General features: G+C 35.7%; 1 long non-coding RNA gene across 1 annotated transcript; it reads right to left on the bottom strand.

The window, feature by feature from the left end:
• Positions 1-110,655: 110,655 nt before the first annotated feature.
• Positions 110,656-113,125, bottom strand: LOC131179052 (uncharacterized). The gene is made up of 3 exons (XR_009148056.1): positions 112,936-113,125; positions 111,420-111,483; positions 110,656-110,797 (listed from the first exon to the last, which is right to left on the bottom strand). It is a non-coding gene; the product is annotated as an uncharacterized LOC131179052 (long non-coding RNA).
• Between the last annotated feature and the right edge of the window lie 31,054 nt (positions 113,126-144,179).

Genomic DNA, 144,179 nt, shown 5'->3' on the forward strand with positions numbered 1-144,179 from the left:
ACATTGATAGTGCAAGGCCATCCGGTCTCGAATATGGGATTTACAATTATTTTGGTATTGTTATGGATTTTTCACCTAAAGTCTAGCAAAAAACAGTATTATAATAATATAACAGCAAAGCACAAAGAAAAATTTTATTCCCCTGAATGAGACCGGATGTGATGGATGATAATCAAAACTTGTAAAATGATGTTCTAATTAAGACAAGGATAAGATAAGAATAATTGGCCAGGTATTTCTTAGAAAGAGCACAATTCTATTGTGCAGACCATAATGAATAGATTATGATTGGTACAGGACAAGAGAAAAAGGATAGTTCTGTATACTCCTTTCTTAGGGTATTAAAGGATAGGTTATAATTCAGTACAAGAGGAAGTAATGATTGTAAATCAGTGAAAAATAAGCTATAGAATATCAATAGATAAAAGAAAGGTGTAAATGAAAATTGGAATAATTGGCTCAAATGTAACAAAGAAATGTTACGAATATTAGTAAAAGTATTGACTAGAATGGTCAGAGGACCAAATCAAAGTAATTTTGAAGTACAACGAATTTATTAGGAATGATAAAAGGTACTAAATTTCGACTCGACAGTTGAGTCTAGGAAGAAAATAAGACTGAGGGATGAAATAATCAAAGTTAATTTGTGGAATGGAAAAAGAAGTAAATAGAAAAGTAAGGATGATGTTGGTAAAGGAATGATATTAGGAAAAATATTTATTATGGCATAAACAAATAGAAGCACAAGCTTTAAAGTAAGTTAACTTATGACAGTGTTAAGAGCCCAACCATAGAGCTCAAAATTGTGGGATAAGGATCAACCTTTGTTGTCCGTAATTCAAGTTAGAGTAAGTAGTATGGAGAACTCATAAGGATGTTAGTACATGGGACGAGATCGGTAAGAAATAAACAAATACCATTGAGTAAAGTATTATGGACCATCATTCAGACTATGAAGCCACATAGAAATGTGAGAAAGACGTGAGAAAACAACACATACGGATGATTAAGGACTGACAGTGGGCAAAATTTTGAGGTCAAAATTTCTTTTAAGGGGGGGGAGAGTTGTAACACCCTTATGTGCATAGCCCTATGCAAATCACTATTTCAGTGACCGGTGTCAGTCCGGGCAATTAAGAGGATTAAAATCATGTCACACCCTACCCTCTGTAAGGCATAACATGATCCTATAGTATACCTAATGAATTACCAACTCCGTCTACTGATAACCCATTAAATACACTACAAGGGATTTTAAAAACTTTTCTTACTTCTTTTACAGTGGTGAGCACTATTTACAGGTGTTAAAAACCTTTGTGAACTGAAGTGAAACAGCTAACTCATTTGGACTATTAGTAATTTCTGTAAAAATTTTGGCAGAGTGCCATCTGTATTTTGGATAAAACAGTTCTTGTAAAACTCAGAAAAAGCACTTCAAATATATTTCCCAATCTCAACTCCAACAGTTAAATTACACAATATTTTTCTCAACTCAAATCCACAACAATTTTTCAGTATTTTCAAAGGATGAGATAAAAGAAATATAATACAAATTTTACAAGTCAAAATAACTCATAATTTACTTTACAACTTCAATGTACAATTTTAATTTACAACTGCTCAAAACTAAAAACAATATGCACATACAGTGGTCATACATTACAGTACAAAATGCAAAATGTGGTATACTCATTATACCCGATAATCTCTCGCTGGATGTACTAGCAGCCTAATCTGCTGCCCTGTCCGTCTGTCTACCTGTGACAGCAATGAAAAGCTATCGCTGAGACAATGTGTCAATGGTGCACAACATTAACCAAATACAACTTTAAATCATAATTCATAAATCATATAAATGATGGATACGTAAAATCATAGTTAAATTCAAGACAATTAATGTCATAAGGAATTTAACACAATATCACAATAATTCTCAGAGATCAAAACATAGTTAACTTCAAAAGACAATGAATGTCAATAAGAGTTTAAATTCATTTCACAATCTCACAATACATATCAATAAATCACACACAGCTTAATCATGTTCCAAAGTTCAATTCGTCCCAAAAGCCGATGGCTAATGAGGTATTCAATTCGTCCCAAAAGTCGATGACTAATGAGGAATAACATAGCTAGCTAGCAAAAAATATGAGTACTCATTCTATTCGTCCTTAACAGGCACACACCTCAACACTTCAGCTAGAGAGGGAATTCAATTCGTCCCACTAGACAAGCTAGCGAGGAATACAATCAATATACATGATAGCTGTGGTTTCAAATCATTTCCAATGCTTTTCAATCAATAAGTATCCATCAATATCATTCAAACAATTTTTTTATAGTTTCAAACCATTTACAATGTTTTTCAAGCAATAAGTATCCATTCAAACACATTTCCACAATTTAAAACAATAATGTACAAATAGTCATAATTCATTTCAATTGAAAAATTCAAAAGAAATAGTTGTTGTGCACAAACCTCCGATAACTGTCTCCTGGTCTTGACTCAGTGTTTCCTTCCCTTTTCCTGAGTCTTTGCTAACTGAGAAACACAATTTGAAGTGTTTCAGTACTCATTTAAACTGTCTCTAACGATAATGCTTGATAAGTAATTCACTGAATTCTATTATTTGCTTAGTCAACCTAATATGTCGACCCTCGGTGCATTCTAGGTAATTTAGGTTTTAGTGTTACTAATATGTCACATTCGATAGTCTTTTAGGGTTGGTACATGTTACCAATTTCAGTTCTGTGTATACTGCATTTTCTTGCAATTTGCTGGATTCCGGGATACTAGTTTGACCTAGCCGGACGACCTAGTTCCCTCGGTTTTCAGGTTTCGGTCTAAACTACAAACTTGTAGATCTATGTCTTATGGAATGCGGGGCAAAATTTCAGGCCATTCTGAGTTATGTAGACCAAGTTATGGTCATTTTACTATTGCTGGTCAAAATGCTTCAAAATTGGTCACTTTAGGTCATTTTAGGTCATTTTGGGTTCGGCCAGTTTTTGGACCCGAACTTGTGCAAGCTTTTTGACTTGCATATGGTCATTTCTGGGCTTTGGTGTCTTCATAGGACTTGTAGATATAGGTCTTAACTATTCATGGTCAAAATTTCAGGTCAATTGGACCTGTTTTGAGTGAGTTATGGCCTAAACACTAACTGCTGCCCAAATAGTCAATTTTCAGGCCTTAATTGCACTTAATACGGATTTGGTCATTTTTCAAGCTACCTTGCAAGCAGAATTTTGGCAAGCTTCCTTCATGAAAGTTGGCACATTTTGTGCCTAGTTTCACCTCCAATTGGTCTCATACCAATTGGAGCCACACACTTAAAGTTCTAGGCCTAAAACTCAAACTGCCTTATTGCATTTCTTTCATACACATCAAGGATCACTTTTAACACTTACCAAATTCAACATTCAAGCCAATTCTGATTGTACCATAACCTAAACATAATTCACAACATATTATAGGTCATTTTGGCAGCTTACAATTACATTCAATGTGCATCATTTAGTACAGAATTTTTTTTCAAACGAAATTTACAACAATTCAATCACCCAACCATAACACTTTTACATGTCCAACTTAACACCATCACACACATACCCAAACTGCCGTAATGACCAACACAATTTAACATCATTATTCCATAAACCAAACATGAATTCCAGCATTCTTCAAGAGTTAACAAACTGCCACAATGGTACACCTCCATAATTGTCTTCAAACTCAAATTTTTCACTTGGTCACCATTCCACATACATGAAGTTAACTTACCAAACTTTGAATCACATTAGCCAAAGTTAATGAAAAATTCACTAACTTTAACATACATCAATAACTAACTTACTAAACTTTGATTTACTTTAATCAACACTAATACCCATCAAATGCATGTGAAAATAATTCAAATTCTTAAGTTGCCATGGCTGCCTAACTAGTGCATAACAACAATTCACCAAAATTTCAAAATCTCTCTATAATCAAATGCCCATAACATCCTTACAAACTTTAACAAAGCAAAAATCAAAAACTCAAACTTACCTATGGATGAGGCTTCTTAAATCTTCACTAAACTCCCTTGATTTTGGTATCTACTTCTTCCTTGTGAGGTGGGGATCAAAATTACTTAAGACAAGTAAGGAAAATTCAACTTGAAAATGGGTGGAGTGTGGCATGCAAATGGGGCGGCCATGGGAGGATTTTGTTGGAGTTCATTTGAGCAATGGTGATTTTTAAGGTTTAAGATGAAGTGTGAGTGGAGGTAATCTGCCCACTTAATGCATATTTTAAATCCTTAGTGGTCCACTCACCTAAGAAAATAATTAAATATGATTTAAGTGCTAATTATCCAACTTATACTCCACTTTTGGCTATTTACATTAGGTACCCCTAATTTAATTTTTCATGACATTTTTCAAGTGTAATATTATTTATTTTTAATGAACATTTAGGTCAAAAGACAACTCGGGGTATCAAATGACCACAATGCCCCTGTTCGGGTTGCATTCCCGATTTTTCGGTAACACCGGGTTTTGTCCGTTTTTCGGTTTCTCACTTTTCTTTATACTAATTATTTAATTTTCATTTAATATTTCTAATGGTATTTGTATTTCAATAGGTGTCTATTTAAGTCCTAAAATTATTTTCCAGGGTTCCCTGCGGTCCAGGGCTAGTCAACGGTCCACGCCGTGACTTCCCGGTGCGGTCACCCATCGCTAGGTTTCTTAGCTCGCTTAACTTGGTTGCATTTCTTTACTATTATTTTTCCTTTGTTTTTCTTGTATTTTCTTTTCTTATATTTCATTATTTTATGTCTCCTCACTCATATTGAAGTGTAGTTCTAGGCATCCTAGCTGTCCAGATAACACTGGTCACTGGAACAGTAGAACGCACTACCAAACATAGGGGTGTTACAAATCACGTTTAAGACACCTAGAAAAACCCTGAACAAAAATTAGTAATGGTTACCAGAAGGTTAAATACAGATCAGAAAAATAGAACACAAAAGGTTAAGTGAGCCGGGGGTCATAGCAATAGGTGATCGCACCGGGAGGTGACTGCAAGATCAGTCAAAACCCTAATTTCGTATGGGGCATTGCGACACCACAGGCCTAAGAAAAATTGCGAAGCTAGGGGAAATATGAAAATCACAAAAAAAGGTGCAGAACCAGATCAAATAATTAGGTCAGGATTCCGGAAGAAACACTGAATTATTGGCAAACCGAATCAGACCGGCGAGGGGAAAATTGGTCAATTCACCCTTGGAGATGACTCACGACCTAACTGTCCAATAAAATTGGAGAAATGAAAATTTTGAAATGTAGAATTAATATTAAAGAACCATGGAAAAGGAAGGGAAAAAGAAAAAGAAATAATTGAATTATGACATCACTCAAATGAGATATGCATGATGTAGTAAAAGAATTTTTATTTAATTAATTTTGACTAAGTCAAAAATGAAGATAAAAACAAAAATTGAAAAAAAAAACAAACAAATTCATCTTCTCCTTCCTTCATGGCCGGCTCATTCCCCTCTCCTCCCTCTCTCTCTAAAAAGCTCCATTGAAGCATGAAAATTAAGCTTCATAAACCCCAAATTTTCCCATAAATTCTCTAATTTTATTGATTAAACCTTCCTCTTACATTGGAAAAGAAGATTGAAGAAGAAAAGGAAGGAATAAAGTGAAGGATTTGGCGAATTGGAATTCAAAGAAGAGGTTAGTATTTAAACTTGTAATTTTCTAGTTAAATTCATGTGTATGTAGTTGAAATAACTTAGAAATTATGAAAAATTCAAACAAATCAAGCATCTTGGACAATATGGGAATTTTGGCCAATATTAGTAGGAATAGGGTTTGAGTGATTTTGATGAATTAAAAAGGGTAATTGAGTTGAATTAAGTGTGTAGAAGAAGATTATGCACTTTGATTTAACTAATTGAATAATTGGCATAATTAGGGTTCTTGAGCTAATAAGTATTGGGGCAAAAAATTGGAGAAATTGGTCAATTGATGCAATTGACCCTAATTGAGGTTAGAAAAGGTCAATTGGGACCAATTGAGATGTGTTGGAGTGACTAGAATTGCCATGCAATTCGGATTGGATAAGGTTCACCTTTGGGCAGTATGACCTAGATCCCTTTCAGGGACCAAAACTATAATTCTGCCATGCTAATTGGTGTGAGGCCAATTGGATATGTAAGTAGACACATAATGCCACAATTTTTGTGCAGAAATCATGCCCAGAAAATGACGTTAAGATAGTGAACAATTAGGTCAAATCTGGGTAGTATGCACTGCCATTGTACCAGACTGACCAAATGAACAATATTTGTTCATTTGGCCATAACTTGGTGCAGGAAGGTCCAAATGACCTGAATTTTATATTGATGGAAAGCTTATACATAGCACTACAACTTTTATGAAGAACACAAACTCAAATTCTGACCATAACCCATCCAAAGAGTGAGCTGCAGTCAGCACACCAAAACTACCAGAACCAAGAAAGTGCCCAGAATTCTGGGTTTGAACTAATCTAGCCAGCCTTAGAAAAATAGGCATATCTTGGGCTACAAAACTCTAAATGGAGTGATTAAAAAAGGGAATTGAAGCTAAGATAACAAGGAACAACTTTGATGTAGGACACTTGGCCAAATTCTCACAGTAACCAGACCAATGGAACAATAGAAAATAGGAGACCAAAACTGAAAAATTACAATTTCTCTTAGGAGACTTGGAAATTGAATTGGCAATCAATGCCAACAAAATTGACACCTAAAATATGATATATGAGTGCAATTAGAATTAATAAACCTATTTAGTAGGAAAAAGTCAACATTTTAACTTGAATAATATAATGAATAGTGGCCCAAAATGCAAAATTCAAAGGATGCCATTTTAAGCAAATTTAAGGCTACAATTAAGTAGGCATAAAATGAATTAATGGATTAATTATAAAATATGGTACTGAAACACTGTAACTTGTGTGTTTCAGTTAAAAAAGAGACTGAAAAGGGATATTTGAGGAAAAACCGAAAATTAGAGTAAACTAGTTGACAAAGAGGTTTGTGCACAACTAGTTTTTAATTTATTTTGTTCTAAATATTCATATGATTAAATGACGTTATTTTCCTTATATATTATGTTTATCAAGTATTGGATTTATTTCACTGATTATTCAAATTGTTATAGTGTGCATGAATTTAGCTTTGTGAAATGGTCTTTCAACAATTATTGAGCATTGTTGTGGATTGAATAAATTAGTTTTGAAAAAATTGTGATAATATATGTCTTGAATTGTGATGAGCATAAAAATTATTAGATATTGGAATTGATACTGAATTAAATTGTGTTGTGATTTATGCTCACAAAAAGGACAAAGAGATTCATGATATTGTTTTATATCTCACTATAGATGCTTGAATAGGTTATCGCCTATCTCTCTCATCTGTTGAGGAGACAATGGAGTTAGCTTTGTTTTGATTACCATGGTACGTGCACATGCTTAGATTCTCCTCTTATTAGAGGTTAGATCTAAGTTTTTCATTAGCCCTTTCGAAAGTTACATTATTGTGGTGTGTAATGTGCATGATGGTTCGACCTCCCCGACCATAGGGAGTTAGAATCACGATTCAACCTCCCTGACCACAGGGAGTTAGAATTGAAGGAGCGGGAAGCGTGAAAAACACAAGTTTATACCACTGAATTCAAAAATTTTCACCTAGGGTCACATGCATCATGCAAGATTTATTTTTATCTATTTGATTTCAATGATAAACAACATATTAAAACTCTTTTAATATGTTTATGGATCTGTATTTCCCTTTAAGATTTTAAAATTAATTAGATTAATTTTAGAACCCTAGATTAAATAAAGAATAAACACACTAACCTCTTGATGCACTGCAGTGTATTTGCGCCTTTAAGATTCATCTTCAGGACACTAAATGTTGTCCCTCTAGCTTGTCCACACCAAGAACACCTATGGCAGCCCTTGAATAGCTTCTAAAGCTTTTTCTATTATTTAGAAAATCAAGTTCTACCTTTTAAGAGATTAAAGATGTAAATAGGACACTAGAAACAATTTCTAGTATTTTTAATTCAAGAGATTGTTTGCTAATCTCTTGGAATGAATGAGAGATGAAGAAGAAAAGAAGGGAGAGGTAGCCAACGGGTGGCGGCACCTTTGGGAGCAACACCTTGTATGTTTTATTTTTCATAACAACACTTATATAGCTAGGTTACCACTTAAACCCTTGCCACATGTCACCCTTTGATTGGTTCTAGGTTTAATTGACCCAATCACGTTGTGTCAAGTGTCAAACCTATATTTAATCTTAATATTAATCATCTTACATGATTAAAAGCATATGGCAAGCTTATGTGTAATCCCATATGTCACCATCTCATGGTGCCACGTGTCACACTGTGAAATGACCAAAATGCCCCTGTATCTTAATTTTGAGTTCTTAACTCAAAATAATTATTTCTCTTCTTCTAATCAATTTATATCAAATATAAATTAATTAATTAATCTCTATTAATTAATTTCTCATTAATTAAATTCATATTTAAATACTTTAAATATAAATTTAACTTATACTTTACATCTAATAATCTAGATTTGGTTTCAAGTCATGGTAGGGACTTTGCAATCTAATTGCAAACCAAACCTATTTAATTAATCAATTAAACTCTTTAATTAATTAATTAAATCATATTTAATTAGGTGATAACTTGTGTATGTGTGTGACTTACTAGGCTCATCACTAATTGGCAATGAGATATGATATTAACTCTTAATATCATCAGAACTCTTTCTTACCATAAATGATTTCTCTAAATTATTTTATGCACCTCATAGACTATGGTTAACACCTAGCATAGCATGTCATGGCCACCCAATTAGTAATAAGGTTTACCTTAAATAAACCTATAATCATATGTTACCATGCACTAGAATCTCTCTGTTACAAAATCCCAACTCAAGCTGGAGTCATGGTTTATGTCAAACTCCATTTGCTATGAATATTATGTTCTCTTTTAATTCCAGTGCTTGATTAAAAAGATTTTCTCATCATAAACTCTTTTGTGATTAAACCTATTTGTCCTGGCCAGGAACTTGAAAATCAAGAATAATTAAATGAACATAGAATTTTATCCCTATTTACTTAGTGGAATAGATTCCATCTTGATCAACACCTACCTCCATATATAACTAGTAGGAGCCAACACATGCCCATATACCCATACACAGTACAAGTATGAAAGCAGTATCAAACTCAAACTGCCTATATACAAGATAACTGTGCTATCTCAGGTCTAAAGATTATATGCACTGATATGATTTATGACAAAACATTGATAAGAGTAAACTCCATGTGCTTGTCACAAGTGTCACTGGTTCGGCCTACTTATCATTTATAAGTGCCTATCATGTTTGCCATATGGCATGAGACTCACCATTCCATCTTATTTATATCTCATATAAATAACTTGGGAACAAACATGAATACAATCTTTCTGGATAAGTCATGTCCTTATTATGAAGTATCCTCGATTGTGAACCTATTTATGATACTTTGTACTAGAAATACTGTCACTCGTATTCTTAACAACTTAAGAATAGAATTTATAATAAAATATCAATGGACCTTTTCTATTACACATAAATATCTTATGTAAATGGAAAAGTGGAAATGCCTTTTATTAATAAAAAAATTTACAAGATATATACTAAATGATATGCTCTAGGGCATACTACTAACAATCTCCCACTAGCACTAGAGCCATTCATTACAATATCTTAGACCCATCTTCTCAAGATGTTGGTCTAGCTGAGTCTGTGACATAGGCTTAGTGAATGGATCAACTGGATTTTCAGCTGATGCTATTTTCTGCACGGTTACATCGCCTCATCCAACTATTTCTCTGATAATGTGGTAGCGCCTTTCTATGTGTTTGGATTTCTGGTGAGACCTGGGTTCCTTAGCCTATATGACTGCTCCATTGTTGTCATAATGTAGTGGAACTGCTGACTCAATGGAAGGAACTACTGTAAGTTTTGTCATGAACTTCTTTATCCAAACAGCTTCCTTTGCAGCATCTGATGTAACAATATACTCAGCCTCGGTGGTGAAATCTGTAGTCGTGCTCTGTTTGGAACTCTTCCAACTGACTACGCCTCCACTACAAATGAGCACAAATCCAGAGGTAGACTTTCTATCATTGATATCTGATTGGAATTCAGAATCAGTATAACCATGCAATTGCAAGTCTCCACCTCCATAGATCAAGAATAAATCCTTAGTTTTTCTCAAGTACTTAAGGATATTCTTGACAGTTATCCAGTGTTCCAAACCTGGATTGGATTAATACCTGCTAGTCAAACTAACAACATATGCGATATCCGGTCTAGTACACAACATTGCATACATTAAACTTTCAATAGCCGAAGCATATGGAATCCTAGCCATCTTATCCCTTTCTTCAAGTGTCTTTGGAGACATCTCTTTAGAAAGGTGGATACCATGTCTCACTGGTAACAATCCTCTCTTGAAATCAAGTATGTTAAACCTCTTTAACACCTTTTCCAAGTATAGACTTTGGGATAAACCAATCATTCTTTTCGCTTTATCTCTATAGATGTGAATCCCAAGAATATAGGTTGCCTCCCCTAAGTCTTTCATGGAGAATGTATTTGACAACCATACCTTTACAGTTGTCAACATACCTGTGTCATTACCCATCAATAGTATACCATCCACATGTAAGACAATGATTTAATGGCTTCATCAAAATGGATGTTCCAACTCCTTGAAGCTTGCTTCAACCCATAAATGGATCGCTTTAGCTTGCATACCTTGGAACCATCTTGTGATTCAAAACCCCTAGGTTGTTCCACGAAAATGTTCTCTTCCATGTATCCATTGAGAAAAGCAATTTTGACATCTATCTGCCAAATCTCATAATCATAGTATGCAGCTATTGCTAATAGAATCCTAATTGATTTAAGCATGGCAACAGGTGAGAAAGTCTCCTCATAGTCGATTTCTTGCCTTTGGTGAAACCCTTTCGCTACTAGCCTTGTTTTATAGGTCTCTACCTTTCCATCAGAACCAATTTTCTTCTTGAAAACCCATTTGTTCCCTATAGGTACAATACCTTCAGGTGGGTCAACAAGATCCCAAACTTGATTCTTACACATGGAATCAATATCGGATTTCATAGCATCAATCCATTTTGAAGAGTCTATATCTGATATAGCTTCTTCATAGGTAAGTGGATCATCTCCATGATCTACTTCTTCATGAGTAGACAACTGTTGTTCTTCTTCATGAAGGAAACTATATCTCGCTGGTGGGTGAGATACCCTGGTTATTCTATGAGGAACAGCTGCAGATGTTTCATCAACGGGTGTAGGTTGACTAGATGGATATTTATGCATCTGATCTGTTTGTTGGCCAGAATTCTCTAATTCCAACTCTATTTGCCTTCCTTTGCCTCCTTTTTGAACAAACTGTTGCTCAAGAAATGTGACATCTCTACTTATCACAACCTTTTATGAAGTAGGCAAATAAAAATAATATCCAAAACTATCTTTTAGATATCCAACAAATTGACCTTTTTCTGATCTGATTTCCAATTTATCAGTGTTCAGCTTTTTTATATAAGCTAGAAAACCCCAAATCTTAACATGCTTAAGACTTGGTTTTCTTCCATGCCATATCTCATAAGGTGTGGAAGAAACTGATTTTGATGGAATCCTATTCAGAATATACAAAGTTGATTCTAATGCAAATCCCTAAAAGGAGATTGGCATATTAGTATAACTCATCATACTACGTACCATATCCAATAGGGTACGATTTCTCCTCAGCTGGGAAACAATGCCGTGCTCTCTCAAGTATTCATGAAATTCAGTACTCAAATATTCACCTCCATGATCTGATCGAAGAGCTTTAATACTATTTTCTATTTGATTTTCTATTTCAGATTTAAGTTCTTTGAACTTTTCAAAGGATTCATGTTTGTATTTCATCAAATACAAATACCCAAACCTTGATTTATCATCAGTAAAGGTAATAAAATAATGAAAACCGCCTTTAGCCATTTCCTTAAATGGACCACATACATCACTATGTATTAGCTCTAAAATATTTTCAGCTCTTAGCCCTTGTCCAACAAAGGGTGATCTAGTCATTTTGCCCTGAAGGTAAGATTCATAAGTTGGAGTAGGCTCAGAGCCCAATGAGGATAGAATCCCCATTTTCTCCAATTTTCCAATGCTATCTTTTGCAACATGACATAACCTTAAGTGCCAAATATATTTTGAACTTGAGTTGGTTTTCATCATGGCATTGCATTCTTTTAGATTGCTATACTCTGGGCAGTTCCTTTTCCAGTGCCCATCCTTCTGGCAGTGGAAACACTTTCCTTTGCCTCCATCAGCTTTAGTCTTCTCTTTCTGTTTAGCTATTTTCTTAGAAGGACCAGGAATCTGAGATTTCTTTTTCTTATTGCCCTTCTTCTTGTTGGACTTTCTAGTAGAAGAAGATGCAATCAAAGCAACCTCTTTTCCTTTATTGCCCAGCATATTCTTTTGGGCAATAACCAGCATGTTGAGTAAACCAGCTAAGGTGCATTCCTGTTTAGTCATATGGAAATTTGTCACAAAATTCCCAAAAGACTCAGGAAGAGACTGAAGGATCAAATCCGTCTGTAGTTGGAAATCCATGTTGAAATCAAGATGTTCCAACTACTCAATTAGCTAAATCATCCTATGGACATGATCCCTAACATTTTACCCCTCAGACATCCTTATGCGGAACAACTGCTTAGATATCTCATACATAACATTCCTACTGTGTTCACCATACAACTCTTGTAGGTGAAGGAGGATCTCACTCGCACTCCGTATGTTCTCATGCTGCTTCTATAACTCATTGCTCATGGAAGCAAGCATGTAACACTTAGCTCTCATATCATGCTCCTTCCACTTATCCAAAGTTTCATGTTCCTCTTGAGTGGCCTTTAGAGGTAAGGGACCAGGAACATTTGAATCTAGAACATATCCTATATGTTAAAGGTTCAGGAAAAGTTTCAAATTTCTTAGCCAATTAGAGAGATTAGGTCCTGTCATTCTATTGCGATCAAATATGCTTGCAAGGATATTGGATGGTGGTGGTTGTTCTGTGCTCATTATTATCAGAAAATTAACTGCATAAAATAACTAGACTAATTAGTAAATGTATCAAGTAATTAACCAAAATAATTATGGTCTTTTAATCAAATTGGTCCTGTAACACTCCTATGTTGATGAAATGCGTTATTTGTTTGGTGACGATTATGCATGGGACAGCTAGGATGACTAGAACTACACTTAAATATTGGTGAGGAGACATAAAATAATGAAATACAAGAAAATAAAATACAAGAAAAATAAAGAAAAAATAATAGCAATGAAATGTAACCAAGTTAAACGAGCCGAGAACCCTAGCGATGGGTGACCGCACCGGAAAGTTGTGGTGTGGACCGTTAACTAGCCCTAGACTGCGAGAAACCCTGAAAAATATTTTTAAGACATAATTAAAGACTTATTGAGGCATAAATATCATTAGAAATATCAAAGAAAAATTAATTAATTAGTACAAAGAAAAATGAGAAATCGAGAAAATGACAAAACTCGGTGTTACCCAAAAATCGAGAATGTAACCCGAACAGGGGTATTGTGGTCATTTGACACCCCGAGTTGACTTTTGACTTAAATATCCATTAAAAATAAATGATATTACACTTGGAAATTGTCAAGAAAAATTAAAATAGTGGTACATAATATAAAAAGCAAAAGTTAGAAGGAAAATGTGAGAAATTCACAATTTGAGAATAAGCAAACATTAAAATGTTAATAGTGCTCCACTAACTCCACCTAAGTGGACCATTAAGCAGAATTGTGGCTGAAATTAACTTCATCTTCAACCTTGCACAGCCAGCCGAAACATCTTAGGAGAGAAACCTCCATGGCCGTTGGATGAGAGCTCCATGCAAGCTTCACTCATCCATCTTCAAGCCATGATCCTTACATTTTCCTTCACTAAAGTTGTTCTACACAACTTGAGCAGTAGATAGGCAGTAAGAAAATTAAGTTTTGGTGAGGTTTTGAAGAATTTCAAAAGTGGTAAGTATGTATTTTTAATTCTTGTTTCATTAAACTTTGAATGGGTGTTGTGGGTAGTTGATTTGTGGAGGGATTTTTGAAGTTTGATGAGTTAATGGAGAGGTACATTTTGGCAGCCATGGAACTAAAATAAGAACAGTTTATACTTGCATGTAAATAGTGGTTTGAATGATGATTTAAATGTTTGATTGTACTGTACTTGAATTCCATGTGTAAGGTATGATTTGGAAGCTTAAAAAGTGAAAATGGCATTTGATGGATATGTGTAAACTTGTGGCAGCCTTATGAAGAAGATCAAAATGTGTTGTTTCATGGTTTGATTTATGGAATTATATTTTTGAATTAGGTTATTATGGATGGCAGGATGTATGTGTGCATTAAGGTTTGAATTTGGACATGTAAATGAGGTGCATTCATGTGTTCAATTGTTGTAATTAGACTTGGAAAATTCTGGATTATAGTGTGAACATTGAGAATGGTTATAAGCTACCAAAATGACCAAAAATGAGTTGCTAAATGTGTTAATGTTATGGTACAAACTAGAATTGGCATGGAAGAGTGACTTGGTAAGCATAGGATGTGTAATTGGTAAAGGATGAACAATGTACAATAAGGCAGTGTATGTTTTGGCTTAGAACCTTAAGTGTGTGGCTCCAATTGGTATGAGACCAATTGGAGGTTAAACTAGGCACAAAAATTGCCAACTTTCATGAAGGAAGCTTACCAAAATTCTGCCTAGAAGGTGACTTGAAAAATGACCAAATTCGGATTAGTGCTTTGAAAGCCTGAAAATTGACCATTTGGGCAGCAGTTAGTTTTTTGGCCATAACTCACTCAAAACAGGTCCAATTGACCTGAAAGTTTTACCATAAATAGTTTAGACATATATCTACAATTCTTATGAAGACACCAAAGCCCAGAAATGGCCAGAACCAAGCCAAATAGCTTGCACAAGTTCAGGTCCAAAAACTAGCCGAACCAAAAGTGACCTAAAAATGACCTAAAGTAACCATTTTGGTACATTCTGTCTAGCATTGGTAGATTGACCATAACATGGTCTACACAACTCATAATGACCTGAAATTTCGCCCTGCGTGCAATAAGACATAGACCTACAAGTTTGTAGTTTGGACTGAAACCCGAAAACAGAGGGAACTAGGTCGTCCGACTAGGTTAAATTAGTATACCGAAATTTGGCAAATTGCAATAAAATGCAACATACTTGGAAATGAATTTAGTAACATGTACCAATACTAAAAGGCTACAAATGTGACATATTGGTAACATTAAAATCTAATTCACCTAGAGTGCATCGAGGGTCAACATTTTAGGTTGATTAAGGAAAATAATAGAATTTAATAAATTAATTATTGAACCTTATTATTAGAGACAGTTTAAATGAGTACTGAAACAATTCAAATTGTGTGTTTCAATTAGCAAAGACTCAGGGAAGGAGAAGGAAACACTGAGTCAGGGCCAAGAGACAATTATCGGAGGTTTGTGTATAACAATTACTTCTTTTGAATTTTCAATTGAAATGAATTATGACAAATTGTCTATTAATTTTTTAATTGTCAAAAATTGTCTTAATGATATTTGATGGATACTTATTGCTTGAAAAACATTTTAAATGGTTTGAAACTACAGCTATCATGTATATTGATTGAATTCCTCGCTAGCTTGTCTAGTGGGATGAATTGACTTTGAATTCCCTCTCTGGCTGAAGTGTTGAGGTGCGTGCCTATTGAGGACGAATAGAATAAGTACTCATATTATTGCTAGCTAGCTATGCTATTCCTCACTAGCCATTGACTTTTGGGATGAATTGAACTTTGGCAACATGATTAAGCCTTGTGCGTGTATGATTTATTGATATTTATTGTAATATTGTGAAATGGAGTTTAAATTCTTATTGACATTCACAGTCTTTGAATTTAACTATGGTTTTAAATATCCACTAGTTATATGACTTATGATTTGTGATTTAAAGTTGTATTTGGTTAATGTTGTGCACCACTGAGACATTGGCTCAGCGATAGCTTTTCCATTGCTATCGCAGGTAGACAGACTGACAGGGCAACAGACTAGGCTGCTAGTGCTTCAATGAGAGTTCATCGGGTATATTGAGTATACCATATTTTGCATTTTGTATTGTAATGTATGTTCACTGTATGTATATAGTGTTCTTGATTTTGAACAGTTGTAAATTAAAGTTGTACATTGAAGTTGTAAATTATATTTGTAAATTATTTTGACTTGTAAATATTGTGATATATTTCTTTTATTTCAGATTTTGAAAACACTGAAAAATTATTGTGGATTTGAGTTGACAATTGTTGAGAAACTTATTGTGTTGATTGAATATTAGAGTTGGGGATTGAACCAAATATTTGAAGTGCTTTTTACAGGTTTTTGAAGAACTTTTTTATTCAAAACACAGAGGGCACTCTGCCAAAAGTTTTGCAGAAATTATTAATTATTCAAACGTGTTAGCTGTTTCACTTCTATTCAAAAAATTTTTAACACCTGTAAATAGTGCTCACCACTGTAAAAAGAAGTAATAAAAGTTTTAAATCTCTTGTAGTGTATTTAATGGGTTATCAGTAGACAAAGTTAGTAATTCATTAGGTATACTATGGGATCATGTTATGCCTTACGGAGGGGTAGGGTGTGACATGTTTAAGTGGTATTAGAGCTAGTTTTTAAATTTTGTTTTCACCTGTAATTTGACTATTCTTTCTTCATAGTACAATTGCTCAATGTCATTGTTTGATACATACAGTACATTACATTATAAATATGCACTAACGGGAGGAAATCTCCTTCTGTTATTGTTCAGGAGGTTTAAGATCCTCGCATTGATTATGGAAGAGGGTGATCGTTCAGTTGATCAATCTATAGAGGCTGAGGTACAAGGGGATGCCCCAGCCCTACACAATGTCAGTGGATCAGCCACACCAGCCCCTCGATCTGCAGTTTCTGCTCGATTCGCTCAATGAGATGGCTGCAATGTTTCAACAGATGGCTGGTAATGTGCCTACTCAAGTCCCACTACAAACACCAGTGGTATAACCACAGTCTTTAGCTAGGCAGTATGACAAGCTGATGAAATATGGGGCTACTGAGTTCAAGGGGACAGTAGATCCTATAGAGGCAGAACAATGGTTAGAGAGAATGGATAGGGTGTTCAATAAGCTACATTGTACAAAGGAGCTCAGATTTGAATATTCAGTGTCTCTGCTACAGGGGGATGCATATGACTGGTGGAAAACCATTCCCCATAGTCTGGTAGAACCTTCAGTGCTAACATGGAATGATTTTCTGTGGGAGTTCAGACAAAAATATGTCCCTGATGCTTATGTGGACCAGAAGCTGCAAGAGTTCCTAAGTCTGAAACAGGGAAGTAGATCGGTGGCTGAATATGAAAGGGAATTTTCCCGCCTAAGCCATTATGCAGTAAGTCTACTTGCTACCAGTAGGAAGAGATGTAAAAGGTTTGAAACCGGCTTGAAGCCTAGTATCAGATTACAAGTGGTTGGATTCAAACATAACAACTTCTCTGAGCTTATTTCTCAAGCATTGGAATTAGAAAGAATTGAGTTAGAAGCGGCCCTTGAGAAAAAGAAATCAGAAAAGATAGAAAAAGAGGGAAAGTCAGTAGAATAGAGTTTCAGTGGTCTTACTGGAAAGAGGAAGAACCATGGGGGACACAGTAGGGGTGCTAAGAAGTCTGGTAGGGGAAGATATTCAGGACAAAAACCTCCTTTATCTGGTCAGCAGAGTACCAGAAGTTCCTACCCTCCCCGCCAATGTGAAACTTGTGGAAGAAATCATGGTGGGTTGTGCTACAAGGCCATAAGAGCCTGTTATAATTGTGGAGGCACAGGACACTTTGCCAAAGACTGCACCAGTACTCGCAGAGTTGGACCACCTCCTACTACTGCAGAAGGGTCAGTTCAGAGCCCTGTCACCAGAGGTTCACAACCACCTAGCAGAGGTAGAGGCAGGGGTCGAGGTAGTCCATCAGGCAGTCAAGGCACTATGAATCAATCAGAGCAAGGCAGTGCTCCAGTTAGAGTCTATGCAATGAGACAGAGAGAAGAGGCCGGGACATCTAATATTGTGGCTGGTACCTTCTCAACTTTTAATCAAGATGTGTTGTGTTATTTGATCTAGGTTCTACCCATTCTTACGTGAGTGCTAGCATCATTGATTGCACTGTTGTTCCATGTACAAAAATGGACTTTGTTAACAAGTCTATTGGGACAAGTGGTCAGGGTTAATAAAATGTATAGGGATTGTCCTTTGGTGATCCAATGACATACTTTTCTATCTGATCTCATTGAAATGTCCTTCAGAGATTATGATATCTTCTTGGGCATGGATTGGTTAGCTAGGCATCACGCCATGATTGACTGTAGACAGAAGACAGTCACTTTTGGTCTCCCTCAGTACAGTGATGTGATAATACATGGGGAGAGGCAGCTATTGCCATCAAACATCATTTCGGTTGCAGTAGCCAGAAAAATGATCAGAAAGGGGTGTGAAGCATACTTGGCACATGTGGCAGACACCAAAGTGGGGAGTCTAGCATTGAGGGACAGCCCTACAGTATATGACTTTCCAGATGTGTTTCCTGATGAATTGCCAGGATTACCTCTAGAAAGAGAGGTGTGGTTTGAAATTAATGTTTGCCTGGTGTGGATCCAATCTCCTGTTAGTAATATGCCCTAGAGCATATCATTTAGTATGTATCTTGTACATATTTTTATTAATAAAGGCATTTCCACTTTTCCGTTTACATAATATATTTATGTGTAATAGAAAAGGTCCATTGATATTTTGTTAGAAATATTACTCTTAAGTTGTTAAGAATATGAGTGACAATATTTCTAGCACGAAGTATCATAAATAGGTTCACAATCGAGGATACTTCATAATAAGGACATGACTTATCCAGAAAGATTGTATTCATGTTTGTTCCCAAGTTATTTATATGAGATATAAATAAGATGGAATGGTGAGTCTCATGCCATATAACAAACATGATAGGCACTTATAAATGATAAGTAGGCCGAACCAGTGACGCTTATGACAAGCACATGGAGTTTACTCTTGTCAATGTTTTGTCATAAATCATATCGTGCATATAATCTTTAGACTGAGATAACAGATTATCTTGTATATAGGTAGTTTGAGTTTGATCTCGCTTTCATACTTGTACTATGTATGGGTATATGGGCATGTGTTGGCTCCTACTAGTTATATATGGAGGTAGGTGTTGATCAAGATGGAATCTGTTCCTCTAAGTAAATAGAGATAAAATCCTATGTTCATTTAATTGTTCTTGATGTTTCAAGTTCTGGCGGAGACAGATAGATTTATTGAAAGAGTTTACGATGAGAAAAATCTTTTAATCAAGAACTGGAATTAAAAGAGAACATAATATTCATAGCAAATGGAGTTTGACATAAACCATGACTCGGCTTGAGTTGGGATTTTGTAGCAGAGAGATTCTAGTGCATGGTAACATATGATTATAGGTTCATTTAAGGTAAATCTTATTACTAATTGGGTGGCCATGGCATGCTATGCTAGGTGTTAACCATGGTCTATGAGGTTCATAAAATGATTTAGAGAAATCATTTATGGTAAGAAAGAGTTACGATGATATTAAGAGTTGATATCATTTCTCATTGCCAATTAGTGATGAGCCTAGTAAGTCACACACATACACAAGTTATCACCTATTTAAATATGATTTAATTAATTAATTAAAGAGTTTAATTGATTAATTAAATAGATTTGGTTTGCAATAAAATTGCAAAGTCCTAGCATGACTTGAAACCAAATCTAGATTATTGGATGTGTAGTATAAGTTAAATTTATATTTAAAGTGTTTAAATATGAATTTAATTGATGAAAATTAATTAATAGAGATTAATTAATTAATTTATATTTGATATAAATTAATTAGAAGAAGAAAATAATTATTTTGGGTTAAGAACTCAAAATTAAGACACGAGGGCATTTTGGTCATTTTGCGGTGTGACACGTGGCACCATGAGATGGTGACACATGGCATAACACATAAGCTTGCCAAATATTTTTAATCATGTAAGATGATTAAAATCAAGATTAAATATAGGTTTGACACTTGGCACAATGTGATTGGGTCACTTAAACCTAGAGCTAATCAAAAGGTGACATGTGGCTAGGGTTTAATGTGTTAACCTAGCTATTTAAGTGGGGTTATGAAAAGAAAACACAACCAGCAGCCTCTCCTCTCATATGTCACGCCACTTTGAGCCTCTCCAGCTATTTCTCTTCATCTCTCATCAATTCAAAGAGATTAGCCATCAATCTCTTGAATTAAGAACACTAGAAATTGTTTCTAGTGTCTGTTTGCATCTCTAATCTCTTAAAAGACAGAACTTGAATTTCTAATTAAAAGAAAAGGCTTTAGAAGCTGTTCAAGGGCTGCCATAGGTGTTCTTGGTGTGGACAAGCTAGAGGACAACATCTGGTGTCTGAAGACGAATCTCAAAGGCGCGAGACATTGACGCACATCAAGAGGTTAGTGTAATCGTTCTTGATTTAATCTAGGGTTCTAAAATTAATCTGATTAATTTTAAAATCTTAAATAGCAAATACAGATCCAAAAACATATTAAAAGAGTTTTAATATGTTGTTTATCATTGAAATCAAATAGATAAAAATAAATCTTGCATGGTGCTTGTGACCCTAGGTGAAAATTTTTGAATTCAATGGTATAATCTTGTGTTTTTCACGCTTCCGTTCCTTCAATTGGTATAAGAGCCACTATATTTGCCATTTAGATTGTTGATTATATAATTTAATTGTGTGTTTGATCATGAGATCAAGAGATTCATTGCTGGTTGGATCATGAGATGTGGCGTCACACATGGAGAAGCCACCATTGGTGGCGGCAACAATGGTTCCATGGGTGGTTCAAGGTTTGGCTTTTAATTCTGCAATTGTTGTATGATCTAAGGCCTATTCTTTGACTAATTAAAGTGTTTAATTCGTTGTTTTAATCACACAATTAAATTATGATTCAAATCAGAATTTTAAAAATTGTTTGAATGTGATTCAAATCTGAATTTTAAAAGTTGTTTGAATGTGATTCAAATCTGAATTTTTAAAGTTGTTTGAATCATATTTAAATCTGATTTTTTAAAATTGATTCAATAAAATTCAGATCTGATTTTTAAAAATATATTTGAATGTGTTTCAAATCTGTATTTTTAAAAAATGTTTGAATGTGATTCAAATCTGAATTTTTGAAGTTGTTTGAATGTGATTCAAATCTGAATTTTTAAATTTGTTTGAATGAGATTCAAATCTGAATTTTTAAATTTATTTGAATCATATTCAAATCTGGATTTTTAAGTTGAATATGAGATATTCAATTTAATTTAAGTATGTATGTTTTATTTAATTGTTAAATAGTGATATGCATGATGGATGATCATGGACTATAAAAGACCAATGTGATTGGATTTATTTCTTTTATGTTTCTTTGGGATTGTAAATTAATTAATTTATTTTAATGTATTTTGGGCATGTATTATTAAGTTTGTAATATTTTTGGGTTGTAATTTCATTTATTTAAGTTCTTGTAAATTCGCCTTGGTATGCCAAGGATTACTATGTAATATTGGATTGCAAGAAGTTCAAGGAGGTCAAGAGCATTGGTGGGACGGTGGGAGGAATTCAATATCAAGTGTTGATTATGTACTCCTTCAGCAACTCTTGTAAAATGAATGAATGAAATGCACCTAGGAATGCCACGATTCAATTCTTGGTGGCTCGATTGAATCCCTTAGAAAATCCATGATCATACCATATTTACTGCTTATCCATGAATGCATGAGATGTATGGGAATGTATGCAATTATATGATATATGCATGCTAAATGGATAATGTGCAAAGTGAGACCTTAATAGTAAATAGAATGACCATAAAATCTTCCAAACAAATGATTAAGTTGGAAATGCTATAATTAAAGTAATTATAACATAAGCCCTCCATTGGGGCAATTATTTTAAGAAATTTTAAATAGTTGCATGAGATGCAATTAATTTAAGAGATTTTCTTAAGAATAATTGTTAAGCATGAGATGTTGTAAATATGTAAATGGTTTGGTGGCCAATATTGGATGTACCTGAGGACATTAAAATTATTTGCATAATTCTTGGCTCAATGGGATCAACTTAACTAATGCAAGATAAGTCAATATTGGATGTACTGAGATTTTGAGCATTAGGGGCTAGTAAAAGTTGAACCTCACATGAGATGTGATGGGCAAGGAGTTGCTCACTTATAGTTTATTGTAATTCCAATAATGGATGTAGATGATCAATAGAATTATAAGAATTCAATCACCCACTAGAAATCCATCCAACTAGGATTTCCGTTTTCTACTTTGGAAGTGTAGGATTCGCTAAGTTAGTGGGAGGACCAATTTGATTAAAGACCATAATCATATATGGTTAATTACATGATACATTTACTAATTAATCTGGTTATTTACGCAATTAATTTTACGATAATAATGAGCACAGAACAACCACCACCATCCAATATCCTTGCAAGCATACTTGATCGCAATAGGTTGACAGGACCTAATCATGCGATTGGCTAAGAAATTTGTAACTTGTCCTGAACCTTGAACAAATAGGATATGTTCTAGATTCAAATGTTCCTGGTCCCTTACCTCCAGAGGCCACACAAGAGGAACATGATACTTTGGACAAGTGGAAGGAGCATGATATGAGAGCTAAGTGTTACATGCTTGCTTCCATGAGTAATGAGTTACAGAAGCAACATGAGAACATGCAGAGTGCTAGTGAGATCCTCCTTCACCTACAAGAGTTGTATGGTGAGCACAGCAGGAATGCTAGGTATGAGATATCTAAGCAGTTATTAGTATGAGGATGTCGAGGGCGAGAATGTTGGGGATCATGTCCACAAGATGATTCGGCTGATTGGCGGTTGGAACATCTTGACTTCAACATGGATTTCCAACTACAAGCGGATTTGATCCTTGATCCCTTCCTCAGTCTTTTGGGAATTTTGTGACAAATTTCCATATGACTAAACAGGAATGCACCTTAGCTAAATTACTCAACATGCTGGTTATTGCCCAAAAGAATATGCCGGGCAATAAAGGAAAAGAGGTAGCTTTGATTGCATCTTCTTCTACTGGAAAGTCCAATAAGAAGAAGCGCAATAAGAAAAAGAAACCTCAGATTCCTGGTCCTTCCAAGAAAATAGCTAAACAGAAAAGTAAGACTAAAGCTGATGGAGGCAAAGGAAAGTGTTTCCACTGCCAACAGGAAAGTGTTTCCATTGCCAGTAAGAAAGTGTTTCCACTGGCCAGAGTAAAGCAATCTAAATGAAAGCAATGCCATGGTGAAAACCAACTCAAGTTCAAAATATACTTGGCCCTTAAGGTTAGGTCATGTTGCAGAAGATAGGATTGCAAAATTGGAGAAAATGGGATTCTATCCTCATTGGGCTCTGAGCCTACTCCAACTTGTGAATCTTGCCTTCAGGGCAAAATGACTAGATCACCCTTTGTTGGACAAGGGCTAAGAGCTGAAAATATTTTGGAGCTAATACATAGTGATGTATGTGGTCCATTTAAAGAAATGGCTAGAGGGCTTTCATTTTTTTATTTCCTTTCCTGATGTTAAATCAAGGTTTGGGTATTTGTATTTGATGAAATACAAACATGAATCCTTTGAAAAGTTTAAGGAATTTAAATCAAGTAGTAAATCAAGCAGGAAAAAATATTAAAGCTCTTCGATCGGATCGTGGAGGTGAATATTTGAGTCTTGAATTTGATGAATACTTGAGAGAGCATGGCATTGTTTCTCGGTGACTCCTCCAGAGCATACAACTGAATGGTGTATCTGAAAGGAGAAATCGTACCCTATTGGATATAGTGCGTAGTATGATGAGCTATCTTGATATGCCAATCTCCTTTTGAGGATTTGCATTAGAATCGACTTTGTATATTACGAATAGGATTCCATCAAAATCGGTTTCTTCCACACCTTATGAGATATGGCATGGAAGAAAACCAAGTCTTAAGCATGTTAAGATTTGGGGTTGTCGACTTATATCAAAAAGTGAACAACGATAAATTGGAGACGGATCGAGAAAAGGTCGATTTGTTGGATATCCAAAGATAGTTTTGGATATTATTTTTATTTGCCTACTTCACAAAAGGTTGTGATAAGTAGAGATGCCACATTCTTGAACAACAGTTTGTTCAAGAAGGAGGCAAAGGAAGGCAAATAGAGTTAGAATTGGAGAATTCTGACCAACCAACAGATCAGATTGATATAGATCCATCTAGTCAACCTATACCCATTGATGAAACATCTACGATTGTTCCTCGTAGAACAACCGGGGTATCTCACCCACGGTGAGATATGGTTTTCTTCATGAAGAAGAACAAGAGTTGTCTACTCATGAAGAAGTAGATCATGGAGATGATCCACTTACCTATGAAGAAGCTATATCAGATATAGACTCTTCAAAATGGATTGATGCTATGAAATCCGAGATTGATTCCATGTATAAGAATCAAGTTTGGGATCTTGTTGACCCACCTAAAGGTATTGTACCTAGAGGGAACAAATGGGTTTTCAAGAAGAAAATTGGTTCTGATGGAAAGGTAGAGACCTATAAGGCAAGGCTAGTAGCGAAAGGGTTTCGCCAAAGGCAAGGAATAGACTATGAGGAGACTTTCTACTTTGTTGCCATGCTTAAATCAATTAGGATTTTATTAGCAATAGCTGCATACTATGATTATGAGATTTGGCGGATGGATGTCAAACAGCTTTTCTTAATGGATACATTGAAGAAAACATTTTCATGGAACAACCTAGGATTTGAATCCCAAGATGGTTCCAAGGTATGCAAGCTAAAGCGATCCATTTATGGGTTGAAACAAGCTTGAGGAGTTGGAACATCCGTTTTGATGAAGCCATTAAATCCTTTAGTTTTATCAAAAATGAGGATGAGCCATGTGTATATAAGAAGGTTAGTGACAGTGCTATCATTTTCCTTGTCTTATATGTGGATGACATACTGTTGATGGGTAATGATACAGGTATGTTGACGACTATAAAGGTATGGTTGTCAAATACATTCTCCATGAAAGACTTAGGGGAGGCAACCTATATTCTTGGGATTCGCATCTATAGAGATAGAGCGAAAAGGATAATTGGTTTATCACAAAGTCTATACTTGGAAAAGGTGTTAAAGAGGTTTAACATGCTTGATTCCAAGAGGATTGTTACCAGTGAGACATGGTATCCATCTTTCTAAAGAGATGTCTCCAAAGACATCCGAAGAAAGAGATAAGATGGCGAGGATTCCATATGCTTGGCTATTGGAAGTTTAATGTATGCAATGTTGTGTATTAGGCGGATATCGCATATCTTTGTTAGTTTGACTAGCGGTATCAATCCAATCGGGTTTGGAACCTTTGGATAGTGTCAAGAATATTCTTAAGTACTTAAGAAGAACTAAGGATTTATTCTTGATTTATGGAGGTGGAGACTTGCAATTGGATGGTTATCACGATTACGATTTCCAATCGGATATCGATGATAGAAAGTCTACCTCTGGATATGTGTTCATTTGTAATGGAGGTGCGATCGGTTGGAAGAGTTCCAAGCGAGCACATTGCAGATTCCACTCTCGAAATTTGAGTATATTCTTGCATTAGATCTTGCAAAGGAAGGCTGTTTGGATAAAGAAGTTCGTGACAAAACTTACAGTAGTTCCTTCCATTTAGTCGTGGTTCCATTACCTTTGTGACAATAATGGAAACGATCATCTGAGCTAAGGAACTAAGGTCTCACCCAAAATCCAAACACATAGAAAGGCACTACCACATTATCGGACATATAGTTGGGCAAAGCGATATAGCCATGCGGAAAAATAACATCGGTGAAAAAAGCGGTGATCCATTCACTAAGCCTTTGTCATAATCTTAGTTAGTGACATCTTGAGAAGATGGGTCTAAGATATTGTAATGAATGGCTCTAGTGCTAGTGGGAGATTGTTAGTAATATGCCTAGAGCATAACATTAAATATTTATCTTGTACATATTATTATTAATAAACGCATTTCCACTTTTCCGTTTACATAATATATTTATGTGTAATAGAAAAGGTCCATTGATATTTTGTTAGAAATATTATTCTTAAGTTGTTAAGAATATGAGTGACAATATTTCTAGCACGAAGTATCATAAATAGGTTCACAATCGAGGATACTTCATAATAAGGACATGACTTATCCTGAAAGATTGTATTCATGTTTGTTCCCAAGTTATTTATATGAGATATAAATAAGATGGAATGGTGAGTCTCATGCCATATAACAAACATTATAGGCACTTATAAATGATAAGTAGGCCGAACGGTGGCGCTTATGACAAGCACATGGAGTTTACTCTTGTCAATGTTTTGTCATAAATCATATCGATGCATATAATCTTTAGACTGAGATAGCATGATTATCTTGTATATAGGTAGTTTGAGTTTGATCTTGCTTTCATACTTGTACTATGTATGGGTATATGGGCATGTGTTGGCTCCTACTAGTTATATATGGAGGTAGGTGTTGATCAAGATGGAATCTGTTCCTCTAAGTAAATAGAGATAAAATCCTATGTTCATTTAATTGTTCTTGATGTTTCAAGTTCTGGCAGACAGATAGATTTATTGAGAAAGAGTTTACGATGAGAAAAATCTTTTAATCAAGAACTGGAATTAAAAGAGAACATAATATTCATAGCAAATGGAGTTTGACATAAACCATGACTCGGCTTGAGTTGGGATTTTGTATGAGAGAGATTCTAGTGCATGGTAACATATGATTATAGGTTCATTTAAGGTAAATCTTATTACTAATTGGGTGGCCATGGCATGCTATGCTAGGTGTTAACCATGGTCTATGAGGTTCATAAAATGATTTAGAGAAATCATTTATGGTAAGAAAGAGTTACGATGATATTAAGAGTTGATATCATTTCTCATTGCCAATTAGTGATGAGCCTAGTAAGTCACACACATACACAAGTTATCACCTATTTAAATATGATTTAATTAATTAATTAAAGAGTTTAATTGATTAATTAAATAGATTTGGTTTGCAATAAAATTGCAAAGTCCTAGCATGACTTGAAACCAAATCTAGATTATTGGATGTGTAGTATAAGTTAAATTTATATTTAAAGTGTTTAAATATGAATTTAATTGATGAAAAATTAATTATTAGAGATTAATTAATTAATTTATATTTGATATAAATTAATTAGAAGAAGAAAATAATTATTTTGGGTTAAGAACTCAAAATTAAGACACGAGGGCATTTTGGTCATTTTGCGGTGTGACACGTGGCACCATGAGATGGTGACACATGGCATAACACATAAGCTTGCCAAATATTTTTAATCATGTAAGATGATTAAAATCAAGATTAAATATAGGTTTGACACTTGGCACAATGTGATTGGGTCACTTAAACCTAGAGCTAATCAAAAGGTGACATGTGGCTAGGGTTTAATGTGTTAACCTAGCTATTTAAGTGGGGTTATGAAAAGAAAACACAACCAGCAGCCTCTCCTCTCATATGTCACGCCACTTTGAGCCTCTCCAGCTATGTCTCTTCATCTCTCATCAATTCAAAGAGATTAGCCATCAATCTCTTGAATTAAGAACACTAGAAATTGTTTCTAGTGTCCTGTTTGCATCTCTAATCTCTTAAAAGACAGAACTTGAATTTCTAATTAATAGAAAAGGCTTTAGAAGCTGTTCAAGGGCTGCCATAGGTGTTCTTGGTGTGGACAAGCTAGAGGGACAACATCTGGTGTCCTGAAGACGAATCTCAAAGCGCGAGACATTGCTGACACATCAAGAGGTTAGTGTAATCGTTCTTGATTTAATCTAGGGTTCTAAAATTAATCTGATTAATTTTAAAATCTTAAATGGCAAATACAGATCCAAAAACATATTAAAAGAGTTTTAATATGTTGTTTATCATTGAAATCAAATAGATAAAAATAAATCTTGCATGGTGCTTGTGACCCTAGGTGAAAATTTTTGAATTCAATGGTATAATCTTGTGTTTTTCACGCTTCCGTTCCTTCATCTCCATACTAGGATGCCTAGAGCTACACTTAAATATTGGTGAGGAGACATAAAATATTGAAATATAAGAAAAGAAAATGCAATAAAAATAAAGGAAAAATAATAGCAATGAAATGTAACCAAGTTAAACGAGCCGAGAACCCTAGCGATGGGTGACTGCACCGGGAGGTTGTGACGTGGACTGTTGACTCGCCCTAGACCACGGGGAACCCTGAAAAATATTTTTAAGAAATAATTAAAGACTTATTGAGGTATAAATATCATTAGAAATATCAAAGAAAAATTAATTAATTAGTACAAAGAAAAATGAGAAATCGAGAAAATGACAAAACTCGGTGTTACCGAAAAATTGTGAATGTAACCCGAACAGGGGCATTGTGGTCATTTAACACCCCAAGTTGTCTTTTGACCTAAATGTCCATTAAAAATAAATGATATTACACTTGAAAAATGTCAAGAAAAATTAAAATAGTAGTACATAATCTAAAAAGCAAAAGTTAGGAGGAAAATGTGGGAAATTGACAATTTTAGAATAAACAAACATTTAAATGTTAATAGTGCTCCACCAACTCCACCTAAGTGGACCATTAAGCAGAATTGTGGATGAAATTAACTTTATCTTCAACCTTGGACAGCCAGCCGAAACATCTTAGGAGAGAAACCTCCATGGCCGTTGGATGAGAGCTCCATGCAAGCTTCACTCTTCCATCTTCAAGCCATGATCCTTACATTTTCCTTTACTAAAGTTGTTCTACACAACTTGAGCAGTAGATAGGCAGTAAGAAAATTAAGTTTTGGTGAGGTTTTGAAGAATTTCAAAAGTGGTAAGTATGTATTTTTAATTCTTGTTTCATTAAACTTTGAATGGGTGTTGTGGGTAGTTGATTTGTGGAAGGATTTTTGAAGTTTGATGAGTTAATGGAGAGGTACATTTTGGCAGCCATGGAAATTCAATAAGAACAGTTTATACTTGCATGTAAATAGCGGTTTGAATGATGATTTAAATGTTTGATTGTATTGTACTTGAATTCCATGTGTAAGGTATGATTTGGAAGCTTAAAAAGTGAAAATGGCAATTGATGGATATGTGTAAACTTGTGGCAGCCTTATGAAGAAGATCAAAATATGTTGTTTCATGGTTTGGTTTATGGAATTATATTGTTGAATTAGGTTGTTATGGATGGCAGCATGTATGTGTGTATTAAGGTTTGAATTTGGACATGTAAATGAGGTGCATTCATGTGTTTAATTATTGTAATTGGACTTTGAAAATTCTAGGTTATAGTGTGCATATTGAGAATGGTTATAAGCTGCCAAAATGACCAAAAATGAGTTGCTAAATGTGTTAATGTTATGGTACAAACCAGAATTGGCATGGAAGAGTGACTTGGTAAGCATAGGATGTGTAATTCATAAAGGATGAACAATGTACAATAAGGCAGTGTATGTTTTGGCTTAGAACCTTAAGTGTGTGGCTCCAATTGGTATGAGACCAATTGAAGGTGAAACTACGCACAAAAAGTGCCAACTTTCATGAAGGAAGCTTACCAAAATTCTGCCTAAAAGGTGACTTGAAAAATGACTAAATCCGGATTAGTGCTTTGAAAGCCTGAAAATTGACCATTTGGGCAGCAATTAGTTTTTTTGCCATAAGTCACTCAAAAAAGGTCCAATTGACCTAAAAGTTTTACCATGAATAGTTTAGACATATATTTACAATTCTTATGAAGACACCAAAGCTCAGAAATGGCCAGAACTAAGCCAATAGTTTGCACAATTTTAGGTCCAAAAACTGGCCGAACCAAAAGTGACCTAAAAATGACCTAAAGTAACCATTTTGGTACATTCTGTCTAGTGTTGGTAGATTGACCATAACTTGGTCTACATAGCTCAGAATGACCTGAAATTTTGTCCCGTGTGCAATAAGACATAGACCTACAAGTTTGTAGTTTGAACCGAAACCCAAAATCCAAGGGAACTAGGTCGTCCGGCTAGGTCAAATTAGTATACCGAAATCTGGCAAATTGCAATAAAATGCAAGATACTTGGAAATGAATTTGGTAACATATACCAATACTAAAAGGCTACAAATGTGACATATTGGTAACATTAAAACCTAATTCACCTAGAGTGCATTGAGGGTTAACATTTTAGGTTAACTAAGGAAAATAATAGAATTCAATAAATTAATTATTGAACCTTATTATTAGAGATAGTTTAAATGAGTACTAAAACACTTCAAATTGTGTGTTTCAGTTAGCAAAGACTCAGGGAAGGGAAGGAAACAGTCGGGGCCAGAAGACGATTATCGAGAGGTTTGTGCACTGTGATTCTTGCTTTTGAATTTTCAATTGAAATGAATTATGACAAATTGTCTATTATTGTTTTAATTGTCAAAAATTGTCTTAATGATATTTGATGGATACTTATTGCTTGAAAAACATTGTAAATAGTTTGAAACCATAGCTATCATGTATATTGATTGAATTCCTCGCTAGCTTGTCTAGCGGGATGAATTGACTTTGAATTCCCTCTCTGACTGAAGTGTTGAGGTGTGTGCCTGTTGAGGACGAATAGAATGAGTACTCATATTATTGCTAGCTAGCTATGTTATTCCTCACTAGCCATCGGCTTTTGGGTTGAATTGAATTCCTCACTAGTCATCGACTTTTGGGATGAATTGAACTTTGGCAACATGATTAAGCTGTGTGTGTATGATTTATTAATATTTATTATAATATTGTGAAATGGAGTTTAAATTCTTATTGACATTCACTATCTTTGAATTTAACTATGGTTTTAAATGTCCACTATTTATATGACTTATAATTTGTGATTTAAAGTTGTATTTGGTTAATGTTGTGCACCACTGAGACATTGGCTCAGCGATAGCTTTTCATTCTTTATCACGGTGAAGACAGTGTGAGCGGCAGACTAGGCTGCTAGTGCTTCAGTGAGAGTTCATCGGGTAAATTAAGTATACCATATTTTGCATTTTGTATTGTAATGTATGTTCACTTTATGTATATAGTGTTCTTGGTTATGAGCAGTTGTAAATTAAAATTGTACATTGAAGTTGTAAATGATATTTGTAAATTATTTTGACTTGTAAATATTGTGATATATTTCTTTTATTTCAACTTTTGAAGACACTAGAAAATTATTATGGATTTGACTTGACAATTATTGAGCATCTTATTGTGTTGATTGAATATTGGAGTTGGGGATTGAACCAAATATTTGAAGTGCTTTATTCAAAATACGGAGGGCACTCTGCCAAAATTTTTGCAGAAATTGTTAATTATTCAAACGTGTTAGCTGTTTCACTTCAGTTCAAAATTTAACACCTGTAAATAGTGCTCACCACTGTAAAAAGAAGTATGAAAAGTTTTAAAATCCCTTGTAGTGTATTTAATGGGTTATCAGTAGACGAAGTTGATAATTCATTAGGTATACTACGGGATCATGTTATGCCTTATGGAGGGGTAGGGTGTGACAGGTCCTTCCACTAACTTAGCGAATCCTACACTTCCAAAGTAGAAAGCGGAAATCCTAGTTGGATGGATTTATAGTGGGTGATTGAATTTTTATGATTCTATTGATCATCCTCAGGTACATCCGTTATTGGAATTACAATAAACTATAAATGAGCAACTCCTTGCCCATCCCATCTCATGTGAGGTTCAATCATTTACCTAGTAGCCCCTAATGCTCAAAATCTCAGGTACATCCATTATTGACTTATCTTGCTTTAGTTAAGTTGATCCTATTGAGCCAGTAATTATGCAAATAATTTTAATGTTCTCAGGTACATCCAATATTGGCCACCAAACCATTTACATATTTACAACATCTCATGCCTAACATTATTCTTAAGAAAATCTCTTAAATTAATTGCATCTTATGCAACTATTTAAAATTTCTTAAAATAATTGTCCCAATGGAGGGCCCATGTTATAATTACTTTAATTATAGCATTTCCAACTTAATCATTTGTTTGGAAGATTTTATGGTCATCCTATTTACTATTAAGGTCTCACTTTACACATTATCCATTTAGCATGCATATATCATATAATTGCATACATTCCCATACATCTCATGCATTCATGGATAAGCAGTAAATATGGTATGATCATGGACTTTCTAAGGGATTCAATTCTGAGCCACCAAGAATTGAATTAGGGCATTCCTAGGTGCATTTCATTCATCCATTTTACAAGAGTTGCTGAAGGAGTACATAATCAACACTTGATCTTGAATTCCTCCCACTGGTCCCACCAATGCTCTTGACCTCCTTGAACTTCTTGCAATCCAATATTACATAGTAATCCTTAGCATACCAAGACGAATTTACAAGAACTTAAATAAATGAAATTACAACCCAAAAATTATTACAAACTTAATAATACATGCCCAAAATAAATTAAAATTAATTAATTAATTTACAATCCCAAAGAAACATAAAAGAAATAAATCCAATCACATTGGACTTTTATAGTCCATGATCATCCATCATGCATATCACTATTTAACAATTAAATAAAACATACATACTTAAATTAAATTGAATATCTCATATTCAACTTAAAAATCCAGATTTCAATATGATTCAAATAAATTTAAAAATTCATATTTGAATCTCATTTAAACAAATTTAAAAATTCAGATTTGAATCATATTCAAACAACCTTAAAAATTCAGATTTGAATCACATTCAAACAATTTTTAAAAAATCAGATTTGAATCACATTCAAACAATTTTTAAAAAATCAGATCTGAATATTATTCAAACAACTTTTAAAAATCAGATTTAAATATGATTCAAACAACTTTAAAAATTCAGATTTGAATCACATTCAAACAACTTTTAAAATTTAGATTTGAATCACATTCAAACAATTTTTAAAATTCTGATTTGAATCAAAATTTAATTGTGTGATTAAAATTCTAATTAAATAATTTAATTAGACATAGGATGAGCTTTTAGATCATACAACAATTGCAAATTAAAAAGCCAAACCTTTGCACCACCCTTGAAGCCAAACCATGCACACCATTGATGGTGTTCTTCAAGCATGCCGCCATACATCCATTGCAACCAGCAATGGATAAATCATCTCATGATCAAAAAACACAATTAAATCATATAATCAACAATCTAAATGGCAAATATAGTGGCTCTGATACCAATTGCAGGAGCGGAAGCATGAAAAACACAAGTTTATACCATTGAATTCAAAAATTTTCACCTAGGTTAACATGCATCATGCAAGATTTATTTTTATCTATTTGGTTTCAATGATAAACAATATATTAAAACTCTTTTAATATGTTTTTGGATCTATATTTGCCCTTTAAGATTTTAAAATTAATCAGATTAATTTTAGAACCCTAGAATAAATCAAGAACAAACACACTAACCTCTTGATGCACTGCAGTGTATTTGCGCCTTTGAGATTCGTCTTCAGGACACCAGATGTTGTCCCTCTAGCTTGTCCACACCAAGAACACCTATGGAAGCCCTTGAATAGCTTCTAAAGCTTTTTTTATTATTTAGAAAATCAAGTTCTGCCTTTTAAGAGATTAAAGATGTAAACAGGACACTAGAAACAATTTCTAGTATTTTTAATTCAAGAGATTGTTTGCTAATCTCTTGGAATGAATGAGAGATGAAGAAGAAAAGAAGGGAGAGGCAGCCAAGGGGTGGCGGCACCTTTGAGAGCAACAGCTTGTATGTTTTATTTTTCATAACAACACTTATATAGCTAGGTTACCACTTAAACCCTTGCCACATATCACCCTTTGATTGGTTTTAGGTTTAATTGACCCAATCACATTGTGCCAAGTGTCAAACCTATATTTAATCTTAATTTTAATAATCTTATATGATTAAATAAACATTTGGCAAGCTTATGTGTAATGCCATATGTCACCATCTCATGGTGCCAAATGTCACCCTGTGAAATGACCAAAATGCCCCTATGTTTTAATTTTGAGTTCTTAACCCAAAATAATTATTTCTCTACTTCTAATCAATTTATATTAAATATAAATTAATTAATTAATCACTATTAATTAATTTCTCATTAATTAAATTCATATTTAAACACTTTAAATATAAATTTAACTTATACTTTACATCCAATAATCTAGATTTGGTTTCAAGTTATGCTAGGGACTTTGCAATCTAATTGCAAACCAAACCTATTTAATTAATCAATTAAACTCTTTAATTAATTAATTAAATCATATTTAATTAGGTGATAACTTGTGTATGTGTGTGACTTACTAGGCTCATCACTAATTGGCAATGAGTTATGATATTAACTCTTAATATCATCAGAACTCTTTCTTACCATAAATGATTTCTCTAAATCATTTTATGCACCTCATAGACCACGGTTAACACCTAGCATAGCATGCCATGGCCACCCTATTAGTAATAAAGTTTACCTTAAATGAACCTATAATCATATGTTACCATGCACTAGAATCTCTCTGTTATAAAATCCCAACTCAAGCTGGAGTCATGGTTTATGTCAAACTCCATTTGCTATGAACATTATGTTCTCTTTTAATTCCAGTTCTTGATTAAAAAGATTTTCTCATCAGAAACTCTTTTCTGATTAAACCTATCTGTCCTGGCCAGGAACTTGAAACATCAAGAACAATTAAATGAACATAGGATTTTATCCCTATTTACTTAGAGGAATAGATTCCATCTTGATCAACACCTACCTCCACATATAACTAGTAGGAGCCAACACATACCCATATACCCATACACAGTGCAAGTATGAAAGCAGTATCAAACTCAAACTATCTATATACAAGATAACTATGCTATCTCAGGTCTAAAGATTATATGCACTGATATGATTTATGACAAAACATTGACAAGAGTAAACTCTATGTGCTTGTCACAAGTGTCACTGGTTCGGCCTACTTATCATTTATAAGTGCCTATCATGTTTGTCATATGGCATGAGACTCAACATTCCATTTTATTTATATCTCATATAAATAACTTAGGAAGAAACATGAATACAATCTTTCTGGATAAGTCATGTTCTTATTATGAAGTATCATCGATTGTGAACCTATTTATGATACTTTGTACTAGAAATACTGTCACTCATATTCTTAACAACTTAAGAATAGAATTTCTAACAAAATATCAATGGACCTTTTCTATTACACATAAATATCTTATGTAAACGAAAAAATGAAAATGCCTTTTATTAATAAAAACATGTACAAGATACATAGTAAATGATATGCTCTAGGGCATACTACTAACAAGAATCACCCTGAAGATGGCTCTTACGAATTAGTCTTGCATAGTTAGTGAGATAAAAAATGGTTTTGAATAGTAAAAAATTTTGATTTCAAATGGCATTTATGCATAATTGATTTTACTGAAATTAATCTTTATTTCCATAAATTGCTAGAATTACTTTAAATGTCTAATTGTGATTTGATAAATTAAATTTCTTGATCAAGGTTGTTTAAATAAATGATTTATATTATTGGCATTGAATATTTTAATTTTTAGAATTTTGATGAATTTCAAGATTTTCAAATTATTAGCTATAATTTTGTCAATGTATATTGTATTACATTTTAAATTATAGTTGTGCACCACTGAGTTCACCACTAAGCGATAGCTTTGTATGCTGTCGCAGGTGAAAGTAAAGATAGAGCAGCCAAGTAAGATTTCCTGTAGCTGTGCCTTGATGACACATTCGGATTAGCTCTGGGTATATCTATGTGATATAGATATACCCTTGTACATAGATTTTGATGTATGCATGTAATTATATGTATGTAATTTATTTGAGCAGTTGTACAAGAACTTTTGTAATATTATTTTGAGTATGTAATTAAAATGCAAATTATTATAATATTCAAATTTATTTCTAAGTTTTGTAATGAATGTAATATCCAAATTTCTTCCTGAGTTTTGAAATCCATGTATGGTTTCTCTATGCTAAGTTTGGCTTCAAAAATTGGATTGAGTTAATTGTGTTAATTTGGGAGATGAAATTGAGTTTATTGGAGTTGTGGTTGATAAAACATATTGGAAGTGTTTTTCTTTTTAGGTTTTGAAGAAAAGTTTTCTCAAAATAGAACCAGCACTCTGTCGAAATTTTGAAAAAAATTCGTAACACCAGATTTTAATCGAGGATTTGATCCATGGCCAACAATTAAATTAAAGGCTTTTTAATAAATACTCAACGTTCCCACCATTATAAAAATAATCAAAAATTGTTTTAAAATCCCTTGTAGTATATTTAATGGATTACCGGTAGGCGAAGTACGGTAATTCATTAGGTGCACTACGGGAACATGTTATGCCTTACGAGGAGTAGGGTGTGACAAATCAAGAATAAATCCTTAGTTCCTCTCAAGTACTTAAGGATATTCTTGACAACTATCCAGTGTTCCAAACCTAGATGGGATTGAAACCTGCTAGTCAAACTAACATCATATGTAATATCTGGCCTAGTACACATCATTGCATACATCAAACTACCAATAGCCAAAGCATATGGAATCCTAGCCATTTTCTCTTTTTTTAGGTGTCTTTGGAGACATCTCTTTAGAAAGGTAGATACCATGTTCTACTGGTAACAATCCTCGCTTAGAATCAAGCATGTTAAACGTCTTTAACACCTTTTCCAAGTATAGACTTTGAGATAAACCAATTATTCTTTTCGCTCTATCTCTATAGATGCGAATTCCAAGAATATAGGTTGCCTCCCCTAAGTCTTTAATGGAGAATGTATTTGACAACTATACTTTTATACTTGTCAACATACCTATGTCATTACCTATCAATAGAATATCATCTACATATAAGACAAGGAAAGTGATAACACTATCACTAACCTTCTTATATACACATGGCTCATCCATATTTTTGATAAAACCAAATGATTTAATGGCTTCATCAAGACGGATGTTCCAACTCCTAGAAGCTTGTTTTAACCCATAAATGGATCGCATTAGCTTGCACACCTTGGAACTATCTTGGGATTCAAAACCCCTAGGTTGTTCCATGAAAATGTTGTCATCAATGTATCTATTGAGAAAAGCTGTTTTCACATCCATCTGCCAAATTTCATAATCATAGTATGTAATACCCCTCACTCGTCTACAGTGTAGCCGAGCGAGGCATGTCACACTCGGTGTTGGAGCACTCTATCTTATCTTACTTTATTATTTTAGTAATTTTGAATTTGTTTAATTTAATATCAATTATTTTTCTGTAGAGAAACCAGCGGAGTTTCCCCTATTTTATTTCTAATTGGCGCATTTCATTATTCACCTGCTTGAAAATTCAATAATATTTTGACAATAAAATCTTATCCATACTAATCATAATTATCTCATCAATTCAAATATCTTCTATATAATTCAATTTCATATTCATTTCCATTCATTCTCAACTCATATATGATAATTTTCAATCATCATTAATTCACATGATATACAATTTAATTACATACGAAATAATCAATTTATAAATTTACATCACATTAATATTACTTACAAATTCTTAATTTACATTACAACATATGAATTACAACATACAAAATATTTATAACATACAAAATACATAAAATGATATACATGGGACCTAGATACATGCATTGCTGAGAAGGTGACAACCTTTGACACTCTGCAGATCTGGACTCCTAAAATTCCCAGTCAAACGTCCATTGGGTTCTAGCTTCAGTACCTGCGCGAAGGAAACAATTCCATCGTGCTAAGCATTATTTCTTAGTGGTGCAATAATATAACAAGGAAATAATATACAAATAAAAAATAATTAAACATATTTTCTATACTCAAGAATTTTACTGGGTTCATATGAAATTTGCCATACTGTATATTTTTTGTCATTTATGTTGCTCTCTAGAATCTCTTCTATCATAAGTTTACAATAATCATTTATATAATGTACAAATAAATCTAAATATTTAGTTTATGGTTATATTATTATGGAGGATGCATTTCTAATAATTACTTACGTTATGCTTATTTTGCTAGTCTTTCATTTACTCTCTTAATATTTTCTATGTGTTGTGGATCATTTCGTAATAATTAAATTCTTAATACTAGTTTAATACCTTTCGAATTTTTCTCACTGATTTATTTAGTTTCTAATATTTTTAACTTATTTCAATAAATTTTTCTCTGCCCGGGTAATCTATGACAGGCTGACTAAACTGGATAACGGGTCATTGGCACTGGACACCGCAGTGCCTCGGGCCGTCATACCATGGGATGCAGAACGTCAATCACGTATGCAGTCAGTATGGCTAAAAAGCCATGATAACACATAATCTGGCATAAAAGCCATGAGTGCAGGCATAAAGCCATGAATGCGGGCATAAAGCCATAAGTGTGGGCATAAAGCCATGAATATAGGCATAAAGCCTTTCGCAGTACTACTAAAACAATACCCTATTAGCATGCCAATCTATCTAATCTGACACACATGTCTAGGCTATACAAGGGTATATAATATCATTAAATATTAATATATTGTGTTTTATGACTTCATTATTTCATGACAAATTCCATAATTTATATATTCATCATAATATTCATACATTCCTTACATCATTCATATTGATCACAATTCACAATAATGGTGTTCATGTACCATTGTGCTCAAGACGTTCTTCCTTTCTTTCATAAAGAAAACTAATGTTCCATTCATATTTTCATGTGATTCATTTATTCATTATAATGTTTATATGAATTCATAACTCATACGAGGTATTATTATCTTATTTGTAATGGAAACACACAAGTCCTAATGTAAACCTCATCCTATTTATACTCAACAATCCATCTAGGTTAATTTCATTTCATATTCAAGTGGTATTACTTTTGTTTTATTAGACCTACTAGTAATGGGAATACAAATCTTAATTATATACTCACATAACTTAAATGTTCATTAAGTCATTTAGGTGAATTACTATTTCCATTCCAAGTAATCCATGAATGTTTCATGAATTCCAAATTTCATACCTTAATTTCCTTTACCAATTTAGTTCTTACACTTTGTGTCTTTGTTTACTATTCACATTACTATTCACTCAAATTGTTAACTTTTTAATACATAATAAATTTATTGAACCTAAGTTCACAAAGATACCACATTTTGCATTCTAAAGTTGTTAGTATTGGTTGCGAATACCATTTCAAAGCTTAGTGTAACATCCCCACTGTATATGTTCTATACATTATATTGCTCCAGTAACCAAATAACAGTCCAAGCAAGTCAGGATGTCTGGAACTACACTTCAGTGATAGTGAACAGACATATAATGATGAAATAAATAAAAAGAAAATACAAGAAAAATCAAAGAAAAATGAAAGGGAGAAAATGAAGCTAAGTTAAATGAGTGGACACTGCAGCGATGGGTGACCGCACTGGGAAGGTCATTGCCGACCCCAGGACCACGAGGACCCTTGAAATTTAATTTTGAGACATAAATAAAGGTTTATTGAAATATAATTGACACTAGAATTAAAAAATAAAAATTAATAAATTAGTACAAAGAAAAATGAAAAATTGAGAAACAGATAAAAATCGGTGTTACCGAAAAATCGGGAATATAACCTGAAGTGGGGCATTTTGGTCATTTGACACCTAGAGTTTCCTTTTGACCTCAATGTCCATTAAAAATAAATGATATTGCACTTAGGAAATATCATGAAAAATTAAATTGTGATACATTATAGGAATAGTGAAAGAAATGGTGGGTAAACTTAGGATAATTAAAAGTTTAATTATATTTATATATATATTAAGTTAGTGGACCACTAGGGGAGTATTTTAAACACCTAAATGGACATGTGTAATCCCATAACATCTTCTTCTTCCTCATAACTCACTTTGGCCGAATTCCATCTCCTCCCAAAACCACCATTAATGTCCCAAGCAAATGCTTCACATCCACCATGAATAAGCCATAGTTTTCTCAAGCTCCTTCACTAAAGTTGGTCCACACCTCTTGGGAAGATTATAGGGAACAAAAAGGAAGAATTTTGGTGAAGTTTTAACAAGCTCCAAAAGTGGTAAGTGTGCAAAACCTCTCCCTTGCTTTAGTAAACCCTGTGTTTAGGTTGAGGTGAGTATTTTGGTGAAGAGAAATGAAGAAAAACTTGAGAAATGAAATGGTCCATTTTTGGCAGCCATGATTATGTGTTGTATTTGAGTTTTTCTTACATATAATGGGTGGAAATTATGGTTAATTAAATGAAATGGAGGATGTAGTAAGTTAAAATCTAAGTATGTGCATGTAGTGCTTAAATTAAGGGTGTGAAATGGAACCTTAATGCTTTGGGCAAACTGCCATGTTTGGCAGCCTATTAAATCATGAATTTGTGTGTGAATATGTAGTTTATTAATGAAATATGCTAGTGTTAAACTGTGGGCAACATGTGTAAGTGATATTGAAGTATGATTATGTTGAAGTGTATGTATAATATTGACATTGAGATATGTTGAATTTTGGTGGAAATGAATGTTGAACTTAATGGTGAATTGTGTGCATTGAGCACTTGAATGTTCTGCCCAAAATTGTTGCTAGAATTGTGTACAATATATATATGGAAGTTTCATTGATTGAATATTGAAGTAATGAGGAGGAGAAGGAATATCAAATTGGAAGTGTATGTGCTTTGTGCAGGTTTTGTATTGAAGGCAGTACCTAAATTAGGTCATAAGTGCAAAAACTGTGAACCCAATTGGTATGAGGCTAATGAGGGGTGAAACTAGACACCAAATAGGCCAACTTTCATGCAGAAATGTTGCGAAAATTCTGCCTAGAAACTGACCTTAAAAATGACCAAATCCGGAATAGCAACCTTGCAACCCAGATTTTTGATCATATGAACAGTAATTATTAGGATGACCATAACTCACTCAAAACAGGTCCAATTGACCTGAAATTTTGACCATGGATAGCTTAGATATAGAGCTACATTTCTTATGAAGACACCAAAGCCTTGAAATGACCAGAACCAAGTCAAATAGCTTGCACAAATTCGGGTACCAAAACTGCCAAGACTAAAAGTGACCTAAAATTGACCAAATTTTGCACTAAAGGTGCAATCTGTCCAGCTTTAGTAAATTGACCATATCTTGGTCTATACAACTTGGAATGACCTAAAATTTTGCCCTGCGTGCAATAAGACATAGAGGTACAATTTTGCTTCTTTGACCAGAAGCTAAAAACGAAGACAAATAGGACTTTAAGCTAGACCAATCTAGCACACTAAAAATTGAGAATTTGACATTTACATACAATGATGCTTGAAGCAATTTGGCAATGAATGCCATCTTATCAAAATGGTAAATTGCACTATATTGGTAGCATATTGAATTACAATATGTGACATGTTGATGCTAGAAACAACTTATCCATAGTACCTAAAAAGGTCAACATATGCATTGACTTATGAATTACATAATAGCTAGTAAACTCAAAAAAATTTGATGAATTAAACAATTAATTTATAATGTGCCCTAGTTTGCCTAGTTGACTAATTTTGATAGGTTGGCATGCCAATAGGATTCTGATAGCTGTTCTGTAAATGGCTTCATGCCATACTGTGTTTCTACGGCTTATTATGCCGCACTGTAACTTTAATAGCCTACGACTATACATATTGTGTATTTATTATTGGCTTATCGCCAGATTGACTATATGGCTTTTTGGCCATGCTATTTGCACACTGGGAGACACTTTGTGACCGATGGTGTGACGGCTTGAGGTACTAGGTACCCCATGCCAGTATATCCGTTTATCCAATCTGGTCAGTATATAGGCTATACGGGCAGTAATTCAAGTACTATTAAATTCAAATAGCTAAATCCAGTCTACTGACATATAGCACCTCCAAAAATTCGTAAACACTTTATTTACTTTATTTTAGTGTATATTTATTTATATTTGAAACCACTAAGTAAAATTGCTTAGCGCGTTGCTTTTGTAATGCTTAGGTATTGGAGACAAAGCTGGTGAGCCCAGCAGACCTACGATCGGGTGAGACATCAGATCTGCACTGCATTGCATACATGGTAGGACTTAGGATATCTTGTATTTTGTACTTCTGTTGTATTTTTGAAATTCGGCCCTGTATTTTGTAATATTATGAAAGCTCTAAAGTCTGTAATATTTTGCACATATTAAATAACATGGAGATTTTTTTGGATATATTTAAATTATTATGGACTGTATTATGGAACTGTTTAATGACTGTAAAAATCCATTGACTTTACTGAGAAATCAAGACTATGAAATATTTGAGATTTTGATATTATCATATTAAACTGTTTTCAACAGGTTTAGAAGGATAGTTTATCTGAAATACAGACGGTACCTTGTCAAATTTTTATTATCATTTTTGAAACATTGATTTTATTAAAGTATGAAAATAGTATCAGCATGATATGAATATTACATAAGAGACTTCTTAAAATCAAATTGAGCTCAGGAAATGAGATAATGACAGATTAAGTGTTCCGACACGCCTTGCTCAGCTATACTGTAGACGGGTGAGGGGTGTTATATTTAGTGGTATCAGAGCACGGTTTAGGCGTTTCTGGACCTAGATAGTTTGCAAATCATGCATTGCATTGTAAGTGTTAAGATGACTCTAATGCAAATCTTTTAATTTGATTTGTTATTTTGATCAGAATATGGACTCCACATCATAGAGAGCGATCGATGAGGAAGTGGAAAGTCATGCTCCATTTATGACTGAACTAGGAGATAGGAGGGAACCTGTTCCACTAGTACCAGGTGCACCAGCCACATTTCAGTAAATAGCTGAGTTCTTTAGACAGATGGTAGGAGTTATACCACCACCACCACCTCCACAATAAAAATCTCATATGGAGAGACTCAGGAAGTTCGGAGCAGTGGATTTTCTAGGCAAAAGGGAAGATGATTCTGTCACAGCTAAAAACTGGTTGGACATAACTGGAAGAGTTTTGAAACAACTTCATTGTACTCCAGAGCAGAATTTGGAAGCTACTGTATCACTACTGCAAGATGATGCATACCAGTGGTGGGATACAGTAACTAGTGAGATGCCACTAGAATAGATAACTTGGGATTTCTTTTTCACTGAGTTCAGAAAAGAAGTATGTGGGTAGTGTATACCTGGAAGAGAATAGAAGGGAGTTTATTACCCTACGCCAGAGACAGCTGACAGTGGCTGAATATGAAAGAGAATTTGTCAGACTGAGCCGCTATGGGTGGGAAATAGTCCCTAATGAGGCAGAGAGATGCAAGAGATTTGAGGAAGGACTCAATGATAACATTAAAGTAATGATTACAGCCTTGGGGATTATAGAGTTTGCCAAATTAGTGGAAGCTGCACTAAAGGGTGAAAAAGTTAGAATGAATGAGCAGAACAGAAGGGACAGATAGCAAAAAAGAGGTCAGGGTTAGACTGGTACATCTTCTGCCCCTAGTATGAAATTCAGAGGTTTGCCTACTAAGAGTTTCAGTAGAGCACCAAGTCAGGGTCAGTCACAGAGGCCCAAATCTCAGTTTGCACTAAGGAGAGGCCAATCCACCCCTTCAATGGCTAGCTCTCTAGGGAAAGGTTACAGGGGACCAGCCCCAATAGTATCTGTTGCTTGCCCACATTGCCAAAAATGGCATAAGGGCGAATGTTGGAGGATGATAGATGCTTATTTATGGTGTGGATCTACAAACCACCTAGTCCGAGATTGTCCTCGCAGAACTGCTACATCCACTCCGGTATCAACTGATAGGCCTGCCCCTCCAGCTCCAAGGGGTAGAAAGCCGAGTAAGGCTGAGGCAATCGGTACTTCACAAAAACCTATGTCAGAGCCTATGGAGAGAGCAGAAGGTAGAAAACCAGCTAGAGCCTATGCTATAAGGGCACAGGAGGAACAGGATGCTCTAGATGTCCTCAAGGGTACGTTCCTCCTCTATAATACTTTTGTGCATGCATTAGTAGATCCTGGATCTACTCATTCATATATTTATGTCAAGCTGCCCGTAGAAAAGGGAATACCAGTAGAGGAAAATGATCAAGACATCCTGGTCACAAATCCGTTAGGCCACAGTATAGTAGTAAACAAGGTGTATAAAGGCTGTCCATTGAAGATTCAAGGGAAAGAGTTCTCAGCAGACTTAATCAAACTGCCTTTCCATGAGTTTGATGTGATTTTGGGAATGGACTGGTTATCCCATCATCAGGCAATAGTAGATTGTAAATTGAAGAGAATCTCTCTGAAAATTGCTAAGAATGAAGAAATAACAGTTGTGGGTGAAAGGACAGATTTCTTGTCCAATGTCATCTCAGCTACAGTTGTAAGGAGATGGTTGAGGAAAGGGTGTGAAGCCTACCTGGCACACGTGGTTGACACTAGGTAGGGCAAACTTAACTTGTCTGACATACCCACAGTAAGGGATTCTCTGAGGTATTTCCTAAGGAATTGCCTAGTTTACCACCAGAAAGGGAAGTTGAATTTGCTATTGAGATTATGCCGGGTACAAATCCAATTTCAATTGCTCCGTATAGGATGGCACCTGCTGAATTGAAAGAGTTAAAAATCCAGCTAGAAGAATTGCTAGACAAGGGGTTCATACGCCCCTGTGTATCACCGTGGGGAGCTCCGGTACTGTTTGTAAAGAAGAAAGATAGGACACTGAGGTTATGTGTTGACTACCGGCAGTTAAACAGAGTAACAATGAAGAAAAAGTATCCGTTGCCTAGAATTGATGATCTGTTTAATCAGTTGAAGGGTGCTGGTGTGTTTTCTAAGATTAATCTCAGATCAGGGTATCATCAGTTAAGGGTTAAGGAAGCAGATGTGCCTAAGATTGCATTTAGAACCCGTATGGGCATTATGAATTCCTGGTGATGCCATTTGGGTTAACAAACGCTCCAACAGCATTCATGGACCTGATGAACTGTATCTTCCATCCATACTTAGATCGGTTCATAGTGGTCTTCATTGATGACATCTTGGTGCATTCCAAGGATAAAGAAGAACATGATGAGCATTTGAGAATTATTCTATAAACTCTAAAAGAGAAGAAACTGTATGCTAAATTGTCCAAGTGTGAGTTTTGGTTGAATGAGATTGCATTCCTTGGACATGTAGTATCAACTGAAGGGATTAGAGTGGATCCCAAAAAGATTGAAGCAGTGATGGAATGGAAGCCTCCCAGAAATACAACTGAGATCAGAAGTTTCTAGGGGTTCGCTAGATATTATAGAAGATTTGTAAAGGGATTTTCCCTGATAGCTGCCCCAATGACCAAATTACTGCACAAGAATATGAAATTTTACTAGAATGACAAGTGTCAAGCCAGTTTTGAGAGGCTGAAGGCTATATTAACAAAGGCACCAGTGTTAACACAGCCAGTGTCAGGAAAGGACTTATTAGTCTATAGTGATGCCTCACATAATGAGTTAGGGTTTGTACTCATGCAAGAAGGGAAAGTGGTTGCATATGCTTCCAGGCAGTTAAGGCCACATGAAAAGAATTACCCTACTCATGATTTAGAGTTAGCAGCAATTATCTTCGCATTGAAGATATGGAGGCATTATTTGTATGGAGAAAAATGCTACATATACACAGACCATAAGAGTCTGAAGTATCTGCCAACCCATAAGGAACTTAATTTGAGACAGAGGCGATGGATTGAAATCCTGAAAGAATATGATTGTGTGATTGACTACCATCCTGGGAAGACAAATGTAGTTGCTGATGCTTTAAGCAGAAAATCTATTGTAGTATTAAGATCTCTGAATGCCCAATTGTCCTTAACTCATGATGGAGTTATTTTGGCTAAGTTGCAAGTGAAGCCGAATCTGTTACAACAGATACAAGATAGATAGAAGACAGATGAGAAATTAATAGCTATTATGGGCAAAATCACTGAAGGGAAGAAAACTAAATATGAAGTGAAAGAAAATGGGTGCTTGTACTATAAAGAAAGAGTGTGTGTTCTAGATGATAAAGAATTGAAAACCAGTAATCTGAGAGAAGCACATAACAGTGTGTATGCTATGCACCCAGGAAGCACAAAAATGTACCATGACCTGAAACTTCAATACTGGTGGCCAAGTATGAAGAAGGACATAGTTGACTATATAACTAGATGCTTGACATGTCAGCAAGTCAAAGCTGAGCATCAAGTTCCATCAGGTTTGTTACAGCCCATAAACATACCTGAATGGAAATGGGACCGAGTCACTATAGACTTTGTCAGTGGTCTACGTCTCAGTCAGAAGAAGCATTGTAACATCCTAATTTTTGTAGTCCATACATTCTACTGTTCCGACAGTTAATGTCTGCCTCGGAAAGTCAGAATGTCTAGAACTACGCTTCAGTGATAATGAACAGACATATAATGATGAAATAAATAAGAAGAAAATGCAAGAAAAATCAAAGACAAATGAAAGAGAGAAAATGAAGCTAAGTTAAATGAGTCGACACCGCAGCGATGGGTGACCACCCTGGGAAGGCCATTGCCGACCCCAGGACCGTGGGGAACCCTCAGAATTTAATTCCGGGACATAAGTAAAGGTCTATTGAAATATAATTGACACTAGAATTATTAAAGAAAAATTAATAAATTAGTACAAAGAAAAACGAAAAATCGAGAAACAGACAAAAATCAGTGTTACCGAAAAATCGAGAATATAACCCGAAGTGGGGTATTTTGGTCATTTGACACCTAGAGTTGTCTTTTGACCTCAATGTCGCTTAAAAATAAATGATATTACACTTTATAAATGTCATGAAAAATTTAATTTTGGTACATTATGTAAATAGTGAAGGAAATGAGATAAATGTGCAAATTAGGAAACTTTTAAATCATTAAACATTAATTTATTGGTTAGTGCTCCACTAACCTTAAATAAATGGGATATATCAAAGTGGAATTGGGCAAAAATCATCATCTTCAAGCTTGGGAAACAACCAGCCGAAATTACCTCCATGGAAGTCCACCATGGCCAAACTCCCTCCATCACCATGCAACCATGATCAAGCCCTCATTTCACCATAGTTTCTTCATCAAATCTTGCACACACACCTTGGGCAGTATGTTGGAAGCAAAAAGAAGAGGATTTGATGAAGTTTTGGTGAAGCTCAAAAAACATTAGTGCTAGTTTTTCATCCCTTGCTTCATTAAAGTTTGTATTAAGGTTGAGATGAGTTGGATGGTGAAGAAATTTGAAGGATTCGATGAGTTATTGATATATTTAATTATGGATAGCCATGAAAGTTTATTGTGGTTGAGTTTTTCTTACCTCCAATGGATGGAAATTAAGGTTGATTAACTTAAATGGAAGCGGCAGTAAGTTAATATCCAATGATGTGCATGTTAGTGCTTAAATTAAGGGTTTGAATATGGGTTTTGATGCTTTGGCAAACTGCCATGTTTGGCAGCCTATTAAATCATGAATTTGTGTGTGAATATGTAGTTTATTAATGAAATATGCTAGTATTAAATTGTGGGCAGTATGTGCAAGTGATATTGAAGTATGATTATGTTGAATTGTATGTATAATATTGACATTGAGATATGTTGAATTTTGGTGGAAGTGAATGTTGAACTTAATGGTGAATTGTGTGCATTGAGCACTTGAATATTCTGCCTAAAATTGTTGCTGGAATTGTGTGCCGTATATATATGGAAGTGTCATTGATTGAATATTGAAGTAATGAGGAGGAGAAGGAATATCAAATTGGAAGTGTATGTGTTTTGTGCAGGTTGTGTATTGATGGCAGTACCTAAATTAGGTCATAAGTGCCAAACTGTAAACCCAATTGGTATGAGGCCAATGGGAGGTGAAACTAGACACCAAATAGGCCAACTTTCATGTAGAAATATTGCCAAAATTCTGCCTAGAAACTGACCTTAAAAATGACCAAATCCGGAATAGCAAACTTGCAACCCAAATTTTTGACCATATGAGCAGTAGTCATTAGGATGACCATAACTCACTCAAAACAGGTCCAATTGACCTAAAATTTTTACCATGAATAGTTTAGACATAGATCTACAATTCTTATGCAGGCACCAAAGCCCAGAAATGGCCAGAACCAAGCCAAATAGCTTGCACAAGTTCAGGTACCAAAACTAACAGAACCAAAAGTGACCTAAAAATGACCTAAGCCTACTATTTTAGTGCAATCTGTCCAGCATTGGTAAATTGACCATATCTTGGTCTACACAACTCAGAATAACCAGAAATTTTACCCCACGTGCAATAAGACATAGACCTACAAGTTTGTAGTTTGGACCAAAACCCAAAAACTGAGGGAACTAGGTCATCCGGCTAGGTCAAAATAGTACACCGAAATTCAGTAAATTGTAATAAAATGCAATACACTTGGAAATGAAATTGGTAACATATACCAACACTAAAGGGCTATAAAATATGACATATTGGTAACATTAGAATTGACTCACATAGAGTGCATCAAGGGTCAACATTATAGGTTGACTAATGAAATGAATTGAAGGGAACAGTGCCAAGAGAAATAGGACTTTAAGCTAGACAAATCTAGCACACAAAAATTGAGAAATTGACCAAATTTTGCACCAAAGGTGCAATCTGTCCAGTTTTAGTAAATTGACCATATCTTGGTCTATACAACTCCGAATGACCTGAAATTTTGTCCCGAGTGCAGTAAGACATAGAGCTACAATTTTGATTCTTTGACCAAAAGCTAAAAACCAAGGGAAATGGGACTTTAAGCTAGACCAATCTAGCACACTAAAATTGAAAATTGGTAATTACATAAAATGATGTTTGAAGTGATTTGGTAATGAATGCCAACTTGTGAAAAGGGTAAATTGCATTATATTGACAACATATTGAATTGTAAATTGTGACATGTTGATGCTAGAATCAACCTATCCATGATGCATAAAAAGGTCAATAATTTTATTGACTAGTGAAAGGCATAAAGATGTATAAACCCTATGAATAAAAAAAAAATTAAATATGTAACATTGTAATATGCCCTAATTTGCCTAGTTGACTAGTTTGGATCGGTTGGCATGCCAATAGGATTCTGACAGCTGTTATGTAAATGACTTTACGTCATACTGTGTTTTATGGCTTATTATGCCATACTATGATTTTAATAGCCTATGGTTATACAGATTGTGTTATTATACTCGGCTTAATGCCTGATTGATTATATGGCTTTTTAGCTACATTGTTTGCACACTGGGAGATACTTTGTGACCGATGGTGTGACGGCCCGAGGTACTAGGTACCCAGTGCTAGTATATCCGTTTATCCATCTGGTTAGTGTATAGGCTACATGGGCAGTCAATTAAAACATTATTCAATTTAGGCAATTAAGTTAAGTTAAGTATACGAAAATTTCAGTACAATTAAATTAAGCATTGAATGAAATGAGTAAAAGAGATTAGCAATAGAAACATAACAAAGATACAATTTGCAGAACCTTAGAGATTTAAAATACAATACAGTTAGAATAATTAATTCCTGGATATCCGAATTATGAGTTATTTCTTTCTTTATTTGTATATATTATTTCTTGTTATACTGTTGCACCACTAAGCCGAAATGCTTAGCGCGATGGAATTGCTCCCTCGCGCAGGTACTGAAGGTAAAACCAGTAGACTGTCGACTGAGATTTTTGGAGTCCAAATCTGCAGAAGTGTCAGAAGAGTTCAAGATTAGCACCTCCTCAGCAATGCATGTAGATAGGGCTCATAATTATACATGTTATGTATTTTGTTCATTCTAAGTATATTGTAATTTCATTTGCATATCTTGTACTTGACAAATTTATGTACTTAATTGGAAAATTATATAAGTTAATGAAATGTAAGAATTCTAATGTCTGAATTGATTGTCTAATCATAATGATTCTGAATGAGATTGAGTTTAAGAAATTTTGAGAAACTGATGAGATATTATTGAGATAAATTGAGCTATGAATTTGAATATGTTGTGAATTGTCTTTGGCAGGGTCAGAAGAACTGTTAGTCCAAATTACAGCTGACACTTTGTCGGATTATCGTTAAAATTTTTGAAATTTCCAAATTAGTTAGATTTTGATAAAAGTAAAAATAGCCTAAACCTTAAATAAAGTTTTTGAATAAATAAATCAAGAACTGTAAAGAAATCAGATAAGATCAGGTGCTTCGGCACTCCGTGTAACACACTTTGCTCGGCTACACTATAGACGGGTGAGGGGTGTTACAAGCATGATGTAGTATGGGTGATTATGGATAGGTTGACCAAATCAGCACATTTTCTGCCAGTCAGAACTGACTACTCACTGGAAAAGCTAGCAGAATTGTATATCATAGAGATAGTTAGACTACATGGAATTTCGCTTTCCATTATATATGATAGAGACCTGAGGTTTATATCTAGATTTTGGAAGAAATTACAAGAATCCTTGGGCACACAACTCCATTTTAGTACGGCTTTTCATCCTCAGATGGATGGACAGTCAAAAAGAATAATCCAGGTAAATTCTGAAACTCATTGAGTTATTGTAAACAATAATTGAACTGATAATGATAATAATAACCGAATATATGTGATAGGTCCTCGAGGACATACTGAGAAGTTGTGTTATTGAGTTTGAAGGAAGTTGGGATAGATACCTTCCCTGGCAGAATTTGCATACAATAATAGCTATCAAGCTAGCATACAAATGGCACCCTATGAAGCACTGTATGGGAGAAAATGCAAAACATCTGCATGTTGGACTGAATTGGGTGAAGATTAGCTAGTGGGGCCTGACCTAATAAAATAGACAGAGGAAAAGGTGAAACTGATAAAGGCCAATTTGAAAGTTGCCTCAAACCGACAGAAATCTTATGCTGACTTGAAAAGAAAGGACATTGAGTATAAAGTTGGCGAGAAGGTATTTCTCAAAGTATCACCGTGGAAGAAAGTGTTGAGATTCGGGAAAAAGGGAAAATTAAGCCCTAGGTTCATTGGCCCATATGAAGTTATGGAACGTGTGGGACCAGTAGCCTACAGATTAGCCTTACCACCTAAGCTGGACAAGATACATAATGTGCTTCATGTCTCGATGCCCAGAAGATACAGATCAGATCCTTCACATGTCATCTCAGCAGAAGAATTTGTGGTACAACCTGACTTGACATATGAAGAAGAACCAATTAAAATCTTGGCACGAGAGGTAAAAGAGCTCAGAAACAAGACAATTCCACTAGTGAAAATCCTATGGAGACACCACAACACGAAACAGGCAATATGGGAGAGTGAGGAGACAATGAGGCAATAGTTCCTTTCAGCTCTTCACTTCAGGTAAATTTCGAGGAAAAAATTTTTATTTAGAAGGGAAGAGTTGTAACATCCCCACTGTACATGTTCTGTACGTTCTATTGCTCAATAGCCAAATAACAGTCTAGGCAAGTCAGGATGTCTGGAACTACACTTCGGTGAAAGTGAACAGACATATAATGATGAAATAAATAAAAAGAAAATACAAGAAAAATCAAAGAAAAATGAAACAGAGAAAATGAAGCTAAGTTAAACGAGTCGGCACTGCAGCGATGGGTGACTGCACTAGGAAGGCCGTTGGGGACCCTAGGACCGCGTGGAACCCTCGAAATTTAATTTTGAGACATAAATAAAGGTTTATTGAAATATAATTGGCACTAGAATTATCAAAGAAAAATTAATAAATTAGTATAAAGAAAAATGAAAAATCGAGAAACAGACAAAAATTGGTGTTACCGAAAAATCGGGAATATAACCCGAAGTGGGGCATTTTGGTCATTTGACACCTAGAGTTGCCTTTTGACCTCAATGTCCATTAAAAATAAATGATATTGCACTTAGGAAATGTCATGAAAAATTAAATTGTGATACATTATAAGAATAGTGAAAGAAATGGGGGGTAAACTTAGGATAATTAAAAGTTTAATTATATTTATATATATATTAAGTTAGTGGACCACTAGGGGAGTATTTTAAACACCTAAATGGACATGTGTAATCCCATAACATCTTCTTCTTCCTCATAACTCACTTTGGCCGAATTCCATCTCCTCCTAAAACCACCATTAACGTCCCAAGCAAAAGCTTCACATCCACCATGAATAAGCCATAGTTTTCTCAAGCTCCTTCACTAAAGTTGGTCCACACCTCTTGGGCAGATTATAGGGAACAAAAAGGAAGAAATTTGGTGAAGTTTTAACAAGCTCCAAAAGTGGTAAGTGTCCAAAACCTCTCCCTTGCTTTAGTAAACCTTGTGTTTAGGTTGAGGTGAGTATTTTAGTGAAGAGAAATGAAGAAAATCTTGAGAAATGAAATGGTCCATTTTCGGCAGCCATGATTATGTATTGTATTTGAGTTTTTCTTACCTCTAATGGATGGAAATTATAGTTGATTAACTCAAATGGAGGATGTAGTAAGTTAAAATCAAAGTATGTGCATGTAGTGCTTGAATTAAGGGTGTGAAATGGAACCTTAATGCTTTGGGCAAACTGTCATGTTCGGCAGCCTATTAAATCATGAATTTGTGTGTGAATATGTAGTTTATTAATGAAATATGCTAGTGTTAAATTGTGGACAGCATGTGTAAGTGATATTGAAGTATGATTATGTTGAAGTGTATGTGTAATATTGACATTGAGATATGTTGAATTTTGGTGGAAGTGAATGTTGAACTTAATGGTGAATTGTGTGCATTGAGCACTTGAATGTTCTGCCCAAAAGCTGGAATTGTGTACAATATATATATGGAAGTATCATTGATTGAATATTGAAGTAATGAGGAGGAGAAGAAATATCAAATTGGAAGTATATGTGCTTTGTGCAGGTTGTGTATTGAAGGCAATACCAAAATTAGGTCATAAGTGCCAAACTGTGAACGCAATTGGTATGAGGCTAATGGGGGGGGGTTGAAAATAGACACCAAATAGGCAAACTTTCATGTAGAAATGTTGCCAAAATTCTGCCTAGAAACTGACCTTAAAAATGACCAAATCCGGAATAGCAACCTTGCAACCCAGATTTTTGATCATATGAACAGAAATCATTAGGATGACCATAACTCACTCAAAACAGGTCCAATTGACCTGAAATGTTTACCATGGATAGCTTAGATATAGAGCTACATTTCTTATGAAGACACCAAAGCCCAGAAATGACCAGAACCAGGTCAAATAGCTTGCACAAGTTCGGGTACCAAAACTGCCAGGACTAAAAGTGACCTAAAATTTACCAAATTTTACACTAAAGGTGTAATCTGTCCAGCTTTAGTAAATTGACTATAGCTTGGTCTATACAACTCGGAATGAACTGAAATTTTGCCCCGCGTGCAATAAGACATAGAGCTACAATTTTGCTTCTTTGACCAGAAGCTAAAAACCTAGAGAAATAGGACTTTAAGCTAGACCAATCTAGCACACCAAAATTTGAGAATTTGACATTTACATACAATGATGCTTGAAGCAATTTGGCAAAGAATGCCATCTTATCAAAATGGTAAATTGCACTATATTTGCAGCATATTGAATTGCAATATATGACATGTTGATGCTAGAAACAACTTATCCATAGTACCTAAAAAGGTCAACATATGCATTGACTCAGGAAATGAGATAATCACAGACTAAGTGTTTCGACACGCCGTGTAGCACGCCTTGGTTGGCTGTACTGTAGACGGGTGAGAGGTGTTAAACTTAGTGTTGGCTACTTTACAATTTTCAGATTTCAAGCATTAAGTTTACTATTCCATTTGTTATTTGTACAGTAGGAATTAGACAAAATTGTCTTCATGAAAGTTGTTCTTTATCGTGTCTAGTTACATTTCTTTTTTTGAATCACTCAATTTGGAGTTTTTTAGCTCAAGTTATGGCCTAAAAACCATAACTGGCTGGATTGCAATTTTCTAGATTTTCTAGGCAGAATCAATTTTATAGTTTTTATACACTGACTGCAGGTCAGTTTTTGGGCATGTTATGGCCAAAATTTGGATTTTTTTTCTTCATAAAAGTTGTAGGGCTATGTCTCAGCTTTCTGCTGGTAAAATTTCAGATGAATTGAACTTTTCTACACTGAGTTGTGACCTTTTGAACAAACACTATTAATTTGGTCATTTTCTAGGGACAACATGTTGATCATCCGAATTAGGGTAATTTTTAGGTCAACTTGGTTTAGTTTTCTGGGCAAGGTTTCTTCATCAAAGTTGTGCCATTATATGTCTAGTCTCATGTCCAATTAACCTTGCACTAATTAAACCTATACAACTCCAGTTATAGCTACCCAAACCTGCTAGACTCACACCCAGTCCTGTGGGTCACCAGAGGCAGCATGCCTAAGCTCAACTCCATTGTCTTTACTCACTTCAATTCCTCCTCACACACATTCAAATGGTCACTAATTGACCATTACAATGTTAATATACCATTATATAAGCAAAACTCTAATTTTTCACAAACCCTAATTTCCAAAGTGTCCATTTTATGATATCCATGCCATCTAACACATCCAACACACATAATTCAACATCTAACTCAAGTTTTCTCATCACAAACCACTTCTAAACAATTCAATTCATACAAATCAACAAATCTCATCCTTCTCCCATGGCAACCGATTTTCATACATACTTCAATATAAATGTTTTGTTCAATTTTACAACAAATTCTCATTTAATTTGTCTTCCTAACAAAGATTAAAAAGAGAGGGAAGTAAGTATAGGCACTAACCTTTTTGAGCACTCTCTTGGCTTGTTGAAACCTTAGAATTTTTTTTCACTTTCTTCAAATTTCTTGGCAGCCAAACACTCTAGGAAGGTCCAAGAATTATTTTCAATGTTGGGACCTTGAGGTTTTAGGTAAGGAATAAGAAGATTCAAGCTTGAGCAAAAATAAAAATGGAGGAATATGGAGGAGCTGGTCTGGCTAGCTTTAGAAAAGGAAGAGGAAGACTGAATTTTTATTTAGTTAGTCTCTTTTTATCCCTTTTAAGAGGCTTGTCAATTTGTGATTGGGTGGAGAGTGTTTAATGACATCATATGATGTCATAATTCCAAATTTCTTTCATTTTTCTTTCCTTTTGTTTTCTACTCATTTCCAATTCAATTTTTAGTAATATTTATTCATATTTTAGTTCATAATAATTATTTACTTAACTGGACAAGTTGGCCAAAAATCATCTCTAAAGACAAAATGACCAAAATGCCCTCCGTTTAGCTTATTTAGCCAAAATCGTCTGTACCGATCGAAAATTTTTTCTAAACCTTTTCTTGGCATTCTAATGCCATAGAAACCTCAATGACTCTTCTATGGAGTCTCAAAAATTATTTTATGAATTTTCTCCCGAGTTCAAGGCTCCTAGTTGCGAAGACTGCAACTTCCCACTTGGTTACCCATCGCTAGGGCACTGGCTCATTTAACTTGGTTGTATTTTATTTCTAAAATTTTTTCTAAATTTTTCTTATTAATATTTGAGTTATTTATGATTCCTCACTCTAGTCTAAATATTTTTTCCAAACGTTCTAGCTGTTCGGACTGACACCGGTCACCGAAACAGTATAATGTACGGTATTGCTACAGTGAGGGTGTTACATGGTATGCAGCTATTGCTAATAGAATCCTAATTGATTTAAGCATGACAACAGGTGAGAAAGTCTCCTCATAGTCAATTCCTTTCCTTTGGCGAAACCCTTTCGCTACTAGCCTTGCTTTACAGGTGTCACACCTTACCCCTCTGTAAGGCATAACATGATCCCGTAGAATACCTAATGAACTACCGAACTTCACCTACCGATAACTCATTAAGTACCCTACAAGAGATTTTACAACAATTTTCTTACATTTATAAGTGGTGAGCATTTTCTAATATGTATTAAAATTATTTATTCAAAATTGAAAACTAGTTAAAATTTTTGGCCCATTTTATTTTTCGGCAGAGTGCCGTCTGTATTTTGAAAAAAACAGTTCTTTAAATACCTGTAAAAAGCACTTCTAATAATTTATCTCAACAATTTCAACAACTCCACAACAATCCCAACTAATTTCTCAAGTTTCAAAATTCAACAATCATCAAGATACTGTCAATCAATTTCATTCATTCATATTTCATTAAAGATAAACAATTTATATATAAATCATACTAAAAATTTACATTAGGAAAATCCAAACTAAAATTTATTACAAACTTTATACAAACTTTGTACAAGCTGCTCAAGACCAATTTTACATGTCCATACATTTACGTGCATTACATACATCAAAATAAATATTTACAGTCACGGTATAAATTATACCCGATAACTTCAAAGCAGGTAGTTCCTCTGTCCTCAGCAGCTCACTCTGCTGCTCTTCTAGTCTCTATATCTGCGACAGCAATAACAGCCATCGCTGAGTACTAGGACTCAGTGGTGCACAACATACTAAAATAATCTTTATGTAGAATTTAAATCACATTTATTCAAAATTTGGACTGAGCATGAGAGTTAAACAGGAAACATGGATTATGAGATTTTAATCCAAACAATTTCATTTTGAAGTGTCAAAACCAATTTCATAAAACCCACAACTATATCATGCCATTTGAAACAAATATAATCTCAATAGCCAGGGGCTAAGGAGAAGTCACATCACAAGGCTAGCTAGCTCAAATATATGAATATCCATTCAATTTCTTCTTCTACTGGCACACACCTCAACACTTCAACCAGAGAAGGAATCAAAATTCGAAACTAATTATCCACACTAGTCATGCTAGTGAGGTGTTCAAATATATGGTCATGACACTGTGGTTTCAAAACTTATCTTAACAATTTACTAAACATTGCCATTTCAAATATACACAAATAACTTTCAACAATTTAAATCAAAAACATCATAAATACTTCATCATAGTAATGTCACAATTCAATATTTCAAATTATTCAAAACAATATGCAGAAGATAATTTACAAAAATTATACGTTGTGCACAAACCTTAAGCGAGTCATCTCTTGGCCTTGACTCGATTCCTTGGGTTCTTTCCCGGTGTTCTTTTCCACTGAAACACATAGTTTCATAGTGTTTCAGTATCATAACTTAGCATAAATCCAAAAACAAATTTAAATTCACTTTTACCTAGCTCTAATGTGTTAAACTTGACGTTCTTTAAATTTTGTGTTTCGGGGTTACTATTCACTACACTATTCAAGTCAATTTGTTGACTTTCTAAGGCTTAATAGGTATGGGAATTCTAAATTCACCCACATACCACATTTTGGTCACTAAATTTGTTGGTTTTGGTTGTTTACTCAAATTCTAAGTCTTTTAGGCAAATTTGCAAATTTTCAGTTTTGGTGTCTTAAGTTGCACTATTCCATTGGTCATTTTTCTGTTAGAATTTGGTAAAACTTCCTTCATAGAAAATGTTTCCTATTATCTTAAATTTATTCTCCTTTTTGGATCACTCCAATTGGAGTTTTGTAGCTCAAGTTATAGTCATTTGAACCATGGCTGCCGGATTGGACTTAACCCAGATTTCTGGGCAAATTTTGGTTTTGGCAGTTTTAGGTCACCAATTTTAGGTGGCCAAATGACTTGGTTAATGGCATAATTTGGGTTTGTGTTCTTCATGAAAGTTTTAGGTCTATATCTAAACTATACACTGGTAAAATTTCAGGTCATTTAGACCTTCCTAACTCAAGTTATGGCCAAATGAACAAATACTATCCATTTAGTCATTTTTGTACAGGTCTGACTGAGAAAATCCGAATTTGGTCAATTTGTTCAATAGGTTTTGGTCACTTTTTGGGCATGATTCCTAGATGAAAATTGTGTCATTTTGTGTCTATTTTTATTCCCAGTTAGTCTCATACCAATTAGACTTGTAAATTTTCAGTTTTGGTCCCTCAAAGGGACCTTGGTCCTGCTGCCTGTAGCATGACCACATTCAATCTGAATTTAAACTCAATTTCAACACTTCCAACACACTTCATTTTGTCACAAATGACTATTTCTCACCTCAAACTAGGTCAAACACATCATTTCACAATTTCTTACATTTTTTACTCCTAAACCCTAAGTGCCAAACCTTAACCACACTAGTAGTTACATTTAACCAAATCTAAGCATATCAATCTCACTTCCACATTCATACAAGCTTGCCTACACTTGTAATCCAATCAAATTCATGCATTATCATAGCAAACCCTAGCTAACCAAAATCCATGATTAGTCCTCCAACAATTAATTTCATTTCATTTTAAGTTTATTTCTAAGTTAGTTAAGCTATAAACACAACTAATAAACTAAATTTTGCAACTTAAATCACTAACCTCAACTTGGATGCTAAATCTTCAATTTCCTTCTTCTTTTCCTCTTTATTTTATGATCAATCTTCTTCTCAAGTGAGGTTAACAAGTTTTTATGGAAGAATTTGGGGCAAGGTAGGGTTAAATGGGTGTTTACAAGCTTGAACTCAAGCTTTCATGGAGGAAAACAATGGTAAAGCTTAGGGGGAGATGGCTGCCGAGCTGGTTTGGAGCAGAAAATGAAACTTTTTTCTTTTTTTTTTTTTGTTTTAATTTTATGTATTTTAGGTCTTACTTTATGTATTTGAATGGGTCAAAAATTATGGGAATTTAAAAATTAATTTTGACATCATTTTGATGTCATAAAAGTGATGTAATTAACTTTTTTTTTTCTTTTTTTTTCTTAGTTCTTTAATTTAATTTTTAATCCCGAAATTTTCTTTTCTTTGATTTTATTTGACAGTTAGGTCAGGAGTCAACTCTCGGGGTCAATTGACCAAATTGCTCCTCGCTGGTTCAACCCGATTTGCAAATAATTCAATATTTCTTCCGATTCCCTGACCTAATTATTTGACTGGCTTAACAATTCCTTTTCATGATTTTCTCTCTTCCACTATGTTCACAATAGGCTTAAGGACCGCGGCGTCACATTTTACGATTCGAAATTTGAATTTAAATTGACTTCGCAGTCCTTCCTGAGAAGGTCACCCATCACTGTGACTCTCGGCTCGTTTAACTTTTTATGTTTTGTTTTTCTTATTTATACTTAACTAATTGACAATTACTAATTATTTATATTTATGGCTTATCTAGTTGTCTTAAGTGTGGTTATAATCTCCTTAATTATTCAGACCGACACCGGTCACCGGAATAGTAAAATATACCAGGCTATACAAATAGGGGTGTTACAATTCTCCCCCACTTAAAATAAATTTCGTCTCGAAATTTTTACCTGGTATCAATTTCTGAACAGCTGTGGGTGCTGTCTCCTCATGTCCTCCTCTCGTTCCCAAGTAGCTTCTTGGCCCGAATGATGGTTCCACAGCACTTTTACCAACAGTATCTGCTTGTTCCGTAGCTGCTTCACCTCATAAGCCAGAATCTCTGTGGGTTTTTCTTTGTATGTGAGGTCTGGATTCACTTCAATTTCCTCGACTGGTAGTACATGAGATGGGTCTGATCGATACCTCCTCAACATGGACACATGGAAGACATTATGTATCTTCTCCAACTCTAGAGGTAGTGCTAAACGATATGCCAAGGACCCATTCTTTCCAGAACCTCATATGGCCCAATGAAACGAGGACTCAGTTTCCCTTTTCTGCCAAATCTCATAATTTTCTTCCAAGGGGAAACCTTGAGGAATACTTTCTCACCCACTGCATACTCAATATCCCTACTCTTTAGATCAATGTAGGACTTCTGACGGTCTGATGCAGTCTTAAGTCAATCCCTGATCACCTTGATCTTCTCCTCAGTTTGCTAAATAATTTCGGGCCCAATCAACTTCTATTCACCTACCTCATCCCAACATAGGGGAGTTCTGCATTTTCTGCCATACAAAGCTTTATATGGAGGCATCCCAATGCTTGATCGGTAGCTATTGTTGTAAGCAAACTCAATCAAAGGCAAGTGTGTGTCCCAACTGCCCTCAAATTTAGTCACACAAGCCCGTAGCATGTCCTCCAAGATCTAAATTACCCTCTTTGATTGGCCATCTGTCTGTGGGTGGAATGTTGTACTAAAGTTCAATCTAGTTCCTACGGCTCTCTGAAGACTACCCCAGAATCTAGAAGTGAATCTAGGATCTCTGTTTGACACGATGGATATTGGCACTCCATGCAGTCTCACAATCTCATTAATGTATAACTTGGCCAATCTTTCTAAACTATAGTCCATCCGGACTGGCAGAAAATGAGCGGACATGGTCAATCTATCAATAATGACCCAAACTGTATCATGACTATTTTGTGTCCTTGGAAGTCCCATCACAAAATCCATTGTTATTCTCTCCCAATTCCACTCTGGTACTAGTAGTGGATGTAATAACCCAGCGAGTACTTGATGCTCTGCCTTCACTTGCTGACAAGTTAGGCATTTGGAAACAAACTCTGCCACATCTCTTTTCATATCCATCCACCAGTAATGCTCCTTTAGCTCCCTATACATTTTTGTGCCACTAGGCTATTGAAGGAATGGAAGCGTGAAAAACACAAGTTTATACCATTGAATTCAAAAATTTTCACCTTGGGTCACATGCATAATGCAAGATTTATTTTCATTTATTTGATTTCAATGATAAACAACATATTAAAACTCTTTTAATATGTTTTTGGATCTGTATTTGCCATTTAAGATTTTTAAATTAATCAGATTAATTTTAGAACCCTAGATTAAATCAAGAACGATTACACTAACCTCTTGATGCATTGCAGCGTGTCTGTGCCTTTGAGATTCATCTTCAGGACACCAAATGTTGTCCCTCTAGCTTGTCCACACTAACAACACCTATGGTAGCCCTTGAATAGCTTCTAAAGCTTTTTCTATTATTTAGAAAATCAAGTTCTGCCTTTTAAGAGATTAGAGATGTAAACAGGACACTAGAAATAATTTCTAGTGTTCTTAATTCAAGAGATTGATGGCTAATCTCTTTGAATTGATGAGAGATGAAGAAGAATAGATGGACAGCCTCAAAAAAGGCGTGACAAAGGAGGAGTGGTTGCTGGTTGTCTTATTTTTAATTCATAACAACACTTATATAGCTAGGTCAATACATTAAACCCTTGCCACATGTCACCCTCTGATTGGTTCTAGGTTTAATTGACCCAATCACATTGTGCCAAGTGTCAAACCTATATTTAATCTTAATTTTAATCATCTTACATGATTAAAAAACATTTGCCAAGCTTATGTGTAATGCCATGTGTCACCATCTTCTGGTGCCACATGTCACCCTGTGAAATGACCAAAATGCCCCTGTGTCTTAATTTTGAGTTCTTAACCCAAAATAATTATTTTTCTTCTTCTAATCAATTTATATCAAATATAAATTAATTAATTAATCTCTATTAAATAATTTCTCATTAATTAAATTCATATTTAAACACTTTAAAAATAAATTTAACTTATACTATGCATCCAATAATCTAGATTTAGTTTCAAGTCATGCTAGGGACTTTGCAATCTAATTGCAAATCAAACCTATTTAATTAATCAATTAAACTCTTTAATTAATTAATTAAATCATATTTAATTAGGTGATAACTTGTGTATGTGTGTGACTTACTAGGCTCATCACTAATTGGCAATGAGATATGATATCAACTCTTAATATCATCAGAACTTTTTCTTACCATAAATGATTTCTCTAAATCATTTTATGCACCTCATAGACCATGGTTAACACCTAGCATAGCATGCCATGGCCACTCAATTAGTAATAAGGTTTACCTTAAATGAACCTATAATCATATTTTACCATGCACTAGAATCTCTCTGTTATAAAATCCCAACTCAAGCTGGAGTCATGGTTTATGTCAAACCCCATTTGCTATGAATATTATAATCTCTTTTAATTCTAGTTCTTGATTAAAAAGATTTTCTCATCAGAAACTCTTTTCTGAATAATTCTATCTGTCCTGGCCAGGAACTTGAAACATCAAGAACAATTAAATGAACATAGGATTTTATCTTTATTTACTTAGAGGAACAGATTTCATCTTGATCAACACCTACCTCCATATATAAGTAGTAAGAGCCAACACATGCCCATATACCCATACACAGTACAAGTATGAAAGCAATATCAAACTCAAACCACCTATATACAAGATAACTGTGCTATCTTAGGTCTAAAGATTATATGCACTGATATGATTTATGACAATGCATTGACAAGAGTAAACTCCATGTGCTTGTCATAAGTGTCACTGGTTCGGCCTACTTATTATGTATAAGTGCCTATCATGTTTGCTATATGGCATGAGACTCACCATTCCATCTTATTTATATCTCATATAAATAACTTGATAATAAACATGAATACAATCTTTCTGGATAAGTCATATTCTTATTATGAAGTATCCTCGATTGTGAACCTATTTATGATACTTTGTATTAGAAATACTGTCTCTCATATTCTTAACAACTTAAGAATAGAATTTCTAACAAAATATCAATGGACCTTTTCTATTACAAGATACATACTAAATGATATGCTCTAGGGTATACTACTAACAATCTCCCACTAGCACTAGAGCCATTCATTACAATATCTTAGATCCATCTTCTCAAGATGACAGTCTAGCTGAGTCTTTGACATAGGCTTAGTGAATGGATCAGCTGGATTTTCAACTGATACTATTTTCTGCATGGTTACATCGCCTTGCCCAACTATTTCTCTGATAATATGGTAGGGCCTTTCTATGTGTTTGGATTTTTGGTGAGACCTTAGTTCCTCAGCCTGTATGACTGCTCCATTATTGTCACAGTGTAGTGGAACTGTTGACTCAATGGAAGGAACTACTATAAGTTCTGTCACGAACTTTTTTATCCAAACAACTTCCTTTGTAGCATCTGATGTAGCAATATACTTAGCCCTGGTAGTGGAATCTGTAGTCGTGCTCTGTTTAGAACTCTTCCAACTGACTGTACCTCCATTACAAATGAACACATATCCAGAGGTAGACTTTCTATCATCGATATCTGATTGGAAATCAGAATCAGTATAACCATCCAATTGCAAGTCTCCACCTCCATAGATCAAGAATAAATCCTTAGTTCTTCTCAAGTAGTTAAGGATATTCTTAACAGCTATCCAGTGTTCCAAACCTGGATTGGATTGATACCTGCGAGTCAAACCAACAACATATGCGATATCCGGCCTAGTACACAACATTGCATACATTAAACTTCCAATAGCCGAAGCATATGGAATCCTGACCATCTTATGTCTTTCTTTAGGTGTCTTTGGAGACATCTCTTTAGAAACATGGATACCATGTTTCACTGGTAATAATCCTCTCTTAGAATCAAGCATGTTAAACCTCTTTAACACCTTTTCCAAGTATAAGCTTTGGGATAAACTAATTATTCCTTTCGCTCTATCTCTTTAGATGCAAATCCCAAGAATATAGGTTGCCTCCCCTAAGTCTTTTATGGAGAATGTAATTGACAACCATACCGTTACAGTTGTCAACATACCTATGTCATTACCTATCAACAGTATGTCATCCACATATAAGACAAGGAAAGTGATAGCACTATCACTAACCTTATTATATACACGTGGCTCATCCTCATTTTTGATAAAACCAAAGGATTTAATGGCTTAATCAAAACGGATGTTCCAACTCCTCGAAGCTTGCTTCAACCAATAAATGGATCGCTTTAGCTTGCATACCTTGGAACCATCTTGGGATTCAAAACCCCTAGGTTGTTCCATGAAAATGTTTTCTGCAATGTATCCATTGAGAAAAACTGTTTTGACATCCATCTGCCAAATCTTATAATCATAGTATGCAGTTATTGCTAATAGAATCCTAATTGATTTAAGCATGGCAACAGGCGAGAAAGTCTCCTCATAGTCGATTCCTTGCCTTTGACGAAACCCTTTCGCTAGTAGCCTTGCCTTATAGGTCTCTACCTTTCCATCAGAACCAATTTTATTCTTGAAAATTCATTTGTTCCCTATAGGTACAATACCTTCAGGTGGGTCAATAAGATCCCAAGCTTGATTCTTATACATGGAATCAATTTCAGATTTCATAGCATCAATCCATTTTGAAGAATCTTTATCTGATATAGCTTCTTCATAGGTAAGTGGATCATCTCCATGATCTACTTCTTCATGAGTAGACAACTCTTGTTCTTTTTCATGAAGGAAACCATATCTCACTGGTGGGTGAGATACCCTGGTTGTTCTACGAGGAACAACTGTGGATGTTTTATCAACGGGTATAGGTTGACTAGATGGATCTATATCCATCTGATCTGTTGATTGGTCAGAATTCTCTAATTCCAACTCTATTTGCCTTCCTTTGCCTCATTTTTGGACAAACTGTTGTTCAAGAAATGTGGCATCTCTACTCAACACAACCTTTTGTGATGTAGGCAAATAAAAATAATATCCAAAACTATCTTTTGGATATCCAACAAATCAATCCTTTTCTAATATGGTTTCCAATTTATCAGTGTTCAGCTTTTTGATATAAGCTGGACAACCCCAAATCTTAACATGCTTAAGACTTGGTTTTCTTCCATGCCATATCTCATAAGGTGTGGAAGAAATTGATTTTGATGGAATCCTATTCAGAATATACAAAGCTGATTCTAATGCAAATCCCTAAAAGGAGATTGGCATATCAGTATAGCTCATCATACTATGTACCATATCCAATAGGGTACGATTTCTCCTTTCAAATACACCATTCAACTGTGGTGTTACTGGAGGAGTCAGTTGGAAACAATGCCATGGTCTCTCAAGTATTCATCAAAATTAATACTCAAATATTCTCCTCCATGATCTGATCGAAGAGCTTTAATACTCTTTCCTATTTGATTTTATACTTCAGATTTAAATTCTTTGAACTTTTTAAAGGATTCATGTTTGTATTTTATCAAATACAAATACCCAAACCTTGATTTATCATCAGTAAAGGTAATAAAGTAATGAAAATCGCCTTTAACCATTTCCTTAAATGGATTACATACATCACTATGTATTAGCTGCAAAATATTTTCAGCCCTTAGCCCTTATCCAACAAAGGGTGATCTAGTCATTTTGCCCTAAAGGCAAGATTCACAAGTTGGAGTAGGCTCAGAGCCCAATCCAATTTTGCAATCCTATCTTCTGTAACATGACCTAATCTTAAGTGCCAAATATATTTTGAATTTTGAGTTGATTTTCATCATGGCATTGCATTCTTTTAGATTGCATTACTCTGGACAGCCGAAACACTTTCCTGCTGGCAATGGAAACACTTTCCTGCTGATAGTGGAAACACTTTCCTTTACCTTTGTCACCTTTGATCTTTGTTTTTTTGTTTGGCTCTCTTCTTGGAAGGACCAAGAATTTGAGGTTTCTTTTCTTATTGCCCTTCTTCTTGTTGGACTTTCCAGTAGAAGAAGATGCAATCAAAGCTACCTCTTTTCCTTTATTACCCAGCATATTCTTTTAAGCAATAACCAACATGTTGAGTAAACCAGCTAAGGTGTATTCCTGTTTAGTCATATGGAAATTTGTTACAAAATTTCCAAAAGACTCAGGAAGGGACTGAAGGATCAAATCCATCTGTAATTGGAAATCCATGTTGAAGTCAAGATGTTCCAACTACTCAATCAGCCAAATCATCTTGTGGACATGATCCCCAACATTCTGTCCCTCAGACATCTTCATGCGGAACAGCTGCCTAGATATCTCATACCTAGCATTCCGACTATGCTCACCATACAACTCTTGTAGGTGAAGGAGGATCTCTCGCACTCTGTATGTTCTCATGCTGCTTCTGTAACTTATTACTCATGGAAGCAAGCATGTAACACTTAGCTCTCATATCATGCTCCTTCCACTTATCCAAAGTTTCTTGTTCCTCTTAAGTGGCCTCTGGAGGTAAGGGACCAGGAACATTTGAATCTATAACATATCCTATATGTTCAAGGTTCAGGACAAGTTTCAAATTTCTTAGCCAATCAGAGAGATTAGGTCCTGTCAACCTATTGGGATCAAGTATGCTTGCAAGGATATTGGATGGTGGTGATTGTTCTATGCTCATTTTTATCAGAAAATTAATTGCAAAAATAACTAGATTAATTAGCAAATGTATCAAGTAATTAACCAAAATGATTATGGTCTTTTAATCAAATTGGTCCTCCCACTAACTTAGTGAATCCTACACTTCCAAAGTAGAAGACGAAAATCCTAGTTGGATGGATTTCTAATGGGTGATTGAATTCTTATAATTCTATTGATCATCCTCAGGTACATCCGTTATTGGAATTACAATAAAATATAAGTGAGCAACTCCTTGCCCATCACATCTCAAGTGAGGTTCAATCCTTTACCTAGCCCCTAATGCTCAAAATCTCAGGTACATCCATTATTGACTTATCTTGCATTAGTTAAGTTGATCCCATTGAGCTAGTAATTATGCAAATAATTTTAATGTTCTCAGGTACATCCAATATTGGCCACCAAACCATTTACATATTTACAACATCTCATGCTTAACAATTATTCTTAAGAAAATCTCTTCAATTAATTGCATCTTATGCAACTATTTAAAATTTCTTAAAATAATTGCCCCAATAGAGGGCCCATGTTATAATTACTTTAATTATAGCATTTCCAACTTAATCATTTGTTTGGAAGATTTTATAGTCATCTTAATTACTATTAAGGTCTCACTTTGCACATTATCCATTTAGCATGCATATATCATATAATTGCATACATTCTCATACATCTCATGCATTCAGGGATAAGTAGTAAATATGGTATGATCATGGACTTTCTAAGGGATTCAATTCTGAGCCACCAAGAATTGAATCAGGGCATTCCTAGGTGCATTTCATTCATTCATTTTACAAGAGTTGCTGAAGGAGTACATAATCAACACTTGATCTTGAATTCCTCCCACTGGTCCCACCAATGGTCTTGACCTCCTGAACTTCTTGCAATCTAATATTACATAGTAATCCTTGGCATACCGAGGCGAATTTACAAGAACTTAAATAAATGAATTTACAACAAAAATTATTACAAACTTAGTAATACATGCCCAAATAAATTAAAATAAATTAATTAATTTACAATTTCAAAGAAACATAAAAGAAATAAATCCAATCACATTGGTCTTTTATAGTCCATGATCATCCATCATGCATATCACTATTTAACAATTAAATAAAACATACATACTTAAATTAAATTGAATATCTCATATTCAATTTAAAAATCTAGATTTGAATATGATTCAAATAAGTTTAAAAATTTATATTTGAATCTCATTCAAAACAAATTTAAAAATTCAGATTTGAATCACATTCAAGCAACCTTAAAAATTCATATTTGAATTACATTCAAACAACTTTTAAAAAATCAGATTTGAATCACATTCAAACAATTTTCAAAAATTCAAATATGAATATTATTCAAATAACTTTAAAAAATCAGATTTAAATATGATTCAAACAACTTTAAAAATTCATATTTGAATCACATTCAAACAACTTTTAAAATTCAGATTTGAATCACATTCAAACAATTTTTTAAAATTCTGATTTGAATCAAAATTTAATTGTGTGAATAAAATTATAATTAAACAATTTAATTAGACATAGGATGAGCTTTTAGATCATACAACAATTGCAAATTAAAAAGCCAAACCTTTGCACCACCCGTGAAGCCAAACCAAGTGCACCATTAATGGTGTTCTTCAAGCATGCCGCCACATATCCAATGCAACCAGCAATGGATAAATCATCTCATGATCAAACACACAATTAAATCATATAAACAACAATCTAAATGGAAAATATAGTGGCTCTAATACCAATTGAAGGAACGGAAGCGTGAAAAACACAAGTTTATACCATTGAATTAAAAAATTTTCACCTAGGGTCACATGCATCATGCAAGATTCATTTTTATTTATTTGATTTCAATGATAAACAAAATATTAAAACTCTTTTAATATGTTTTTGGATCTTTATTTTCCATTTAAGATTTTTAAATTAATCAGATTAATTTAGAACCCTAGATTAAATCAAGAACGATTACACTAACCTCTTGATGCACTGCATGGTGTCTGTGCCTTTGAGATTTATCTTCAGGACACCAGATGTTATCCCTCTAGCTTGTCCACACCAAGAACACCTATGGCAGCCCTTGAACAGCTTCTAAAGCCTTTTCTATTATTTAGAAAATCAAGTTCTGCCTTTTAAGAGATTAGAGATGTAAACAGTACACTAGAAACAATTTCTAGTGTTCCTAATTCAAGAGATTGATGGCTAATCTCTTTGAATTGATGAGAGATGAAGAAGAATAGATGGAGAGCCTCAAAATGGCATGACAAAGGAGGAGTGGCTGCTGGTTGTCTTATTTTTAATTCATAACAACACTTACATAGCTAGGTCAACACATTAAACCCTTGCCACATGTCACCCTATAATTGGTTCTAGGTTTAATTGACCCAATCACATTGTGCCAAGTGTCAAACCTATATTTAATCTTAATTTTAATCATATTACATGATTAAAAGACATTTGGCAAGCTTATGTGAAATGCCATGTGTCACCATCTCATGGTGCCACATGTCACCCTGTGAAATGACCAAAATGCCCCTGTCTCTTAATTTTGAGTTCTTAACCCCAAATAATTATTTCTCTTCTTCTAATCAATTTATATCAAATATAAATTAATTAATTAATATCTATTAAATAATTTCTCATTAATTAAATTCATATTTAAACACTTTAAATATAAATTTAACTTATACTAGACATCCAATAATCTAGATTTGGTTTCAAGTCATGCTAGGGACTTTGCAATCTAATTGCAAACCAAACTTATTTAATTAATCAATTAAACTCTTTAATTAATTAATTAAATCATATTTAATTAGGTGATAACTTGTGTATGTGTGTGACATACTAGGCTCATCACCAATTGGCAATGAGATATGATATCAGCTTTTAATATCTTCAAAACTCTTTCTTACCATAAATGATTTCTCTAAATCATTTTATGCACCTCATAGACCATGGTTAACACCTAGCATAGCATGCAATGGCCACCCAATTAGTAATAAGGTTTACCTTAAATGAACCTATAATCATATGTTACCATGCACTAGAATCTCTCTGTTACAAAATCCCAACTCAAGTTGGAGTCATGGTTTATGTCAAACCCCATTTGCTATGAATATTATAATCTCTTTTAATTCCAGTTCTTGACTAAAAAGATTTTCTCATCAGAAACTCTTTTCTGAATAATTCTATCTGTCTTGGCCAGGAACTTGAAACATCAAGAACAATTAAATGAACATAGGATTTTATCTCTATTTACTTAGAGGAACAGATTCCATCTTGATCAACACCTACCTCCATATATAACTAGTAGGAGCCAACACATGCCCATATACCCATACACAGTACAAGTATGAAAGCAGTATCAAACTCAAACTACCTATATACAAGATAACTGTGCAATCTCAGGTCTAAAAATTATATGCACTGATATGATTTATAACAAAACATTGACAAGAGTAAACTCCATGTGCTTGTCATAAGTGCCACTGGTTCGGCCTACTTATCATTTATAAGTTCCTATCATATTTGCTATATGGTATGAGACTCACCATTCCATCTTATTTATATCTCATATAAATAACTTGGTAACAAACATGAATACAATCTTTCTGGATAAGTCATGTCCTTGTTATGAAGTATCCTCAATTGTGAACCTATTTATGATACTTTGTACTAGAAATACTGTCATTCGTATTCTTAACAACTTAAGAATAGAATTTCTAACAAAATATCAAAGGACCTTTTCTATTACACATAAATATATTATGTAAACGGAAAAGTGAAAATGCCTTATATTAATAAAAATATGTACAAGATACATACTAAATGATATGCTCTAGGGCATACTACTAACAGGTGCATGGCAAAAGGAGACTCATGTGCTTCCTTCAATATAATCTGCCTCAAATCAACATCATTAGGAACACATATTCTGCCCTGGTGTAGCAGTAGACCATCTTCTCTGATTGAGAATTCTAGTTTCTTGCCCTACCTTACTTCTTCTAATGATTTATGATACTTTCGGTCATTCTGAGTAGCCATTCTGATCTGATCAATCAACACTGGCAGTACATACCATGCAACTGCTGTCTGCCTCTCATCATTAATCTCTAAGCTGGCATGTAAGGATCTTAACTCATGTACCATAGACAAAGGAGTAACCTGTAGACTTGCCACAGTCTTGCGACTTAAGGCGTCAGCCACAACATTAGCTTTCCCTGGCTGATAGTCTATCAGACAATCATAGTCTTTTTATCAACTCTAACCATCTCCTCTGTCTCAAATTCAACTCTTTCTGGGTGCCCAAATACTTCAAACTCTTACGATCTGTGTAGATGTAGCATTTCTCCCCATACAAATAGTGCCTTCAGATCTTAAGAGCAAACACAATAGCTGCAAGCTCCAAATCATGTGTCAGATAATTCCTCTCATGCGGTTTTAGCTGGTGTGATGCATAGGCAATGACATTTCGATCTTGCATCAACACACAGCCTAACCCATTGTGAGAAGCATCACTATAAACTGTATATTCTTTACCCGGTGTAGGTAAAGTCAAGACTGGAGCCTCAGTCAAACATTTCTTCAATTCATCAAAACTCTATTGGCATTTATCCGTCCACTGAAATTTAACATCTTTTCTAAGCAGCTTGGTCAATGGAGATGCCAACATGAAGAATCCCTTCACAAATCGACGGTAGTATCTAGCTAAACCCAAAAAACTATGAATCTTTGTGATATTTCTGGGTGGCCTCCAATTAAGGACAGCTTATATCTTGCTAGGATCTACCTTAATACCCTCTGCTGATACTATGTGCCCCAAAAAGGATATCTCCTTCAGCTGAAATTCACATTTCAACAATTTGGCATATAGTTGTTTCTTCCTCAAAGTCTGTAGTACAATCTGCAGATGTCTATTATGCTCTTCTGCACTCCTCGAATAGAACAATATATCATCTATGAATACCATAACAAACTGATCGAGGTATGGTCTGAAGATAGTGTTCATCAGATCCATAATAGCAGCCGGAGCATTAGTTAACCCCAATGGCATGACCAAGAACTCATAATGGCCATAGCGAGTTCTGAAGGTAGTTTTAGGAATACTCTGCTCTTGTACTTTCAGCTAATAATAACCTGATCTTAGGTCAATTTTGGAGAACACAGCTGCACCCCTCAACTGATTAAACAAATCATCAATGCGGGGCAAAGGATATCTATTCTTTATTGTCACCTTATTCAACTGCCGATAATCAATACATAAGCGGAGAGTGCCATCCTTCTTCTTAACAAACAACACTTGCGCTCCCCAAGTTGACACACTAGGGCGGATAAAGTCCTTGTCAAGCAATTCTTGCAACTGCACTTTCAACTCTTTCAATTCTGCAGGTGCCATTCTATATGGTGTTATGGAGATTGGGTCCACACCAGGCATAACATCAATCTCAAACTGCACCTCTCTTTCTGGAGGTAATTATGGCAATTCATCAGGAAACACATCCAGAAAGTCACATACAGTAGGGATGTCCCTCAGTGCTGGACTCTCCACTTAGGTGTCTATCACATGTGCCAAATATGTTTCACACCCCTTTCTGATCATCCTTCTGGTTAGTGCAACCGAAATGATGTTTGATGGCAGTAAATGCCTCTCCCCATGTATTACCACATCACCGTACAAAGGGAGACCAAAAGTGACTGTCTTCAGTCTACAGTCAATCATGGCGTGATGCCTAGCTAACTAATCCATGCCCAAGATGATATCATAATCTCTGAAGGGCATATCAAATCTGACAGAAAAACATGTCCTTGGATCACCAAAGGACAGTCTTTATAAATTCTGTTAACCCGAACCTCTTGTCTTAACGGACTAGTTACTAGCACTTCAAAACCCATTTTGACACACAGAACAGCAAGTGAATGGACTATGCTAGCACTAACATATGAATGGGTTGAACCCAGATCAAACAACACAAATACTTCTTGATCAGAGTTAGAAAATGTACCAGCTACAACATCAGATGTGTCAGCCTCTTCTCGCTGTCTCATTGTGTAGACTCTGGCTGAAGCACTTCCTTGTGTTGACTGACCAACCGTACCCTGACTGCTAGAAGCAGTGCCTCTACCTCTGCCTCTTCCTCTGTCAACAGGTTGTGAACTTCTGGAAGTAGGATTCTGAATAGATCCTTCTGCAGTCGTAGGAGCTAGACCGTATCTAAGAGCACTAGTGTAGTCTTTAGCAAGATGGCCCTTACCTCCACAGTTAAAACAGGCTCTAGTGGCCCAATAGCATTCTCCCCCATGAATCTTGCCACAAGTCTCACAGGGGCGGGCAGGATATGAACCCTTGCTCGACTGCTAACCAGACCTAGGGGGTCTCTGTCCAGAGAATTGGCCCCTTCCAAATCTTCCACCACGACCTCTGCTAGGTCCACCAAATTTCTTTCTTTTCCCAGAAGTACCACCAGAACTTGGCTCTACTGACTTTTCTCCCTTGTCTTTCTCTGATTTCTCAACTTTTTTTTATTTTTCTTTTGCAGGTGTTGCTTATGATTCAATCCTTTCTAGATCAAGTGCTTGAGAGATGAGCTTAGAGAAGTTGCTGTGTCTGAATCCCACAACTTGCATCCTTAAACTGGGCTTCAAACCAGTCTCAAATCTCTTGCACCTTTCCTTGCTAGTAGAACGGAAACTCCTAGCATAATGGCTTAAGCAGGAGAACTCCCTCTCATATTCTGCCACTGATTTACTCCCTTACTTCAGACTCAGAAATTCTTACAACTTTTGATCCACATATGCGTCTGGGGCGTATTTTTGTCTGAATTCTCTGATGAAGTCATCCCAGGTCAGTACTGGTGATTTAGCTAAGCTGTGGGGGATGGTCTTCCACCAATCATACGCATTCCCTTTGTGACACCCCTTACCCATCTACAGAGTAGCCGAGCAAGCTATGCCACTCAGTGTGCCGGAGCACCAATTTATGTTTCTATTACAATTTATCCCTTTTTATCCATTTATTTTCAATTTTGATAAATATAAATTTTTCTACAAATTTTATAGAAAATCCGGCAGAGTGCCGGCTGTAAATTAGAAAAACAGTTCTTCTGAACCTGTTTAAAAACACTTCCAATGTAATTTCTAGATCCAAACTCAATTGTACACATTTCAAATCAATCTCAAAATCACAATACTATTTTCAAAACTTTTCTGTTCACTTCATCACTTGAAGCATATTCATAAATAATTCTCAACATTTCAGTTATCAACATACATTATGCAAAAAATTTCAATAATATGAAATTTCATATATTTACATTAATGCATAATTACAGGAGTTTATAGTTACAATCCAAACTACTACAAAATGCCAAAATACAAAATGCTCCCAAAATCTTATGTCCTACCATATGCACTGCAGGTGTGAGGTGACTTGGGACTCCGGATGCAAATCTGAAGGCTCACCCGGTCTGATGTCTGCTAGGTTCACATCTAGGTCTCCAGTACCTGCGTGTGATAAAAGCAACGCGCCAAGCAATTCTGCTTAGTGGTGATAATATAAAATAAAATAAAATAAAATAAAACGAATATGTAGAATGTGTGATTACATTTTTGGTAGACTTAACTTCTGATATTATTTGCATTATTATTCGATTAAAATTTGGTAAGATTTATTATCATTGCCCGAGTAACCTATACTAATTGACTGGACTGGATAAATGGGTAAATTGGCACTAGGTACTAAGTACCTCGGACCATCACACCATCAGTCACATTGTGTCTCTCGGTGTGCAACAGAACAGCTAATAAGCTGTAATAATTATCGGGGTTAAAACCCAAGTGTAATAATTCAAATAACATAGCTAAAGGCTATTATGTCACAGAATGGCATGGGAAGCCATGAAACACAGAATGGCATGAAGCCATATGCAGTACTGCTAACAGAACCCTATTGGCATGCCAAGCTATCCAAACCAATCTTGTTACGTATACTAGGGCATTTTACACTTTTAAGTTCCACAATTTTTGGAATTTAAGTTTTAGTGTTACTATTCCATTCATTGGTCAACAAAAATGTTGACTTTTGCATAGGCAATAGGTACATTGGTTCCAATATCATCAACATACTACATTTTGCATTCAAAATTTGTTGGTATTCATTGCCAATACCATTTCTAAGCTTAATGTTAGTTGGGCAGAATTTTCAGTTTTTATGCTTTGTGCTTACTGTTCCATTGGTTAATTTTGTAGTGAGAATTTGGCAAACTGATCAACATGAAAGTTGTTCCTTATTTTGTTTAGTTGCATTTCCTTTTTTGAATCACTCCATTTGGAGTTTTGTAGCTCAAGTTATGGTCCAAAAACCACAACTGGCCGGATTAAAATTCTGTCCAAAATTTCTGGACTGACCATATCTACAGTGTAATGAACAGTGACTGCAACTCACCTTTTGAATATGTTTTGGTCATAATTTGGGTTAGATTTCTTCATGAAAGTTGTTGGTCTATATCTCAGCTTGTTTCTGGTAAAATTTCAGGTCAATTGGACTTTTCTACATTGATTTATGACCAAATAATCAAACACTGTTCATTTAGTCATTTTGCCCAGGCAGACTGCAGGTCACCCGGATTAGGGCAAGCTTTTGGTCTACTTGGTTTGGTTTTATGGGCATGGTTTCTTCACCAAAATTGTGCCATTATGTGTGTAGTTTCATGTCCAATTGGCCTTGCACCAATTAAACCTCTAAACTTCAAGTTATGGCTGCCCAAACCTGCTGGACTCATGTTCAATTCTGTAGGTCACCAAGGGCAGCCACTCCAATCTCAATTCCCACTACATAAACCACTTCATTTCTAAGTTACACATAGCCAAATGGTCAGTAATTGACCATTAAAACATACTTTCACCATTAAATGATTAAGGTCTCCAATTTATGCCCAAACCCTAACCCTAATATCTCAAGTCATGCATTTACATACCTTCCATTGTCCTAAGCATTGTAATGATGTTAAAGGCAACTAAATTGCAATTTAACTCTAAGAAATCTTCAAAACTCTACTAGGTTCAAGGCTGCTCAAAACTTTGGGATGGGCATACACCAGATATTTAGCAAATTTCTTTGCAATTTCGCACTCAATTATACTTATTCAACATAAATTTGAAGAGAAACATGAGTTTAAGTCACTAACCTCTTAGGGAGCTAATCCAAAGCTTGTAAGAACTCTTTCTTTTTAATTCTTTTTGCTCCCAAAAAACTCACCAAGATGATAGAACAAGTTTTTGTGTCAGGAAACTTAGGTTTTAATGGATGGAAACTCAAGAAATCAAGCTTGGTAAAGCTTGGTTATGGAGGGCTATGGTGGGAGAGGTGACGCCAAGAAGAAGAAGTAGAGTGTTCTGATTTTTTTTCTTCACTTTCTGCCCATTTAGTCTCTTTTAAATAAGATTATGCCATGTGTCAAGTTTTGATTGGTTGGGAGAATGTTAATGAGATCATTATGATGTCATAATGCCATTTTCTTTCATTTTTTCTCCATTTCTTGTCTATTTCATTTCAATTAAATTTTTAACAATATTTATTCATATTTTATGTTATATAAATTATTTATTTAACTGGACAAGTTGGCCAAAAATCATCTCTGAAGACGAAATGACCAAAATGCCCTCCGTTTGGCTTAACGGGCCAAAATTATCTGTACCGATTGAAAAATTTCACTAAGTATTTTCTTGGAATTCTAATGCCATAAGAACCTCTATGACCCTTCTCTGGAGTCCTAAAAATTATTTTATAATTTTTTTCCCTGGTCTAGGGCTCCTTGTTGCGAGAACTGCAACTTCTCACTAGATTACCCATCGCTAGGGCACCGGCTCATTTAACTTGGTTGTATTTTATTTCTAAAATTTTTCCTAAATTTTTCTTATTAATATTTGAGTTAATTATGGTTCCTCACATTAGTTTAAATATTTTTCCGGACGTTTTAACTGTCCGGACCGACATTGGTCACCGGAACAGTAGACTGTACGGACTAGTTAAAGTGAGGATGTTACACCCTTGCAGTAGCAACACAGAATATTCAAACTTCAGTTCATCTTGGCAGTGCAGCTTCTTAAATACTCTATCCATCCTTTGAAGCCATTGCTCTGCCTCTAAAGGGTCCACTGTACCCTTAAATTCAGTAGCTCCATACTTCAATAACTTGTCATACTGTTTGGCTGGAGGTTGTGGTTGTACCATAGGTGTCTGGGGTAGAGCTTGAGCAGGCATACCCCCAGCCATTTGTTGAAACATCGTAGCCTTCTGTAGTGTAAACTGTGTAGGAAACTACGGCATTTGCGAGGCTGGTGCTACTAATCCATTGACATTTTGTAAAGGTAGGGCTTCCCCTTGTGCCTCAGCTTTAACAGATTGCTCGACTGAGCGATCCCCTTCTTCCATTTCAATCTGAAGTTAGGGTATCTCCTGAACAAATAGCACAAGAAGATTTCCCTTTGTTAGTTCATATTTATGATGTAATGCACTGTATGTAACAAATATGGACATTGAGCAGTTGTACTTAACAAGGAAAGACACAAATTCTCAAGTTAAAACAAACTTCAAAAATTTGCTCTGATACCACTAAAACATGTCACACCTTACACCTCTATAAGGCATAACATGATCCCGTAGAATACCTAATGAACTACTGAACTTCACCTACCGATAACTTATTAAGTACCCTACAAGAGATTTTACAACAATTTTCTTACTTTTATAAGTGTTGAGCATTTTCTAATAGGTATTAAAATTATTTATTCAAAGTTGAAAACTAGTTAAAATTTTTGGCCCATTTTATTTTTCCGTAAATTTTATAAAAATTTCGGCAGAGTGCCGTCTGTATTTTGAAAAAAACAGTTCTTCAAATACCTGTAAAAAGCACTTCTAATAATTTATCTTAACAATTTCAACAACTCCACAACAATCCCAACCAATTTCTCAAGTTTCAAAATTCAATAATCCTCAAGATACTATCAATAAATTTCATTCATTCATATTTCATTTAAGATAAACAATTTATATGTACATCATACTAAAAATTTACATTAGGAAAATCAAAACTAAAATTTATTACAAACTTTATACAAACTTTGTACAAGTTGCTCAAGACCAATTTTACATGTCCAAACATTTACGTGCATTACATATCAAAATAAATATTTACAGTCAGGGTATAAATTATATCCGATAACTTCAAAGCAAGTAGTTCCTCTGTCCTCAGCAGCTCACTCTACTGCTCTTCTAGTCTTTATATCTGCGACAACAATAATAGCCATCACTGAGTACTAGGACTCAGTGGTGCACAACATACTAAAATAATTTTTATGCAGAATTTAAATCACATTTATTCAAAAATTGGACTGAGCATGAGAGTTAAACACGAAACATGAATTATGAGATTTTAATCCAAACAATTTCATTTTGAAGTGTCAAAACCAATTTCATAAAACCCACAGTTATATCATGCCATTCGAAACAAATATAATCTCAATAGCCAGGGGCTAAGGAGAAGTCACATCACATGGCTAGCTAGCTCAAATATATGGATATCCATTCAATTTCTTCTTCTACTGGCACACACCTCAACACTTCAGCCAGAGAAGGAATCAAAATTCGAAACTGATTACTCCCACTAGTCATGCTAGTGAGGTGTTTAAATATATGGTCATGACACTGTGGTTTCAAAACTTATCTTAATAATTTACTAAACATTGCCATTTCAAATATACACAAATAACTTTCAACAATTTAAATAAAAAACATCATAAATACTTCATCATAGTAATGTCACAATTCAATCTTTCAAATTATTCAAAACAATATGCAGAAGATAATTTACAAAAATTATACGTTGTGCACAAACCTTAAGCGAGTCGCCTCTTGACCTTGACTCGATTCCTCGGGTTCTTTCCCGGTGTTCTTTTCCACTGAAACACACAGTTTCATAGTGTTTCAGTATCATAACTTAGCATAAATCCAAAAATAAATTTAAATTCACTTTTACCTAGCTCTAATGTGCTAAACTTGATGTTCTTTAAATTTTGTGTTTCGGAGTTACTATTCACTACACTATTTAAGTCAATTTGTTGACTTTCTAAGGCTTAATAGGTATGGGAATTCCAACTTCACCCACAAACCACATTTTGGTCACTAAATTTGTTGGTTTTGGTTTTTTACTCAAATTCTAAGTCTTTTAGGCAAATTTGCAAATTTTCTATTTTGGTGTCTTAAGTTGCACTGTTCCATTGGTCATTTTTCTGTTAGAATTTGGAAAAACTTCCTCCATAGAAAATGTTCCCTATTGTCTTAACTTTGTTCTCCTTTTTGGATTACTCCAATTGGAGTTTTGTAGCTCAAGTTATAGCCATTTGAACCATGGCTACCGGATTTGACTTAACCCAGATTTTTGGGCAAATTCTGGTTCTGGCAGTTTTGGGTGGCCAAATGACTTGGTTAATGGCATAATTTGGGTTTGTATTCTTCAGGAAAGTTTTAGGTCTATATCTCAACTATCCACTGGTAAAATTTTAGACCTGGCTAGCCCAAGTTATGGCCAAATGAACAAACACTGTTCATTTGGTCATTTTTGTATAGGTTAGACTGAGAAAATCCGGATTTAGTCAATTTGTTCACTAGGTTTTGGTCACTTTTTGGGTATGATTCCTAAATGAAAATTGTGTCATTTTGTGTCTATTTTCATTCTCAATTGGTCTCATACCAATTGAACTTGTAAATTTTCAGTTTTGGTCTCTCAAAGGAACCTTGCTCCTGCTACCTGCAGCATGACCACATTCAATCCGAATTTGAACTCAATTCCAACACTTCCAACACACTTCATTTGGTCACAAATGACCATTTCTCATGTCAAACTAGGTCAAACACATCATATCACAATTTCTCACATTTTTGACTCCTAAACCCTAAGTGCCAAACCCTAACAACACTAGTAGTTACATTTAACCAAATCTAAGCATATCAATTTCAATTCCACATTCATACAAGCTTGCCTACACTTTTAATCCAATCAAATTCATGCATTATCATAGCAAACCCTAGCTGAAAAAAATCCATGATTAGTCCTCCAACAATTAATTTCATTTCATTTTAAGTTTATTTCTAAGTTAGTTAAGCTATAAACACAACTAATAAACTAAATTTAGCAACTTAAATCACTAACCTCAACTTGGATGCTAAATCTTCAATTTCCTTCTTCTTTTCCTCTTTCTTTTGTGATCAATCTTCTTCTCAAGTGAGGTTAACAAGTTTTATGGAAGAATTTGGGGCAAGGTAGGGTTAAATGGGTGTTTACAAGCTTGAACTCAAGCTTTCATGGAGGAAAACAATTGTGAAGCTTAGGGGGAGATGGCTGCCGAACTGGTTGGGAGTAGAAAATGAAACTTTTTTCTTTTTTTTTTGTTTTAATTTTATGTATTTTAGGTCTTACTTTATGTGTTTGAATGGGTGAAAAATTGTGGGAATTTAAAAATTAATTTTGACATCATTTTGATGTCATAAAAGTGATGTAATTAACTTTTATTTTTCTTTTTTTTTTCTTCCTTAGTTCTTTAATTTAATTTTTGATCCCGAAATTTTCTTTTCTCTGATTTTATTTGACAGTTAGGTCAGAAGTCAGGTCTCGGGGTCAATTGATCAAATTGCCCCTCGCCGGTTCAACCCGGTTTGCAAATAATTCAATATTTCTTCCGGTTCCCTGACCTAATTATTTAACTGCCTTAACAATTCTTTTTGTGATTTTCTCCTTTCCACTGTGTTCACAATAGTCTTAAGGACTGCGGCGTCATATTTTATGGTTCGAAATTTGAGTTTAAATTGACTTCGCAGTCCTTCCCGAGAAGGTCACCCATCGCTGTGACTCTCGGCTCGTTTAACTTTTTATTTTCTATTTTTCTTATTTATACTTAACTAATTGACAATTAGTAATTATTTGTTTTTATGGCTTATCTAGTTGTCTTAAGTGTGGTTCTAATCCCCTTAATTATTCGGACCGACACCGATCACCGAAATAGTAAAATATACCAGGCTATACAAATAGGGGTGTTACAATAGGTCTTTACCTTTCTATAAGAACCAATTTTTTTCTTGAAAACCCATTTATTCCCTATAGCTACAATACCTTCAGGTGGGTCAAGAAGGTCCCAAACTTAATACTTATGCATGGAATCAATTTGGAATTTCGTAGCTTCAATACATTTTGAAGAATTTATATCTGATATAGTTTCTTCATAGGTAAGAGGATCATCTCCATGATTTACTTCTTCATGAGTAAACAACTCTTGTTCATCTTCATGAAGAAAACCATATATGACTAGTGGCTGAGATATCCTAGTCGATCTGTCAGGAATTACTGTAGATGTTTTATTAATAGGTGTAGTGTCACACCCTACCCCTCTGTAAGGCATAACATGATCCCGTAGTATACCAAATGAATTACCAACTCCGTCTACTGATAACCCATTAAATACACTACAAGGGATTTTAAAAACTTTTCTTACTTATTTTACAGTGGTGAGCACTATTTACAGGTATTAAAAACTTTGGTGAACTTAAGTGAAACAATTAACTCATTTGATTTATTTGGAATTTCTATAAAAATTTTGGCAGAGTGCCATCTGTATTTTGGATAAAACAGTTCTTCAGAAAACCTGTAAAAGACACTTCAATAATTTTCCAAATCTCAACTCCAATACATTTCTCAACACAACAATTTATCAACTCAATTCCATAGAAATTTTTCAAAGTCTGAGATAAGGAAATATAATACAATTTTCACAAGTCAAATAACTCATAATTAATTTACAACTTCAAGGTACAATTTGAATTTACAACTGCTCAAAACTAAAAAAAAAATGTACATACAGTGTCATACATTATAGTACAAAATGCCAAATGTGGTATACTCACTATACCCAAAAATCTCTTGCTGGAGGTATATGCAGCCTAGTCTCACGCCTGTCTGCTCTCTACTGCGACAAGAATAAAGCTATCATTTGAGACAATGTCTCAGTGGTGCACAACATTAACCAAATACAATTTAAATCACAATTCATAAATCATATCAATAGTGGATACTTAAAACCATAATCAATTTCAAGACAGTAATTGTCCATGAGAATTTAAACTCCATTTGTCAATATCACAATAATTTTCATAAGTTAGATCATGTTTGAATTCAAAAGACAGTATATGTCAATGAGAGTTTAAATCCATTTCACAATCTCACAATACATATCAATAAATCACACACAGCTTAATCATGATCCATAGTTCAATTCGTCCCAAAAGCCAATGGCTAATGAGGTATTCAATTCGTCCCAAAAGTCGATGACTAATGAGGAATAACATATCTAGTTAGCAAAAATATGAGTACTCATCCAATTCGTCATCAACAGGCACACACCTCAACACTTCAGCCAGAGAGGGAATTCAATTCGTCCCACTAGACAAGCTAATGAGGAATACAATCAATATACATGATAGCTGTGGTTTCAAACCATTTCCAATGCTTTTAAATCAATAAGTATCCATCAATGTCATTCAAACAATTTCTCACAGTTTCAAATCATTTACAATGCTTTTCAAGCAATAAATATTCATTCAAATACATTTCCACAATTTAAAACAATAATATACAAACAGTCAATATTTATTTCAATTGAAAATAATTCAAAAGAAATAGTTGTTGTGCACAAACCTCTGATATTTGTCCCCTGGTCTTGACTCAGTATTTCTTTCCCTTTTGCTGAGTCCTGGTTAACTGAGAAACACAATTTGAAGTGTTTCAGTGCTAAATTAATTTGCCTCTAACGATAATGTTCGATAAACAATTCACTGAATACCTTTATTTGCTTAATCACTTAATATACCGACCCTCGATGTTTTCTAGGTAAATTAGGTTTTAGTGTCCTTTATATGTTACATTCGATAGGGTTTTAGGGTTGGTACGTGTTACAAAACTCAATTCTATGTATATTGCGTTTTCTTGCATTTCATTGCAAATTGCTGGATTTCGGGATACTAGTTTGACCTAGCCGGACGATCTAGTTCCCTCGGTTTTCGGGTTTCGGTCAAAACTACAAACTTGTAGATCTATGTCTTATTGCACGCAGGACAAAATTTCAGGTCAATCCGAGTTAAGTAGACCAAGTTATGGTCATTATACTATTGCTGGTCAAATGGCATCAAATTAGGTCAATTTTAGGTCAATTTGGTCAACTTTGGTTCGCCCAGTTTTTGGACCCGAACTTGTGCAAGCTTTTTGACTTGCTTCTGGTCATTTCTGGGTTTTGGTGTCTTCATAAGACTTGTAGGTATGGGTCTTAGCTATTCATGGTTAAAATGTCAGGTCAATTGGACCTGTTTTGAGTGAGTTATGGCCTAAACACTCACTGCTGCCCAATTGGTCATTTTTCAGGTCCTAATTGTACCTAATCCGAATTGGTCATTTTCTTAGGTCACCTTGCAAGCAGAATTTTGGTATGCTTTCTCAATGAAAGTTGGCACATTTTGTGCCTAGTTCCACCTCCAATTGGTCTCATACCAATTGGGGTTACACATTTAAACTTATTGGCTAAAATGTACACTGCCCTTAGTTACCTTGCTTAAACACACATCAATCACACACTTACCTTGCAATATGTTTACTTCCCTACCAAACTTGTTTTGGTACATTACCAAAAACATATTTCACTTTACATTAACATTACTTTGGGCAGATTACAATTATCCTCAACACACCAAATATAATTCACATTTACAAGTTCTAAGTACAATCACATACACACCTAACCATTACAAATCTTACATACACCTTACAATATCAATCTATATACATATCCATCAAGCTTCTATGTCAATATTCTGCCACCACCTTCATGAAAACACACATTTATTCAAGAATCCCCAAGTTGCCGAAATTCTTCCTCAATACCAAAGTGTCCTACAATCATCAATTTTCATCCAAGTGCAAAAATCACCTTATACATATGAAATATTTTACTAGGATATTAAATCACCATAACCAACATAATTTCCCATCAAATATATGCACAATTATCTCATCAAATACATGACTACATGGCTGTCCAAAATGAACACAACAATAACTCTTCAAACTCAAAAATTTTCTTCACAAATCCAACACCCATAACATGCACACAAAATTTAACAAAGCTATCTTCAAAAATGCTAACTTACCTTATGGTTGGAGCTTGCTAAACCTTGATTAAACTTCTTAAATTTGGTATCAAACTCTTCCTTGTGATGTTTAGACAATTTTTCATGAAGGGACCTAAGTGATTGAAGGTGAAATGGAAGGGTTAGATGAAGCTTTAAGGAAACGTCATTGGTGGACTTCTCTTCTTCTCAATTCGGCTGGTTTTATGGAAATGGAGAAGAAGAACTTTCTGCTGGGATAATGGAAGTACAGCTGCCCCATTATGTGTCTATTATATTCCTTTAGTGGCCCACTCACTCAATTATAACTATATAATAAGCTTACATGTTTTATTTACACATTTTTCACTCCATTTTGGCTATTTGTATTAGGTACCCTCAATTTAATTTTTCATTTTATTTTCTAAGTGTAATATTATTTATTTTTAATGGACATTTAGGTCAAAAGACAATTCGGGATGTCAAATGACCATAATGCCCCTGTTCGGGTTGCATTCAGATTTTTCAAGAATAACCGGGTTTTGTCTGTTTTTCGATTTCTCACTTTTCTTTGTACTAATTCCTTAATTTTTCTTTGATCTTTCTAATGATATTTATTCTTCAATAAGGTTCTATTTAAGTCCTAAAAATGTTTTCCAGGGTTCCCCGCAGTCCAGGGCTAGTCAACAGTCCACGCCGTGACTTCCCAGTGCGGTCACCCATCGTTAGGTTTCCCGGCTCGTTTAACTTGATTACCTTTCCTTGCTATTATTTTTGCTTTGTTTTCCTTGTATTTTCTTTTCTTGTATTTCATTATTTTATGTCTCCTCACTCATATTGAAGTGCAGTTCTAGGCATCCTAGTTGTCCAGACAGCACTGATCACCGGAGCAGTAGAATGCACTACCGAACTTAGGGGTGTTACAATTCTCCCCGCCTTAAATAAATTTCGTCTTGAAATTTTACCTTGCATTAGTCTCTGAACAGCTGTGGGTGTTGTCTCCTCATATCCTCTTCACGTTCCCAAGTAGCTTCCTGGCCTGAATGATGGTTCCACAGCACTTTAACCAGGTGTATCTGTTTGTTCCTCAGCTGTTTCACCTCATAAGCCAGAATTTTTATGGGTTCTTCTTCATATGAGAGGTCTGGATTTATTTCAATCTCTTCAACTGATAGTACATGAGATGGGTCAGATCTGTACCTCCTTAACATGGACACATGGAAGACACTGTGTATCCTTGCTAGCTCTGGAGGTAATGCCAACCGATATGCCAAAGGACCCACTCTTTCCAGAACTTCATATGGTCTGATGAAATGAGGACTCAGTTTCCCCTTTCTGCCAAATCTCATAATTCTCTTCCAAGGAGAAACTTTGAGGAATACCTTATCACCCACTGCGTACTCAATATCTCTTCTTTTCAAATCAACATAGGACTTCTGACGGTCTGATGCAGCCTTGAGTCTATCTCTAATCAATCTAATCTTTTCCTCTGTCTGCTGGACAATTTCTGGCCCAATCATCTTCCTTTCACCTACTTCATCCCAGCATAAGGGAGTTCTGCACTTCCTGCCATACAATGCTTCATATGGAGGCATCCCAATGCTTGATTGGTAGCTGTTGTTATAAGCAAACTCAATCAAAGGAAAGTGTGTATCCCAACTACCTTCAAATTCAATCACACAAGCCCGTAGCATATCCTCCAATATCTGAATAACCCTCTCGATCGCCATCCGTCTGGGTGGAATCTTTGTCTTTGAAGTTCAATCTAGTTCCTAGGGCTCTCTGAAGACTACCCCAGAATCTAGAAGTGAACCTAGGATCTCTGTCAGACACAATTGATACTGGCACTCCATGCAATTTTACAATCTCATATATGTACAATCTGGCCAATCTTTCCAGGCTATAATCCATCCGAACTGGCAAAAAGTGAGCAGACTTGGTCAATCTGTCAACTATGACCCATACTGCATCATGACTACTCTGTGTCCTTGGAAGTCCTGTAACAAAATCCATAGTTATTCGTTCCCATTTCCACTCTGGTACTGACAAAGGATGTAACAAACCAGCTGGAACTTGATGTTCTGCCTTTACTTGCTGACAAGTTAGGCATTTGGAAACAAATTCAGCTATATCTCTTTTTATACCCACCCACCAGTAATGCTCTTTCAGCCCTCTGTACATTTTAGTTCCACCAGGGTGCATAGCAAAAGGAGATTCATGTGCTTCCTTCAAAATGATTTGTCTCAATTCCACATCACTAGGAACGCACATTCTGCCCTGATGTAGCAATAAACCATCATCTCTCACAGAGAATTCAGGTTTCTTGCCCTGCTGGACTTCTTTCAGTAGCTTCTGATACTTTTCATCACTCTGAGCAGCCATTCTGATCTGATCAATCAACACTGGCTGTACATGCCATGCAACTACTGTCTGTCCCTCATCATCAATCTCTAAACTGGCATGCTGTGCTTTCAACTCATATACCATGGACATAGGAGAAACTCTGAGATTTGCCATAGTCTTGCGACTTAAGGCGTCAGCCACCACATTTGCTTTCCCCGGCTGATAGTCTATTAAGCAATCATAATCTTTGATGAGTTCTAACCATCTCCTCTGCCTCAAATTCAATTCCTTCTGGGTGCCTAAGTACTTCAAGCTCTTGTGATCTGTGTAAATGTAGCATTTCTCTCCATACAGATAGTGTCTCCAGATCTTCAGAGCAAAAACAATAGCTGCTAACTCCAGATCATGTGTTGGGTAGTTCCTCTCATGCGATTTTAGCTGGCGTGATGCATAAGCAATGACATTCCGATCTTGCATCAGTACACAGCCTAACCCATTGTGAGAAGCATCACTATAAACTGTGTATTCTTTACCCAGAGTAGGTAAAGTGAGGACTGGAGCTTCAGTCAAACACCTCTTCAACTCATCAAAACTCTGCTGACATTTATCTGTCCATTGAAATTTTACATCTTTCCGAAGCAGTTTGGTCAGTGGAGAAGATAACATAGAAAACCCCTTCACAAATCGACAGTAATATCCAGCTAGACCCAGAAAACTGCGAATTTCTGTGATGTTCCTGGGCGGCTTCCAATTAAGGATAGCTTCTACCTTGTTGGAATCTACCTTGATCCCTTCAACTGATACAACATGTCCCAAAAAGGAGATTTCTTTCAGCTAAAATTCACACTTCGACAATTTGGCGTATAACTGTTTCTCCCTTAAAGTTTGCAGTACAATCCGCAGATGTCTGTCATGCTCCTATGCATTCCTTGAATATATCAAAATGTCATCAATAAACACCACCACAAATTGATCAAGATATGGTCTGAAGATAGTGTTCATCAGATCCATAAAAGCAGCTGGAGCATTTGTTAACCCGAATGGCATTACTAGAAACTCATAGTGGCTATATCGAGTCCTGAAAGCAGTTTTTGGAATACTCTGCTCTTGCACCTTCAACTGATAATAACCAGATCGCAAATCAATTTTGGAGAATACAGCTGCACCCTTCAACTGATCAAACAGATCATCAATGCGAGGCAATGGATATCTGTTCTTTATTGTCACCTTATTCAACTGCCGGTAGTCAATGCATAAGTGGAGAGTATCCTTCTTCTTAACAAAAAACACTGGTGCTCCCCAAGGTGACACACTAGGGCGGATGAAGCCCTTTTCAAGTAGTTCTTGCAACTGTATCTTCAACTCCTTCAACTCTGCTGGTGCCATTCTGTATGGCGTTATGGAGATTGGATCCACACCAAGCATAACATTAATTTCAAACTGCACTTCTCTTCCGAGGTAATCACGCAATTCATCAGAAACACATCCGAAAGTCATATCTGTAGGGATATCCTTCAACGCCGACTCCCCACTTGGGTGTCTATCACATGTGCCAAGTAGGCTTCACACCCTTTACGATCATTTTTCCGCTAGTGCAAAAAAATGATGTTTGATGGCAATAATCGCCTCTCCTTGTATCACCACATCATCAGCATCGAGGAAGGCCAAAAGTGATCGTCTTCACCTACTGATCAATCATGGCATGATGCCTAGCTAACCAATCCATGCCCAAGATGATATCATAATCTCAAGGGCATTTCAATGAGATCGGACAGAAAGTGTGTCCTTGGATCACCAAAGGACAATCTCTATACATTCTATTAACCCTGACTTCCTGTCCTAGTGGACTCGTTACTAGCACCTCAAAGTCCATTTTTGTACATGGAACAGCAATGCAATCAATGATGCTAGCACTCACATAAGAATGGGTAGAACCCGGATCAAATAACACAAATACATTTTGGTTAAAAGTTGAGAAGGTACCAGCCACAACATCAGATGTCTCGGCCTCTTCCCTCTGTCTCATGGCATAGACTCTGACTGGAGCACTATCTTGCTCTGAATGTTTTACTGTGCCTTGGCTGCCTGCTGGGTTACCTCTACCCCTGCCTCTACCTCTACTGGGTGGTTGTGAACTTCTGGTGACAGGGCTCTGACCTGACCCTTCTGCAGTAGTAGGAGGTGGTCCAACTCTGCGACTACTGGTGCAGTCCTTGGCAAAGTGTCCGGTGCCTCCACAGTTATAAAAGGCTCCAATAGCCTTATAGCATATCCCACCATCATTTTTTCCACAAGTTTCACATTGGGGGGGAGGGTAGGAACCTCTGGTACTCTGCTGTCCAGATAGGGGAGGTCTCTGTCCTGAATATCTTCCCCTACCAGATTTCTTGCCACCTCTGCCATGTCCCCCATAGTTTTTCCTCTTCCCAGTATGACCACTGGAACTCTGTTCTACTGACTTTCCCTCTTTCTCTGTCTTCTCTGATCTCTTTTTCTCTGGAGCAGTCTCAAACTCAACTCTTTCCAACTCTAGGGCTTGAGAAACAAGTTCAGAGAAGTTAGTGTGTTTGAAGCCGATCACTTGTACTCTGATACTGGGCTTCAAGCCAGCTTCAAACCTCTTGCATCTCTCCTTGCTGGTAGCAAGCAAACTTACTGCATAATGGCTCAGGCGGGAAAATTCTCTTTCATACTCACCATCTTGATCTGTTCCCTGTTTCAAACTTAGGAACTCTTGCGCTCCGGTCTATATAAGCATCGGGACATATTTACTGAATTCCGAGGAAGTCATTCCATGTTAATATCTGGTTCTACTGCATCGTGGGGGAATGGTTTTCCACCAGTCATAAGCATCCCCCTGTAGTAAGGACACTGAGTATTCAAATCTAAGCTCTTCTGTACAATGTAGCTTCTTGAACACCCTATCCATCCTCTCTAACCATTGTTCAGCTTCTAGAGGATCTACTGTCCCCTTAAACTCTGTAGCCCCATATTTCATCAATTTATCATACTGCCTAGTAGGAGACTGTGGTTGTACCACTGGTGTCTGTATTGGGACTTGAGTAGGTACATTGCCAGCCATTTGTTGGAACATTGCAGCCATCTGCTGAGTGAACTGAGCAGGAAACTGCGGTACTGCAGGGGCTGGTGCAGCTGAACCACTAACATTATGTAGGCCTGGGGCATCCCCTTGCACCTCAGCCTCAATAGATTGATCGACTGAACGATCACCCTCTTCCATATTCAATGCGAGGATTTAAGATCTCCTGAACAAATAACACAAGGAGATTTCCTCCTGTTAGTGCATTTTTATAATGTAATGTACTGTATGTATCAAACAATGATATTGAGCAGTTGTACTATGAAGACAGAACATTCAAGTAACAGGTGAAAACAGAGTTTAAAAACTTTGCTCTGATACCACTAAAACATGTCACACCCTACCCCTCTGTAAGGCATAACATGATCCCGTAGTATACCTAATGAATTACCAACTCTGTCTACTGATAACCCATTAAATACACTACAAGGAATTTTAAAAACTTTTCTTACTTATTTTACAGTGGTGAGCACTATTTACAGGTATTAAAAATTTGGTGAATTGAAGTGAAACATTTAACTCATTTGATTTATTTGGAATTTCTGTAAAAATTTTAGCAGAGTGCCATCTGTATTTTGGATAAAACAGTTCTTCAGAAAACCTGTAAAAGACACTTCAATAATTTTCCAAATCTCAACTCCAATACATTTCTCAACACAACAATTTATCAACTCAATTCCATAGAAATTTTTCAAAGTCTGAGATAAGGAAATATAATACAATTTTCACAAGTCAAATAACTCATAATTAATTTACAACTTCAAAGTACAATTTGAATTTACAACTGCTCAAAACCAAAAACAAAATGTACATACAGTGTCATACATTACAGTACAAAATGCCAAATGTGGTATACTCACTATACCCAAAAATCTCTTGCTGGAGGTATATGCAGCCTAATCTGCTGCCCTGTCTGTCTCTCTACCTGCGACAGCAATAAAAAGCTATCGTTGAGACAATGTCTCAGTGGTGCACAACATTAACCAAATACAATTTAAATCACAATTCATAAATCATATCAATAGTGGATACTTAAAACCATAATCAATTTCAAGACAGTAATTGTCCATAAGAATTTAAACTCCATTTGTCAATACCACAATAATTTTCATAAGTTAGATCATGTTTGAATTCAAAAGACAGTATATGTCAATGAGAGTTTAAATCCATTTCACAATCTCACAATACATATCAATAAATCACACACATCTTAATCATGATCCATAGTTTAATTCGTCCCAAAAGCCAATGGCTAATGAGGTATTCAATTCGTCTCAAAAGTCGATGACTAATGAGGCATAACATAGCTAGCTAGCAAAAATATGAGTACTCATCCAATTCGTCCTCAACAGGCACACACCTCAACACTTCAGCCAGAGAGGGAATTCAATTCGTCCCACTAGACAAGCTAATGTGGAATACAATCAATATACATGATAGCTGTGGTTTCAAACCATTTCCAATGCTTTTAAATCAATAAGTATCCATCAATGTCATTCAAACAATTTCTCACAGTTTCAAATCATTTACAATGCTTTTCAAGCAATAAATATTCATTCAAATACATTTCCACAATTTAAAACAATAATATACAAATAGTCAATATTTATTTCAATTGAAAATAATTCAAAAGAAATAGTTGTTGTGCACAAACCTCTGATATTTGTCCCCTGGTCTTGACTCAGTATTTCTTTCCCTTTTGCTGAGTCCTGGTTAACTGAGAAACACAATTTGAAGTGTTTCAGTGCTAAATTAATTTGCCTTTAACGATAATGTTCGATAAACAATTCACTGAATACCTTTATTTGCTTAATCACCTAATATACCGACCCTCGATGTTTTCTAGGTAAATTAGGTTTTAGTGTCCTTTATATGTCACATTCGATAGGGTTTTAGGGTTGGTACGTGTTACCAAACTCAATTCTATGTATATTGCGTTTTCTTGCATTTCATTGCAAATTGCTGGATTTCGGGATACTAGTTTGACCTAGCCGGACGATCTAGTTCTCTCAGTTTTCGGATTTCGGTCAAAACTACAAACTTGTAGACCTATGTCTTATTGCACGCAGGGCAAAATTTCAGGTCAATCCGAGTTAAGTAGACCAAGTTATGGTCATTATACTATTGCTGGTCAAATGGCATCAAATTAGGTCAATTTTAGGTCAATTTGGTCAACTTTGGTTCGCCCAGTTTTTGGACCCGAACTTGTACAAGCTTTTTGACTTGCTTCTGGTCATTTCTGGGTTTTGGTGTCTTCATAAGACTTGTAGGTATGGGTCTTAACTATTCATGGTTAAAATTTCAGGTCAATTGGACCTGTTTTGAGTGAGTTATAGCCTAAACACTCACTGCTGCCCAATTGGTCATTTTTCAGGTCCTAATTGTACGTAATCCGAATTGGTCATTTTCTTAGGTCACCTTGCAAGCAGAATTTTGGTATGCTTTCTCAATGAAAGTTGGCACATTTTGTGCCTAGTTCCACCTCCAATTGGTCTCATACCAATTGAGGTTACACATTTAAACTTATTGGCTAAAATGTACACTGCCCTTAGTTACCTTGCTTAAACACACATCAATCACACACTTACCTTGCAATATGTTTACTTCCCTACCAAACCTGTTTTGGTACATTACCAAAAACATATTCCACTTTACATTAACATTACTTTGGGCAGATTACAATTATCCTCAACACACCAAATATAATTCACATTTACAAGTTCTAAGTACAATCACATACACACCTAACCATTACAAATCTTACATACACCTTACAATATCAATCTATATACATATCCATCAAACTTCTATGTCAATATTCTGCCACCACCTTCATGAACACACACATTTATTCAAGAATCCCCAAGCTGCCGAAATTCTTCCTCAATACCAAAGTGTCCTACAATCATCAATTTTCATCCAAGTGCAAAAATCACCTTATACATATGAAATATTTTACTAGGATATTAAATCACCATAACCAACATAATTTCCCATCAAATATATGCACAATTATCTCATCAAATACATGACTACATGGCTGTCCAAAATGAACACAACAATAACTCTTCAAACTCAAAAATTTTCTTCACAAATCCAACACCCATAACATGCACACAAAATTTAACAAAGCTATCTTCAAAAATGCTAACTTACCTTATGGTTGGAGCTTGCTAAACCTTGATTAAACTTCTTAAATTTGGTATCAAACTCTTCCTTGTGATGTGTAGACAATTTTTCATGAAGGGACCTAAGTGATTGAAGGTGAAATGGAAGGGTTAGATGAAGCTTTAAGGAAACGTCATTGGTGGACTTCTCTTCTTCTCAATTCGGCTGGTTTTATGGAAATGGAGAAGATGAACTTTTTGCTGGGATAATGGAAGTACAGCTGCCCCATTATGTGTCTATTATATTCCTTTAGTGGCCCACTCACTCAATTATAACTATATAATAAGCTTACATGTTTTATTTACACATTTTTCACTCCATTTTGGCTATTTGTATTAGGTACCCTCAATTTAATTTTTCATTTTATTTTCTAAGTGTAATATTATTTATTTTTAATGGACATTTAGGTCAAAAGACAATTCAGGATGTCAAATGACCATAATGCCCCTGTTCGGGTTGCATTCCTGATTTTTCGGTAACACCGGGTTTTGTCTGTTTTTCGATTTCTCACTTTTCTTTGTACTAATTACTTAATTTTTCTTTGATCTTTATAATGATATTTATTCTTCAATAAGGTTCTATTTAAGTCCTAAAAATGTTTTCCAGGTTTCCCCGCAGTCCAGGGCTAGTCAACGGTCCACGCCGTGACTTCCCAGTGCGGTCACCCATCGCTAGGGTTTTCGGCTCGCTTAACTTGGTTGCATTTCTTTACTATTATTTTTCCTTTGTTTTTATTGTATTTTCTTTTCTTGTATTTCATTATTTTATGTCTCCTCACTCATATTGAAGTGTAGTTCTAGGCATCCTAGCTGTCCGGACAGCACTGGTCACCGGAGCAGTAGAACACACTACCGAACTTAGGGGTGTTACATGTAGGTTGACTAGATGGATTTATATCTATTTGATCAGTTGGTTGGTCAAAATTCTCCAATTCTAACTCTATTTGCCTTCCTTTGCCTCCTTGAATAAACTGTTATTTAAGAAATATGGCATCTCTGCTTACCATAACCTTTTGTGATGTAGGCAAATAAAAATAATATTCAAAACTTTCTTTTGGATATCCAACAAATTGACCTTTTTCTAATCTGGTTTCCAATTTATTAGTGTTTAGCTTTTTGATATAAGCTAAACAATCCCAAATCTTAACATGCTTAAGACTCGGTTTTCTTCCACACCATATGTAATAAGGGGTGGAAGAAACTGATTTGATGGAATCCTATTCAGAATATGCAAAGCTGATTCTAATGCAAATCCCCAAAAGGAGATTGACATGTCAGTAAAGCTCATCATACTACATACCATATCTAATAGGGTATGATTTCTCTTTTTAGATACACCATTCAGCTGTGGCGTTCCTATAGGAGTCAGCTAGAAAACAATGCCATGCTCTTTCAAGTATTCATCAAATTCAATACTTAAGTATTCACCTCCACGATCTGATCGAAGAGTTTTAATACTTTTTCTTATTTGATTTTCTACTTTAGATTTAAATTTTTTAAACTTTTCAAAGGATTCATGTTTGTATTTCATCAAATACAAATACCCAAACCTTGATTTATCATCAGTAAAAGTAATAAAGTAATGAAAATCGCCTTTAGCCATTTCCTTAAATGGACCACATACATCACTATGTATGTGACACCCCTTACCCGTCTACAATGTAGCCGAGTAAGTTATGCCACTCAGTGTGCCGAAGCACCAATTTATGTTTTTATTACAATTTATCCCTTTATAATTCATTTCTTTTCAATTTTGATAAATCTGAATTTATCCACAAATTTTATAGAAAATCCGGCAGAGTGCCAGCTGTAAATTGGAAAAATAGTTCTTCTGAACCTGTTTAAAAACACTTCTAAAATAATTTCCAAATCCAAACTCCATTATATACATTCAAGTCAATCTCAAAGTCTCAACATTTCTTTTTTCAACATACATAATGCAGAAAACCTCAGTAATATGAAATTTCATATATTTACATTAATACATAGTTACAGGAGTTTATAGTTACAATCCAAACTAATACAAAATGCAAAATACAAAAGGGCCACCTATAGTCCTAATGTCCTACCATATTCAGTGCAGATGTGAGGTGACTCTGGACCCCGGATGCAACTCTGAAGGCTCACCCCGTCTGATGTCTGTTGGGCTCCCCAGCTAGGTCTCCAGTACCTGCGTGTGGCAAAATGACGCGCTAAGCAATTCTGCTTAGTGATGACAATATAAAATAATATAAAATAACATAAAATGAAACGAATATGCAGAATGTGTGTTTACATTTTTGGTAGACTTAACTTCTGATATTAATTTTAATATTATTTGATTAAACTTTGGTAAGGTTTATTATCATTGCCCGAGTAACCCATACTAGTTGATTGGACTGGATAAATGAGTAAACTGGCACTAGGTACTAAGTGCCTCGGACCATCACACCATCGATCACATTGTGTCTCCCGGTGTGCAACAGAACAGCAAATAAGCTGTAATGATGATCAGGATTAAAACCCAAGTATATCAACTCAAATAACATATCCAAAGGCTATTATTTCACAGAATGGCTTGGGAAAGCCATGAAACACAGAATGGCATGAAGCCATATGTAGTACTGCTAACAGAACCTTATTGGCATGCCAAGCTATCCAAACCAATCATGTTAGGTATACTAGGGCATTTTACACTTTTGAGTTTTACAATTTTTGAATTTCAAGTTTTTGTGTTACTATTTACTTCATTAGTCAACCAAAATTTTGACTTTTGCATAGACAATAGGTACATTAGTTTTAATACTCCTAACATACCACATTTTGTATTTAAAATTTGTTGGCATTGGTTGCCAATACCATTTCTAAGCTTAATGTTAATTAAGAAGAATTTTCAATTTTCATGCTTCATGTTTATTGTTTCTATTGGTCACTTTTGCAGTGGAAATTTGGCAAAATGATCAACATGAAAGTTGTTCCTTATTTTGTCTGGTTGAATTTTTTTTTTTTTAATCACTCCATTTGGAGTTTTGTAGCTCAAGTTATGGTCCAAAAACCAGAACTGGACGGATTGAAATTTTTCTGGACTGACCATATCTACGGTAATTGAACAATGGATCGCAACTCACTTGTTGGATAGGTTCTGATCATAATTTGGGTTAGGTTCCTTCATGAAAGTTGTTGGTCTATATCTCAGCTTGTTGCTGGTAAAATTTCAGGTCAATTGGACATTTCTACATTAAGTTATGGTCAAATGAACAATCACTATTCATTTGGTCATTTTGCCCAGGCAGACTGCAGATCACCCGGATTAGGGCAAGCTTTTGGTCTACTTGGTTTGGTTTTATGGGCATGGTTTCTTCACCAAAGTTGTGCCATTATGTGTCTAGTTTTATGTCCAATTAGCCTTGTACCAATTGAATCTCTACAAATCAAGTTATGGCTTCCCAAACCTGCTAGACTCAAGTCCAATTCTGCAGGTCACTCTAATGGTAGCCACACCAAACACAATCCCATCACTTAGCACCCTTCATTTTTTGATTTAAACAGAACTATATGGTCACTAATTGACCATTAAAACCTATTTTCATCATCACATGGTCAAAATCTCATTTTTTCACTCCAAACCCTAACTCACACATTTCCATTCATGCATTTTTACTTCATTCTATCAATCCACTTAGTAAATACATATTATGGGTAGCCATGATAGCCTTTTAATTTCATTAAACTCAACACAATCAAACCCTAACCACGGCTACCAAAAATCTAGGATTTACATACAAATGGTATTCAACAATTTTTTTCTTTGTAATTTACAATCATTCAAAGTCCTTATCATGAATTTAAAGTAAAATTCATGGTTAGGTCGCTAACATCAAAGGAGTGAGATTTTTCCACTTGCTAAAGCTCTTGTTTTCCTCTTCTTTTTGCTCCCAAAAGAGTCACCAAGGTGTAAGAGCAAGTTTTTGTGTTGAGAAGTTTAAGGTGTAAGAGCAAGTTCTTTTGTTTTCCAGCCCATTTGATCTCTTTTATATAAGTTTATGCCATGTGTCAATATTGGGTTGATTGGGAAAGTTTTAATGACATCATGAAGATGTCATAAATCAATTTTCTTTCATTTTCTCTCCGTTTTTTGTCTATCTAATTACAATTAAATTTTTGACAATATTTATTTATTTTTTTATGTTATATAAATTATTTATTTAACTGGACAAGTTGGCTCAAAAATTATCTCTGAAGACGAAATGACCAAAATGCCTCCGTTTGGCTTAACGGGTCAAAATTGTCTGTACCGATTGAAAAATTTTTCTAAGTATTTTCTTGGCATTCTAATGCCATAAGAACCTCAATAACCCTTCTCTGGAGTCCCAAAAATTATTTTATAATTTTTCCTAAATTTTTTTCTTATTAGTATTTTAGTTAATTTTTGGTTCCTTACTTTAGTTTAAATATTTTTCCAAACGTTCTAGCTGTCCGGACCGACACTGGTCTCCGGAATAGTAGACTGTATGGACTAGCTAAAATAAGGATGTTACAACTCTTCCCCTCTAATAAAAATTTCGTCCTTGAAATTTACCTGATGCAAACAGTTGAGTAAATTGTTGCCTCATTATCTCTTCACTTTCCCAAGTTGCCTCTTCAGTGTTGTGGTGCCTCAAAAGTGCTTTCACCAGTGGAATTTGTTTATTTCTCAGTTCCTTCACTTCCCGAGCTAGGATTTGTATAGGTTCTTCTGTGTATGTCAAGTCCGATTGGATTTCAATCTCTTCCATGGAAATGACATGTGAAGGGTCTGAGCGATATCTTCTCAGCATGGAAACATGGAATACATTATGAATTTTATCCAGTTCTGGTGGTAAAGCTAGCCGATAGGCCACTGGTCCCACACGTTCAATTACTTCATATGGGCCAATGAACCTAGGGCTTAACTTACCCTTTCTCCCAAACCTCAGTACTTTCTTCCACGGTGAGACTTTGAGAAACACTTTATCGCCAACTGCATACTTTATCTCTTTTCTCTTCAAGTCGGCATAAGATTTCTATCTATCTGAGGCAACCTTCAAGTTAGCTTTGATTATCTTCACTTTCTCCTTAGTCTGTTTCACCAGGTCTGGTCCTACCAGCTTATCTTCGCCCAATTCAGTCCAACACACTTGGGTTGTACATTTCCTCCCATAAAAGTGCTTCATACGGAGCCATTTGAATGCTAGCTTGGTAGCTATTGTTATATGCGAATTCTGCCAGTGGGAGGTATCTATCCCAACTCCCCTCAAACTCAATGACACAACTCCTTAGCATATCCTCCAGAATCTATCACATAATTCACATTGTTACTATCATTTCAGTTTATTAATTCCAGAAATTTAATTAGGTCTTAGGTTTACCTCGATTACTCGTTCTGACTGTCCATCTGTCTGAGGACGAAAAGCCGTGCTAAAATGGAGTTGTGTGCCCAAGGCTTCTTGCAACTTTTTCCAGAAATCTCGATGTAAACCTTAGGTCTCGGTCAGATATGATGGAAAGTGGGATTCCATGCAGTCTAACTATCTCACTGATATACAATTCTGCTAGCTTCTCCAGTGAGTAGTCAGTTCTAACTGGTAGAAAATGTGCTGACTTCGTCAATCTATCCACTATCACCCATACTGCATCATGCTTCCTATGGGTGAGAGATAGACCACTAACAAAATCCATAATGACCCGGTCCCATTTCCATTCAGGTATGCTTATAGGCTGTAGCAATCCTGATGGAACTTGATGTTCTGCTTTAACTTGCTGACATGTCAAACACTTAGTCACATAGTCAGCTATATCCCTCTTCATACTAGGCCACCAATAATGAGGCTTCAAATCATTATACATTTTTGTGCTTCCCGGTGTATAGCATAAACACTAGTATGTGCTTCTTTCAGAATACTAGCCTTCAGTTCCCCATCATCTGGTACACACACTCCTCCTCTGTAGTACAGACACCCATCTGCTTTCACCTCATAATCAGTTTCCTTTCCCTCTGGAATTTTACCCACAATGGCCATTAATTTCTCATCTGCCTTCTGCCCATCTTGTATTTACTGTAGCAGGTTTGGCCTCACTTGTAACTCAGCCAAAATAGCTCCATCTCAAGCTAAGGGCAGACAGGCATTTAGTGATCTTAAAGCTATGATGAACTTCCTGCTCAAAGCATCAGCAACTACATTTGCCTTCCCAGGATGAAAATCTATCACACAATCATAGTCCTTAAGGAACTCAATCCATCGCCTCTGTCTTAGATTGAGCTCCTTCTGGTTTGGCAAATATTTTAGACTCTTGTGGTCTGTATAGATGTAGCATTTTTTACCATAATAAATAATGCCTCCATATCTTCAATGCGAAGATAATTGCTGCTAACTCCAGATCATGAGGAGAGTAGTTCTGTTCATGTGGCCTTAACTGCCTGGAAGCATAGGCTATCACTTTCCCCTCTTGCATCAACACACACCCTAGCCCATTATGCGAGGCATCACTGTAGACCATAAAGTCTTTTCTCGATACTAGCTGTATTAACACTGGTGCTTCTGTCAACATAGCCTTTAGCCTCTCAAAACTGGCTTGACACTTGTCGTTCCAGCCAAATTTCACATTCTTGTGCAACAACTTGGTCATTGGAGCAGCTATAAGAGAGAACCCCTTCACAAATCTTCTGTAATACCCAGCTAACCCCAAGAAACATCTGACCTCAGTTGTATTTCTGGGAGGCTTCCATTCCATCACTGCTTCTATCTTTTTGGGATCTACTCTAATCCCCTCTACTGATACTATGTGTCCAAGGAAAGAGATTTCACTCATCCAGAAGTCACACTTGGACAACTTAGCATACAGCTCCTTTTCTCATAGGGTTTGCAGAACAATCCTCAAATGTTCATCATGTTCTTCCCTGGTCTTGGAATACACCAAAATATCATCAATAAAGACCACTACAAACCGATCTAAGTATGGATGGAATATACGGTTCATAAGGTCCATAAATGCTACTAGTGCATTTGTTAACCCAAACAACATCACTAAAAATTCATAATGCCTGTACCGGGTTCTGAATGTAGTTTTTGACACATCCGCATCCTTTACCCTCAACTGATGATACCCTGATCTGAGATCAATTTTTGAAAATACACCGACTCCCTTCAATTGATCAAATAGATCGTCAATTCTGGGCAATGGATATTTATTCTTCACAATTACTTTGTTCAACTGCCAGTAATCAATACACAATCTCAAGGTTCCATCCTTCTTCTTCAGAAACAGCACCGGAGCTCCCCATGGTGACACACTGGGGCATATAAACCCCTTATCAAGCAACTCTTGCAACTGAGTTTCAACTCCCTCAATTCAGTGGGTGCCATCCTATAAGGAGCAATAGAAATGGGTGCTGTACTCGGTATTACCTCAATAGCAAACTCGACTTCCCTTTCTGGTGGTAAACTAGGCAAGTCTTTAGGAAATACATCTGGGAAGTCTTTCACTGTGGGTATATCACCCAAGTTTCTCTTAGCCTACCTAATATCAATCACGTGTGCTAGGTAAGCTTCATAGCCTTTTCTCATCAATCTTCTTACAATCGTGGCTGAGATAACATTGGATAGGAAATTTGTCCTTTCACCCACAACAGTAATCTCATTACCCTCAGAAGTTTTCAGAGAAATCCTCATCAATTTGCAATCGACTATTGCCTGATGACGTGACAACCAATCCATTCCCAAAATCACGTCAAACTCATGGAAGGGTAGCTCAATTAGGTCTGCCGAGAATTCATACCCCTGAATCCTCAACGGGCAACCCTTATACACTTTATTCACTACCACACTGTGGCTTAGTGGATTTGTGACCAGAATGTCTTAATCACTCTCCTCTACTAGAACTCCCCTCTCTATGGGTAGTTTGATGCAAATGTAGGAATGAGTGGATCCTGGATCCACCAATGCATGTACAGAAATGTTGTAGAGGGAAAACATACCCCTGATGACATCCGGGGCATCTTGCTCCTCCTGAGCTCTGATGGCATAGGCCCTAGCAGGTATTCTAGTGTCTGGCCTCTCAGCTAACTCGGATGCAGGCCTCAGTGATGGACCAGCTGCCTCAGGTTTATCGGGCTTCCTACCCCATTGTGGTACAGGAGCAGGTCTGTCAGTTTGTGTTGGGGTAACAGTAATAGTCCTTTTCGGACAATTCTTGATCTGATGTTCTATCGATCCACACCGTAAGCATGCACCGATGACTCGCCAACACTCCCCCTTATGTCACTTCTGACAGTACTGACAAGCAGAAAATGCAGGGGCTGGTCCCCTAAACACCGTCCCTGAAAAGCTGCCCATTGACAGTGTGGACTGGCCTCTCCTAGGTGTGAACTATGGTCTGGGCCCCTGAGACTGGCCCTGACACTGTGGTGGTCCTGAACTCTGAGCAGGAGGACCCTTACTCTTCTTGCTGGGAGCAGAAAATGTACTGGACTGACCCGGACCCCTCTTCTGCTGTCTTCCCCCTATATTTTGTTCATTGATTCTGACCCTTTCCACTTTTGATGCTGCATCTACCAATTTCGAAAAATCCGTGATCTCCAGTGCTGTGATCATGACTTTGATGTTGTCATTGAGTCCTTCTTCAAACCGTCTGCACCTCTCTGCCTCTGTAGGGACTATCTTCCTCCCATACAGGCTTAGTCTGACAAACTCACGCTCATACTCAGCCATTGACAACTGTCTCTGTCTCAGACTGATAAATTCCCTTCTTCGCTCTTCTAAATACACTTTACTAATATATTTCTTCCTGAACTCTGTGAGGAAGAATTCCCAGGTGATCTGTTTAGGTTGCACCTCACTGGTTACTGTGTTCCACCACTGATATGCATCATCCTGAAGTAGGGACACAACACCCACCAGGTTCTGCTCGGGGGTGCAATTTAGCTGTTTCAACACTCTGATGGTTCTATCCAACTAGTTTTCTGCGGCCATGGGATCATCCTCCCTCTTCCCAAAGAAGTCCACAGCCCCATGCTTTCTCAATTTCTCCAAATGAGATTTTCTGTGGTACTGATGGATGTTGTGGTTGTGATTGTGTTGGTGGAATTGCCCCCATCATTTGCTGGTAAAACTCGGTCATTTGTTGAAATAGTACAAACTAAGGTTGGGCAGGTGCCTCAGCTGCTGGTGGAGTAGGTTCTCCCCTGCCCCCAGACTCAGCCCTTGGTGGAGCATAACTCTCCACCTCTTCATCAACTGCTCTTTGCGAAGCAGGATCCATATCCTATTCAAAATAAGAAAACAAACAGATCTGCATCAGTGTCACTGTCACACCTTACCCCTCTGTAAGGCATAACATGATCCCGTAGAATACCTAATGAACTACCGAACTTCACCTACCGATAACTCATTAAGTACCCTACAAGGGATTTTAAAACAATTTTCTTATCTTTGACAAGTGGTGAGCATTTCTAATAAGTATTTAAAACATTTAGTTGAAATTAAAACTAATTAATATTTTTGGCCATTTTAGTTTTCCGCAAATCTTATAAAAATTTTGACAGAGTTTCCTCTGTATTTTGAGAAAACCGTTCTTCGAATACCTGTAAAAAGCACTTCTAAAAGTTTTTCTCAACCACTACTTCGGTTTCACAATCAAACTCAATCAATTTCTCAAAATACTGTCAATCAATATCATTCATATTTCATTAAAAACAAAATAATTTATACACAACCTTACAAATTTATATCAAAAGAAACACAAACTAAACTTTATTACAAACTTCATACAAATTTGTGTACAAGCTGCTCAAGACCCATTTTTACATGTCCATACATTTATGTGCAATATATACATCAAAAGAAGTATTTACTGCTAGAGTATAAATTATACCCAAGGCTTCAAGTGATGACTTCACACACTTCAAAGATCTGCTTCCTCTAGTCTCAGATCTGCGATAGCAATAAAAGCTATCGCTGAGTACTAGGACTCAGTGGTGCACAATATACTAAAATAATCTTTATGCAAAGCTTAAAGCACATTCATTCAAAAATTTGGCTAAACATGAAAATTAAATACAATCATGCATTGTGATATTTTACATGTAAACCAAGTTCATTTCAAAGTATCAAAACACATTTCATAAAACCCACAGTTAGATCATGCCATTCGAAACAAATAGAATCTCAATAGCTAGAGGCTAAAGAGAAATCACATGAATCTCAATAGCCAGAGGCTAAAGATAAATCATATCACAGGCTAGCTAGCTCAAATATATGGATATCCATTCACATCCTCTTCTACTGGCACACCTCAACACTTCTCCAGAGAAGGAATTAAAATTCAAAACTAATTACCCCCACTAGTCGTGCTAGTGAGGTGTTCAAATATGTGGTCATGACACTGTGGTTTCAAAACTTATCTTAACAATTTGCTAAACATTGTCTTTTCAAATATACAAAATAACTTTCAACAATTTAGATCAAACATCCTAAGAATGCCATAATCCGATATTTCATATTATTCAAAATGATATGCAAAAAATGATTATAAAAGTATATGTTGTGCACAAACCTCAAACGAGTCGCCTGTTGGCCTTGACTCGACTCCTCGGGTTCTGTCCCGGTATTCTTTTCCACTGAAACACGAAATTTTCCAATGTTTCAGTACTAAAACTTAAAATAAATCCAAAATAAACTTAACTTCACATTTACCTAGCTCTAACGTGTTAAATTCGACGTTCTCGAAATTTTTGTGTTTCGGGTTACTATTCACTGCACTATTCAAGTCAAATTATTGACTTTCTAAGGCTTAATAGGTATGGGAACTCCAACTTCACCCACATACCACATTTTGGTCACCAAACTTGTTGGTTTTGGTCATTTGTTTAAAGCTTAGGTCATTTTGGCAAAATTGCCAATTTTCGGTTTTGGTTCTCCGAAGTTGCACTGTTTCATTGGTCGGTCTACTGTTGGAATTTGACAAAACTTCCTTCATAGAAAATGTTCCTTATTGTCTTAAGTGTATTCTCATTTTTGGATCACCTCAATCGGAGTTTTGTAGCTCAAGTTATGGCCAAAATAAGTTTACTGTTCACGTGCACTGTTCATACTACATTTTTGGGTTCTGGCAGATTTTGGTCCAACCTTGATCAGTAATTTGATTAAGTTAAGTTCATAATTTGGTCTAACTTTCTTCATATGAAATGTTCTACTATGTCTTAGATTTCCATCGGTTCAAGAATCGCCAAAATCCGAGTTTTCTAGAGAGATTTATAGCCATCCAAACATTGCTGCTCAAATGGAAATTCTGGAAATCTCAGTACAGTAAATTTCACTTTGCTCAATGATTTGATTAGGTTAATGAGATAATTTGGATTGGTGTCCTTCATGAAAGTTTTATATCTATATCTTATCTAATTACGGTTAAAATTTCAGATCAATTTGATCTACCTAGCTCGAGTTATGACCAAATAAACAGTTACTGTTCATTTGGTCAGTTTGGTGCAGGGGCAGCCTGCTATCAATTCACTTTGGTCAATTGTTTCACTAAGTTTTGGTCAGTTTTTTGCCATGGTTCCTTAATGAAAATTGTGCTCTTTTATGTCTATTTTTATCTCCAATTGGTGGCATATCCATTAGGCTTGTAAAATTTGAGTTTTGGTCCTTCAAAGTAGGTTTGGTCATGCTGCCACAAGAAGATGACCATTGACCTACGAATTTGGCTTAATTTTCTACCATTCCCACACAACTTATTTGGTCATAATTGACCATTATTTCACTTCACAATAGGTCCAACACTCCATTTATGCACTTCTCCAAATTTTTGCCTCAAAACCCTAACATTCAAACCCTAGCTCTTCCATCTCATGCATTTAATCACAACTAGTGCATCTAACCTTAACCATTCAACTAATCAAAGCTTTTAAACTCATTCTAATGCATCAAATTCATGTAAATCATACTCCTCTCAAGCTGCCAGAATTTCAGTTTGGTCCTTCTCCCATGTTTGTTTCATTTAAATCAAGTTCTAAGATCACTTAATTACCTAAATATGGATTTGAATGGATAATTAAAGAGTTTAGCATACTAACCTCAATTTAAATGCCAAGCCTTCAATTGTTCTCTTTCTCTCCTCTCTCTTTCTTGTGCTTAAGTTGAGATTAAAGGTTCTAGTGAGGTATTTAAGGAAGTTAAGAAGGTTAAGTGAAGAAAATTTAGCTTAAATGTAAGCTTAATTGAAGAACCATTCATGGAGGATTTTGGGGAAAATGGGGTGGCAAAGAGAGAGGTGAAGAAGAAGAAGAAAATCCTAATTTTTTTTTCTTTGTTTTCCTTTACATGTTTTTTACTTATGGAAGACCCCTAAATCCAAATTAATTAATTCAATTTATTAATTTAGTTATGACATCATGCATGATGTCATAACTTTTGACTTTTCCAACCTCTTTCCTTTTCTCTTTTTTTCATTTTTTTTTCTATTTATTTTTCTATCAGTTCTTTAATTTAATTATCGATTCCGAAACTTTCATTTCTCCGATTTTATTTGACAGTTAGGTCAGGAGTCAGCTCTCGGGGTCAATTGACCAAATTGCCCCTCGCCGGTTCATCCCGGTTTGCAAATAATCCAATATTTCTCTCGGCTCCCTGACCTAATTATTTGACTGGCTTAACAGTTCTTTTTCGTGATTTTCTCTTTTCCACTGTGTTCATAAGGGTCCTAAGGACCGCAGCGTCACTTTTTACGGTTCGAAATTTGAGTTTAAAATGACTTCGCAATCGTTCTCGAGGAGGTCACTCATCGCTGTGACTCTCGGCTCATTTAACCTCTTATGTTCTGTTTTTCTTATTTGTAGTTAACTAATTAAACATTACTAATTATTTATGTTTATGGCTTCTCAAGTTGTCTTAGGTGTGGCCCTAATCCCAATAATTGTCCGGACCAACACCGGTCACCAGAATAGTGAAATCTACCAGGCTATGCAAACGGGGGTGTTACAATTCTCCCCCTCTTAAATAAATTACGTCTCGAAATTTTACCTGGTATCAATCTCTGAACAGCTGTGGGTGTTGTCTCCTCATGTCCTCCTCTCGTTCCCAAGTAGCTTCTTGGCCCGAATGATGGTTCCACAGCACTTTTACCAACGGTATCTGCTTATTCCATAGCTGCTTCACCTCATAAGCCAGAATCTCTATGGGTTCTTCTTCATATGTGAGGTCTGGATTCACTTTAATTTCCTCTACGGGTAGTACATGAGATGGGTCTGATCGGTACCTCCTCAACATAGACACATGGAAAACATTATATATCTTCTCTAACTCTGGAGGTAGTGCCAACCGATATGCCAAAGGACCCACTCTTTCCAGAACCTCATATGGGCCTATGAAACGAGGACTCAGTTTCCCCTTTCTGCCGAATCTCATAATTCTCTTCCAAGGAGAAACTTTGAGGAAAACTTTCTCACCCACTGCATACTCAATATCCCTTCTTTTCAGATCAATGTAGGACTTCTGACGATCTGATGCAGTCTTAAGTCGATCTCGGATCACCCTAATTTTCTCTTCAGTCTGTTGAACAATTTCGGGTCCAATCATTTTTCTTTCACCGACGTCATCCCAACACAACGGGGTTCTACATTTCCTGCCATATAAAGCTTCATATGGAGGCATCCCAATGCTCTGTTGTTGTAAGCAAACTCAATCAAAGGCAAGTGTGTATCCCAACTACCCTCGAACTCAATCACACAAGCCCGTAGCATGTCCTCTAAGATCTGAATTACCCTCTCAGACTGGCCATCTGTCTGTGGGTGGAATGCAGTACTGAAGTTCAATCTAGTTCCTAGGGCTCTCTGAAGACTACCCCAGAATCTAGAAGTGAACCTAGGATCTCTGTCTGACACGATGGATACTAGCACTCCATGCAGTCTCACAATCTCATCGATGTATAACTTGGCCAATCTTTCTAAACTGTAGTCCATCCGGACAGGCAGAAAATGAGCAGATTTAGTCAGTCTGTCAACAATGACCCAAACTGCATCATGACTCTTCTGTGTCCTCGGAAGTCCCATCACAAAATCCATCGTTATTCTCTCCCATTTCCACTGCATTGGTAGTGGATGTAACAACCCAGCGGGTACTTGATGCTCTGCCTTTACTTGCTGACAAGTTAGGCATTTGGATATAAACTCTGCCACATTCCTTTTCATACCCATCCACCAGTAATGCTCCTTTAGCCCTCTATACATTTTTGTGCCACCAGGATGCATGGCAAAAGGAGACTCATGTGCTTCCTTCAAAATGATCTGCCTCAAATCAACATCACTAGGAACACATATTCGGCCCTGGTGTAGCAGTAGACCATCATTTCTGATTGAGAATTCTGGTTTCCTGCCCTGCTGGACTTCTTCCAACAATTTCTGATACTTCTGATCATTCTGAGCAGCCATTCTAATATGATCAATCAACACTGGCTGTACATGCCATGCAACTGCTGTCTGCCCATCATCACTAATCTCTAAGCTGGCATGCAATGATCTTAACTCATGTACTAAAGATAAAGGAGTAATTTGTAGACTTGCCATAGTCTTGCGACTTAAGGCGTCAGCCACAACATTAGCTTTCCCTGGCTGATAGTCTATCAGACAATCATAGTCTTTTATCAACTCTAACCATCTCCTCTGTCTCAAATTCAGCTCTTTTTGGGTGCCCCAATACTTCAAACTCTTATGATCTGTGTAGATGTAGCACTTCTCCCCATACAAATAATGTCTCCAGATCTTAAGAGCAAACACAATGTCTGCAAGCTCCAAATCATATGTCGGATAATTCCTCTCATGTGGTTTTAGCTGGCATGATGCATAGGCAATGACATTTCGATCTTGCATCAACACACAACCTAACCCATTGTGAGAAGCATCGCTATAAATTATATACTCTTTACCCGGAGTAGGTAAAGTCAGGACTGGAGCCTCTATCAAACATCTTTTCAACTCATCAAAACTTTGCTGGCATTTGTCCGTCCACTGAAATTTCACATCTTTTCAAAGCAGCTTGGTCAATGGAGATGCCAACATGGAGAATCCCTTCACAAATCGACGGTAGTATCCAGCTAAACCCAGAAAACTACGAATTTCTATGACATTTCTGGGTGGCCTCCAATTAAGGACAGCTTCAATCTTACTTGGATCTACCTTGATACCCTCTTCTGATACTACATGCCCCAAGAAAGATATTTCCTTCAGCCAAAATTCACACTTCGACAATTTGGCATATAGCTGTTTCTCCCTCAAAATCTGCAGTATAATCCGCATATGTCTATCATGCTCTTCTGCATTCCTCGAATAGACTAATATATCATCTATGAATACCATAACAAACTGGTCGAGATATGGTCTGAAAATAGTGTTCATCAGATCCATAAAAGCAGCCGGAGCATTAGTTAACCCGAATGGCATGACTAGGAATTCATAATGGCCATAGCGGGTTCTGAAGGCAGTTTTAGGAATACTTTGTTCTTGTACTTTCAGCTGATAATAACCTGATCTCAGGTCAATTTTGGAGAACACAGCTGCACCCCTCAACTGATCAAACAAGTCATCAATGCGGGGCAATGGATATCTATTCTTTATCGTCACCTTATTCAACTGTCAGTAATCAATGCATAACCGGAAAGTGCCATCCTTCTTTTTACGAACAACACTGGCGCTCCCCAAGGTGACACACTAGGGCGGATAAAGCCCTTGTCAAGCAATTCTTGCAACTGCACTTTCAACTCTTTCAATTCTGCAGGTGCCATTCTATATGGCGTTATGGAGATTGGGTCCACACCAGGCATAACATCAATCTCAAACTGCACCTCTCTTTCTGGAGGTAATCCTGGCAATTCATCAGGAAACACATCCGGAAAGTCACATACCGTAGGGATGTCCCTTAGTGCTGGACTCCCCACCTGGGTGTCTATCACATGTGCCAAGTATGCTTCACACCCCTTTCTGATCATCCTTCTGGCTAGTGCAGCCGAAATGATGTTTGATGGCAGTAAATGCCTCTCCCCGTGTATTACCACATCACCGTATAAAGGGAGACCAAAAGTGACTGTCTTCAGTCTACAGTCAATCATGGCGTGATGCCTGGCTAACCAATCCATGCCCAAGATGATATCATACTCTCTGAAGGGCATTTCAATCAAGTCGGATAGGAAAACATGTCCTTGGATCACCAAAGGACAGTCTCTATAAATTCTGTTGACCCGGACCTCTTGTCCTAAAGGACTAGTTACTAGCACTTCAAAACCCATTTGTACACATGGAACAGCAAGTGAACTGACTATGCTAGCACTAACATATGAATGGGTTGAACCCGGATCAAAGAATACAAATACATCTTGACCAGAGATAGAGAATGTACCAGCTACCACATCAGAAGTCTCAGCTTCTTCTCGCTGTTTCATTGCGTAGATTCTGGTTGAAGCACTTCCTTGTGCTGATTGACCAACTATGCCCTGACTGCCTGAAGTAGTGCCTCTACCTCTGCCTCTTCCTCTGCCAAATGACTGTGAACTTCTGGGAGCAGGACTCTGAATAGATCCCTCGGCAGTAGTAGGAGCTGGGCTATATCTCGGAGCACTAGTACAGTCTTTAGCTATATGGCCCTTGCCTCCACAGTTAAAACAGGCTCTAGTGGCCCAATAGCATTCCCCCCCATGAATCTTGCCACAAGTATCACAAGGGCGGGCAGAATGTGAACCCCTGCTTGACTGCTGACCAGACCTAGGGGGTCTCTGTCCAGTGAATCGGCCCCTACCAAATCTTCCACCTCGACCCCTGCTGGGTCCACTAAACTTCTTTTTCTTTCCAGAGGTAGCACCAGAACTCTATTCAACTGATTTTTCCCCCTTGTCTTTTTCTAATTTCTCGACTTTTTCCTTCACTGGGCTTGCTTCTGCTTCAACTCTCTCCAGTTCAAGTGCTTGAGACATAAGTTCTAAGAAGTTGCTGTGTCGAAATCCCACAACTTGCATCCTTATGCTGGGCTTCAAACCCGTCTCAAACCTCTTGGATCTTGCTTTACTGGTAATAAGGAGACTCTCCGCATAGTGACTCAGGCGGGAGAACTCCCTCTCATACTCTGCCATTGATCGATTTCCTTGTTTCAAACTAAAAAATTCTTGCAATTTCTGATCAACATATGCGTCTGGGATGTATTTAATGCGAACTCTCGATGAAGTCATCCTGTGTTAGCACCGTGGTTACCAAGCGGATGGTCTTCCACCAATCATATGCATCCCCTTGCAGTAGCGACACAGAATATTCGAACTTCAACTCATCTGAGCAGTGTAATTTCTTAAACACTCTGTCCATTCTTTCAAGCCATTGCTCTGCCTCTAAAGGGTCCACTGTACCCTTAAATTCTGCAGCCCCATACTTCAATAATTTATCATACTGTCTGGCCGGAGGCAGTGGTTGTGTCACAGGTGGTTGGGGTGGAGCTTGAGCAGGCATACCCCACCATTTCTTTGAAACATTGCGACCATCTGTGCGGGTGTCTGCAGAAAGCTGCAGCATTTGTGGGTCTTTGTGACCTTGACATTCGGTAAAGCAGGGGCTTCTCCTTGTGCCTCAGCTTCAACAAACTGCTCGACTGAGTGATCCCCTTCTTCCATTTCAGTCTGAAGTTAGGGTATCTCCTGAACAAGTAACACATGGAGATTTCCCTCCGTTAGTACATATTCATGATGTAATGCACTGTATGTAACAATTATGGACATTGAGCAGTTGTACTTAACAAAGAAAAGACACAAATTTATATGTTAAAACATACTTCAAAAATTTGCTCTGATACCACTAAAACATGTCACACCTTACCCCTCTGTAAGGCATAACATGATCCCGTAGAATACCTAATGAACTACCGAACTTCACCTACCGATAACTCATTAAGTACCCTACAAGGGATTTTAAAACAATTTTCTTATCTTTGACAAGTGGTGAGCATTTCTAATAAGTATTTAAAACATTTAGTTGAAATTAAAACTAATTAATATTTTTGGCCATTTTAGTTTTCCGCAAATCTTATAAAAATTTTGACAGAGTTTCCTCTGTATTTTGAGAAAACCGTTCTTCGAATACCTGTAAAAAGCACTTCTAAAAGTTTTTCTCAACCACTACTTCGGTTTCACAATCAAACTCAATCAATTTCTCAAAATACTGTCAATCAATATCATTCATATTTCATTAAAAACAAAATAATTTATACACAACCTTACAAATTTATATCAAAAGAAACACAAACTAAACTTTATTACAAACTTTATACAAATTTGTGTACAAGCTGCTGAAGACCCATTTTTACATGTCCATACATTTATGTGCAATATATACATCAAAAGAAGTATTTACAGTTAGGGTATAAATTATACCCGAAGGCTTCAAGCTGATGACTTCACACACTTCAGCAGCTCAGTCTGCTGCTCCTCTAGTCTCTGTATCTGTGACAGCAATAAAAGCTATCGCTGAGTACTAGGACTCAGTGGTGCACAATATACTAAAATAATCTTTATGCAAAGCTTAAAGCACATTCATTCAAAAATTTGGCTAAACATGAAAATTAAATACAATCATGCATTGTGAGATTTTACATGTAAACCAAGTTCATTTCAAAGTATCAAAACACATTTCATAAAACCCACAGTTAGATCATGCCATTCGAAACAAATAGAATCTCAATAGTTAGAGGCTAAAGAGAAATCACATGAATCTCAATAGCCAGAGGCTAAAGAGAAATCATATCACAGGCTAGCTAGCTCAAATATATGGATATCCATTCACATCATCTTCTACTGGCACACCTCAACACTTCTCCAGAGAAGGAATCAAAATTCAAAACTAATTACCCCCACTAGTCGTGCTAGTGAGGTGTTCAAATATGTGGTCATGACACTGTGGTTTCAAAACTTATCTTAACAATTTGCTAAACATTGTCTTTTCAAATATACATAATAACTTTCAACAATTTAGATCAAACATCCTAAGAATGCCATAATCCGATATTTCATATTATTCAAAATGATATGCAAAAGATGATTATAAAAGTATATGTTGTGCACAAACCTCAAACGAGTCGCCTGTTGGCCTTGACTCGACTCCTCGGGTTCTGTCCCGGTATTCTTTTCCACTGAAACACGAAATTTTCCAATGTTTCAGTACTAAAACTTAAAATAAATCCAAAATAAACTTAACTTCACATTTACCTAGCTCTAACGTGTTAAATTCGACGTTCTCGAAATTTTTGTGTTTCGGGTTACTATTCACTGCACTATTCAAGTCAAATTATTGACTTTCTAAGGCTTAATAGGTATGGGAACTCCAACTTCACCCACATACCACATTTTGGTCACCAAACTTGTTGGTTTTGGTCATTTGTTTAAAGCTTAGGTCATTTTGGCAAAATTGCCAATTTTCGGTTTTGGTTCTCCGAAGTTGCACTGTTTCATTGGTCGGTCTACTGTTGGAATTTGACAAAACTTCCTTCATAGAAAATGTACCTTATTGTCTTAAGTGTATTCTCATTTTTGGATCACCTCAATCAGAGTTTTGTAGCTCAAGTTATGGCCAAAATAAGTTTACTGTTCACGTGCACTGTTCATACTGCATTTTTGGGTTCTGGCAGATTTTGGTCCAATTTTTGGTCAGTAATTTGATTAAGTTAAGCTCATAATTTGGTCTAACTTTCTTCATATGAAATGTTCTACTATGTCTTAGGTTTCCATCGGTTCAAGAAACGCCTAAATCCGAGTTTTCTGGAGGGATTTATAGCCATCCAAACATTGCTGCTCAAATGGAAATTCTGGAAATCTCAGTACAGTAAATTTCACTTTGCTCAATGATTTGATTAGGTTAATGACATAATTTGGATTGGTGTCCTCATGAAAGTTTTATATCTATATCTTATCTTATTACGGTTAAAATTTCAGATCAATTTGATCTACCTAGCTCGAGTTATGACCAAATGAGCGATTCTTGTTCATTTGGTCGATTTAATGTAGGGCAGCCTGCTATCAATTCACTTTGGTCAATTGTTTCACCAAGTTTTGGTCAGTTTTTTGCCATGGTTCCTTAATGAAAATTGTGCTCTTTTATGTCTATTTTTATCTCCAATTGGTGGCATATCCATTAGGCTTGTAAAATTTGAGTTTTGGTCCTTCAAAGTAGGTTTGGTCATGCTGCTAGCAGCATGACCATTGACCTAAGAATTTGGCTTAATTTTCTACCATTCCCACACAACTTATTTGGTCATAATTGACCATTATTTCACTTCACAATAGGTCCAACACTCCATTTATGCACTTCTCCAAATTTTTGCCTCAAAAACCTAACATTCAAACCCTAGCTCTTCCATCTCATGCATTTAATCACAACTAGTGCATCTAACCTTAACCATTCAACTAATCAAAGCTTTTAAACTCATTCTAATGCATCAAATTCATGTAAATCATAATCCTCTCAAGCTGCCAGAATTTCAGTTTGGTCCTTCTCCCATGTTTGTTTCATTTAAATCAAGTTCTAAGATCACTTAATTACCTAAATATGGATTTGAATGGATAATTAAAGAGTTTAGCATACTAACCTCAATTTAAATGCCAAGCCTTCAATTGTTCTCTTTCTTTCCTCTCTCTTTCTTGTGCTTAAGTTGAGATTAAAGGTTCTAGTGAGGTATTTAAGGAAGTTAAGAAGGTTAAGTGAAGAAAATTTAGCTTAAATGTAAGCTTAATTGAAGAACCATTCATGGAGGATTTTGGGGAAAATGGGGTGGCAAAGAGAGAGGTGAAGAAGAAGAAGAAAATCCTAATTTTTTTTTCTTTGTTTTCCTTTACATGTTTTTTACTTATGGAAGACCCCTAAATCCAAATTAATTAATTCAATTTATTAATTTAGTTATGACATCATGCATGATGTCATAACTTTTGACTTTTCCAACCTCTTTCCTTTTCTCTTTTTTTCATTTCTTTTTCTATTTATTTTTCTATTAGTTCTTTAATTTAATTATCGATTTTGAAACTTTCTTTTCTCCGATTTTATTTGACAGTTAGGTCAGGAGTCAGCTCTCGGGGTCAATTGACCAAATTGCCCCTCGTCGGTTCATCCCGATTTGCAAATAATCCAAAATTTCTTCCGGCTCCCTGACCTATTTATTTGACTGGCTTAACAGTTCTTTTTTGTGATTTTCTCTTTTCCACTGTGTTCATAAGGGTCCTAAGGACCGCAGCGTCACTTTTTACGGTTCGAAATTTGAGTTTAAAACGACTTCGCAATCGTTCCCGAGAAGGTCACTCATCGCTGTGACTCTCGGCTCGTTTAACCTCTTATGTTCTGTTTTTCTTATTTGTAGTTAACTAATTAAACATTACTAATTATTTATGTTTATGGCTTCTCAAGTTGTCTTAGGTGTGGCCCTAATCCCAATAATTGTCCGGACCGACACCGGTCACCAGAACAGTGAAATCTACCAGGCTATGCAAATGGGGGTGTTACAGTCACCTCAACACTTACAAATGCAATGCAGTGGTATGTACTCTATCTAGGCCTAGAAACGCCTAAACCTGACTCTGATGCCACTAAATGTGACACCCCTTACCCGTCTACAGTGTAATCAAGCAAGTTATGCCACTCAGTGTGCTGGAGCACCAATTTATGTTTCTATTACAATTTATCCCTTTATAATTCATTTATTTTCAATTTTGATAAATCTGAATTTATTCGCAAATTTTATAGAAAATCCGGCAGAGTGCCAGCTGTAAATTGGAAAAATAGTTCTTCTGAACCTGTTTAAAAACACTTCTAAAATCTAAAATAATTTCCCAATCCAAACTCCATTATACACATTCAAGTCAATCTCAAAGTCTCAACATTTCATTTTTCAGCATACATAATGCAGAAAACCTCAATAATATGAAATTTCATATATTTACATTAATACATAGTTACAGGAGTTTATAGTTACAATCCAAACTAATACAAAATGCAAAATACAAAAGGGCCTCCTATAGTCCTAATGTCCTACCATATGCAGTGCATATGTGAGGTGACTCTGGGCCCCGGATGCAGCTCTGAAGGCTCACCCCGTCTGATGTCTGCTGGGCTCCCCAGCTAGGTCTCCAGTACCTGCGTGTGGCAAAAGCGACGCACTAAGCAATTCTGCTTAGTAGTAACAATATAAAATAATATAAAATAACATAAAATGAAACGAATATGCAGAATGTGTGTTTACTTTTTTGGTAGACTTAACTTCTGATATTAATTTCATTAATATTTGATTAAACTTTGGTAAGGTTTATTATCATTGCCCGAGTAACCCATACTAGTTGACTAGACTGGATAAATGGGTAAACTGGCACTGGGTACTAAGTACCTCGGACCATCACACCATCGGTCACATTGTGTCTTCCGGTGTGCAACAGAACAGCTAATAAGCTGTAATAATGATCAGGGTTAAAACCCAAGTATATCAACTCAAATAACATAGCCAAAGGCTATCAGTTTACAGAATGGCATGGGAAAGCCATGAAACATAGAATGGCATGAAGCCATATGCAGTACTGCTAACAGAACCCTATTGGCATGCCAAGCTATCCAAACTAATTTTGTTAGGTATACTAGGGCATTTTACGCTTTTGAGTTTTACAATTTTTGAATTTCAAGTTTTTGTGTTACTATTCACTTCATTTGTCAACCAAAATGTTGACTTTTGCATAGACAATAGGTACATTGGTTTTAATACTCCCAACATACCACATTTTGCATTTAAAATTTGTTGGTATTAGTTGCCAATACCATTTCTAAGCTTAATGTTAATTAAGCAATTTTCAGTTTTCATGCTTTATCTTTACTGTTCCATTGGTAATTTTTGCAGCGGGAATTTGGCAAAATGATCAACATAAAAGTTGTTTCTTATTTTGTTTAGTTGAATTTCTTTTTTTGTATCACTTCATTTGGAGTTTTGTATCTCAAGTTATGGTCTAAAAACTACAACAGGCCGGATTGAAATTTTTCTGGACTGACCATATCTACAGTGTAGTGAACAGTGACTACAACTCACTTGTTGGATAGGTTCTAGTGATAATTTGGGTTAGGTTTCTTCATGAAAGTTGTTGGTCTATATCTCAGCTTGTTACTGGTAAAATTTCAGGTCAATTGGACCTTTCTACATTGAGTTATGGCCATTCATTTGGTCATTTTGCCAAGGCAGACTGCAGATCACCCGGATTAGGGCAAGCTTTTGGTCCACTTGGTTTGGTTTTATGGGCATGGTTTCTTCACCAAAGTTGTGCCATTATGTGTCTAGTTTCATATCCAATTGGCCTGGCACCAATTGAATCTCTACAATTGAAGTTATGGCTGCCCAAACCTCCTGGACTCAAGTCCAATTCTGCAGGTCACTCCAATTCTGCAGGTCACTCTAATGGCAGCCACACCAAACCCAATCCCATCACTCAACACCCTTCATTTTTTGATTTAAACAGAACTAAATGGTCACTAATTGACCAGTAAAACCTATTTTCATCATCACATGGTCAAAATCCCATTTTTTCACTCCAAAACCAAACTCACACATTTCCTTTCATGCATTTTCACTTCATTCCATCAATCCACTTAGTAAATACATATTATGGGCAGCCATGATAGTCTTTTAATTTCATTAAACTCAACACAATCAAACCCTAACCATGGTTACCCAAAATCTAGGGTTTACACACAAATGGTATTCAATAATTTTTTTCTTTTTAATTTTCACTCATTCAAAGTCCTTATCATGAATTTAAAGTAAAATTCATGGTTAGGTCACTAACCTCAATGGAGTGAGATTTTCCCACTTGCTAAAGCTCTTTTTTTCCTCTTCTTTTTGCTCTCAAAAGAATCACCAAGGTGTAAGAGCAAGTTTTTGTGTTGAGAAGTTTAAGTTTTAATGGATGGAAACCCAAGAAATCAAGCTTGGTAAAGCTTGGGTATGGAAGGCAAAGGGGGCGGCAAGGAAGGAGAGAAGAAGGCAAGAGAGTTCTGATTTTTTTTTTGTTTTCCAGCCCATTTGGTCTCTTTTATATATGTTTATGCCATGTGTCAATATTGGGTTGGTTGGGAAAGTTTTAATGACATCATGATGATGTCATAAATCAATTTTCTTTCATTTTCTCTCCATTTCTTGTCTATTTAATTGCAATTAAATTTTTGATAATATTTATTTATTTTTTTATGTTATATAAATTATTTATTTAACTGGACAAGTTGGCCTAAAAATCATCTCTGAAGACGAAATGACCAAAATGCCCTCCTTTGGCTTAACGGGTCAAAATTGTCTGTACCGATTGAAAATTTTTTCTAAGTATTTTGTTGGCATTCTAATGCCATAAGAACCTCAATGCCCCTTCTCTGGAGTCCCAAAAATTATTTTATAATTTTTCCTAAATTTTTTTCTTATTAATATTTGAGTTAATTTTTGGTTCCTTACTTTTTATTTAAATATTTTTCCGAACATTCTAGCTGTCCGAACCGACACTAGTCACTGGAACAGTAGTTTGTACGGACTAGCTAAAATGAGGATGTTACAATGTATTAGCTCCAAAATATTTTCAGCTCTTAGTCCTTGTCCAACAAAAGGTGATCTAGTCATTTTGCCTTGAAGGTAGGATTCACAAATTGGAGTTGGTTTAGAACCCAATGAGGATAAAATCTCCCATTTTTCCAGCTTTGCAATCCTATCTTCTGCAACATGACCTAATCTTAAGTGCCAAATATATTTTGAACTTGAGTTGATTTTCATCATGGTATTACATTCATTTAGATTACTTGCATTCAATTTGTGTTTATCATTATTATCCAAATAATAAAGACCATCATGCATATAACCCGAGCCAACATATTTATTTCCAAAATAAATATTGTAGACATCATTTATGAATTGAAATTCATAACCGTTTCTAGTCAAACTAGATATAGAAATGATGTTCTTATAAGCATCAGGTACATACAAAATATTATTTAAACACAAAACATGTCCACACATGTAAAAAGTTTTAGATCCTATGGCTAAAGCTTCAACAGTTGAGCCATCACCAATCCGGAATCTAACATCTCGCACATGCAAGCTTCTACTGTTTGCTAGTTTATGCATATCATAAGAAATGTGAGAACCAGCACCAGTATCTAAAACGCAAGCTGTAGATGAACTATTAGCATCATCAACATCTAAATAACAAGATATAGACATACCTTTTGAAGGTGTATCCTTCTTGTCCTTCAGAGAAGCAAGATACTCTGGGCAATTCCTTTTCCAGTGCCCATCCTTCTGGCAATGGAAACACTTTCCTTTGCCTTTGTCAGCTTCGGTCTTACCCTTCTATTTGGTTATCTTCTTAGAAGGTCCAGGAATTTGAGGTTTCTTATTCTTATTGGCTTTCTTCTTTTTGGACTTTCTAGCAAAAGAAGAAGATGTAATCAAAGCCACCTCTTTTCCTTTATTGCCCGGGATATTCTTTTGGGCAATAACCAACATGTTAAGCAACCCAGCCAAAGTACAATCTTGCTTTGTCATATGAAAATTTGTCACAAAATTCCCAAATGACTCGGGCAGGGACTGAAGGATCAAATCCGTCTGTAGTTGGAAATTTATTTGAAACCCAAGATGTTCCAGTTGCTCAATAAGCTGAATCATCTTGTTGACATAATCTCCTACATTTTGTCCCTCAGACATCCTAGGGACTTTGCAATCTCATTACAAACCAAACCTATTTAATTAATCAATTAAACTCTTTAATTAATCAATTAAATCACATTCTTCTTGGTGATTAACTTGTGTATGTCTGTGGCTCACTAAGCTCATGACTAATTGGCAATGAGATATGATATTAACTCTTAATATCATCAGAACTCTTTCTTACCATAAATGATTTCTCTAAATCATTTTAGGCATCTCATAGACCATGGTTGACACCTAGCATATCGTGCTATGGCCACCCAATCAGTAACAAGGAATACCTTATATAATCATATGTTACCATGCACTAGAATCTCTCTATTACAAAAATCCCAATTCGAGCTGGAGTCATGGTTAATGTCAAACCCTATTTGTTATGAACATTATGTTCTCTTTTAATTCCAATTCTTCATTAATTAGATGTTCTTGTCAGAAACTCTTTTCTTACTAAATATGTCTGTCCTAGCCAAGAACTTGAAACATCAAGAACAATTAAATGAACATAGGATTTTATTCCTATTTACTTAGGGTAACAGATTCCATCTTGATCAACACCTGTCTCCATATATAACTAGTAGCAGTCAACACATGCCCATATACCCATACACAGTACAAGTATGAAAGCAGTATCAAACTCAAACCACCTATATACAAGATAACTGTGTTAGCTCAGGTTTAAAGATTTTATGCACTAATATGATATATGACAATGCATTGACAAGAGTAAACTCCATGTGCTTGTCATATGCGTCACTGGTTCAGTTTACTTATCATGTATAAGTGCCTATCATGTTTGCTATGTGGCATGAGACTCACTACTCCATCTTATTTATATCTCATATAAATACCTTGGGAACAAACATGATTAGAATCTTTCTAGATAAGTCATGTCTTGTGTGAAGTATCCTCGATTATGAACCAATTTATGATACTTTGTGCTAGAAATACTGTCATTCATATTCTTAACAACTTAAGAATAGAATTTCTAACAAAATGTCAATGGACCTTTTCTATTACACATAAATATATTATGTAAACGGAAAAGTAAAATTGCCTTTTATTAATAAAATATGTATAAGATACATACAAAATGATATGCTGTAGGGTATACTACTAATAGAAGAATGTAACACCTTCCATTTTTCGATGTCGGAATATCTGACCTTGACAAAATATTATGGTGAAGATTGAGACTTCACTGACAAAAGAGTAGCAGTAAGATATGAAAATATGTTTATGTATGTGTGTTTAAAATGTTCAAAATGTATTTGACAATGAAAAATGTTTTAAGGGTTTTATTCTTTAAAAAGCTTTAAAATGGTTGTTCTGGGTAGAGGAAACTTCGGTAGCCGAAGTGTCACACCTTATCCCTTGTAAGGCACAACATGTTCCCGTAGCATACCTAATGAATTACCGAACTCCACCTACCGATAACTCATTAATTATGCTATAAAGGATTTTAAAACAAACCATAGTTTTTTATCTTATCAATTATTTTGTGAAAAACTGCATGACAATAGTTAAAATTTCATGCAAACATTCATTGGAAATAATGATAGACTAAATATTGCAAAAGTTACATTTTCATAAGTCTCAAAGTAAAATACAAAATAGTTACAAACTCAAAATGTGATAGCAATGCAATGCTTTTAAATACAAACTGCTCAATGTCAGTACATCCATACATATAGGTACAAAATACATCCAAAGGAATCACAAGGGTATACCTAATGTAAAATACCCACAAACAATACCAAAATGCTGCTTTCAAGTCTCTCACTCGGCAGCCTTTTCCTTTCCCTTACCTGCGACAGCATAAAGAAGCTATCGCTGAGTATATCACTCAGTGGTACACAACTAATAACTTTAAAACTTAAGGTAAAACACAATTTGTCAAAGCATAATAAATAACATTTTTCTTAAGTATGAAAACTTCACAATAGTTCTAAGTTCATAAGAGCCATTTATTAGAATAATATTTCAAATGAGAAATCACACTTTATAAATCACAATTCACAAAGCATTAGTATTGCGAACATCAATACACAGTTTAGGCCATGACACAAAATTTCACGATCAGTGCCATGTTGTATACCACGACAAAGCAATCTTAACCTCACTAACTATTATTAATGAGGGAAGGGCTAGCTAGCTAATGAGTACTCATGTAGTCTTACCCCCACTAACAGTTATTAATGGGAGACATAATCAATATCAATTATCAACCCCAAGTAGCCATTACTACTGGGGAGTTCCGAAAGGGACTGTCATGCTAACTGTGGTTTCAAAACAACTTTCAAGAGTTTCTAAATCAATAATCACATTTGTAAAACAATAACATATTCAAATCATCATAAAACCCATAAAAGGGGTGGCAACACACAAATTCCTCAAAAACAAGAGAAAAACATACCTCATTCAAAATAAACTCATTTCAAATCAAACTTAATCAAATAAACTTATTCAAATCAATTTACGAAGCTAAAACAAAGAAAAAGGTTAGTTGTGCACAAACCTTCAGTGCTCTCCTTTCTCTTTACTCACTATTCCTTGTCCATTCCAACTTCTTTTTCGACTGAAAATACACAAATAAAATAGCTCAATACCAATCTCAATTGCTGCCAAAAAGTCATTACATGCATGTCTAATGCATCCCAAGTTAGCTTTGCAAATTTTAGAAAATTTTGGTTTTGGACAACTTGGTGCCCCAATCTTTGAACCCAATTTTTACCTAGTTTCGATCATAATTTAGTGAGGTGTTCTTCATGAAAATTATTTATCTAGGTCTTAAATTTATTTTCCTTTTTGAATCGCCTAATTCGAAGCTGTGTAGCTCAAGTTATGCCCAAAACACGATTACTGTTCACGTCACTGTTTATGCTGCAGATTCTGTTCTGGCAAATTTATCAATCCAATTTTGTTTGGCAAGATAGTCAAGTTAAGCCCATAATTTGGTCTAATGTTCTTCATAAAAAATATTCTACTATGTCTTTGGTTTCCATCGGTTCAAGAATCGCCTAAATCGGAGTTTTCTAGAGAGAGTTATGGCCATGCAAAGTTTACTATTTATATGGTAAATCTGCAATTCTGCAGATTCGGTGATTCAACTTTGCTCAGCAATTTGATTGGGTTAAGTCTATAATTTGGCCTCAAGTTCTGCATATGAAATGTTCTACTGTGTCCTAGGTTTTCATCGGTTCAAGAATCGCCTAAATCAGAGTTTTCTAGAGAGAGTTATGGCCATGTAAAGTTTACCGTTCATATGGTCAAATTCTGCAGGTTCCAAAATTTTGTCTCTAAGTTCAAGGCTCATTTTGGATAGCTTAAGGTCATTTTTAAGGCAGGTTATCTTCATGAAAATTCTAGCCCTATGTATTAAGTTTCATTTCCAATTAGTTTCACACCGATTGGAGTTGTGTAACTCAAGTTATGGGCTTCCAAACACACTGAATTCAGTGTGAAAAATTCTGCCCTAAGTTAAAATTTTCATTTCTTCAATTACTTCTACTAAGTAATCTCAATTCACATTTAATTCACCCAAAATGACTATAATTTAGCATTAACACATTAATGGCACTTCCTAGCACAAAGCCTACAATTTTCAAACACCAAAGTTTACAATTTTCCCTAATCCTACCATTTCATTACTTCCATTCATCAACCCAATGTCAATTCAAACTAAATACACCTCAAATGATTATAATTTAATACTACACACACCAATTTCACTCTCTATCACCAAAGCTCCAATTTTCCCATTAACCCTATTCTTCTATAATTCAATTTATACAATCCCATGAAATCTTACTACTCCCAATCATGCATACTACTTCAAGTTAACTTAGATTTATCATTAGTTTAACTAAAATACATCAAAATCCTAATTTTCCCTAAATTGGCCAAAACCCTAGTTTAGATTTCCATACATGTTTCCTTTCAATTTCTCATGTTATTTCATCATAAGTTAACTTAATTCAAAGCCTATACAACTAATATAACATAAAAATATTCTTACCTCAATTGTGACATTCCCAAATCTTTAATTTCTTCTAAATCTCTTGTCTCCCCTTGCTTTTAATCTCAATCAATGTTTAATTTGATGTTCTCTACCAATTAGATGCAACATCCATAGAGGAAAAGCAAGGAATTGAGTTTTGAGAATGGGTGTCAATGGGGAAAGAAGGAAGAATAAGAAAGAAAGAAAGAGAGAAGGAGAGAGAGTGGGTGGTAACTAAATGAGGGAGGAAGGAAGATGGCTTCTTTTTATACTTATCCCAAATTTTGATTTATTTAATTAATTTTAATTGAGTTGTCCAAAGCCCATTGGTCCTAAAATTTTAATTGGGTCAAAATGGACTTAAAATTCTAGATTTTTGTTTCTTTTATTTTCCTTTCACTTTATACTTGAATTCTTTTCCTCAAAAATTTATTCATAATTCAATTTATTATTTTCATTTACTTAAATTAACATTTTGGTCAAAAGTCAACTCTTAAAGTGAATCAACCAAAATGCCCCTTATCGGGTCATAATCCCTCTTTTACAATATACCCGGTGAGTCCTTATATTTTTGGGTTACTTGAATTTTCATTGTGTCTATCTCAATTAATTTTCTATTTATTTTTACTCCTCAAGGTGTCTTTGAATAGTACTGGTCACGGACAAAAAATGGTACTATTCATAACTCGGAGGTTCGGGGTGTTACAATTCTCCCCTCCTTAAAAATAAATTTTGTCCTTGAAATTTACCTGGTCTCAGTCTCTTAATAGCTGTGGGTGCTATCTCCTCATGTCCTCCTCACTCTCCCATGTAGCCTCCTGGCTTGAATGATGGTTCCACAATACTTTCACTAGAGGTATTTTCTTGTTCCTCAGCTGCTTCACCTCATGTGCTAAGATCTTTGAGGGCTCTTCGTCATATGTCAGGTCTGGATTCACTTTGATCTCCTCTACTGGAAAAATGTGAGAGGGGTCTGATCTGTACCTCCTCGACATGGAAACATGGAAGACATTGTGAATCTTTTCTAACTCTAGAGGCAATGCAAGTCTATATGCCAATGGACCCACTTTTTCCAGAACCTCATACAGCCAAATGAAGTGAGGACTTAGTTTCCCTTTTCTACCAAACCTCATGATCCTCTTCCATGGGGAAACTTTCAAGAACACCTTGTCACCCACACTGTACTGAATATCTCTTCTCTTTAGGTTAATGTAGGACTTCTGTCTATCCGTTGCAACTTTGAGTCTGTTTTTAATGAGCTTAACCTTTTCTTCTGTCTGCTGCACTAATTCTGGGCCAATCAACTTCCTCTCGCCCACTTCATCCCAACACAAGGGAGTTTTACACTTTTTGCCATAAAGTGCTTTGTATGGAGGCATCCCGATGTTTGACTGATAACTGTTGTTGTAGGCAAATTCAATTAAAGGCAAGTGTGTGTCCCAACTCCCTTCAAACTCAATCACACAAGCCCGAAGCATATCCTCTAAAATTTGAATGATCCTTTTAGTTTAGCCATCTGTCTATGGATGGAATGCTGTACTGAAGTTCAATCTAGTTCCTAGGGCTTTTTTGAGACTACCCTAGAATCTAAAAGTGAACCTTGGGTCTCTATCCGACACAATAGACACTGGCACTCCATGTAACCTCACCACATCATCAATGTACATTTTGGCCAATCTTTCTAGGCTGTAATCCATCCTCACTGGCAAAAAGTGTGCAAACTTGGTCAATCTATCAATAATAACCCAAACTGCATCATGGTTCTTTTGTGTACATGGAAGTCCTGTCACAAAATCTATAGTGATTCTTTCCCATTTCCACTAGGGAATTGGCAATGGCTGTAGCAACCCTGTAGGCACTTGGTGTTCTGCCTTTACTTGCTAACAAGTTAGGCATTTGGCAACATTTTCTGCAATGTCTTTCTTCATTCCTCTTCACCAATAGTGCTCTTTCACACTTCTGTACATTTTGGTTCCACTAGGGTGCATTGCAAATGGTGAATCATGTGCTTCCTTTAAAATGGTCTGCCTCAGTTCAACATTCTCAGGAATGCACATTCTGCCCTTATATAACAACAAGCCCTCATCATTTATTGATAATTCTGGTTTCTTGCCATCCCGAGCCTCTTCCATTAACTTCACATACTTATCATCCTTCTGTGCAACTGCTTTAATTTGTTGTGCCAGCATTGGCTTCACTTGCCAAGTAGCGCCCATTTGCCCATCTTTATTAATCTCCAAATTAGCATGCAATGCCCTTAATTTATGCACCATGGACAAAGGAGAAACCCTCAAACCAGCCATAGTCTTGCGACTTAAAGCATCAGCTACAACATTTGCCTTTTCAGGCTGATAGTCTATCAAGCAATCATAATCTTTTATCAGCTCTAACCATTTCCTCTGCCTCAAATTGGACTCCTTCTGTGTGCCCAAGTATTTCAAACTTTTATGATCTATGTATATATAACATCTCTCTCCATTCAAGTAATGTCTCCAGATCTTCAAGGCAAACACAATGGCTGCTAGCTCCAAGTCATGTGCAGGATAATTCCTCTCATGCGGTTTAAGCTGGCGTGAAGCATAGGCAATGGCATTTCTATCTTACATCAACACATAGCCCAATCCGTTATGAGAAGCATCACTGTATATGATATACTCCTTACCCAAAGTAGGCAAGGTTAAGACTGGAGCTTCAATTAAATGCCTCTTTAACTCATCAAAACTTTCCTGGCACTAATCAGTCCACTGAAATTTTACATTCTTCCTAAGTAGCTTGGTCAGTGGAGATGCTAGCATGGAGAATCCCTTCACAAACCTTCGGTAATACCCTGCTAAACCAAGGAAACTCCGAACTTCCGTGACATTTCTAGGTGGCTTCCAATTAAGAATTGCTTCTACTTTGCTAGGATCCACCTGGATTGTAACACCCCTATGTTCGGTAGTGCATTATACTATTCCGTTGACCAGTGCCTGTCCGGACAGCTAGAATGCCTAGAACTATATTTAAATATTAGTGAGGAGACATAGAATAATGAAATACAAGAAAAGAAAAGATAAGAAAAACAAATAAAAAATAATAGCAATGAAATGTAACCAAGTTAAACGAGCCGAGAACCATAGCAATGGGTGACTGCACCGGGAAGTTGCGGCATGGACCGTTGACTAGCCCTAGACCTCGAGGAACCCTGGAAAATATTTTTTAGACTTAAATAGACATCTATTGAAGTATAAATATTATTAGAAATATCAAAGAAAAATTAATTAATTAGTACAAAGAAAAATGAGAAATCGAGAAAACGACAAGACTCGGTGTTACCGAAAAATAGGGAATGCAACCCGAACAAGGGCATTGTGGTCATTTGACACCCCGAGTTGCCTTTTGACCTAAATTTCCATTAAAAATAAATGATGTTACACTTGGAAAATGTCATGAAAAATTAAATTGGTGGTACCTAATTCAAATAGTAAAAGATAGGAGCTTAATGTGAGAAATTGGAACTTTAGAATAAATAAATATTTAAGCCTCACTTAGTGCTCCACTTACTCCACTTAAGTGGACCACTACACCTTCATTTGGACAGAAACTCATCTTCTTCAAACCTCCCAAAAACCAGCCGAAAATTTCCTTGACAAAATCCTCCATGGCCAAATTCATGCAAGCTTCCATTTCCCATGATCCAAGCCATTTTTCCACTTGATCCCTTTACTAAAGTTGTTTTACACAACTTGGGCAGTAGATAGGTAGCAAGAAGATCAAGTTTTGGTGAGGTTTTGAAGAGTTTCAAAAGTGGTAAGTATGTATTTTTTATGCTTGTTTCATTAAACTTAGTATGGATGTTATGGGTAGTTGAATTGTGGAAGGATTTTTGAAGTTTGATGAGTTAAGGGAGAGGTACATTTTTGGCAGCCATGAAACTTCAATAAGGGCAGTTTATCCTTGCATGTAAATGACAGATTAAAGTGTTGATGAAGTGTTTATGTGTGTAGGAATAAATTGGATAATGTATACTAAATGTGTGTGTGATTGTACACTTAATTTTTGAAGCTAATTGGAGAGAAGTACAATTTGGCAACTTTGATGTGTGGACCAAAATGTGTTATTTCATGGTTTGGTTTATGGAATTATATTGTTGAATTACGGTGCTTGTTATGACAGCATGTATATGTGTATAGAGGTTTGAGTTTGGACATGTAAATGAGCTTGTCATGTGGTTAAATTATTTGTAATTTGGACTTGGAAAATTCTGGACTATAATGTGCATATTGAGTGTGGTTATAAGCTGTCAAAATGACCAAAAATGAGTTACTAAATGTGTTTATGTTATGGTATAAAATAGAAATGGCATGAAGGAAGTGACTTGGTAAGTGTTGAATGTGTCCTTTGGTATGTGATGAAGAGTATGTTGCAGGGCTGTGTGTGTTTTGGCTTAGAACCTTAAGAGTGTGGCTCCAATTGGTATGAGACCAATTGGAGGTGAAACTAGGAACAAAAAGTGCCAACTTTCATCAAGGAAGCTTACCAAAATTCTGCTTAGATGGTGACTTGAAAAATGACCAAATCCGGATTAGTACAATGAAAGCCTGAAAATTGACCTTTTGGGCAGCAGTTAGTGTTTTGGCCATAATCACTCAAAACAGGTCTAATTGACTTGAAATTTTTACCATGAATAGTTGAGACATATATCTACAATTATTATGAAGACACAAAAGCCCAAAAATGGCCAGAACTAAGCCAAATAGCTTGCATAAGTTCAAATCCAAAAACTGGCCAAACCAAAAGTGACCTAAAAATGACCTAGAATGACCATTTTGGTACATTCTGACCAGCAATAGTAAAATGACTGTAACTTGGTATACATAACTCCGAATGACCTAAAAATTTGCCCCTCGTGCAATAAGATATAGACCTACAAGTTTGTAGTTTTGACCGAAACTCGAAAACTGAGGGAACTAGGTCATCCGGCTAGGTGAAATTAGTATATCGAAATTCGGTAAATTGCAATAAAATGCAATATACATGGAAATGAATTGGGTAACATGTACCAACACTAAAAGGCTATTAAATATGACACATTGATAACATTAAAACCTAATTCACCTAGACTGCATCGAGGGTCAACATCTTAGGTTGACTAAGGAAATAATAGAATTCAATAAATTAAGTATTAAGCCTTGTTGTTAGAGACGATTTAAATGAGTACTAATACACTTCAAATTGTGTGTTTCAGTTAGCAAAAACTCAGGAAAAGGGAAGGAAACACTAAGTCAGGGCCAAGAGACAGTTATCAGAGGTTTGTGCACAATAGTTATTTCTTTTGAATTTTTCAATTGAAATAAATTATGATTATTTGTTTGTTATTGTTTTAAATTGTGTTTGTGCACAATAATTTTGATTTCTTATTTTCTACTTAAAAATTTAATTGAACATTATAGTTTTAATTTGTGTCTGTGCACAATACTTTTTATATTCACTGCTTTTACCAGAAAATTTATTTGGAGAAATGAGTTATGAATAATTTTTTATTGTTTTAGCTTTGGGAATATTATTTGGAAATTATTGTGTTGCCTACTTTGCAAATGGAAATTTTGAGATAAAATGTTATTTGTGATTTGTATGAAATATTTAGATATTGTGATTTAGAATTATTTTGATTCATACTTGGCATGACACTGTTATTATATTCCTCCCTCTTTGACTTATCAGTCTGGGGTAAGTGTGATTATGTTCCCCCCTCTTTGACTTATCAGTCTGAGGTGAGTGTGGACGAGTACTCATTATTTAGCTAGCTTCCTCCTTCATTGATTTCGACTATTGGGGTGAGTGTGTCTTGTCGTGGTGTACAACACGGCATGTGCGGAAAAAATTGTGTCATGGCCTAAATTGTGTTTTTGATTAGCAACACTATATTATTCAGTTATTTGATCAAATGGTGTTATTGATTGGCAAAACTATGTTATTCAATTGTTTGATCAAATTTGTGTTACATGAACTTTGTAAATTGTGAAATGGAATTGTGAATTATTTGATTTGTGGATTGTCAATAAAAGATTTATATGTCGCATTTCAAATTGTTATTGTACACCACTGAGTAAATTTTACTTAGCGATAGCTTTTCATTGCTATCGCGGGTAGACAGACTGACAGGGCAGCAGACTAGGCTGCTAGTACTACATTGAGAGTTCATCGGGTATATTAAGTATACCATGTTTTGCATTTTGTATTGTAATGTATGTTCATTGTATGTATATAGTGTTCTTGGTTTTGAGCAGTTGTAAATTAAAATGGTACATTAAAGTTATAAAATAAATTATAAATTATTTTGGTTTGTAAATATTGTGATATATTTCTTTTATCTTAGCCTTTGAAAACACTGGAAAATTATTTGAGTAGACAAATGTTGAGAAACTTATTGTGTTGATTTGGATGTTGGAGTTTGAGATTGAGAAATATATTTGAAGTGTTTTTTACAGGTTTTTGAAGAACTGTTTTATTCAAAATACAGATGGCACTCTGCTAAAATTTTTACAGAAATTATTAATTCTTTAAATGTGTTAGCTGTTTCACTTCAGTAAAAGAAACTTTTTAACACCTGTAATAGTGCTCACCACTGTAAAAAGAAGTAAGAAAAGGTTTAAAATCCCTTATAGTGTATTTAACGGGTTATCAGTAGGCGAAGTTTGATAATTCATTAGGTATACTACGGGATCATGTTATGCCTTACAGAGGGGTAGGGTGTGACATGGATACCTTTTGCAGATATAATATGCTCCAAAAATGTAATCTCCTTTAGCCAAAACTCACATTTTGACAGTTTGGCATACAACTGATTCTCCCTCAAAGTCTGCAATACTATCCTTAAGTGCTTGTCATGTTCCTCTGCATTCTTTGAGTACACCAAAATATTATCAATGAACACCACAACAAACTGGTCTAAATATGGCCTGAAGATATTATTCATCAAGCCCATAAAAGCAGTTGGAGCATTAGTCAACCCGAATGGCATTACCAAGAACTCATAGTGGCCATACCGAGTCCTAAAGGCAGTTTTAGGAATACTTTGCTCCTGCAACCTCAACTGATAGTAGCCCGATCTCAAGTCAATTTTGGAGAATACAGTTGCATCTTTCAACTGATCAAACAAATCATCGATTCGTGGCAGAGGATATCTATTCTTTATGGTCACCTTATTTAACTGTCTGTAGTGTATGCATAGGCGGAGAGTACCATCCTTTTTCTTCACAAATAATACTGGTGCTCCCCAAGGTGACATGCTAGGGTGGATGAAACCCTTATCTAACAATTCATGCAATTGCACCTTCAACTCTTTCAACTCAGCAGGTGTCATCCTATAAGGAGTGATGGAGATTGGCTCCACACTAGGCATAGTATCAATTTCAAACTGCACCTCTCTTTCCGGAGGCAATCCTGACAATTCTTCCAGAAAGACATTCGGAAAATCCCATACCGTAGGAATATCTTTAAGATCTGGACTCCCTACCTTGGTGTCTATCACATGAGCTAGATAAGCTTCACATCCCTTTCTAATCATCTTTTTAGCAAGTGCAGCTGAAATGATGTTGGATGGTAATAACTACCTCTCCCCGTGTATCACTACGTCTGTATACTCGGGAAGACCAAAAGTGACTGTCTTCAGTCTACAGTCGATCATGGCGTGCTGCCTGGCTAACTAATCTATGCCCAAGATGATATCATAATCTCGGAAGGGCATTTCAATTAAGTCTGACAAGAATTTATGTCCTTGGATCACTAGAGGACACTCCTTATACAATTTGTTCACCCTAACCTCTTGCCCTAAGGGACTAGTCACTAGCACATCATAATCCATTTTCAAGCAAGGAATGGCAACAGAACATGCAATATTGGCACTAGCATAAGAATGTGTAGAACGAGGGTCAAACAACACATATACATCTCTATCAAAAATGGAGAAAGTACTAGCCACAACATCTGATGTCTCAGCTTCATCCCTCTGGCACATGGTGTACACCCTGACTGGTGCACCACTATGCTCTAGTTGGCTCACTATGCCCTGGCTGCTAGAAAAGTTACCTCTACCCCTGCCTCTGCCTCTACTAGTTGTCTGTTATCCTCTGGAAGCAGAACCTTGAATAGACCCCTCAGTGGTAGTAGGCGGCCCAGATCTGCGGGCACTAGTGCAATCTCTAGCAAAATGCCCACTTCCACCACAGTTGTAACAGGCTCCTATGGCCTTATAACATACTCCTTCATGAGTCCTGCTAAAAGTCTCACAAGCACGGGTAAGAAAGGAAACCTTAGATGTCTGCTGTCCGGATCTAGGTGGCCTCTGCCTTGAGAATCTTCCCCTACTAGATCCTCTGTTACTTAGTCCCCCAAAGCTCTTTCTCTTACCCGAATTGTTACTTGGACTCTGACTTGTAGGCTTACTGCTCTTCTCTTTTTCAGTGGTTACCTTCTCAGATGCCCCTTCCAGTTCTATCCTTTCCAATTCAAGGGCTTGTGATATCAACCAAGAAAAGTTGTCATGTCGAAACCCAACCACTTGTAATCTATCTCAAACCGTTTGCATCTGTCTCTACTGGTAGTGAGTAGGCTTCCAGCATAGTGGCTTAGGCGAGAAAAGTCTCTCTCATACTCGGCTACAGTCTCATTCCCTTGCTTCAAATTGAGAAACTCTTGTAAGTTCATATCCACATAGGTATCAGGAACATACTTCTGTCTAAACTCCCTTAGAAAGTCATCTCATGTCAGCACTAGCGGCTCAGCCAAACTGTGGGGAATGGTCTTCCACCACTCATATGCATCTCCATGCAGCAGGGAAATTGAATATTCAAACTTCAACTCATATATGCATTGCAATTTCTTGAAGACCCTCTCCATCCGTTCTAAGCATTGCTCAGCTTCCAATGGGTCCACTGTACCCTCAAACTCTATTACCCCATACTTCATTAACTTGTCATATTGTCTAGCTGGGGATGGTGGTTGCACTGGAGGTGCTTGCATAGGAGCTTGGACTGGTATATTGCTAGCCATTTGCTGAATAATGTAGCCACTGTGGCCGAGCGAGCGAAGCGCATGCATGGGGCGGACGAGTCTGGTGACCCACTGGCATTCTGAGGAGCTGGGGCGTTCCCCTGTACCTTAGCTGCTACTGATTGCTCTACTGTGTGATCCCCCTCTTCCATGTTGAATCACAAAGAATTCTACTCTCTGGATAACCAACACAAGGAGATTGCCCTCCATTAGTCCATATTTATAATGTAATGCACTATATGTATCAATTAATGACAATTGAGCAGTTGCACTTATCAAAATTTTTCAAACATGCAATTTCAAAACTTGTATAAAAGCCAAAGCTCTGATACCACTAAAATATGTCACATCTTATCCCTTGTAAGCCACGACATGTTCCCGTAGCATACCTAATGAATTACCGAACTCCACCTACCGATAACCCATTACTTATGCTACAAAGGATTTTAAAACAAACCATAGCTTTTTATCTTATTAATTCTTTTACGGAAAACTGCATGAGAATAGTTAAAATTTCATATAAGCATTCATTGGAAATAATGATAGACTAAATATTGCAAAAGTTACATTTTCATAAGTCTCAAAGTAAAATACAAAATAGTTACAAACTCAAAATGTGATAGCAATGCAATGCTTTTAAATACAAACTGCTCAATGTCCGTACATCCATACATATAGGTACAAATACATCCAAAGGAATCACAAGGGTATACCTAACGTAAATACCCACAAACAATACCAAAATGCTACTTTCAAGTCTCTCACTCGGTAGCCTTCTCCTTTCCCTTACCTGTGACAGAATAAAGAAGCTATCGCTGAGTATATCACTCAGTGGTGCACAACTAATAACTTTAAAACTTAAGTTAAAACACAATTTGTCAAAGCATAATAAATCACATTTTTCTTAAGCATGAAAACTTCACAATAGTTCTAAGTTCATAAGAGCCATTTATTAGAATAATATTTCAAATCAGAAATCACACTTCATAAATCACAATTCACAAAGCATTAGTATTGCCAACATCAACACACAGTTTAGGCCATGACACAAAATTTTATGATCAGTGCCGTGTTGTACACCACGACAAAGCAATCTCATCCTCACTAACCGTTATTAATGAGTGAAGGGCTAGCTAGCTAATGAGTACTCATGTAGTTTTACCCCACTAACCGTTATTAATGGGAGACATAATCAATATCAATTATCAACCCCAAGTAGCCATTACTACTGGGGAGTTTTGAAAGGGACTGTCATGCTAACTGTGGTTTCAAAACAACTTTCAAGAGTTTCTAAATCAATAATCACGTTTGTAAAACAATAACATATTCAAATCATCATAAAACCCATAAAATGGGTGGCAATGCACAAATTCCTCAGATACAAGAGAAAAACATTTTTCATTCAAAATAAACTCATTTCAAATCAAACTCATTCAAATCAATTTACGAAGCTAAAACAAAGAAAAAGGTTAGTTGTGCACAAACCTTCAATGCTTTCCTTTTTCTTTACTCACTATTCCTTGTCCATTCCAATTTCTTTTTCTACTGAAAACACATAAATATAATACCTCAATACCAATCTCAATTGCTACCAAAAACTCATTACATGCATGTCTAATACATCCTAAGTTAGCTTTGCAAATTTTAGAAAATTTTTGTTTTGGACAACTTGGTGCCCCAATCTTTGAACCCAATTTTTACCTAGTTTCAATCATAATTTGGTGAGGTTTCCTTCATAATAATTGTTCATCTAGGTCTTAACTTTATTTTCCTTCTTGAATCGCCTAATTCGGAGCTATATAGCTCAAGCTATGCCTAAAACGCAATTACTATTCACTATTTATGCTGCAGATTCAGTTCTTGCAGATTTATCGATCTAATTTCATTCAATAATTTAGTCAAGTTAAGTCCATAAATTGGTCTAATGTTCTTCATACAAAATGTTGTACTATGTCTTAGGTTTCCATCGGTTCAAGAATCGCCTAAATCAGAGTTTTCTAGTGAGAGTTATGGCCATGCAAAGTTTACTGTTCATATGTTAAATCTGCAATTCTGCAGATTCAGTGATTCAACTTTGCTCAGCAATTTGATTGGGTTAAGTCCATAATTTGGCCTCAAGTTCCTCATATGAAATGTTGTACTATGTCTTAGGTTTCCATCGGTTTAAGAATCGCCAAAATTAGATTTTTCTAGAGAGAGTTATGGCCATGCAAATTTTACTGTTCATATGGTCAAGTTCTACAAGTTCCAGAATTTTGTCTCTAAATTTAAGGCTTATTTCAGATAGCTTAAGGCCATTTTCGGGGCAGGGTATCTTCACAAAAATTCTAGCCCTATGTATTAAGTTTCATTTCCAATTGGTTTAACACCAATTGGAGTTGTGTAGCTCAAGTTATGGGCTTCCAAACACACTGAGTTCAGTGTGAAAAATTATGCCCTATGTTAAATTTTTCATTTCTTCAATTACTTCTTCTAACTAATCTCAATTCACATTTAATTCACCCAAAATGACTATAATTTAGCATTAACACATCAATGGCACTTCCTAGCACAAAACCTATAATTTTCAAATACCAAAGTTTATAATTTTTCCTAATCCTACTATTTCATTACTTCCATTCATCAACCCAATGTCAATTCAAACTAAATACACCTCAAATGATTCTAATTTAACACTACACACACCAATTTCACTCTCTAGCACCGAAGCTCTAATTTTCTCATGAACCCTAATCTTCCATAATTCAATTTATACAATCCCATGAAATCTTACTACTCCCAATCATGCATACTACCTCAATTTAACTTAGATTTATCATTAATTTAACTAAAATACATTAAAACCCTAATTTTCCCTAAATTGGCCAAAACCCTAGTTTAGATTTCCATACATGTTTCCTTTCAATTTCTCATGTTATTTTATCATAAGTTAACTTAATTCAAAGCTTATACAACTAATCTAACATGAAAATTCTTTGTGACCTTACCTCAATTGTGACCTTCCCAAATCTTTAATTTCTTCCAAATCTCTTATCTCCCCTTGCTTTTAATCTCTCAATCAATGTTTAATTTGATGTTCTCTACCAATTAGATGCAAAATCCATAGAGGAAAAGCAAGGAATTGAGTTTTGAGAATGGGTGTCAATGGGGAAAGAAGGAAGAAGAAGATAGAAAGAAAGATAGAAGGAGAGAGAGTGGGTGGTAAATAAATGGGGGAGGAAGGAAGATGGTTTCCTTTTATACTTATCTCAATTTTTGATTTATTTAATTAATTTTAATTGAGTTGTCCAAAGTCCATTGGTCCTAAAATTTTACTTGGGTCAAAATGGACTTAAAATTCTAGATTTTGTTTCTTTTATTTTCCTTTCACTTTATACTTGAATTCTTTTCCTCAAAAATTTATTCATAATTCAATTTATTATTTTCATTTACTTAAATTGACAATTTTGGTCTAAAATTAACTCTTAAAGTGAATTGATCAAAATGCCCCTTATCAGGTCATAATCCCTTTTTTACAATATACTTGGTGTGTCTTTATATTTTTGGGTCACTTGAATTTCTATTGTGTCTATCTCAATTAATTTTCTATTAATTTTTGGTCCTCAGGGTGTCTTTAAATAGTACTAGTCACGGACAAAAAATGGTACTATTCATAACTAGAAGGCTCAGGGTTTTACAAGGGGGAGAAAGTACCTTAGGCAAATCCCACATTGGCAAAGCACGGAGATGGTCTTGGGTTCAAAAAGTAATGATATATAAGATGGAGAAACTAATCACTAGAGGCACCTTTTGGTGGAATGGCCTGGAGAGTTGGAAGAACTCCAGGGTTAAGCATGCTTGCTTAAGAGAAATCCTAGGATGGGTGACCTCCTAGAAAGTTCTCCATTCCACCTATGGGACAAAACCGTGAGGCGTATGGCCAAAGCAAAAAATTCCTCTAGTGGTTGGAGCCCGATCATTACACGAAGGACAGGCTTTCAGTAGTTGAAGTCCTTTTTATGGTTCAAATGACCATCTGGGTAGAACTAACTCCAATAGTCGAAAGTTGAACTTTCAACAGCCGAAAGTCCCTTGACAAAAAGGGTATAAAAGGGAACACAATTCATTTCCTACTAAAAAAATTTGGGTTTTTTTTTCTTTTCTCTCTCTTTCTGAACTTTAGGGCATACAAGGAGCTCTTTGAAGAGATTCCTTTGAGTTTCTGAAGTGTGGAAAAGTATATTCAAGTTTTGAAATTTTGGTTCTCTCACCCTCAAGCTCCAAGAAAAGCGGTAACATTTTTTTCTTCTTGATCTACGGGTAGATCTTAGAGAGTTGATGAGGGATTAGGTTTTAAAAGTTTTAATTTTATGAAAAGTTGTTTCAAGTTAAGTTTATGGATGTTTATGCTATGTTGGGCTGGGGAAAACCTAGGATTTGAGTTTCGATGAATGTATATAGGTATTAAGAATGTTTTCTAATTGTTCTAAGCCTTACAGATGTGTCTATGTCATGGGGTTGTGTTTTGGAACTTTGAAATGAGTTTGGGTGTTGATGGGAGAAGGGATCTGCAAGTTTTTTACTTGGGAAATCTGGAAATTCTTAGGTTTGGCTACTGAAAGCCAGAGGTTCGGCAACCGAAGATTACATTTTCTCAAAAAATCTGGAAATTTTCAAGGTTTGGTAGTCGAAGTCCAAAACTTTGGCAGATGTAGTGCCTATTGCCCAAAATGAGCACCTAACATTATAAGGTTCAGTAACGGAAACCTAAGGCTCCAGCAGCCGAACTTAGTTCAGCCCACTTATTTTCTCCTTCGATTCCAAGGTTCCAAAACCTAATTTCATGGTCCCCAAGGGCCTAGAATAGGTTTTTTATGTTATCTATAGAGTTTTAGAGCCTTGTATAACACTCTAGGGTCTAATTTTATAGGTTCAGGCTTGAGAAACTTAGAAGGATAAGGATCCAAGGATAGCTTCCATTTGAGTAAGGAGGTTGATAGGCTAAAAGAGGTGAGTAACTCTAACCTTAATAAAATGAAAACTATTTATAGGTAATTAATGAGCATTCTCATGCATTATATCATATTTATTTATGATATATGTATCTAAAATACGAAAATGTTGCATAATTGCATAAATTGCTGTTATTGCATTGATGGATATTGGATGACCCATTACTCCCCCTATGTTATGTTATAAAACGTTATGTTTGTTATGGATCCATAAGTAAATCCTAAGGGGAGATCTTGATGTTGTGCTTTAAGGGAGATCTGATAGTTGCCCTTAGGTACATGACATAGATCATGTTTAAAAGGAAAGTTTGATGAGTTAATAGTGATAATGTTCATCTCACGTTAAATGTTTATGATGTGAAAATCCATGTGAATGATGCATTGCACATGTATGAATGAATGGCACAATTAATGATGGCTAGTTTACTCACTGAGCTTGTGTAAGCTTATCTCATTCCTTTATGAGTCCGGATAGCAACTTATGAATGGATAGTATTATAATGGTAAATTAAAGAAAATTGGAAAAATGTAATATTTGTGTAAGTATAATGATGTGTATGTTGTGTTAACCCTTGTGAGGGTACACATGTTAAACCATTACTGTAACGCCCTCGCTTTAGATAGTCCGTACATTCTACTGTTTCTGTGACTAATGTCTGTCCGGATAGCAAGAATATCTGGAACTATATTTAAACTAGAGTGAGGAGTCATAAATAGTTTAAATAATGATAAGAAAAATTTAGGAAAATTTTAAGAGAAGAAATGCAAAGAAGTTAAGTGAGCCGAAGCTATGGCGATGGGTGACCTAATGGAAAGCGACTGTAAAGACAGTTAGCAGCCCTAGACCTGTGGAAAACCCTATGAAATAGTTTTTGAGACTCCAATGAAGAATTATTGAGGCTTAGATGACAATGGAATGCCAAGAAAATGATAAGAAAATTTTTAATATCGGTACAGATAATTTTAACTTGGTAAGCTAAATGAAGGGCATTTGGACATTCCATCTTCAGAGATGATTTTTGACCAACTTGTCCATTTAAGTAAGTGAGGTTTATGTCATAAAATATAAATAAATATTGATATAGTTTAAATGGAAATAGAAATAAGAACAGAAAGAAAATAAAACAAATCAAAATCAAAATCAAATAATGACATAATGATGATGCAATTAAAAATCATTCAACCAATCAAAACAAAACAAGCTTAATTAAAAGGGATAAAAAGAGATTAAATAAAGAAAAATCAGCTTCTTCTTCATTTCTTCAAGCTTGGCTGAATTCCATCTCTCACTCATCCATAGCTCTTTCTTTCACAACCCTTCAAAATTCCTTGATTTCTCATCATAACACCCCTAATTTTCTTTATCAAAACTTGTTATCTACCCTTGCTAAGGTGCTTAGAAGCAAAAAGAAGTAGAAAGAAAGGAGTTTTGTAACACCCTCACTTTAGGTAGTCTGTACATTCTACTATTCTGGCAATTAATGTCCGTCTGGACAACCAGGATGACTGGAACTACACTCCAACTAGAGTGAGGAGGCCAAAATTGACTGAATAAAGACCAAGAAAAGTTAAGGAAAAATAAAACAAGCACAGTGCAACTCGGTTAAAAGAGCTGGAATCATAGCGATGGGTGACCATACTAGGAAGCGATTGCAAAGTCAGTTGCTGACCCCAGACTTGCGAGGAACCCTAAGAAATAATTTTTGGCACTAAATTAGAGAATTTATGAAGATTAAATGACATTTAAAAGGTCAAAGAAAATTCAAGAAAATTTAATTATCGCTACAGACCAAAAATGATCGCTAAGCACAACGGATGACATTTTGGTCATTTCAACCCTATAGTTAAATTTTGACCTAAATGTCAATTAAAATAAAATAGATTAAAAAATACCAAAAATAAATTCAAATGATAAATTTTGTAAAAGAAAATAAGAAAAGAAAAGAAAATAAAAGAAAATAAATAAAAAAATTTTACTTTATATTTATGATGTCATATGACATCATTAAAAAATTGTGGACCAATTGGAATTAAACATACAAATTTAAGGGATAAGAACGGATTTAAAAAGAGACAAATTTTATTAAAAATCAATTCATTTCTTCTTCTTTTCCAAGAGTGGCCGAACCATTACTTCTCGTTTCCTCCATTGATACTCTTCCTCCAAGCTTCAAATCTTACCAATTCTTACCATAAAATTTCCTAGTCTCTTCATTAAAACATAATTTTATACCTTAGAGAGTCTATTAGTAGCAACAAGAAGCAAAGAATTTGAAGTTTTACAAGCTTGGATACCTCTTGAAAAAGGTTAGTGCTATGTAACTCTTTCTTTCTTCTTAAACTATATTAAGCATGCATGAGGAAGTAAAAATTGAAAGATATTAGAAAGGATTGTTGAGTATATTACATGGCCAAATTTCGGCCAGCCTAGGTTAGTGATGGATAATGGAATTAATTGTAATAAAATCAAATTTTTAACTTAGAATAGATGGAAGAAAAGATATATATGATGATTGGTATAAGGTTTGCATGATTTGAGAAATTTTGAGTTAGGGTTTGAATTAATTTTGGTACCTTAGTGTTATGGCTTGAGATTGATCTTGTTGAGACTGTTTGTTGATCATTTGAAGTGTTATGAACGATAAACTGTAGTTGGGAGTAAGGAGGAATGAATATTTGGAGTGCTTCTCTTAATTTTGGTACCTATGAGTCCAATGTCTTGTTTGACCTATAACTAAAGTTTTATGACTCTAATTGGTGTGTGGGCAATTAGAAGTGAAACTAGATTCAAAATACCCCATTTTTCATGCAGAAACTCTGCCCAAATTCTATCAAAATCTTGGTCAATTTATTGTCCCATTCCAGATATCCAAAAACTAAGCCCAAAAGAATGAGCAAATGAATAGTGCATGCTCATTTGGCAATAACTCCCTTTAGACAGGTCCAAATAACCTGTATTTGATACCATTAGAAAGATTAGACATAGGACTACAACTTTCATTAAGAACCCCAAGCACAGAAATGCCTCTAACCAAATGAAAGTTTTGACTAAAGTTAGGATACCAAACTGACCTGCACCATTCTACCTAGAATTTCCTGGACTAAAGCTCACTCGACCAGTTTTGACAAGATAGCCATAACTTGGTCTACAAAACCCAAATTCAATGAAACCAGTGGCAAAATTTCTATAAGAAATAAATTAACAAAATTGGCCTTTTGACCAAAATCCAAAAACTAAGGGAACTAGGCCAATTTATTAGGTTAAGTTAGTATATGAATTCAGGAAATTACCTAATTGATCATTTGACCCCAAAACACTCATTTAGCCATATCTCCCACTAGGAAGCTCTAATTAGGATAAGCTATACTGATCTGGAACCCTAAGAAACAGGGCTCCAACTTTGTTTTAGACTTGGTCCTCAAATTATGAACATAAGAACCCTAAAATGAGAGTCAATTTTTCTGACCTGAACATGAATCCTGGTAGAACAAGGTACATGAGTCCAGGCCAGTGATTTGGCCATAATTAATTCTAAAAAACTTGAAAAATTTTAATAAAATTTTTGAGTGACTATAAGACATAGGGTAACAACTTCTATGAAGAACCTTAGGCCTAAAAATGACTATAACATGACCAATTAATTAGACAAAAATAGACTCTAGAAAGTGCCAAATTCTGAACCTTGAGAAAGGTTCATAAAGTAAATTAGCATATGATATGAAATAAAATAGAATACTTTGTTAAGCATAAAAATGACATGAAATAATGAAACTATAGGTATGAAATAACATTATTTTGCCGACTATAACATGACCAATTAATTAGGCAAAGACAGACTCTAGAAACTGCCAAATTCTGGACCTTGAGAAAGGTTCATAAAATAACTTAGTGTATGATATGAAATAAAATAGAATACTTTGTTAAGCATAAAAATTACATGAATTAATGAAACTATAGGTATGAAATAACATTATTTTGCCCAAAGTATGCCTAGACTCATTTATATAGATTGGATCAATTGATATACCAATTAGGGACTACATATTGCAATACTGCTCACAGGGATAATCATTGACAGATAACATATCTAAGATAATTATTCTATTGGCTTTATGCCTACCCGATGGCCATAGTGCCAATTTTCATTACTACTAGCTTATGCCTGCCCGCTAGCCTTGTGCCTGATATGACCATTGTATACTGGATAGACATGCGGATGTCTGACTAGTATACTCCCATGTACCCTGTCTTTACAATATGTCATTGGTTACTTAGGCACAGTTATGAAAAATAAAAGTTTAAACTCAAACAAGTACATAAGAAAACCATTAATATGAAGTATATAAGACCGAATATGAATTAAATGAATAAAAAGATCCCGATTAACTTAATTGCTCCCAAAGTTTTATAAACATGTAAAAGACTGTAAATTGATATAATTGGATATTTCTTTATAATGTTATACGCAGGATAATTATTTCAGTTATTTCGATATTTTTATTTTAATTTATGCACCACTATGTAATATACTTAGCGCGTTGGTTCTTACCATTGCTTAGGTACTGAAAAGCAGCAGCAGCAATAATGCCTAGGCCAGACTTAGACCATATCTGCTATAGTGTGGATTATCACCTCATCAGATATTTTTGGTAGGGCTCATGTACATACTAGATTTTGTATTTTGGTATATATATGTAATTAAATGATGTAAATAATTTTGGATTGTATATGAATTGTAAATACTGTACTTGACTTTATATGAATGAAATACACTATTTTAATTTTCTTCAAAATTTATATGAGCATGAGGAATAATATGATGAATGAATAGATGAAATGATATAAATTGTTTTAACAGGAAACTGTAAAACCCGCCATGCACTAATTAAAAATAGAGGAGACTCTGTCTGGGTCTCTGCAAAATTAAGATGTGATAAAAAAAAAATTCTACGCGTAAGAAAATATAATTAAATAGATAATTAAATTAACATTGTACACGATAAGACAGTACAGGGCGCTCCAGCACCCAATGTAGCACCCCTTGCTCTGTTACACTCTAGACGGGTGAGGGTGTTACATTTATTGGTATCAGAGCAAAGGTTTAAGCGTTCCTAGGCATAGATAGATAGAAAGATATAGTGTGCATAACATGCATGAGCCCTTATTTAGGAGTCGAGGTGACATTAATGCAGATCTATTTTTTGTTTGTTTTATAGGATTGATGGAGTCCGATCCCTCAGAGGAAGGGTCTTACAGACCAATGGAGGAGGAGGAGATTGGTAGTCATGCACCTATCCGCAGTCAGGGGTGAGACAAGAGAAAGGAGTCATCCTGAGGTACAGTGGCTAGAACGCAGTAGACGTTTTTAGAGCAAATGACTCAGATGCTCTACTAGTTTACCGGAGCCACCTCACAGCCTACACAACGATCCCCACTAGAGAAGTTAAGAAAGTATGGGGCCACTGACTTTATAGGTAAGAAGGAGGATGACCAATCCGTTGCTGAGCATTGGCTAGAGCGGACTGAAAGAGTGCTGAAGTAGTTACATTGCACGCCAAAGCAGCAGCTAGAGTGCACTCTGTTGTTACTACAAGAGGAAGCCTGTTAGTGGTGGGATACGGTTTCCAGAGAGGTACAACCGACAGAGCTTACTTGGGACTTCTTCTTGACTGAGTTCAAGAAGAAGTATATTAGTCAGAAATACTTAAAGACTAGAAAGAGAGAGTTTCTTACCATGAGGTAGAGACAATTAATGGTTTCTGAGTATGAGAGGGAGTTTGTGAGGCTGGGTAGATATGCACGGGAGGTAATGCCTACAGAGGCAGAGGTGCTGTAGATTCGAGGATGGACTGAACGATAATATCAGAATTATAGTGACGACACATGGGTATACGAATTTCTCCTGGCTAGTGGCTGCATCACTTAATGTAGAGAGAGTACGAAATGAGGAGTAGTTTAGGAGAGATAGACAGCAAAAGAGGAGTTCTAGACAAGGTCAGTCCAGTACACCAGTTTCTGAGGGTAAGAGGCCCAAGGTTTCCCAGGGCCAGGGCCAGAGACAGGGGTCTCAGTTTACTCAGAAAGGAGGACAGTCCAAAGCATCAGTGGGGAGTTCTCCAGGCACCGCAGTAGAGGGATTTACCTCCATACCATTATGCACCTACAGTGAGAGGTGGCACCGAGGAGAGTGCTGATTGTTGACTGGGGGATGCTTCCGATGCAGAGCTACTGACCATTTTCTACGAGATTGTCCCCATAGGAGTATTCCCACTGCCCCACCACTGACTGAGAAATTTGTCCCCGTAGCTCAGGGGGTAAACGACCTGCGAGGCCAGAGGTGAGGGGTACATCACAGAGACCAACTTCTAAGACAATTGAGTTACCCGATGCCCGAGTAGAACCTCATGTATATGCTATGAGGGCACAAGAGGAGCCAAAGCCAGCAGATGTTGTCTAAGGTATATTTTTTATTATAGTATTTTAGCATATGTAATAACAGACCCTGTAAATAAGATGAGAGAAGATAGGTGTAGAATTAGTTGAGAATAAGAAAGTAAAACCAGAACTAGTAAAACAGAATAAAGAGATAGCAGTTCCTCGACTATTTACACTGAGTAAATTTCAAGGACGAAATTTTTATTATAGGGGGAGAATTGTAACGCCCTCAATTTAGGTAGTTCGTACATTCTACTGTTCTGGCGATTAACGTCTGTTCGAATAGCCAGTATGACTGGAACTATACTCCAAATAGAGTGAGGAGGCAAAAATTAACTAAATAAAGACTAAGAAAAGTCAAGGAAAAATAAAAAAAGCAAAGTGCAATTCGGTTAAACGAGCTGGAATCATAGCGATAGGTGTGTACTGGAAAGATATTACAAAGTCAGTTGCCGACCCTAGACCTGCGAGAAACCCTAGGAAATAATTTTTGGGACTAAATTAGAGAATTTATGAAGATTAAATGACATTAAAAAGGTCAAAGAAAATTTAGAAAAATTTAATTATTGGTACAGACCAAAAATGGCCGCTAAGCACAACGGAGGGCATTTTGGTCATTTCAATCCCAGAGTTAAAATTTGACCCAAATGTCAATTAAAATAAAATAGATTAAAAAATACCAAAAATAAATTTAAATGATAAATTTTGTAAAAGAAAATAAGAAAATAAGAAAAGAAAAGAAATAAAAAAATTTTACTTTATATTTATGATGTCATATGACATCATTAAAAAAATTGTGGACAAATAAGAAATAAACAAACAAATTTAATGGATAATAACGGATTTAAAAAGAGACAAGTTTCATTAAAAATCAATTCATTTCTTCTTCTGTTCCAAGAATGGCAGAACTATTGCTTCTCCTTTCCTCCATTGATACTCTTCCTCCAAGCTTCAAATCTTACCAATTCTCATCATAAAATTTCCTAGTCTCTGCATTAAAACTTAATTTTATACTTAAGATAGTCTATTAGTAGAAACAAGTAGCTAAGAATTTAGAGTTTTATAAGCTTGGATACCTCTTGAAAAAGGTTAGTGCTATGTAACTCTTTCTTTCTTTTTAAACTATGTTAAGCATGCGTAAGGAAGCAAAAATTGAAAGATATTAGAAAGGATTGTTGAGTATATTACATGGCCAAATTTTGGGTAGCCTATAGTAGTGATGGATAATGGAATTAATTGTAATAAAATCCAATTTTAAACGTAGAATAGATGGAAGACAAGATATATATGATGATTGGTATAAGGTTTGCATGATTTGAGAAATTTTGAGTTAGGGTTTGAATTAATTTTTGTAACTTGGTGTTATGGCTTGAGATTGATCTTGTTGAGAATGTTTGTTGATCATTTGAAGTGTTATGAATGATAAATTATAGTTGGGAGTAAGGAGGAATGAATATTGGGAGTGTTTCTCTTATGTAGGAATTCAGACCTACGAGCCCAGTGTCTTGTTTAACCTATAACTGAAGTTCTGTGACTCCAATTGGTGTGAGGCCAATTGGAGGTGAAGCTAGACTCAAAATAACCCATTTTTCATGAAGAAACTCTGCCCAAATTCTGTCAAAATCTTGGTCAATTTACTATCCTAATCTGGATATCCAAACACGGA

This window comes from Hevea brasiliensis, chromosome 4 (genome assembly GCF_030052815.1).
Source record: "Hevea brasiliensis isolate MT/VB/25A 57/8 chromosome 4, ASM3005281v1, whole genome shotgun sequence".
Lineage (NCBI taxonomy): Eukaryota > Viridiplantae > Streptophyta > Magnoliopsida > Malpighiales > Euphorbiaceae > Hevea > Hevea brasiliensis.